A 126,379-nucleotide genomic window follows, 5' to 3' on the forward strand; every position below is an offset into this window, starting at 1 on the left:
CTGTTAAATCCAACAGTTGAAATTGTATCTTTTTACAAATCAATCCAGTGAAAAATTTGTGCTATTTCTTGAAATTGTGAGTAACTTTTTGGATAACTTTCTGACGAAATTTTCGAATCACTGATGACGTTGAGTTCAATGTAAAGCCACAATTGATACGAACATCATAGTAGATTTGGCTAGTGTTTGTATCATTAACAACTCTTGTTCTAATCAAATGTTAGGTAATCTCTTTTTGCCTTTTTTTCTCTACTAGATTGTGATTGAATTACCATACGTTTTTTTTTTATTGTATTCTTGGATTCTAGCTTTTCAGAGAAAATACCACACATGAAAATAACCCACTTTAATACATTAACGCATATATTTTTTTGAAAGAAACAAAACTTTTTTTTATAAGAAACATGCCATAAAGATATGGAATCTATAGTCAAGAACGTACCCGAGACGTGGAAAATTTTTCTAGTGGCGGTCACTGAGAGAATCTCCTTTGTCATCAAGTTATCTGCCAGCATCCCGCTCCCCAGAGAACCGATAAACCGACCGATAAACGGCAGAGAGGACAACAGACCATTCTGAAACAATGTTACTATTAAAGATATCAACATACGATGATCTATAAATAGGTTCACTGTAATAAACCAGTTATTCAACGTTTGCAGCATTTAGCTGATGACTTACCGTCGCAATGTCGAACTTTAACACATCAGCCATGTAAAGAGGAAGAAAAGTCCCGATGGTAGTGAATAAAAATCCATGAGACATGTGGGCGAAAAGAAGTCCCCAAAACGGTCCAGACATTAAAATCTTCATCCAAGGGGGTGAAGGCATCTGGAATTTAGAATGGTAAAATGTAAACTGAATTTTTTATACAGGTTTTATGAACATTCTTAAATCTTGCATTTACCATACAATGATTTACTTTCTATCTACTTTTTCGAGAGTGCTGTCCCTTCGTTTGTAGTTGATGAGAACACGTTCTTTCCACGTGATCCGGGGGTGTTCGTCTGGTCTGTCGTACACCAACCACATCCACATGACCAGGGACAGGACGTTACATATACCTAAGCAACAAATTGATTCTAGGGACAGTTGATAAAAACAATCAAGAAAACGAAACACTTTTAATGATTTTCCATCATCTACGTAATATCTATTTAGGATATATTTACCAAAAAGAATAAAAATTGAAGTCAGACAAATACGCACTTACAAAAGACGTAGAATATAAAAGGCCAGCCATTGTGGATTGGAATGGAACAAATAAATCCAGCGAAAGCAAAAGTAATGATGGAGCCAATCATCAAACCTTAAATGATAAGCAATGTATAGATATTCCTTAGCATGTTGAATAACTCTAGTCAGTGTGATTTCGTTAATATTGATAAAACTAAGCTTAGTACGCGAGTAATGCACAGAATAGGATTTTAATCATGACCTATCTTCTCAAGGTCAGACTTAGTTAATACCACATTGTATGATTACTTGATTCAAAGATATGATGTAATTAAGCTATAGACTAGTATTTAAAGACTTTTCTGTAATATTGATGTAGTAAAACGGGGTTACCCGCAGAAAATATGATGAGCACACCTGAAGCGAAAAACTAGCTTCCAAATATTTAAATGGGTCCCACTCAGCAACCTTTTCGTCAAAGCTAGTCTTTTTTCTAACAAATTGTTATAATTTTGACTTCTTTCAAAAAATACATATTTTGAATAGCAATTATTCTGACCAGAAGCCTTTTTCATAGCACGTTTTATTTGCAGATTTCAAATAATTTTTGTATTAACCTGGCTGAATTTTGCTCGTTTTAAGGTTTAAAATTTTTAAATGTAGCAATTAAAATATCTAAAAATGTAGTGGTTTACAACCTCATTTTCATTATTCATAAACCCAAATTCCGCTCAATCAATCTAAACCTTAAAATGTAATTAATAAATTTTCTTTAAGATTTTTATTTGAATTTGCGATAAAATCAGTGCGTGTAAATACTACAATACATATCAACAACGAATTTTGAAACCTAAACTAGTTAAGACGACGTTTCTCAGTTTTAGAAAAATTTCCTTGATATCATATTTCTTCTTTATTTGCATTTAAGCATGTCCATGCCCAAAACTTCAGGGTGTATTACCAGCGTATGTTCAGAGTTGGAATATTTTGATTTTTTTTCTTTTACTAGCAGGCGAAATGCAATTGAACGCTTATAAAGTCATAGAATGTATTTTTTTAATTGAAACTATACATTCCAATAGAAGAATATAATTATATTTTTGCAATTATAAAGTGGAAATCTTCAAATTGCGGAGATAAAAAAAGAAAACAAAGGAAGACAGGTCGCGTCTGACCTTAAATAGATGAAAACCTTCTAGACACATTTCATTTCCGGGCCAATATGATATTGAAAATATCATATTTTTAATGCAGTAAATTCAGAACTATTAATAAAGACGTCATTGGAATAGGGATACACCTTAAAGGAAAATATTGACAAATCGTAATTTTTTTTATTTTGATAGCTGTTTTTTAAGGCAGGTGCCAACCATCTACAAATTGAGACAATCCATGTTGAATACTTTGGGAATTCTGAATTTTTGGTTAACTTGTATCTATCGATGCATTGCACTTGCAACTCAACAGGAAATATCTTTTTATTCGTACCTGCGTTTGCGACAGCTACTATCTGCGCACGCTCAGACACCGGTGCCCACTTGGAAACAATGGCTGTTACACTAGGTTGAAGGCCTCCCTGGTAAAGGGCAATTAATGCTTAACGTTAATCAGATATCAATTCTAGTTATTAATAATCAACATTTCATTGAATTAATTTTCTGTTTTCTTAGCTATCAAACTTGCACATAACAAACATGTGTTATATTTTCTTGACGTTTTTTATTTGATATCATTCATAAAGGGTAACGATATGAAGAGAGTTACCAAAGACTACTATTGACCTACTGAGGAGAGTCCGATGCAGCACCTGAGAACGACGACAAAGTAGGGACTGACTGTGGCAGCAATGGGGGACACGGCAGACAAGATGATAAGGCATGACGTCATCACGGTCACCACTGTTTTCCCGCTAAACCTCCCGGACAAGTAACCTGCGATCAGGGGGGTGATCGGGAACGTGTAGAAATAGGACTGTAGAATCAGGCCCTTCTCTTCGCTGTCCCACAGTATGTCCCACACCTTCAAGGGACATTTTTGTAACTTTAACCCCAATTAATCATTTAATCACGATTAGGTGCTAATCATCTATCATGATAACCTTTAATGTACAAATAAAATGCGTTTTTTAATAACTAAGTGCACAGAAAATATTGTAGCTGTAGAAATGTTATATACCCCTCTTTGTGTCTGTGAGAAAGTTCCATTTGTAGTCGTGTTCGATTTGTTTATCATTGCGTCTTGTCCAGCTTTATAATTGGACTCCATACAAACAATCACCATACTGATACACTGACGGAGCATTATCGAACACGTGACCGTAATGAAACAAGAAAAGGCCACCAACCAGCGACAAGATGTGTATTTCTCTAACACACTTTGTTTCAGAAGTTGTTTAGAACTGTACAGAGGAGATGTCGAGGAATTTCGGTTTAAACTCACAGCACTGTTTCTCTGGCTTTGTTGTTCTGTCATGTCACTTGAGAAAGAGACTCTTGAAGGTGTCCTTCTCACGCCGTTTTGATCTTTTAAGTGAAAATGTTGATAAATTTTTTTTTTAGAAATAATAACTCAAAATGGAAATGTATCCCCAAGAATCTTTTTTCCGTATTCACGGGAAAAACCTAAAATTTCTCAATAAAAGTTACTGTAATTGCTACTTCATCTAGATTCTCTTATGCTGTAATAATTCTAGTATTAAGAACTGGGAAAATCATAACACATAAACAAAGTGACGGTTGTCAATGTATGTAAAAGATCTGTTAAGGAATCAGATTGATGTACTATAAAACTTATTATCAACATGCAACCTTCTTTATATTTTCATTGATTATATCTTTTTTATAAAAAAGAAGAAGCTTTGTTTACCTGATGTGTTTACTTCCATTTTGCCTTTTCTTAAAGTTACAATACTGTTCATGTGGTGCACTTATACTGTTGCTATCACACAGTCAGTATGCAGACATGCCTATGAATAATTTGTTTCGACAAGGAGTGTGAAAAGATAGAACATTTTCAAAATGAGGAAATATCTAAAACAGTTGAATTTTGGAACATGTTTGTAATTACGTATCTTAGTTTTATATATATTTATATTTCATAGTACCTGATTACAGAAATTTTGTTAGATTTGACATTGTATCAATACACGTACTACCAGTACTGCTGAAAACATTAGCCTATAACAAATGGCTAATAAATTCACTTAAAAAGGCTTAAAAACCGCTATATAAAGCAAAGGTTAATAATACTTAAAACGTCAAAAGAAATCAGGAAAAACAAACTTTATACTATAATTAAATTATGAATATGTTGGGCAAACTTTTCATAAAATTTATGGACAAAATAGTGTTATGTTTAGATATATTTTGCTTGCAGTCTTGACTGTTATTACAAACATGACGAAATATCATTATTTAACCTTGTGTTCTTGACTACTCCTTGTAGGGCGTTCAGATATAAGCTGGGAAATTGATGCACGGACATACACGCATACGTTGAGAAAAAAACCAGCATCAGTGGTATGATGAATAATTTATGTTCTCGTCAAAGATACAATTAGTGTACATTCTTGTCCTTCCATATACCGGTAAATTGGTAGCTCCAATCTAAGTCTTAAATCAAAATGTATTCATCACACCACATATTTATTGGCATTATGCCATTCCAATGCTCCTGGTCTTTTAAATTGAATTTGACATCTTCAGAGTCTTGATCTTCGATTAAATTGTTAGTGATGAATGACCGAAATTTTTTTCTTAGGTGTAATATCACGATCCCAGACTCTAATGAGCCGTTTTGTGAGTAAAATAAGATCTCGAGTTAAACCTACAACGTGAAAGGTTAAACTAATCGAATACTAGTATATGGCGAATATTTTCTATATTGAGATTTTGTTTCACTGTAACCTACGAACGTCACCCCAAACCTTTAGAAATCAAGTATTTACAAAGAAAATGAGGTTGGTTTATTTTAGTTTTTAAAGTTCCACTTTTTTCATTATCTTTTAATTGTCTAATTAAAATCTAAAGATAACATTTTTTCAGAGAGTTCAACAAAATGATAAATATTGCTCAAAACCTTTCTTCCAAAGTCCAAACCACTAAGACGCGTTCATTTATTCAAGATTTGCAAGAAGCTGAATTTATTAATTCGAAATTTAACAAAAGCATGTCATTTTCAAATAAAATTAACGAGCCGAAGAAAGACATCATATGAAGGTAGATTACAAAGGCAAACCATAGCACACTTGTTCCTTAGCAGAACATCGGTATTTAAGGAGTTGTCTTTTTTTTATGACGAACTTTAAGCTCTCTTATGATCAATCCCATTTTGACCTTATCTAATTTTAATCTAACAGTTATCCTGAAGATTATAAAACTGTTTTGATATTACAGTATTTTTATTCGTTAGAGAGAGCGTTTTACCAGTTATCCATCCCAAACATCGGCTCTAGTTCTCACTTAAACAACCTGAAAACTCTTTGTCAGTTGATGTTTTGTGCATTTAGTTGATGAGTTAAAATTAGTCCATTGGCTCTGTGGATGTCGTAATGTAAAAGGCTTTCAAACGCCGGACATGAAAACATCATCAAAGCTCAATTCAGTTTAAAGCTACAAATCGACCATTTTTTAAAAATATATTGGCTATTTAGTCCTTGGTTCAGTTAATTAGTCTCTTTGATAATGATATGTTCTTATTCGATTCATAAAGAATAAAGTATATGTATATTCAAAGAGGTATTTTTTATAGCTAATTTAGTTTTTTAGAATCCATTTAAAACTTGGACAAAGATGAATTATGGTTTCGAAATTTTACATTAATACTTGCATTTTCATCAAAACTAGATTCAATTGAATCGATAATAATCTCTGCCGTTTCCGTTACCGTATTAGCCAATGGTTTATCGTTTATTTCATGGTGCCCATTGGTCGCTGAAACGACCAACAATCTTTCAACTAGGAATTTATGGTTGTTATCTTCGCTGTTTTAACATTATTCAATCTAATGACAAATCAAGAGCAGATTACAAACAAATTTTATAGATGTTTTTATTAAACTCTTTTTTTGTCCAATTTCTTGTCAAACGTTTCTGAATGTGCGTGAACAGAATGATTATGATACTAATATTCAGCAGAGAGAGAGAGAGGTCCTATTATATTTTATAAATGACCACTTAATTCCGATAAATGTACTTATGTGCATGCTATGAAAACGATGAAATTTGGTGACATAAAGGTTCATTTTCTTTGTATATTTGACGATACCTAGACAGCATGTTGCTTGCTATTGTAATCGATGGTCTGCCTGCTATATCAATATGAACGTATATTATTTTAAATTGTGTAATGTGACTATGTGGATTTTGACATATTGTAAACTTTATCAATCCAGCAAAAAAAGATTTGATGCAAGATTTATTTGCATCTTATATACACATATTCAAGTTATAAGAATGATATACCGGAACTTGTTCATTCATAAATTTATTCAGGCATTTAAAACTGTATTAACCAAGCTTGCCTTTACATACGTGTTGCACATTAACATCATGATATCAAATTTAAAAAAATCTTTATTTAAACAAGAGGCCAATGGGCCACATTGCTCACCTGAGGAACAATAGGTATGATAAAATCAGCTTAATGGAGTCATAATACAAACTATCTGGACAATGTACAATAATACATGTAGATCCCGTATAAATAAAATCCATTTTCCCCTGGATATTCTTATGTTTATAATCATTAGTCCCTTTTCTAACAGGACGATTTTATAGTCATACCATATGTTGAGTATTGCAGTTCTCAAAAAGATCCTTAACAATTGTTTATATATGGGATATAAACGTACATAAACTCTGAACCTTCTTGTGAGGCCAAAGAATTGTCCTGGGGCCAAAGTCTTAACAATTATAAAGAATCATCTGGCTGATTAGTTTCTGAGAAGAAGATTTTTAAAGATTTACCATATATATTCCTTTGTTAAACTTTGAACCCCCATTGTGGCCCCACCCTACCCCTGGGGATCATGATTTTCACAACTTTGAATTTACACTACCTGAGGACGCTTCCACACAAGTTTAAGCTTTCCTAGCTGATTAGTTTCTGAGAAGAAGATTTTTAAAGATTTACCATATATATTCCTATGTAAAACTTTGACCTTCCATTGTGGCCCAACCCTACCCCCGGGGGTCATGATTTTCACAACTATGAATCTACACTACCTGATGATGCTTCCACACAAGTGTCAGCTTTACTGGCTGATTAGTTTCTGTGAAAAAGATTTTTAAAGATTTACTCTATATATTCCTATGTAAAACTTCGATCCCCCATTGTGGCCCCACCCTACCCCCGGGGGTCATGATTTTCACAACTTTGAATCTACACTACCTGAGGATGCTTCCACACAAGTGTCAGCTTTCCTGGCTGATTAGTTTCTGAGAAGAAGATTTTTAAAGATTTACTCTATATATTCCTATGTAATAAAACTTCGACACCTCATTGTGGCCCCACCCTACCCCTGGGGATCATGATTTTCACAACTATGAATTTACACTACCTGAGGATGCTTCCACACAAGTTTCAGCTTTCCTGGCTGATTAGTTTCTGAAAGGAAGATTTTTAAAGATTTACTTTATATATTCCTATGTTAAACTTCGACACCCCATTGTGGCCCAACCCTACCCCCGGGGGTCATGATTTTCACAACTGTGAATTTACACTACCTGAGGATGCTTCCACACAAGTTTCAGCTTTCCTGGTCTTATGGTTCATGAGAAGAAGATTTTTAAAGATTTACTCTATATATTCCTATGTTAAATTTCGACCCCCAATTGTGGCCCCACCCTACCCTCGGGGGTCATGATTTTCACAAATTAGAATTTACACTACCTGAGAATGCTTCCACACAAGTTTCAGCTTTCCTGGTCTTATGGTTCATGAGAAGAAGATTTTTAAAGATTTACTCTATATATTCCTATGTTAAATTTCGACCCCCCATTGTGGCCCCACCCTACCCTCGAGGGTCATGATTTTCACAAATTAGAATTTACACTACCTGAGAATGCTTCCACACAAGTTTCAGCTTTCCTGGTCTTATGGTTCATGAGTAGAAGATTTTTAAAGATTTACCCTATATATTCCTATGTTAAATTTCGACCCCCCATTGTGGCCCCACCCTACCCTTGGGGGTCATGATTTTCACAAATTAGAATTTACACTACCTGAGGATGCTTCCACACAAGTTTCAGCTTTCCTGGTCTTATGGTTCATGAGAAGAAGATTTTTAAAGATTTACTCTATATATTCCTATGTTAAATTTCGACCCCCAATTGTGGCCCCACCCTACCCTCGGGGGTCATGATTTTCACAAATTAGAATTTACACTACCTGAGAATGCTTCCACACAAGTTTCAGCTTTCCTGGTCTTATGGTTCATGAGAAGAAGATTTTTGAAAATTTCTCGAAAATTTTCATAAATTCCTAATTATCTCCCTTTGCAAAAGGGCGTGATCCTTAATTTTCACAAATTTAAATACCCTTAGGCTAAGGATGCTTTGTACCAAGTTTGGTTGAAATTGGCCCAGTGGTTCTTGAGAAGATGTTGAAAATGTGAAAAGTTTACAGACAGACGGACAGCCGGACGGACGGACGGACAGACGGACAGACAGACGGACGGACGACATACAAAATGTGATCAGAATAGCTCACTTGAGCTTTCAGCTCGGTGAGCTAAAAACCGGAGATGGTAAATGCTACTGATCATAGAAGACAATGAATCTATAGTAGGCTCTAATGCTTATTATATATTAATATTAATAGAGAATCGAGGTCTTTAAGACTCCTCACTGATATAAGATTGCGCTTTTCTATTTTTTTTAAAGTTTGATAAATACAGTGTCTGGTTCTGTTATTTCTAGAATGCCTTGTTTGAAGACGATGGCTACTCTATTATTTTTCGGAAATTTGTCCTTTAATCTGATGCTCACTCGTGCTCTTGTGAATACATGTACAGACATAATTGTTTATTTTTTTTGGCAGAGTAACTGTTTTTGTTATGGTCCTCCAAAACATTTTTTTTTGATTCAGAATTAATTGCATCAAATCACTTCAATTTCTCCCTAGTCATCAAACAATAGCATATGATTCTACTCAGAAATGGTATGTTATGATCTCTTGAATGGCTACCGGATCATTTTTTTCTTTATTAACTTGTTCAACAAAACTGTCATTAACATGTCCACATTCCACTTTCACATTTTGATTTTCAGAGACAGAGTTCATCCCAACTTTTTTGTTATTTTCAGCCGTACAATCCCCCTCCTCCACGGAAGCGTGTAGCTGGTCAATACTTTGTTTTCTCTCGTCAATTGTGTAAACGTCAAACTCAACATTCATATTTTGGTCCCTTGCCCATTCCTGCTCCACTCCGCTGCCCAGAACCAGGAAGGCTAGGGCACCTGCCAGTCCCACCCCCGTACAGATGAAGAACACGGTCTGCCACTCCTCCTGTGTACCCTAACAAGTTAAAAGTGTTATTTCAGTGAAGTCAATAATATCTTTTCAGAAATTAATGTCTTCATGAACAATGAATTTCAATACTTATTTATCGCTATCCTTCTTAATCTCATTTTAATTTGTATGTTAGAAAGGTTCTACATATTAGTGACATTTTACTTAGTATATATTTAATAAGAAATAATAATTTCATGACATTTTTTATTTGATAACGCTTAATGGGCTTACATTTTTTGTCAGCTCTGAAGTTACGATTGGAGAAAGCAATGCGGCAACTGACGATACCGTTGTTGTCATACCATTCAGAACACTTGCAAATCTTTTAAAAAAAAGGATTGAATGTGTCTTCTAGATAACAAAACTCGAGAAAACAAAATTATATTACGACTAGGTGATAGTTCTTATCTACCTCTTAGTATTTTAATTTTTTTTAACATGTTGTTGTATCGATCATTTATGATTCACCCAGTTTTGTCTCATTCATCACAAAACTGTTGCAACATATACCTCGGTGCGATGTCAATATGGTTGACTCGAAATCCCGCGTTATTGAGAGCCTGAACTGTCCAATACGTCACCAGTAGTACCACTGCGCTTGTCCTCTCGTCAGGTCCCATGTAACTCATCCAAATCAAGAAAGGAGTTGATAGTACTAAACCTGTTGCAATCAGAAATATTATGAATGCTTCCATTTTCTTTAAATATTTTTGTAATTGTTTGAGTGATTTTGCTTTGAATTTTGGGATTTATTTTGTTATCATTTCGACAAACTACTGCCTTCTACTTTCTTTGAAACATATTTATACTTTTGGTTTTAGTAATCTAGTTTAGTCATCATTTATCTTAAGGAAATCAATGTACATGTTTAATGAAGGAATTGATTGCAGATTCGTCCTTTTCAAATAGAATATAATGGTATTTGCATATCCTTTTTATAAACTAAAATAATTAGTAATGAGGAGGCTTTGAAAAAATCTTTGTTGTCGGGACAAAGCTAACCCGAGACGTGGAATATTTTTCTGGTGGCGGTCACTGAGAGAATTTCCCTTGTCATAAGGTTATCTGCCAGCATCCCGCTTCCAACAGAAGCAATGAACCGACCTATAAATGGCAGAGAGGAGAAAAGTCCATTCTGAAATATTAAAACATATGGTACATATTGGGAATAACTTTCATCATTTAACAGCTGCTTATGCATTTGCCAATGACTGGATCTGTCTTTAAATGGTGATGATTAATGAATAGAAAATGAATAAAAATGTGCCTTACAGTCGCAATGTCAAACTTCAACACGTCAGCCATATAAAGAGGAAGGAAAGTCCCAATGGTAGTGAATAAAAACCTGTGGGACATTTGGGCAAACAAGAGTCCCCAAAACGGCCCAGAACTTAAAATCTTCATCCAAGGAGGTGAAGGCATCTGAAAATATAAAATAACTTTCGGAGTTTCTCAAGAATGCTATATTGTTGTATATATGAATATTAAATCAAATTTGGTGAATTTTGCTTGAAGTATTGACCTTTTCGAGAGTGCTGTCCCTTCGTTTATAGTTGATGAGAGCACGCTCTTTCCACGTGATCCGGGGGTGTTCGTCTGGTCTGTCGTACACCAACCACATCCACATGACCAGGGAAAGGACGTTACATATACCTAAGCAACAAATTGATACCTGAATAAATAACATTATTATTGTGTTGATTATAAGCATTATTTTATTCAGAAAACACAGTTATGTTTTATCATATTATTTCATTTCGTTCCCCAGTATGTTATTGAGAGACCGACAGTACTTGTCTATTATTTAAGTAAAGCTATGATAGAGGACTGAAGAATTTATAATTCTAAAAAAAAACCTCAATATAAACTTACAAAAGATGTAGAATATAAAAGGCCAGCCATTGTGGATTGGAATGGAACAGATAAAGCCAGGGAAAGCAAAGGTAAAGATGTTACCAACCATCATACCTGTAAATGACCATGTCAAAATGATACTAGTAAGTAGTCTATAATACATGTTAGTATACATGTTCATGAATACACGTTACAAATCATGAACAGCCTTTTAAGAAGTGTTCATCCTGGTTGTGATCAATGTCACCAGTGTTGATATACATTGGTCTTAAATTCCACGAACGTCTTTAAGGTCGGTCGCGGGTTTAAAATTTTGCGTTCCATGCGCAGGGTATTGCGCATTACTGTCGTAAAACGCAAATGCAGAGTAAAATGTTCAAATATACAGGTTATCATGTAAGGTTTTTATTTTTTTTTAATATTTATGATAAAATATTTTTACATAGAATACTGTTCATAAGTATTTGAATCATTTCGACGCTTCAACGTTATACACGTTGGAGTCAACGTCTTACGAGGACGTCAGCATATGCGCGATCCTTTCATGTTCTGTGTGAATGGAAAGGCTTTTTTATGTATACAAATTAAATTGACTTTGTTTTGTAAACATCCTTCTATTCCGTACAATTCTACATGTGAATGTAAAATGGCTGGCATGACACGTTTATAGGACCAAACTGTTAGGACGGGTAGCATAAAAAATATTCTGTCAATTTCGTTTTTTTATCTGAAAATTTTAAAAAATGGTATGTTTGTAATTTTTTGCATATTAAATTAAAAATGACAACCCTCTTTTTCAATATAGTCTTATATAAAATGTTGGGGATGATTCGGACATGCGACCAAAAATAGAGCGCGGTAAACAATAAACTATCCGGTCAATTTACTTTATATTTTGCCTATTGTTTACTCATATGTTGAACTTTTACTGTAAAAAATAAAGGAAATCAAACGTTTGAAACATTCTCCGCAAAGACTTTTTAAGAATGTCTGTAAATCTTGGTGCTTGATTATTTTCAGTTTTAAAAACACGAAATTACAAACCTAATAAAGGCAAGGCAGATTTACACAAGAAACTCACAGAAAAGAACACGCAATATACATGAGCCACTGATTAAAAGACAATCACTTTTCGTGAAGGAGTTCAGTAAGATTAGTAGTCTTTGAAACATTATGAAACACTGATTGAAAGTAGCGCTTACAGAAATTAAATCTGATTAAAACTAGATGTTCTGAGTTCAGTTCTGTATTTTTAAAAAGGTTAATGATCAGAAAAGTTCAATTTATTCTAAAGATAAGAACTACAATGATTTAAAAAAAATTAACAATATTCATATGAAAATAATTTCTGCTATGATCACTTTTGTTTGTGATGTTACATCATTTTACTTTAAATCATATTCAGTGTCACTACAATTTCCAAAATTCATAATTTAAACAGGGGAAAGGTTTAAAACCATGCCTGAGTGTACCTGCGTTGGCCATAGCTACTATCTGCGCACGCTCAGACACCGGTGCCCACTTGGAAACAATGGCTGTTACACTAGATTGAAGGCCTCCCTGGTGAAACGAACCAAATAATCATACATGCTAGCACTTTCTGGTCAATCAACAAGGGCATAAAAACTATCTATGTGATGTATTTGCTTGACATTTTAATTTGATATAATTCGTAAAGAGTAACAATATGAAAAGAATAACTAAAGACTACTATTGACCTACTGAGGAGAGTCCGATGCAGCACCTCAGAACGACGACAAAGTAGGGACTGACTGTGGCAGCAATGGGGGACACGGCAGACAGGAAGATGAGGCATGACGTCATCACGGTCACCACCATTTTCCCGCTAAACCTCCCTGACAGGTAACCTCCAATCAGGGGGGTGATCGGGAACGTGTAGAAATAGGACTGTAGAATCAGACCCTTCTCTTCGCTCTTCCATAGTATGTCCCAAAGCTTTAGAGATCAGAGACAGGTTTTGAAATGGTTTTATAAATCTCTGTTCACCAATGGATCAACTGATAGATATTTCGATTAATAGCTAATAACCGATGATGAAAACCAGTCAAATGAAACAGAAATTTTCTCTTAAATTCTTGTCCTTATTCTCCATTATTCATCTACTCATTGCTTAAAGTTATCATGAAAGTATTGTACATAAAAATAGGATTTTATGTTATGTTATATTTACATTTTCCAGTGTCTTTGCCTGTGATAACACTACGTATCGATTTTGTACTATATAACCCATAATACAAATGACGCCAAATTGAGGCGCCAGCGGGATTTGCTAATTTATATTTAAATATTTAATCGTACGATGGCTAAAATTATATAAATATAAGTAATAAGGAATCATTCTTTGAATATTATGAGGTGATAATTTCGGTCGGGGCGTGATCAAATCTATCATAAAGCCCTTCGGGCTTTATTGGATTTGATCACGCCCCGACCAAAATTATCACCTCATAATACTCAAAGAATGATTCCTTATTCCTTCAAGTAAAAAGAAAATATTTTTGCCGTAGGTAGTCCTTATACCCCTCTTTGTGTCTGTGAGAAAGTTCCATTTGTAGTCGTGTTCGATTTGTTTATCATGGCGTCTTGTCCAGCTTTATAATTGGACTCCATACAAACAATCACCATACTGATACACTGACGGAGCATTATCGAACACGTAACCGTAATGAAACAAGAAAAGGCCACCAACCAGCGACAAGATGTGTATTTCTCAAACACACTTTGTTTAAGAAGTTGTTTGGAACTGTACAGTGAAAATGTCGAGGAATTTCGAGCAGAGATCACAGAATTGTTTCGTTGGCTTTGTTGTTCTGTCATGTCACTTGAGAAAGAGACTCTTGAAGATGTCCTTCTCATGTCATATGGAACTTTATCATATAGAATAAAAAATGTACTGGTACAATGATTCAGAATGAATATGACTAACCATGGATGCAATAATGAACAATTCACAGTAGATAGCATATTGCAGCAATTCACCAATTATAAGGATAGAATTTAGATTTACCATACAAATAAAAATTGATGAATGCAATTCAATGTAATCCACAAACTTATTTTTCATATCCAATTTACAAAATACATAGTAAATGAAATACGTTGCAGTTAAGAACATTTTTACCTTGTTCGTTTGCCTCCATTTTGCTTTTTGTTAAAATAACGTATTTTACTGTTGTTTATCAAATACTGATGCAGTCAGTGTACAATCATGTCTACGAATTAATTGTCGGGCTAATGGAAAGGCATTTTCAAGAAACAATACAGATACAGTTGAATTTTCGGACAAATGCCATTGATATTTGATATGTTTCTTTTTATATTTATGAATTTAAATGGTTTGAGATGCCAAGATACAACATTTATTTTCTTTCTCGAAATATTATTTCGTAAACTGACATTGAATTATAGAAAATACTCTGCAGATTCTAGTACATGTATTTGATTCATTTTTAAACATCTATAAAAGTGTGATTCAAGTGCTGCAATATCACAGCCATAACCCACGGTTTCGAGGGGTGGTAAGGAATGAAATTAATGAGGTAGTTCATAGTCATTAATAAAACAATATTTTAACAAAATGTCTTTGAATATCTTGCAATTATCGACATTTGCTTGGGTTCTGGAATGACTTTCTCGATGACAATATCTGATTTTTTTTGTATGCTGAAACTGTCGTGATAAAATGATGAAATAAGATCCGTTAACTTTGTGCCCTTGGCATTAAGTGATACCGCGAGAAGAAATCAGCTGATAAATTAATGCACGGACACATGAAGGCACATATAGACACAAGTATATACGACAGCTTTTGGTGGCTAGAAACATTACAATTAGGTACTACATGATGAAATATTGCCATTCCATAAACTTAAATATGACTTAACTTTTAGTTAAATGTTACTGAATGACATAGCTCTTACATTCTTTTACTTATCAAGACATCACAGTCAACATTTAGTGGACTAAATGACATAGTTATTATGTGAGTCTGTTATATAATCAGGTTCGTATTTTTCCAAACTATACAAAATGGTTTTAACAAATTAACAAAACCTTGAGAATTTTCTTTTATTTAATTACATGTACTGTAAGGATATTCAAAAGTTTGAACGTTTGATGTGATATCAAATTAAAGCGTTTGGATTACAAAGTTTGCGTGCGACAGAGAATAATTTGTCTGATATAATTTTTCAAAATTGAGTAGTTGATAACATAGCCATGCCGATTTGACGTCTTTATTCTTCTTTTCAATAATGACATGTCTTTTACTTATTGTTAGATGAGCAAAGCGCTAGTATTTATACCATTCCGAAGTCCTTTAGTCCCTCTTCTTGTTACTTTTTGCCGTTTTTCGTTGTACGTACATATGTAAGCATCTATCTATCTATTGATTTTTAACTTGTTTCTTTGCCATGAATTTTTGAATAACGAATCGGATATGCTTGCACAATTTTCACTAAAGAAAATTAAGTATAATTAATAATTGTATATGTATATGATTCTGTTTCTTGGGGTCACATTACCTTATGTAATACTATTGTACACACTGAACAATGAGCGTATAAGTTACATATATGTTGTCTTAATCTGTTACATGCGTATTTATATAAAATCATAACTGTTATATATCATGCCTTAATTTTAAAATAAATTCTGTTCTTTTCTATAATTTTGTGACATGTTTGTGATTCCATAGTCGGATTTCAGAGAAAAACACTATTTAAAACATTTAAATTATGGCTTACTGCGCAAGTCTTTGATGCATTGTCCTTTTTACATCAAAATGTCGAAAGCAAGCTTAAGGTGACGGGAAAGTATGGGTAAGTACTTCCCACAATCACTTGTTCTTCCATCACTTATTCATTACTTGTGGTTTTTAATTACGGTATATTATATTACATTTTATTACATTATATTATATTACATTATATTGCATTATATATTATATTATAATCTATAATATGGTTAATTATTAAAAAAAATATATTATCATAAAGGATCCAGTGATAATACAAAGATTGTGAATGGTAACAGAAGAGGATCTGTAACCTTTCCAACAGACCATGACACAAAACCGGAAGCGTGTGCTGATCCTTCTGCCCCGGAAGGTTTCCTGGACAAGTACCTTTCTCACCGCTGGGTGGTCACCTATATGTGTTCCCTTATGTTTGTTGCTCTGCCGATGCTTCAGAACTGCATAACGATGGTCTTAGTGTGCATGGAGTCCAACTACATTGAGCCGACATCCAACAAAAACCTATCAAAAGCTACGAACAATATCAGCGGAAGGGCGGAAACAAACGTGAATATTGACTTTAACGGCTCCAACTTATTTTTGTATTGTTGGTTTATCAAAATCTTGTGCACCTCTTTTCTTTTTTAAAGATCTGGAACATACGTTTGGAGGGTGACGTCAGAAGCCAGGTTTTGACGGCGGAGTTTTACGCGTTTCCTTTCACTCCTCTGATTGGAGGATACCTGTCCGGAAAATTCAGCGCCAAGAGAGTGATGATCCTCATCATTCTCCTCCTGGCCGGCTCCTCTGCTCTCACACCTCTCGTGCTGACCTTTAACCCTTATATTGCCATTGGTCTCCGCTGTGTGGCCGGGCTATCGTCTGTGAGTAGATTTTAGACATAACGTCATGCTAATAGCCAAAATGAAACTGAATAATTGATATTCAGTTATGAATAATGCGCATTTTATGAAATCCTTTTTTTCTATAATCTTAAACTAGGAACCATTAAATAATATTTTTGATTATAAAGGGCGGCTTACAATCCAGCTTAACGGAGTTGTTGTCAAAATGGGCTCCATTGAATGAGAGGGCTCAGATCGTTTCCACAGCTATGGCGGGTCTGTCTGTCTGTCTATGTCTTTCAATCTCTCCCTCAGTGTATGTGCTAACATTAACTTTTTTGTAATATAACATTTTTCCATCTAACATTTTCAGGAATTTTCATCGGTTTTATTCTGAATTTTTCGACGTCCGGGTTTATATGTACAATTCCAGTCCACAACGGATGGCCCTTCATCATGTATCTATTCAGTAAGACATTTACAAATTGTACACTACTAGTATCTAAATCTACTATTTTTATTTGCCAATGCAAGTCATTTGTAATGATTTTTTCTGGTCGTCTGAGTCACTATGGTGACCTATTGTGATCTGTTCTCGTCCGTCGTCGTGCGTCCAACGTCGAACGTGAGTGCGTCGTGAGGTAACATTTGAACATTTTCAGCCTCTTCTCTGAATCTACAAGGGTTATTGTGAACAAATTTGGTGTCTCGCAACTAAAGGGGAAGAGGAACATGAATTGTGAAATATATTTAAAAAAAAAACCCCCAAACCGAACCATCAATTTTGGGTAAAACTGTAGAAGTTTTTGCAGTTTTAAAAATCTTCTTTACCAGAATCTAAGCACATGGTCATGATAAGCAGTGATGTCTTCACTAAAATTTTGAAATTCATGGCCCCAACAGTGGAAGATAAATGGAATGCATAAATAACAATTAATAATTGCAATTTTTATATAGCGCTTTTAAATTGCAATGCATTTCTCAAAGCGCTTTTACAATTATTACCCCAGCAGACCTTAAAGCATTCCAGAGCCTTCTCAGTGCGGCAGCCGTTAAGGCTGCTCAGACACTTACATTCTGACAATATCTTTCAATGTCTATAGACAGGTACCCATTTTACACTTGGGTGGAGTGAGGAAATACATGTAAAGTGTCTTTCCCAAGGACACAACGTCGACCTGCCGCGGCCAGGATTCGAACCCACAACCTTTCGGTCATGAGTCCTGCACCTTAACCACTCTGCTACCGACGCCATAAATATGATGCCCATGAGGCTTTCTGTCTAAATTGTAAAAATTGTGGCCTTTGGGTCACGGTTTCAAGCCCTAGGGAGGGCCAATATTACAACAGAAAAATATATAAACTTTTTAAATATTTTCTTCTGTATTTCGACAGTCGAGGGAGATAAAATAGATGCATTTGTCAATGTATCCTCTTCTTACTTTGTGAAGTTCACTTCCATGGGCAGGGATTAAGGCTTTTTGTTTTAGGGGGATGGCAAATATGGCCATAAAGTGAGTATCGTGTATGATTTTGAGTCACTTTGGTCACTCGGGTAACCTATTGCCGTTGGTTGTGCATTTCTGGTTAGTAATTTTATGGTAATCACTAATCAGGTGAACTTCAAAGCCTACAGGCCTCTGGTTTCAATATGTGATGGTTGATATAATATATTTTGCTTGATAAGTCCTAAATGGGTTATTTTAAAGGTGGCTGCAACTTTCTTGTGCTGATACCATGGATTCTGTTTGTTTACGATACCCCATTCGAACACCCTCGCATCAAGCCGGATGAAATTAAACGTATTCGACATAGGCGCCGCGATAGCACTGTGGCAAAGGTAAGATAAAGATTGTTGCACTAATCACTGTAGAAGAAAAAAAAATGATTAAAAATCCCTGCCTAAACGTATATGTACACGTATATAGTCTGGCCACTGAGAGAACTTTTTTATGAATCATTAAAGGCAAATGTGTGATATGGGTTTAAGATTCTCTCTCTCTCTCTCTCTCTCTCTCTCTCTCTCTCTCTCTCTCTCTCTCTCTCTCTCTCTCTCTCTGTCTCTCTCTCTCTCTCTCTCTCTCTCTCTCTCTCTCTCTCTCTCTCTCTCTCTCTCTCTCTCTCTCTCTCTCTCTCTCTCTCTCTCTCTCTCAGCACAGGACTAAGTGGTCATAGGCGTCAGCTAAAACTGGTTACCGGCTTACACTGGGAGTTAACCCGCTACCCCTGGATAAGACATCCCGGGGGTGGTAGTCAATGACTCTCAACCGCTTAGCATCATGGAATTCGGGGACAAACACCGGCCTTTTGCGCCTTTATGGAGAAGGATTTAACATATAGAAAATAATTTTACTAATTTAAGTATCCTTGATTTCTCTTTTAGCGGTAATTTTACTCTCTACGTGCTGATGTGAACCAGGGTCCTTCTATTTATGTAGATGCCACGCCCACCCTGGCTCCAGATTTTACGGTCCGGTCCTTTCTGGGGTTTACTCACCGTCCACATGGGATACAATTTCATCGCCACAACCATGGGGACGTTTCTACCCATTTATCTGAATGACATTCTCAAGTTCGACGTCACTGTGGTATGAACTTTCGATTCTTCTAGTAATTAATTTAAAAGAAGACTTATCACGTAGTGACAGTGTAATTTACTATTAAGGTGTATATCCACGTACATGGTAAATGTGATCTCACGTGATTCAATATTAATTATCTTATAGAATGGTCTTGCTTCCTCAATGCCACCCTTGGCCCGCTTCTTGGCATCCCTTGGTGGCGGACACATCTCTGATCTTCTTATTTCCCGTGGAACTTTCTCCACCACCGTCGTCAGGAAAATCTTCATGGCTACCGGTAAGTTCCATTCGATTTTTTCATTTTTGTGAGTTTTTTACAGGGGCTTATATCGGTCTACAAGTTCGTGAAGGTGTCATTTTTTGAAACCACTGTCTTGTGCTAACCTACAAAACAAAGTACTTCTTCAATTCTCTGTTGTTCAAGATGCATGTATACTTTCAAGTTTCTGTTAATGAAATGTGAAAATATGTTACATTATTTTCAAGTATAGTTTTCTTTCTTTTTACCATAGAGACGTCGTTTGACGATTCCTTAAATCAATATGTATTTATCTAGTCTACTTGAATGTTTCTATGGTACTTACAGGGAACATTCTGTCCGTGCCTTTCCTGATTGGGCTGAGTTTCATGGACAGGTCCCAGGCGAGCTACGCAGTCATTCTGGTTGTCTTGTTCTGGTTTATACAGGCTCTGAACACTTGCTCACTCCGTGTCAATCAAATAGACATAGCGCCAAGGTATAAGGAAAAATATTTTTCATTCCTCCATCAGTATGTACGAATAGATAATTATGTAGTGCTAAAGTATACCAAACTCAGAGCTACACTGTATCATTTCTCCTCCTTGCAGTGTTTAAGCGAGCCATACATGTACTACGCTGCGAATGCATGCTTGAATCCCAGTTACATGATTATAGTAAATCTAATTTAAAAAGGGAATACCGTATATCCAGGGTTTTTTTCGCGTGTCACAAAATTTGGGGAAAATGTGTAGCATTTTTAATTTGCGTCTTGCAGTCATTCTTTTGCGATCTAAAAATTTTTTTAAAGAAAATGATACATGATATAATTTCTGCGTATTGATAATTTGTGATTGAAAAGAGATCGCAAAAAAACCCGAAAATTAAATAACTGGTAGTCTGAAAATAGGTTTATTTAAGTAATTTCCGAAGTCCATTATACAGTATGTATTTATTTACTTTCTACAAAATTCACTTTCAAACAATATACGATACGTTGACTTGAATACAGTCTCTTTAATTTGGTATAACATTTTATGATTGGTCCCTATAGCTTTTGTTTTTATGATAATATATTATTAATGACTTTTTAAAAATTTGTACTATTACCATAATTCTATATGGTACTTACCGTCTTGAATATGCTGGGTTTGTTTGATTGGTATTCCGTTTCTATTTTTAGGTATGCCGGTGTGCTAACTGGTATGACGGGAACGATGGCGAATATTGCTGCTATGCTTGCCCCGATAATTACATTTCAACTCACCAAAAACGTGATGAAGATTTGTTTGAATTCATATTACATTTGTACAATAAGAAAAAAATTATTGGTTTCAATTAAAGTTTGCTTTGAAAGGCACAAAATAATAAATTTTAATTTCCTTTTACTATTATGAATGTTACAGTATTTCAATGTATGGTAGATCTAAAAATAAAACCCACTAAGGTCTGTACATGTTTTAAAAATCCGAGGTTTTTACTGTTCAGTTTAATAATTACTTACATTATTTTTTTAGTTTAATAATTACTTACATAATTTTTCAGAGAACCAAAGAGGAGTGGCAAGTGGTATTTTTTATCTGTGCCGGTATCTCGGTGTTTGGTGCCATAGTGTTTCTGGTCCTGGGAAGTGGGATCGAACAGTCCTGGGCAAAAGACTCCAACTTCAACATGGAGATGGGTATTGCAGCTGACAAAAGAACTGAAAACACGTCATCTTCTTCGGAAAAGATAAGTGACAAAGCTGCCATAAATGATTCTACACCTAATGGACAACCTCAAAATCATACGGTTGATAACTCGTCTGCTACTACATATGATGAACAAGCTAAAGACCAGACAAAGTGGGGTTCTGAAAAACAGTCTGATCAAGCATCGGAACTCTCATCACCAGAAGAGGTTGTTGCTGATATTAAACGATATTTGGTGACGCGAGACGTAGACTCACTTTGCGATGACGAAACAGACATCCAGGCGAGCTACTCTGCTGGCGTCCTCAATGAGGGTTTTGTTTGTGATAAAGACATCAAATCTACTGATCCTGAAAATGCATTCCATTCATTTATAGTCCAAACGGAAACAAACGGAGTGTGTGGATCTACAGATGATTTTATCAAATTTAATGTTCGCTTGTAATCACGAACAAAAACTTATGTAATAATTACATACATAAAAAATTAGTTTTTGTGACAAATTATCATTTTCTTCGCACAAAATAAATGACAACCAATCATCAACTATATCCAACAACTATCTTGAGAATCTTTCACTTGAATATGATTCACGTCAAACTTTGTACAGGGTGATCCATAGATTCTGATAATGTGTTGAATGATCATTACAGTTTAAAAAAAAAAATTAAAATTCAGTGAAATATATCATATGAACATCCAAGGAGTGTAGTGCATATCAGAGCAGGGGAAACTAAATATTGACATCAAAATAGCAAAATTGCGACATATTGTTTATGGTGTACTTGACGTTTTTCGATTTTTAGATATAAAAATAGAAATTAATAGGGAATATACTTGCAGAGAGCAGATATCACTCTAATGCATGAAGCTAAAAGATTTTAATTATCACCCTAACCGTTTTATATGGTAGGAACAAATATGACCCGAGTTGATGGCGACTGATTCATAGGGAAATGTTATCCACCTTATTTCTTTTAAACGTTTTGAAAATTTTTACTTTATGTAGATTGAAATATGATGATTTCAATCTGCTTAATTTCCAATGAATTCCATATTTTTCGAGGTTTGCCCCTATTATTTTGATAACAGATTTCTCGCATAATAATAACATCGTTGTATTCTAAACTCTAACCTCTATCAGTACAATCAGTACTTTGGTTTTTCAATACATTTTAAAATGAAATTTATATTAACATACTTTGCAATATATTTTTTAATAACAAGCTCCAACAAGGGTCTGTTTTTGAAAATTTTCTAAATAAAATAATTTGCAAAATAGCTGTGGAATCATGATCTAACTTAAATCGAATAAAGACTTAAAAAGAACAGAAAGTTGAATGTTATTGTGTAAAAATTCAGGGACCATAGAACACATGGGTCTGACCTGACAAGACGCCGGAATGAAACTGATGAAACACGTGTTGTTGGTTCTCTTCAAAATGATACCGGCGATCCTGTTTTCAGTTCCCTTGCCTGTCTTGGCAAATTCACTTATGTCTGATACAAAGTAAAGATTTCATTTCCCCTCAATATCTTAAGCAATAAGCAATAAAACATTTCGCAATGTTAAGTGGAAGAGGAGCAGCACCTTTTAAACTTAAATGTTATGTCAGTTTTAAAAAAAAAAAAAGAAGATCAAACACGGATTATAATACAAATACATTAATTCAAATCGATACCTTGTATATTTACAAACCAGTACAGAATTATAAAAAAGAGTAATTTTGCAAAAATAGAATTTTATTTCAAAATGCGTTGTTAATATATTAATATATCAAACACTTGATAGCTTTATATTTACATTTTCCAGTGTCTATGCCTGTGATAACACAACTTCAATTCGGTCTTCGGTCGGGGCGTGATCAAATCTATCATAAAGACCTTCGGGCTTTATTGGATTTGATCACGCCCCGACCAAAATTATCACCTCATAATACTCAAAGAATGATTCCTTATTCCTTATATAAAGAATAAATGATTATCATAACCTTGTTTAGCTCGATGTGATACATTAAAAAGATAAGTTGATAAAAGGTTTCTCTTGGTCCCACTTTAACGCACTTTAATTAATTGAAAGTGCATAATCTTTTTGAAGTGCGTTGCCATAATGCATGAACCACCTAGGTATAAACAATTTTTTTCTTAAAATAATTGTTTGTTTTGTGTGAACACTAAGTTACATCAGAGTTGTCGCGCTTGTTGCAAGAATGGCTCAGAGTATATAATTTCCACTTCCCAAGAATATTCATTAAAAAGATGTACATTTCATTAAGTTTTTCAATTCTAAAATCTATCGTTCAATTCATTGGCTACACAAATGCACGACAGTGGAATCCAGAACGAATGAAGATACGTTTTTGTACCTACATGTTGTGTCACACAGAAATCAGAAACATTTTCTCACGTACATGTAACTTTAGTAGTCCTCTAAGACAACTTTTAAAAGGCTCTAACGAGTTCTGTCATAATTATAACTTCAACTATTTCACAAATTTTCAATATAAACAAATAAATCAACACACAAACCCCCACCCCTTCCCCCAATAAAAAGAGGGATATTTCCTCATGGCAGCAAAATCCTAATGACGACTTCTTATGTACACTATTTAGCTGTCCTTAATAATGGTAATAAATTACATACTCTTGCAAGGATATATTAACACTTCCGTTTCGTGAATTGCATGTAAATAACAATAATTTGTCTCTGTGTTTTGGCTGACCTTTTTTTATATTGGTATTTCGATTTATATAAATACATGTACTTCGGTATCCAGAATGCACATTCGTTCATTTCAAGGAAAGAGTCCACGATTTCTAATTTGAAACGCTACCTAGTCCGTTGTCTTGTCAGATAAAAATCATTAAAGAACCCAGATGATATTGCTGAAAAAATTCTTTTCCGCTAAAGTTCTAAATGAAACGAAGATGTCAGATTTTTTCCCCATTACAAATCGATCCCATGTAAGAAAGTTTTCATCGGGGGGGGGGGGGGGGGGGGGGGCATTTCATAGGATAATCGTTGGACTTTACCCTGTTTTTTTATCATGGCAAAATTATGTCAAATCTTGAAACCTTACTGTTGACGTCGGCTTTGTTTCGGTCAGTAGTTCTCTGTGGTTTAAGTCAATTTTCATGTTACTCTCAAAAACATGCAAAAATGTTGTCTATATAATGGTTGTTTGAAGTCAAAAATTAATTTCGGAAAGGGTGTTTAGTGTATTGATAAATTGGTCAAGAAAATATAAATGAATGAAGTAAACTTGTATAGAAAGGAAATATTCATTATACGAAGGAAATATAAATATGATTTAAAAATGAATTACATGGAAAAACTTTTTCTTTGACCAAGAAAATGCATATGTTTAAAATTACCGTAACGGTTGTAAAAGAGTGATTATTTTAAATTCAAGTCTCCAAATAAAAAGCTTTAAAGTCTATAAAGACACACAAATAAAACGTTATTCGTTCATAGTTTTACCCTAAGTTTCCCACTGAGTTGAACCCCAATTTCATTTATAAATATTTGTGAAAATATGGGACCATTTACACCAAGAAAATGGCCTTTCGGCAAAATCCTGTTATACCTTTTTCTTGGTGCCTCCAATGATCTAATTACTCCAATCTGATCAAAATCAGGATTACTTATCTTTAACTGATTACTCGCTGTTGGGTTATGTAATTTTAACTTGGCTCAAATTCATAAGGGAACGAATTTGAGATAATGTGGGTGACCAAACGATAAGAGTTGATAGATTATAAATAACTGTGGATGAGTAAGCAGTGAGTTTAAGCTGTGTAAATTCAAATTTTGTCATGTTAGCTATGTAGGCCCGTGTCGCTGGATTTTCGATCTCATTCTAAAGCTTTATCGTCTTGCAGTTTTCCTTCGATTTTAAAACTTTCGCGTGACACTGACTGAACCTATATTGACTGTCAACAACAAGCTCGGCGGTATGCCGTCTTCGTAGTTCGTTTTTAAACTTTCCTCATTTAAAGCAGGTAAGACTGTTACCATGTCTACAGTAGTACTGTCCATTAATCCCGATATATACATGTAATATTTATATATTAAGATTCATATAGTAGAAAATTAGTGAAAGGTAAAGACAGTTCGAGGAAAATCTTAATTAATATGCATGCATGCACTGTTATTCATGTACAGGTGTGTGTTTTGATATAAATTATATATAAACACCTGTTATAACAATTTTATTGGAATTTCTGATAGCTGTTTATAATAAAGTAATTTGCTCTTTTGTTTTAAAAGCTCAGTGAAAAGTGTCTGATTGACCAGTGATATTAGATGGTAGGGTATACTCTGAGACTGTCCCAAGATGTTCTCTATTTACATTTTGCTAAATTACTCGAAATGTATTAACACCTCAGGGTTCAAAGGATGTTCATTCAAAAGTATGAAAAAATTCCATTTTCTTCTTTGAAATGCCCCATTTAGCTGAACATGTTTCAACACACGGCTAAAAATTGTAATGTCTATGGGGATTTTGCATTGCAGCAGAACGTTGAAAAATTGCGAGAGGTATTCCTATTGACTTCAGAATAGAGAAAAATTGTAAACATTCACCATTATAAGTCTCCATAAGAAATCGGTTTTTGTTCCTATGAACTTTCATGAGTGAAAAATGATAATATGTCAATAAAGATATCTTGGAAATTTTCCCTTTCATCGATTTCAATTGCACATCTTTCACAGGTATTTGTATTTTTGTTCAAAGTCAGCCAGATATGCTGCATAAATATTTTTAGACTATAGACTATAGAAGTTGAATGTACAGTCAAACTATGTTTCTATGTGCCGTAAATTGCAACTCTTTAACATGAAAGGAACTGTAGCTACCAGGTCATCCATCCTAATATTTTCAGACCGGGAGCTACAGACCTGCAGTGTGTGTATGGAAAGATGATTTGAGACATTGGAATTCGCCCAGTCTTAAATTTGCTGACGACATTGAGGGCAAAAGGGGCCAAAAAAAATGGGGGCAAATATTCCTTGTTATACTCTGTCCCAAGATATTTTGGATTCACGTTTGGCTTAATTGTTTGATATTTATAAATACCTCAGGATTCAAACGATGTTCATTCAAAAATATAAAAAAATTTCCAAGATTTCTCAGTCAAAACGCCCCTGTTAGCTTAGCAGGTTTCAATACAATGCTAAAAAATGTGATGTCTACGGAGATTTTGCATTGCAGCAAGCCCGGATGATAACGTTGAAATATTGCGCGATGTATTCCGAGTGTATTCCGAATGGAGAAAAGATGTAAACATTCCCCATTATAAATCTCCGTAAGGAATCTGTTTCGTTCCTGTGAATTTTTCCGAGTGAAAGATAATAATGTGTCAATGAAATTATCTTGGAAAATATCCCTTTCAACTATTTCAATTGCACTTCTTTCACAGGTAAGTGTATTTTTATCAAAAATTGTCCAAATGTGCAGCATAAATATCTTGGGACAGACTGTAACAGTAATTTATTTAGACTTAATTTCATAACAGAATTATGCATAAAGTCATGGAGTTTAATCCAAGAGTTTTACTCAGAGTTACTAAGGGGATATAAAATACACATTACATCGGCACATAGTTCCACTGACCAATAGTTGATGATTTGTGTAAAATACCGTAAGTACAGTGACAGAATGTTTCTGTCAAAGTACAGGTCCCTTTCATCTCTAAATGTGTTTAATTTCCCATCATCTAAAATACATTCTTGACTATAGTTACAATGTCATAAAAACAGTAGTTAAGGACATAACAAAGGATTGCAAATGAAACACAAAAACAGAATTTACTTCACAGAGAAATGCAGGGTGATGATGGGGATACAAGTAGTGTACTTGCAGGGATTAACATTGTTATAAGTACAATGGATGGGCTCTAGAGGTTTAAGCATTCTCAAAGTTCACAAGCTATAACAAACAGTCCAAAAGCGTTCCATGTTATTTTGGTTTTAAAAAATGCCTTACATGAACGATAAAGACATCAAATTACAGAAAAATTTGAAGCAAATTGATTTTGGGTATGTCTGTAAGCAGAAATGTTTATATTACATGGCTCAATTAATTCAGTGTAATTTCCTCATTAATTTTGAATTGTTTTGGAGACAGGTTTATTCTTGATTGCCTTCAGGGAATGTTATACAGTATCTAGAACATTTAATGTATGCTTTTGTGATTTCTTGCATCATATGTCTCAAATGTATCTACATGTAAAGTACGTAGGGTTAAATTATCAGAGAATGACTCAGTTTCAGTTTCGATATAATAAAATTTGATATATTCTCTGACCTACATTAAAGTTTTGTTGCAACACATAGATAAATACCTGAGAAAAACACAGCTAAGATTTACTTGTGAGCATGTAAAGTCATATATATATATACCTAATCTATCAATAGAATACGTTTTAATATCATTCTTTCAATTGGATTGTAATGTTTTATAATCAACCTGTAGTCTGTAAGTGAATGCGGTACATTGACAGTTTGTGATATTTTTGCCCTTCCTTATTGTGGTATTGCTTACTTCAAAGGTAGAGAAGTATTTGTTTAATTTAAGTTAATAGGCCGTTCAGCCCATGCTCAGAAATTGCATCCTTTATTCAATGGCCCACATCCCCCGTAATGCAGGCATCTAATTCCTATAAGAAGGATGTCAACCTTCTCCAAATGCACTGCGCACTATTATTACAAGTACTTGATAAAAAACAATCCATACTTGTAGAAAAAGCAGCAACTCTAATGACTTATCAGTATATTGCATCTGCTGGTTTAAATTCTAAATATTTTTTGAAATCAAATTTGACCTATATCAAGTATTAAGTTGTGACAATCTGTATTCCTTACAGTAACCTCATCATGTATTGTTGTAGCAGTAATTTTCCAAATCTGTTTTAATGGCATTATTATTTAACAAACTTTTAAGATATTAAAATTGGGCAGAAATTCAAGATTAGCTCGAGAGAAGGAAAAAAACCCTGAAGTTTCTCATTTAGCAGTGAGTTTTGTAAGAGGCTCTTTTGTTCGATCATCTCGTACCTGCAGGCTGAACAGACGGATGGAAATTAACATTTGTTTTTATTTTTTGTTTGAAAATGGATGAAGCCCAGCAGTACCTCAGTGCTGAATTATCATAATTTGTTTATGAATGTGAAGAATTTTGATTGCTGGCAGTTGTATCTGATTGGTGATAATTACCACTGGTGAAAGCTTGGTTGAATGGGGAGGTGTGTTATAACACAGATAATGTGTACCTGTGCCTTTATGAAATTTACATATATACCTATAGCTATCATCTGGTAATCTGTGGAACATAATCACCAAACTGATAAAGGCAGAAAATGTGAAACTTGTCATATGAAAGTGTGTGGTAATAATCATTGTGCATGAAGAAATGGTAACTTTTAATCTATCAAATTTTAAAGCTTCGTTGAAATGAATGTTAGTTTGCTAAATTACTTCAATGTAAGAGAAAGAGAGTGAAAAAAAAGTTATTAATGTTTGAATAGACACAGGTATCCCATTTATCATGTAAACTATCAAGTCGAGGATCAGTGAGAATCAGGTATTTGCTTTGGCCGAGAAAGGCTCCTTACACCGTCAACAGATCGACTGACCTGTTTACAATAGGTACAAATATTTCAACAAGTCACTTTGTCAGCTGCAGTGTTGTCATGAACAGTGCCTATTCTGTGGAGTTTTGAGAGGGGTGAGGTAAAATTCTGGCTGCATTGCTGCTTTATGGTGACAGTTCGTCATAGAGCACAGACAGCGTCAGTACACGACCACTGGTTGACAGGTAAATGCTTACCTGGACTGTGTAAAGTTGTGATAAGTCCACCGTGTGGAATGTCCAATGTTGACCTTTCTGATTATATATTTACACCATTGCAGCACAAAGCCTGTTTCTGCCACACTGGTAGAGTTGGCCTGACGTTTACTTACAGGGAGCTTTATGTCATTTGTTCCGAGTTTTTTGTGGGAGGTGGAACATAAGTAAAATGCAGATTTAACTAACCATACAATTGTTTAATTAACTCGCCAATCTGTGTTTCCCCCTGTGTAAATCAGATTAAGAAGAACAAACTCTGAAGTATCCTTTAACGGGATGTTCAGTCGTGCATTAAAATTTTTTTTTAAATGGAGGTGATGAAATTCCAGTGAGAAACGTAATATTTTTTCCTTGAGAAACTGGGTCATGTATCTGTGACAGGTTGCGTAGTTTTGGAGGAAATACTTACCGAGTGTAGAAATATTCTGGGATTGTTATAAGTGTAGAATACTTGGAGAACTTGAGGAAAGAATAACACATTTGTACAATAACACTGGAAGTTATTCAGCCCAGTGACACGTAAGTTTGTTAGATAAAGTTTTAAAAAAACCCACAATTAACCACACCTAGGGGCATCAGGATTGTAGGAATGGTTTACATCTGTTAAATAGTTCAACATTTTTATAAGGTAATTGTAAGTCTCACGGTGAAGAATTTCAAGGGGCTATTCAGAGATAGTTTGAGGGTCTTATTGAAATTTAAAGTTCAAACGACCACTGGGTATAAAGGGATTGCAAAAACTGTCAATAATTCAGCAAATAATAGGGACCACTGAACTCGTATATATCCAGGTGGAGACCATGAACCTCTTTGTGAAAAGGCCCAGAAGGTGTATACATGCAGTAAACTTCAGTACATATTGAAAAAATACATTGGAATGTACTTCTAACTTTCAGCTTGACAAATTAGCTAAAATAAGAATTGGCTTGTTTTCATAAGGTGTGATTGAGTGCTGCCTTATTTTATGACTGCTAGTCAAACATTAGTGTGACTCAATTGTTTAAGGAAAATTAAATGTGGTCATTACAAGGATTACAGCGGAAGTCATTAAAAGAAGTCCACAAACAACAAACAAAGCACTTAGCCCAAGATGTCCTTGACCTTGGTCCCTCCCCAGAGGAGGAAATTGGATGATTTGTCGTCATGTAAACCGTCCTGTTTTCGGACGCCCCCCTGTTGACCCTCGAGACCTTTCCGTAAGGTCAGACTCAGCATGGACTTCATAAAGCCAGATGTTCCAACGATGACGATTGTCTGACAATACGCGTTGCAAGGTAGTCTAAGGATACATGGAACAATAAAATTACGTAGCGAAAAATTTATAGAAGTGATGCACACCCCTAGATTAACTGGTGACCAAAATATGCATGCTTTTAGAATACATGTACTAGGAAGTTAAAAATACTCCTGTCATTCTGGAAATAAAACTGCAGGAACAGGTTTTCAAAACAGGACATGGGTGAATGCAAACATGGAATGCAGAGATTTTATTGATCTGATCTGTGTTTTAAAGATGATATCAAGATAAGGAGGTCTTTGCAATATAGCTCTCGGTCCTCATGGGCCAGAAACACCTAAGTTTCTCTCTCCAGTACACTGCAGTGTGGACCCTGATCTGTACAGTGAAACTATTTACCCTTGATGGGTGTCTCAGCTGTCCTGTGTGCATTTATTGAGTGCCATTGGTACTTCCTGTAGTTTGGTCCTGGAGTGGACGAGTCATGTGGGCATAGGAACAACACCATGTAAATACATTCATATGTTTGGAATGGTACATATATATAATGGTCATTAATGTATTCTGATATCACACACAGGGTATCTTACATGTACATGATCATTCTTTTAATCAATTATTTGGCCTTAATTTTTTGGCCTGTTTTTACATTATGACTGCTTTGATGTGGTTGAGGTGAAAATGAAATACATGTGATGGGCAATTTTTTCATGGACACATATTGTAGCACTTATTTCGTTGGTGACTGTAAGACTGTCAATGAGTGTCACTTCTCTTGAGATTATCCCCCGGGTGTATGGACTGGCATCTGCTCACATTTCTGTGGAACATTTGAATGATGTCTGCATGCATATTGATTTTAGTTGGTGTGAGTTATACTGATGATATGATGAAGACTCGTGTCTTTGTTGCTCAAGAGTGCAGCCTGTGTGATCGGCAGATCTGTTTGTTATTGAGACACTAATGGTAGTACAATTAAAATCCAAGTTCTGCATCCAATGGTTGCTTGCTTGCTGACTGTCGGTAAATGGAGTGATGGATTTCCCAGACTTTATCCAACAGATTTGGCACATTTGTGGATTACAATGCTACTGTTCTGAGATCAATGTCACATGATTGTGTACAGTTTTGGATTGATTTTTTCGTGCTCTGTCATGAATTTAATATTGAATGAAGTTCTTTGTGTCGTGAAATAGTGCTAGGATGTGTAGCCTGTGTGGAATTGGTTTTGTGGATACATCCGGTAAGAAAACTGTACAGTATTCCAATCTCCCTACAGTGTTTGATATCTCACATATACAGTCTCTGTATTGTTAGATGGGCATTATGGAAACCTTCAAATGGACTCACCTAGTTACTCACTGTGTACCATTTTGTGTGTTATTTTTTTAGTCATAAAACTTTTTTTCTATGTCTATGCATTGTAAATGACCTTCATTTGGTTGTCATGAAATTGCCATTGATTTTTTTAAACTTCAGTTCAAGGCTTTTTGATATCAGTGTCAAAAGTTCAGCGTTATTATCCATTGAGAACAATTTTGACAAAACAGACTTCCTTCTGGAAAACGTACCCGGTATGTAAAAATCATTGTTAACCGTTTACCTTTTGGTATCCCTGAAGGAGAAAGTGATAATCTGATGTGTACGGATAGCTGAGTGATGATGACAACTAAATAATGTACCATAGTCTTTGATGACCTATTAGACTGCTAACCCCCCCCCCCCAACTTATTTTCATGTATGACACTTTGGTGATACAGAACTTTGGTACATTCATTAGTTTTCATGTAAGACTTGTGCTCCACATTTAATTAGTGTGATATTCGAGGCTATTAATACAGAGATGATGGTTCAGATCTGTCTCTGAATCATTAACAGCAATGCAGTGAGAGGCTAGGAGCAATCTATTGATTTGTTCAGAATCAAAAGATTCCTCTAACCAGAAGAAAGACACGCTTCAGAGCAATTTGTAGTGAAGCAGAAACCACAAGTAGAGACGTGCAGTCATGGGGCAAATGTTGGCTTTTGTTTGCATGCTTCATCTTGACAAATTCATACATACCCCAATCTGCAGACTTTCTGATGATAGGATCTGAATTGCTTGATTCAGAAACACCCCTCTACGTGAAAAGAAACTAGACAAACATTATTATTGAAGGACAATTACCTGGTATTAAACCTGCAGGAATATAGATTCATGCATGAATTTGCATCAACTGTGCACCATTCTTGATTTGCATTTTGAGCCCATATGTCTATGGTGTAAATGTCATTAATGCAGATTACCTAATCATAAAGGTAAGTTAAGTGCTGACAAAGGGAATGATCAGTTGTAAAATAATATTGGCTGAAAACCTCATAAAGAAAAACAACACAAGAATACTGCATTTGTGTCAATGATGCAACAGCAAGAAGGAAGTTGCACTCTGGGCCCACACATTTAGCCAATCAAAACATCAAATGCATGTGTATCTGAGGTACCAAAGTATGATAGCTAGAACAAAGGCAGTGACAGCAGTGTCCAGTATTACGGTTGTAGACCGGTCCGACTAGGTGTGTTTCTTCATACAGTGAGGCATTGACAGGTTATATGACTGTCTTTCACAGTCGTAAACCACAGTCCAGTGTTAGGAAAACCCCAGAGAGGCACAGCCAAGAACTGGGAGGACTCAAATGACTCAACCCTGTCTAACGCCAAGAACTGAATAAATTAATGATCATTGAAAAGGCAGAAAGTGAATGTTGGGTGAGAGAGCTGTGTGGATTAGTAAGATCTCATGCCAGGGACTTTTAACCTATATTTATCAATGACCATATTGTAAGGAAACCTGATACCTTGTTAGATGAAATGTTTGACAAATTGTTCCATTTTTGCACCAGCCATGTGTGTCGTGTAAACGCAGCATGATGCACATGTACTGTTAACAAATCACAGGGCTTTCTTTGTTGTGTTCTCCTCACAAAAGATAAGTTACGCCAGGACTGCTTGATAAAGCCAACAGAGCTTTCACTTCGTTATCACGGGGTGCAAATTAAACGAGGTTGGAAGCAACGTAATTAAAACAACGTAAAACATATTGTGTGTTGTAGTTCAAGGTGCTTGGAGGTTTGAACTGATGAAATACTTGAAGAAATTTACTCGCTTTGGTTTTCTCTACTGGAATTGTGCTAATGATATGTGATCATTGGATGAGTTAATTGTTATAACAGAGTTAACTGGATGACCTTAATTTTGATGTGATATTTATGTTTAAACCTTAAAGTGAGTATAGTGTTTGATGGCTATAGATGGCATCTTGTGGTAAGATGTTCTCCGACCCCCCTGGCAATCTGTAATGGTAGTCAGTAAATTTCTGTGCATGCTTGAGTTGATGCTAAATTAAATCTGAAAACGTACACTTTATCTTTGCATGTACATGTTCTCACAGTGTAAAAGATCTGAAATATAAAGTGACACAGAATTTATTTATGATAATATTTTTATCTTCATTGTTTTCTTTATTTTCAGACAAACATTAGATAGGAACTTTCCTGCTGGATCAGCTGTGAATGAATCCTCCATCAGGATTTGTATAAGGTGAGCAGCAGTTGTTTAATAATAACAATATGTCTGTTTATAAGATGGGTAACATTTACGACATTCAGCTGCTCTGAGACTGTTGAGTACTTCCTTATAAACAGTTCTCAATGTAACCCTAATCAAAGTCAAACAAGTTACACTGTACAATAAATATTTCAATATACAAACATAGGAAATACAAAATAATCATGTCAAGGTGAATATTATTTCACTGTGTTAAGGTCACCATCTCAAGGTGATTATTATATCGTCATGTCAAGGTTATGTTTTAGAATTACTAATTGTATACAAGTATGGTACATAGTATGTTGAGGTTTTTGGTTCATTATAACGTGTGCAGGATAATATCTAGCATTATTTGAAATTAAGTAATGCATATATGTATACATTATTGTCAAGTACAAAGTGTGTCATTGTCAAATGATGTTAATGTGCATAAGATTATATATCAATTGTCAAGGGAGAGAGGACTTAACAAATGTTAGCATGAATCGGACACCGTGATAAACAATATCACTTGATTTATTCTTCACAGCCAGGGCTTTGATCGTCAGTATTAAATAGAGGGTTACCTAGTACCCAATGTATTCACATGGCTAATACCGTACTTGTTGAATGATCAAACTTTTCTGTGGGACAATCGTGTCTGTTTAGCAACTGCATGACATGAGCCATCTGGGTTTGAAGCAGAAAAAACACCCTGTGTGTGATAAATGTACTGATAATGCCTATCTTAATTGATGTTAAATGTTCCCAAAGCTGCTACATACACTTTCTACAATCACACTGTTTTACGCAGTTTCTTGAAATTTGAATTTTAAAGCGTTGTATGTATGTTGTAGGGGGGAGTTTTTTTGACATTCCTGAGATATTACTGGTGTTTGGGAATCCTTCTGGCGGGTAAGATGATTGTTGTATTACTTTTTTGTAATCCTGTTGATGAATGTAAACAAAACGCTGTTAAACATCTATAACATATTCAAAACAAAGAAATAAGCTAGATGGAGATATCCTTAATTGACACGCACTTGTGCGGACTCGTATCGTACCCTCACTGACACAATACAATGCCAGTTATCTGCTGTGTATTGATTGACTTCCTTGCTCATTATTGTTATTTGTGATCATTCTGTGATTGTTCAGTGATGATGTATCATACAGATAGGATATTGATAATGTTTTGTAATATTCGGGACATCACAATATTGCACGTATCCCTTCCTGGTTGTATCTTGCTCATTATACCAAGTTCTGAATTTTTAATAATTGTTACCTTCTAGGAATATGGATTTCAGGGGAACATATGCAGTTGAGGAAATTTTGAGCTGACATCCTTAACAATTCAATCAATTCAGTTATTACTTCAAAGAACTGACATAGCTTCAGTTGTCATCGAGTTAACAGGTGTGTGACTGTCAGTCAATATATCGGGTCTCAATAGCTCAATGGTTATAGCTCAATGGTTAGAGTGCTGGCATGGTACGCCAGAGGCCCTGGGTTTGAGTCCCAGTTGAGACTTGACATTTCACCACCTATTACTTTTGGTTTCCAGCATGGGGCCATTGTCACAGCTGCATTTAGATGTTAGTTGTTGAATCAATGAATAACATACCACCTCAGCTAGTGTATTCCAATGTACATACAGAATATAGCGATGTTCAATGTTGTATACAATTCCATGATAAAGTTTTTACTTCAATATGCTCAAAGATTGAATATACGAGGTGGTTTATTTTTTTGGTCTGTTTATCTTAAAATTTATACAAAACTATACAAAAAATATACTGCATACTTAAAAACCTTAAAGGTCAAGGTTGAAAATTGTATCACTAGGAAAGTTCATTGTTAAACTGCAAGTTCAAGGTTAAATTGATAATAATCCATTATTTGTTACTGTTCAGTTCTGAATGACTGGGTCTGGTATTTTTGGTTTCTGTTTCGTCAATCTAGTATATATAAAACATTTAAAAAACACCTCTTCTTTGAGGAAGTAAATGGGAGAGAAGTTTGTGGAAGGAAGTGTCTTTCCTCTCCATCTTGCTTATTTGTTGCTGGTATGTTTCCTTTAATTCTTTTTTTTTGTCAAACAAATTGATTTAGTTATTCACTAATTCAATTTTCAGGGAATAAGTGGTGAGGCCATTCATAGTAAATCAATCATGTAGTGGTTGAAGCAATGGTAAATCATTTCCATGGTGGTACCATGTTAGCCCACATACAGTCTCACTCAGGTACCGGTAAATACATAGGTAACTTGGTATAAAAGGTCATCTGTAGTTTTGGTCGAGCTAGCTTTAATAGGTTTTTAAACTCTTGAATGAAAAGAATTTAAGGGGGTATATCCTTTGATAAAGCCCAGCTGCAAGTCCACAGGTACCGGATGTAAGGTGATGAGTAAAAAGTATGCCCTCAGATGTCTGAGGACATATGACTGTTGGACGTATGACTGTTACCTGGGTCTGTCCACAGGTACCTGATGTAAGGTGATGGATAGAACGTATGTCCTCAGATGTCTGAGGACATAGGACCGTTACCTGGGTCTGGTGATCTTGATGACGAGTCTTCTTAAATAATTAGGATGTTTGTTCTGATACCTGAGATAGAAAAGGTGTCAAAATACCAGAGTATGAACGGAGTACACAGATACATACGATAACAATACCATCTGCTCAGCGACAGTTTGTTGCATTGTTTTATCAGCAATGTAAACAAATGCGGTGACTTTAAAAATTAGGTGGGCCTTGTATAGATAAATGATAGGAATGCAAAATAAAATTGCATCAAAATCAACGTGGTAAAAAGGTAAAGATGACATAATACACAGACGAGGTATGTTCATTTCTATGAATTAATAGACAGGTGTGTCTTTTTGTAGTTGTGTGATCCCTTTTTTTCATGTTCAGGTTTCCTGATTAGATAAAGGCTTTAAAATTTTAGAAACTGATATTTGAAAAAGCAAAAAAGGCTGGGGATTTTTTGTTTGTTACTGATGTATATCTTGTGCACAGAGTTGACACTGTCATTATGAAGGAATTTTGAAACTTAAAAAAGTACAGTTGTGTAATATTTTAGGACATGCACGTTACCTGGTATTTTACATCCACGTTGATGAATCATTGAAGGGCCAGTACATCTGTATTTTTTTAAACAACAGATAAATAATTGATGAGCAGATCCTGGATCCTGTTCAGTAGTGGGGAAAAGTAAGGCTTGAATTGACAAATCAGCATGGGTCTAGGGGGTGACTGCTTAACATCTCTCTCTCTCTCTCTCTCTCTCTCTCTCTGTATTTTACCTGCTCTTTGTTCAATTAAGGTGTTCCTCACAATTTTTTTATATTATACACTGATTTTGAAAAGATGAAGATACTGTGATTTTGTTGAAAATATTATACAGAATTTTCTGTAGTTTTTTGAACCATTGCTATCATTGTTCAGATAAACATCAGTTTTATTATTGTGGTGCGAGATGAGTCCGATTAGCTGTGCTGTGGTCGATTGACTAATCCTTGATTGGGTTTGTGGGACTCTGACAGCTCTGATGTTGACTCATTCCATTGATCCACTGATCAGCTCCCACAATACCATCAGGAAATCGGACCGCTCAGCCTTGGAGTCCTTATGAATCAGGTCTAAATCTGTAGTGGTCAAGTCATTGGTTCTAATTAACTGCCTTCATTAGACATTCTCCACAAGGTCAAAATACAAGATTATTATTGATTTATAGTTAACAAATGAAAATGAGCCAACAAGGGTATAGCATTTGCATTGACATTTTGGTCTACAAATATGATTAAGTTTGTAGAGATTCATCCGAAAAGGAAAATATTCTGTTACAGTTATCATCTGTGTTGAATGCATAGATTTGGACTAAATGTTGACCATAGCAACTGATAGACTTCAATGGCCCAACATCCAAATCTGTAAGTCAGCTAAATATTTTTAACAAAGACATATTAGTTGATGGGCCTATCTACATAACTGCCTGTTCATTATATCTATTTAATGGTCACAAGTGCTAGTGTTATGTGTGAGTAGCTCTGTAAGACAATAAGGACTGACAGCTGTCTTATTTATAGACCAGGGTGATTCATGTCTTGTCTGTGAACCCTGCACCACTGACCAGTACTGATCGTAATCCAGTAAGGGTCCTCGGCCAGGCTCCATCATCTCTCCGTGTAGACAAGGAAGGCTTAACGTAATGAGGTCTTCATACACTGATCATCTGATAAATGCATTGCTAAGTTGACCACTGATTGACATAGTCTTTGACTTTCTTTAATATATAGGAGTTTTTCCAATGATGGTATAGCACAGGCAATTTCTGTTGGATTGATATGGTTTTTCATGTATGGTTTTTGTATGGTAATTTGTGCAAATATTTAAGCACAACTTTTCTACATATTTTTTTGATATGAATGTTTTTTTTTCATAAAAATTATGAAATGTGAGATTCATAAATATGACAGGAGGTTTTTGTTGTGTTAATGTACATGAGACATTCAGTGAATAATATGTACGTCTCGTGAATGTATAGAGATGTCTTTATGATCGCAGTAGACTAAACCTATTGATGGGGATGACAAAAAAAAGTACTAATATAATGACTTGTCTTTGTAGGGTGTACGTCCGGCCAATCCAGAAACAGGAAGGTTTACGATGAACAGGAAATGGTTCAGTGCAGCGTACAACCAAGTGGCTATGAGTCCCTGAATGTAAGCCAAACTCAAAGTAGAAATGCGAGCAGTTTCTGATGAAAACCTTAAGAATTATAAGTGGATTAAAATGTGCACAGCCGTCAAAACAGACGTGGATGTGACAGTTAGTCAATTATTACAGATCAGCCCAGGTGTGATTAGTGTACACTGATAACTCGGATGCTTGGGATGATAGATCTGTGTTTCTACTCATTTTGTGATTTTTTTATCATGTGATCATCGTTAAGTGTATTTGTGAGGATCTGTGTTAGTATGGATAAATTTGGGGTACATTTAAAACACACCGAGTTACCAAATTCAAGAGAGAAAGAGAGAGTCAGACAGACTCACACTAGAAGAAACCAACCAGCAAACTTAAAGGACCTGAAAAACATGTTTGAGGGCAAGTCAGACGGAGGCACCGATTCCTCCAGTGCTCCCGTGTCCATGGGAACAGACTTCAAACGATCATACACCACACAAAAAACTGTGACCAAAACAAAGACTAGGGCCAAAACTGGCCAAGATTTGGAGGATTTGGCGGTGCTCTCTCAAGTCAAAATCAGCATTGATGCAAACAAAAACACAACCCTGGAAAAGACCGATAGTCCAAAAGGGGCAAGGAAGTTCCCTAAAGATGACAAGTTGGCTGAACCCCTGGTCGTCAAATCCAAGGTCATGGCCTCTTCGTCTAAGACCTTCAAAGCAACTGTAGACAGCAAGGTTCATCGACTGAATTCTGAGGAGAAAAATCCTGTACAAGTGGATAAAAAGATGGCCGCATCTTCTCTTATAGGGAATTTAGCTTTACTTCAAACTCGTCCTGGGTATGGGAAGAAGTCAGATTCATCCACAGTTCAAAGTGAAACATCAAAATCCAATGGAGTTTTTAATGAAAAATCTAGTTTTCTCAAAGATAAGAAAACATCATCCAAAGAAAGTGTAAATTCAGATAAAGAAATTTCCAAATTGACAAGTAAAACTTCAGAAACGACAGACTGTGGAGAGAAAAAACTTCAGGAATTAAGGGCTTCCCTGAAACGTACAGGAAGTGACAAGAAAGGTCAGTTTGAAAAAGATGAAAAAGGATCAGCCTACACCAAGAAACCAGAAACCAGTGTGTCTCCTGGTCCGGGACTTAGTCGACACTCAAGCTCAGACTCCGTGGCATCCGAAAAGTTGAGTCCAAGAACTTCACTTAGGAGTAAAAATAGATTAAAACTGGACCAATCGGCTGGCTCCGATACTGGGTCAAGTGGAAGTGTGAGCCCCAGGAACAAATCGTTCAGCCCGGAGTGTAAAGATGAGAAACCAGAATGGATGGAGAAGAGTAAAGAACTGGTGAATAAGTTCCAAACCAAGTTAAAAAAGCCTGAGAGTGAATCCACCACCAGTGGCTCTGTGAGCACAAATAAATCTTCCACTTCAGCCTCATCCACATCAAAATCCACATCATCCACACATAAAACTGAAACTGTTACTAACACATCATCCACATTTCCTAAAGCTTCAGTCCAGAGAACAGATTCCGGCAAAAAGAGTACTTCTCTTACCAAGAAGGAGGCTCTAGTTACCAAGGATGCAAGTAGTAGTAAGGAGTTTTTGGAGAAGTTTGCCAAAGACAAAGACTCAAAAGAACAGAGGGCAGAAAAACTAGTGCTGTCACGTAAAGAGAGTTCAGAACTGTTCCAGAAGTTAAAAGGTGGATATGAACAATCTGATGATGCATCAAAATCTGCTCAGCCAAAACCAAAAATTGAAGTGCCAAATTCTAATAAGTTCGTGGAAAGGAGAAATTCATTTGAAAAGCCAAAACCAGCTGATACCACCAAATGTAAAACACTGAGAAACCTGCAAGATGAGGGTAAAATTGTGGGGGTGAAAGACAGAATAAGTGCTCTGAACCAGGGAAAGGGAGAGGTGGTGGACGAGAGATTCAAGAAGCAGATCCAAACTCAAAAGTCTGTTGAGTCGGTTAGAAGCTCAGATCAGGAGTACCATGATGTCGCGGTGAATCCGGCAGCGGCCAATGATTGGCCCTCGGACAGTGACAGCAGTGCAGACAATATGTACGAATACATTCCAGCTACCGGTGAGTACCTGGCTTTGGCCATGTCCTTGTATGGCATGGTTGCAGGTCCAACTATATCCGTTTAATGGCTGAATACAAATTTCATTACTATGTTTTAAGAGTTTCATTAACCTTTTAATATGATTTTCTTTTCTTGATTCTTTTGAAATATATTCCATTTGGAATGAAATGAATCATTTCCATAAATTTAAGATCAGTTATTAAATCCATCCCTATTCATTCATCCAAATCCATTAGGAAATGAGGAGAATATAGATACCGAATATAGATTTTGTAATGTAATTTTTAAGATGATTGTTGATGTAATTTTTAAGATGATTGGCAAAGATTTCTGGATGAAATCTATGATTTTGTTACTATTTTAAAACTTTAATTGATTTTGGGTGTTATCACTTATGATCAACACTTTGTTTATTAGATCCTAGCAAGCAGACGACTGAAGACGTTCAGATCAGGCTGACCAGGAAACATGGACAAAAAAGGTATGCTTAGAATCCTCTACAAAAACGAAGCTCAGACTTGGTGTTTCCAAAGTTACGTGAGCAAAAGATCTTATTCACAGCTATGGTACATAAGGCTTATTCTGTATTCGTGCAGGGTTATATTTTTCACTAGTTAGGAGTAAGAACATTTATTTAGAAAATGGGTGTTTTTTGTTTAATCTTTTGAGGGGGAGTGGGTATATCTGTATTATGCACTATATGTCAAGTATTAAGGAAATAGGAAAATAAGGAATTTTGAAAAAGATTGATAGCTAGCTGGTTTCTCGTTACAAGAACAAGCAGTTTCTTATTCCTTGAAAGATAAATGATCCTTCAGTGTTCATTTCAAGGAATTAATTGACATTGAGTACAAAGCCATGTAATGGGAGGGTGTGTCTTAATATTTCAGTGTAATAGGAAACCTTCTTTTGTTATGATGAAATGTTGACCTATATGTAAAATTAAAGTATTCAAAAAAGATATCATGCCTTTAAGGAAATATCAATTTTATATAAAATGATTTTATTTTTGAAACAAAATATCCATACTAACATTTTTCATTCATTTCAGCCTTCATATTTCTCATTATTTAAAAGGCTTGTTTTATAACCAAGAATAACTTGGCTTTTGCTAATTAATTTGGCATATGTTTTATTACATAATTTTTTTTTACAATTTTACACTATATGAATGTTTACAGTTGGTGTCAAATATATTAGAGTGAAAATGTTTGACCTAATATAAATTGATATAAAATGTCCAATTAATTATTTGAAAAATTGACCAGAGGAATATTTATTTGTATATAATGGTTGGTTTTAATTCCCTTCAGTACCTCTATCAATAGGTAAGAGTTGTAAGAGATTTATCCCTGCATGCGGCTCCATTGTCATCGATCATGCTGTTTGTAAAACAGAGAAATAAGAGTTCTAATCAAAGGGAAGCAATCCAATTAAGGCATTTATTAAAGAAAACGTGAAAGAAAACATCTAAAGTTATCAGAATAAGAACTTCTTTATTTTTTTATCTGTTAGCAGTGGTTGCAGACTCTTGTTTCTCTGTAAAGCATCCAGTCTTTTTGTATATATTGTTATTTTTAAACGGCCAGTCAACTTGTCACCTTCAGAAATTATACAAAAGAATCGTGCATATCTTAGCCATTCAGTAGAAGGCATATGAACTTAAATGTATTTCATCACTCTGATTGCATTTTGTGAAATATATATATATATATATATATATATATATATATATCACATTAATTTATTCACGTTACAAGTATATAACTATATACACAAAATGTAGCATTATCATATGTATTTTAAATATTATCTTCTCTCAAAGTCTGCATATCATATCTAAGTGTAACCTCTACTTGGAAAATTTATATGTGCAACAGTAGGTTTAAACTTAAAAGTATTTACGGGTCAAAAATTTATACTTAATGAAAGTAAGGTTGGGCTCATATTTTAGAACTTGAACCTTGATAAGTTATAACAATTAAATTAAGAAATATGTAAGAAACAAATTAGCATGCTTAGTTGTTGTGGTGTTTAGATATTAAAAATGTCCTGCATTGGTCAATCGGCTTTGTTTATTGTCAATCACTCGGTTGTCAGTTTTGAATTACTGGTTAGGGTGCACACCACAATTTTGATAGATTCAAATTTAATGAACTACGCATCTGATTCACAGCACTTGCCTTTATTGCATGATGTTATTTGCTTACCAAACCAAGCTTTAGATGATGATCAAGAAAATGGTGATAGGTGTTGATTGAATAAAAACTTGTTCATCTTTTTTACTGTTACTTCATTCATTTCTCTTTTTAGATAATTTTTTATGTCAGGCCAATTCTTTAACAAACATTTCTATAAATATTTGTGTGTGTGACATGTTGGGATTAATCATCAAAAAGTTATTCAGATAAGGTACAGATTATGAGACAATGTTGGTTTTTGGGTTCTGCAGGAAGGGCAGTGATCGGCCAAGTTTTATCCTGGCCTCCAGTGTAGATGGGGATGATTCCTCCGAGGTGACAACAACAGAGAGCAGTAGTAAGGAGGGAACCTTGGAAAGCACAGAGGATGTAAGTAAATGAGGAAGGGGCAGGAGTAGGGGGCTGTTAGAAAGAAAGAGGGAGGATGGGGGCAGGGTGAGGAGTAGGGGGCTGTTGGAAAGTGAGAGGGGGGATGGGGCGGGGAGTAGGGGACAGTTGGAAGGATAAAGGGTTAGGAACATTTACAGTGGGAAAACTTAGAGAAAATGGAGGATGTAAGTAAATGAGGGGTGGAAGTGGGGGAGGGGGTTACTATAGGGAGTAGGGGGCTGTTGGAAAGTAAGAGGGGGTAGGAATAGGAACATTCACAAAGGGAAATCCTTGTTAAAACAAAAGATGTAAGTAAATGAGGGGATGTGGTGGGTTTGGGGGGGATGGAGTGGGAACGTTCATTATGAAAAAGCCATGAAAGCATGTGAGACTTACATGTGTATGTAAGGGGGAGGGGTATTCATTAACTTAGAGAAATACTAGTACATTTTATGATCAGTAAATCAAAATAAGGAATGGAAGGAACTGGTAAATATCTTATGAATACTGAAACGTGTGATGGGTAAAATTTTTTAATATTTTAATAATGTTTAAAATCTCAAGCCTGCATAATGTTAAGTTCATTTCAATCATATCACTTAATAGCTCTGTTAGTGTCATTTCAAACATTAAACAATTGTAACCTGCACTGTTAATTACTAGTATATAATAAGTGCAAGTGTTTAAAATATGAATACATGTATAAATTAAGATGTTAACGCATGGATCCACTTCATTGCATGGTGCCTTTATACACATTGTCTGTGGAGATATATATTGGTAGAGATAAGTTCCCAGCTCCTATCGGCCAGCAGTCATCCTGTTTACACAACGCTAGCCTCTGGCTTTCATACAACATACTTGAAATATTTCGTACCTTTTGGCATCAGAATTACTATTTATGAGTGAGTGAGCTGATCCCTAGGAAACTGCTGAGTTATCTGTATGTATCGGCTAGGCACGTGACAGTGTATTTTTAGGACACACATCAGGTGTAAAACATACCTGTCACCTTGTTAGGTGTATATATCCTACCTGTGTGTTTTCTGTTTTTCATCAGTACAAATTGTGGATCTTTGGCCTCTTTCATCAGGTAACCAGTCTTATTGTGTGTGTTTGTGGCTTTTAGATTCTATTTTGTTTTTGTTGAAGTTGTTTGTTTTCGCATGTAAATTTTTCTTTCAATTTTGAAATATTTGTTTTGTTATTGTGTTGTGCTAAGTTTAGATTACGAGACCGTTATTTAAAGAGTTTATTTTACCATCTGTTTGTAATGTTGAATACACTGTGAAACTTCGTACCATAAGCTTGTATTTTAATTGCTGTAATAAATTTAGTTACAATGTTTGAAACATCATAATATGTTTTACATAGACCTGTCATCTATGGTATTTTGACTACCTGCCGGTATGTATGTGGCTTAATTTATGCATGCTTGGCATTAAATTGAAAATATATAGGTTTTGTTAGGAGAGAGATAACTGAAAGGGGGAAGGGTAGATTAGGTTATTATCAAAAAAAATTTACTTATAAGTTTGTAAATATTTTAGATGGAAGTCCCCAGGTGATCCCTAAATCAAGTTTTATCATTTGTTCAGGTAAATTGTCAGGTAAATGTAGGTCAAGTTCAAATGAAGATCATTTGATGTCCATGGAAAGATATATCCCATTATAAAACCTGCAATGGTTAAAGTATTCTATTAAATTCCACTGAGGCAAGCCTTTCAATACACAGCCGCCGTGTTGTTGAGATATATTTAATTGAAATTTCCAGTCTCACTGACGTGCTGTGAATTATAAGGTATGATTTATTATTATCAATCATTTCTCAGGACATGTAGAAATGAAACAGATGTAGTAAGAGCTGCCTCTGTTGAATTTGATTGACCTGTAGTTTGTTCTCATGATAAGATTCCGTGCAGGTTTTTCTTGGTTTTTGTACCATCCCCACTGTTTTAGTAGGTTGTTTATTTCTCGACGCTGAAGCTCCACAGACTAAACTGTGTAGATCTCTTTGATGGATCTGGGTGAAATGTTGTGATATAAGTGCAGATCCTGAGAATCAAATTTAAAGGAGTCATACCTGTGACCAATTTCTTCTTCTGATGTTCTGAATCTGTTTACAATATAGGCCATAGTTATAAATCCTGACTATTACTATTTACATAGTCATAAGTTGTTTGACTGCGGTCTGTGGATAACCAAAAGGGGGTGTGTTGTAACATTTAAATATTTACGATACACACGCGCAGTTTCATGTATTTCTCCATGTTTCCTCCTCAGGGCACTGGAATTGACGCAGATGTCGACGAGAATGATTCTGATGGTAGTGGTAGTTCCGGAATTTATGAACCCATAGATCCGGACTGGGAATCCTACAAACCCAAGGATCCCAGTGGTCAGGATCAAGAGCCCCCTGTTCTTCCACCAGGGAGAAATCAGAACAAGAAAAAAGACGGCAAAACCATCGGCAAAAAGCTGAAGAAATTGAAAGGGAAACTTGGCTCAAAACAGAATGAATCTGGTCTTCCAAAGGTACCTTCCACATCATCCCTCACATCCAATGGCTCTTCCTCCGGATTGTTAAAAAAGGTGGGCAAGATGATGAAGAAAACAAAAGCCAACGGGAATCAGTCCCGTAATGGCGAGGACCCTGAGGAAGTCGGGATCTGTAACAGTGAGAATGACTCCAGTGATATTAATGAGGATATTTACGAGGACGAACCAGTGCAGTTACGCCCTCATGTTGCCTCGTCTGGTGGGGAGGACAATTCTGGCTCAGATATTTATGAACAACACTATGAGCCAGACATAGACAGATTGCCCCCTAGGCCTCCACCCCCACCCCCCATGGCCCCACCAGTTCCTCCGGTACCTCCCAGGTTATCCCTGCCCCCTGTGCCAGACAAAGAAGTGCCTCCACCACGACCCCCATCCACAGGAAGAATACCACTTAAGTCTCCTGGGGATGATACTCCTGCTTTACCCCCAAGGAACAGGATTTCTGGGAACATTAATCTGGATATGGTGGTCCCTATTAGTCCAGGGGGGTAAGTGAAACTGTAAGGGGTAAGGGAATAATTTGTAACTACCAGTAGTATTCACACAATTAAGGTGATGAAGGTATTGATAAAAAACTCAGTAATACTGATACATTTAAAATGTTATGGGTGGACACTATTTTTCTCATAACTTTTTCAATGTATATGGTGAGAATATCTCATTGGAAGAGTATGTTTAAAACTTTTGATGGTGGTAAGCAGCAATGCCATAGTAATCCATTTTGTTTGGAAATTGATGATACAATGTAGTTTCCTTTATGTACCATCAAACACTGATATCTCACCTGCCAATAATTTCAGCCGCTCAGGACCCACCTGGCACCCCTCAGCAGAGAGTTACCTACATGGACACAATGTGAAGGGGTCAAAGTTCAATGACCATATGGACGGGGGTGGATCCAGCAGTTCATCAGATGAATGTGGCATGGTTAGAGGTTAGTGTAAGATTAGAACAGTGTAGTATGTATATACAGTCATTAACAAAACCTGTTATATTTCATATTGTATATGGGCGTTGTTGAATGTGGTATGGGTAGAAGTGAGTGTAAGATTAGCACAGTCTAGCAATATGTAGTCAAGAAAACCTGTTAAAGTACATGTAGGAGTTGTGGATCTAATCAGCCAGCTTTCATCATGTTACATAACCATATAATTCAATGAATTTTTCTCTGATGGCATTAAGTGATATTGATGCTGTTTATTTTTTTAAGCACTCAGGGAGTTTGATAAAAGTGCCATTGTGAAGCGTTAAGATTAGGAGTGCTAGGTTTGTCTCAGATTCTGGAATGAAGCTGTTAGTCAAGTATTTTAAATCAGGAAAAGATATTTTGGTTTCCAGTTACCTTTTTTTTCTTTCTGCTTTTTTTACTGCACGAAGTAGTACTGAATCTTGATGTTTATCAAAATAATTCATGCCAGTTGCTATTTATGAGATTTCATGATGGATGAATTGACGATGTTTATTTACATTGCACAGATACTGGCTATATTGAGCCTGACCCCCCAGTCAAGAGCCGTGGGGGGATGATAAAACAAGAATCCATGCCTCAGGAGCCTGCCCCTCCCATCCCCCCAGTTCTACGACGAGAGTGAGTTTATCAAGTTCACTAATGAATTGTATTCTAACCTTATTATTGTGTAACATGTAAAGAGCATATGTTCCAGTCCTTGAAATGTATTAGATTCTTTGAATTTTTGTTCATGCACAAGTACCGGTATTAAGTCAAATATACAGATGTAATAATGTTATTAATATTCTAATTAAATCATTAATCTAAATTATTTACAGTTTAAAGAGAAAGCTTATAGATTTGAATCACCCAAAGACTTTGATATTGTCCATTTTATGTTTGCTCCATACAGACCTTGTTTATAAATGTGTGTGTGCGTTACAGGAAGGAGCCCCTGGACAAGCGGCCATCCTCTGGGTATGCTGGGTTTAAGGAGGTCCCCCAGAACTCGGTGACCGCCCCATTTGATGACCTGATGACATACAAACGACATCTGGACCTCAAGGACGAATTAGATGACATTCCTTACATTGACATGGTAAGTACTTAAGAAGCTGATTTCTAGGCTTAGCAATTGTCTTTTTTTTCTGTGATAATTTATATTATAATATTATTCACACAAACAAGTGAGAGTATTTACAATTGGAACGATCTTTGTTCATTTTTTTTTTTCGTTAGGTTCATTTTTTTTATGATAAGGTTGCACAAGACATACTTTTTTCAAAGCTCAAGGTTAAAGTTCACACCAAAGATAGCTGAGCGTATTTTTTGTGATCTGGTATGTAAGAGGATGACAGTGTTTCCCTGTATTTGTTGTAGAGTGAGGACCAGCTGTATGGAACCCTGGACAGAAGGTACACCTCCAAGTTTGAGTCGGAGCCTTTATATCAGTGTTACCATAGAGACATGGTGTCAAGGTCAAGTCAACGACACACGGAAATGGCGGCGCTCAGTGAAGATGACGATGAGGAGGAGCCAGTACAGATGACAAGTGAGTCTGAATTGTTCATGTTCTGAAGTATTATAAGTCATGAGTCTGTTCACTTTTTGATACTTAGAAAAATTAGTGTATAGAAAGATGCCATTATAAATGTTGTGTGACCTTGGACATACTGATTTACAGAGGTTTGATCTATTGTGATACCTATGTTTGCCATTATTGAAGTAATACAGACTTCATGTTTAATATGAGTTGTAATATAGACTATATACTGTTACGACAGTGCCCGACCGTGGGGAGAGGATCTACGAGGCGGTAGAGGACATTGACGAGGTGCCCAAGAGCAAGAAGTTGTCTACCCTGGAGATGTTTGGGAAGACAGGCTCAGTGCTGAGAGCTCTGTGGGCCGATATGCCAGAGGTAGGTCTCCAAGGTCATTCCCCTCACAAGGTCACAACAAAGAAGCACTCAATGAATGAATTAAATCTGAGTCAGATCACACCTAATAATATGAGGAAGGTGGTTGGCTCTTGAATCGTAGTAATTTTAACTGATTCACAGGATTAGTCATTCATGTTGTGCTCTTTGTCATCTGGAAATTGTTGTGAGGGGTACATAAAGGGCGGGTACAACAAGCTGTGTTTAATCACATCAAATATTCAGTGGTGGTCTCTCCATTCAACAATGGTAATAATTGAAATACAGTTTTTATGCTTCTTTTCCATGTTTCATAAAGTCTATGTAGTAAATAAGCTATTTTTTGAGTCTTCATTTTTCATTGAATAATTGTTGTAATTTAAATCTCTTTATTATTCCCAGAAGTGACAGATGTCTTGATTTACAGTATATATGTTTCACAGTTGATTAAGTTTCTTTCTTTGTTTATAATCAGGTGAAAGAAAGTGGAGTACTGGCAAACGTTTCACCACATGAAAGAAAAATTCAAGAGGTTAGATGTTAATCTATAATTCTCTATAACTTATGCTTCATGTATTAACAAAACAGAAATTGACAGCCATCATATAATAGTGAATTGCATTATAATCTTACAAATTCAAAATCTAGTCAGATTTTTAAAATGATTTTATAAACTTGTATATAATCTGTATCAATGAGCAAGATACTAGTTCACCAGTTTCAGGCTATGTTAGAGATTATAACATTGAAGTTTTTAATTTCTAGGCTATGTTTGAGATTATTACATCGGAAGCATCCTACTTAAAGAGTCTAAATGTCGTGGTGGATGTGTTTCTGATGTCTCCAGAGTTTTCTTCTGAACACTCGGACCGCTGCGTGATCAACAGACAAGAACGCCACGTTCTGTTCTCCAACATTGGCTGCGTCAGGGATACCAGCGAAAAGTTAGTACACTGTACTAGTTTAATTTTTATATGGTGTATAATTTTAGCTTTAAAAGTTTACACCAGTACACTATATTAGTTTAGCTTTTGAACAGAGTACATGTATTTTATATCAAACATGACCTGATCAAGCTATTGGTGGTTATTGAAATGTAAAAAGTGCAATAACAACCCAATTTTCTTTCTACAATTAGTTGCATTATTGAATGATTTCATTACAGTTTCCTTTGTGATTTGGAGGCAAGCTGGCAGAAGTCGGTCTTTCTTGAAGATATCTGTGATATAATTTATAAACATGCAGCCAATAAGTTTGAATGCTACGTCCGTTATTGCACCAACCAGACATTCCAAGAGAGGGCCACCCAAGAACTGCAGTAAGATATTTCAAGGATATCAGATATTACCTATTCTACATGTTACAATATGTAAAGTGAAAACATTGATACATGTATTTAAAATACAATATAGAAAATAGGAGTCTGCCTGTATACAAAAATTTTATCATGAGTTTCCAAAATCAAACAGATTTCTTTTCTAAGTACCCAAGATACAACATAGTTCAGTGTCTTATAATGAAGTTTTTTTTTACCGCAGGAAGCGGCCTGAAGCATCTGAGGCAATCAAGCGCCTGGAGAGGAACCCCGCCTGCCAGGGTCTCCCCATGATTTCCTTCCTGCTGCTACCCATGCAGAGAATCACGCGGCTCCCTCTACTGGTGGACGCCATCTGCCACCGGCTGGAACCGGACACCCCCAAACACAAGTCTGCCTGTAAAGCCCTGGACGCTCTCAACAAGGTCTGACACTTACTCGACTGTAATTCATTCATGTAGATTCAGAACTATAACAAAAAATAGTGTTATGTTAATGAGTTTAAATGTTTGACACCTATATATGATATTTAGTTATAATATACCGATATGTGCAGGTTGTCAAGAAATGCAATGATGGAGCCAAAAGAATGCAGCAAACAGAACAGATGTGCCATCTAGTCCGCAACCTGGAATTCAAAGTCAAGGTAGGGAAACTCAATGAAAGGAAAAAAATAACTACAGTTTACAATAGTCCTATACTCTCAAAGAAAGCTGTGATGTACCTTTTTGGAAATTTTATCAAATTTTTTAAGTTTCAAATGAAAAGAATAACTTCTCTAATAATTGTCTTTGACAGATTAAATATTCATTGATAAGTGTTAGTTTACTTTGATTATCAAATAATCTTAATTAACAGGTAATTGCATTGTATGCAATTTTGGTTTTTTTTTCTTTTTCAAGGAAATCCCGCTCATATCAGCTTCCAGATTTTTAGTAAAACAAGGGGAGCTAACTCGTATTTTACCAGACTCAACCACTAGAATTCCTTTTGGAAAGAAAGGATCTAGCAAACAACAGGTCTACATCTATCTGTTTAATGATCTGCTCATCATCAGTAAGAAGAAAAAGTAAGTCCACCACTTAGATCTTAGTGAGTAATATCTGCCGGTTTATCAGCAAGAACATAAATAAGTTAATTACCACAATGTCAGAGCATTACTTATTCTTTTTCAGTTATTATAAGTAAGCTCAGTATGTAAAGTGCCAGATAACACCATCTTTCTATAACTGTGTTAATTGTCAGCCCCTATGTAATGTATGTGTAAGTCCTGCACAAGTAAAGAATCTTTCCCTTGTATGATAAGTACATGTACATTCGTATAGGTGTAGAACATTTTTTATTGAAAAAATGTGATTTCTAATTATGAAATAATGTTTAGATTTGGTTTACAGTATTAATTTAGTAAGCAAAAAATGTTGTGGTACTTAGTAAGCAAAAAATGTAGTGGTACTGAATATGATATACAGATGCATGTATTTCGAAAAGGCACTCATCAAGAGATTGTTGGAAATTACTGATTGTACCATTGTATATTTGGAGATCGTTTTAATTCCCCTTTCAGGTGCAGGAGTTCATACTCCTTCACACCCCAGAATATATCACAATTATTGTAAGTAAACTCGGACTTGGGGCATGATTCTATCTCATGCCAAAAAAGGGGGACAACCCCTGCTAAGCGCTTGTGGTGATGATATTTCTCAGACTTCATTATCCATCTTGCTATTTGTCAAGATGTTCTTAGTGTCAGTGCCTCTCATTTTGACAACAGCATCCGCATCTCATCAAGTTTGATCAAAATGAATGTTTTCTTTTCTGAGAGAGATTGGCATGCGCATCTACAATCAGGACAATGTGCTCTGTTTTCCAGACTTGATCATTTAGCTGTGAAGTTAGTGTGTTAGGTTTCTCCAATTAATACAGTCATATATTTTTTTTTCAAGCATACTTAATTCTGGATTGTAAGTTCACTGATAAGTACACATGCTCCTACTTAGATTTATACATTTGTAAGCAATTGAATGCCATTCATACATGTATAATCTCAATAGAATATATTGATTCTATGTAAAGTTATCATTGTGTAAGAACAACTGCAGATTATCTGTTCTAACAGTACTAACTCATTCTGTCATGTCTTTTCTCATCTCGTCTGTCTGACTAAATGTTTGCTTATCCTTAGATATCAACCTCTAATAGACTAACTCTCTGTTTTATTGTAAAAAATGAACTTCAACAGAACTCTGTATAATGCCGGTATCTATCACTCAAAGGCCCTCCGCGCTATGTACAATCTTTGAATATGATCATGCATAACAGTGAAATGTTTCCATGACATTCATTCATTATACACAGTACCAGTTTTTGAATATGTTGATTTTAATAAAGTTCTTACCAATGCAAAATGAGATAAAATGAACATCATCCAAATTTTGGACATTAAGTAATAGTGTGCTGAAAAAAAAACACCTCTGTAATTGATAGCATTGCTTGAACACAAGAAAATATTGAGTTATCTGAACCCATACATGTTTGTGATGAGAAAAATTGATATACATTTACTCAGATATATGCATATACATGTGCACATACATAAATGTACATAATACATATACTGATATAACACTACCCAGATCAAGGTTTCATTAATTCATGGCCAAGGCAACAATCTGTGATGTGCATGTACCAGTACATTTCCATGTTTGTGAACTTGACTGTTGTAAATATTCGTATCAAAAGTCAGAATTTTATAATTTCATGTTTGTGTCCTTTTTTTGTTATGTATTTATCACTAATGATATTTTATATGATTGACAAATTTTAATTATTTTTAGTAACAATACATACGTGGTGACGGATTACGCCAAGAGGAACAGTCTCCACGTAGAGAATTTGGACTCTGTGGACAAAACCAAGAAACTCTTCCCCACCGCTGCACCTAGCGGATTCAAAAACATGTTCATGGTGGCCCTACTGGAGAACCACGAACAAAAACAGGTGGAGCTGATCCTCAGCTGTAAATCTCCGTAAGTCGGATCACATTGTAGACATCGAAAGAAGAAAAAAACATGAAGCGTTGTTCCTGCAAATAGGAAACAAGCTTGTCCGCTTACAATCCAGTTATTTTATTCCTGGTATTTCAATCTCAAATTGATTTTTAAAAAATTATTTCATATGATTTTTCAGGAGTGACAGAACAAGATGGATTGATGCCCTTTCTCCTACAACCAAGGAGTCGGAGAGTGAGAAGATCTATGAGGAGTGGGGTATGTAAAGCTAAAGTTTGAACAATAAAACTTTGCTAAGCTCTTAACCAGTGTAACACTGGTGAAGAGAGCAGGGGAATTATTGTAGTGTCTGCTGTGTGGTGTATTTAGCTTTACGGTGGTATGGAACACCTCAAGATATCAATGTGGATGAAGGTTCATCATATTAAAAAAAAAATCACCATTTTTAAACTGTACAAAATTTGCCCCAAAAATGCATTCTTTGAGAGAAAAAAATTATTAGCTGGTGCTTTAATCTATTTTTTGCTGATAGAGATTAAGATAGTAGAAAATATCTATAGATTATAGTTTGCGTTGTTTATTTTGAGAAAAATAAATCTGCATGGTGTGTCACATTATGGAGGTGTTTCATCATCCGTTAAAATTCAGTGTTGTACATATTTATAGCAATTTTTATACGTACTAATGCCTCAGAAACATGTTTAGAATTTATAAAGCTGTGTATTAAACATGCGATGAGTAATGATTTGTGGTCAATGTATCTTCATGCTAGGACCTTGTCAGATGGTATGTAATGCTTGATTGGTGCCTGTTTGACCTTTAACCTTACCTGCATCAACCACACTAAGAATGTCCCTGTCCTTGATTTGACCTGACTGGTCTGAGACGTATATATATATATACTTATAGTATGACAACCACTGATTGATAACCAATGATATATATAGACAGTCCAGAATGCCTCAATCAAATGCATGTGTGGTTTTGAGTGAAGTTAAGGTCCTCCAGTTTATTTTTTGCATCATTGGCAGGCATTAAATGTCTGGGTTTTTAGAAGGTTTGATGACACAGGAGACAGTGAAACATAAAAATTGTGACACAAAGTGACATTAGATAACATTGCAGACAGTACCAGGGCTAGCTGGTACCAATCCTTGGTCCTGAATGAACAAACTAGAGTCCATTCCTAATGAATGACTAGCAAGCTTGGCTCCTGACCTGCTTTACACTGTACACAACGCCATGAGAAATGAACACATCATAATGCACTAAATGTCCAGGGACTACTATAAATGTTTACAGTTATTCTCTGTTTGTTATGGAATGTATCAGTATTTGTACTTTGTGTTTTATTTTTCTGTAGCTTGCTTTGATGATTCATACTGTTATGTTGTTTTTTTTAGACTGTCCCCAAGTACAGTGCATAAAGAGATTCAACGCCACGGAACCCGACGAATTAGGCCTAGAGGAGTCAGACGTCATTAATGTCTTCAAGAAAATGGCCGATGGTAGGTCAAGATAGAATACAGTCTGAAACACAACCTGGTTCTTAAGAACAGGAATCTGCATGCTCTAGCATTATTGTAAGATTGAGGATCTTATTCCACATGGCAGTAGGCTATAAGTCTTATTTGTCTGGAAGTAGAAATTAATCTTAAAAAGCAACTGCTGTTCACCCTCTTGTATTCACTTACTATCAAGATTAAGCAGAATAAAAAGAATTAAATGTTCTCTCAAAGTAATAATAAATAAAAAATAAATAAATAAAAAACCCATACTGATACTTACGTATTCTGTTACTGTTTTGATTACGGTAGAAATATACAAAAGACCTGCGGTTGTGGTCCATTTTTTTTACAGTTGTCTTATCATGGACGTGATTCCTCTGTGCTCAATTAGTTGAATAATTATGGTTTTGTTAGGTGTGATCATGTAGCTGTGGTAGTTTATTTCTCCCTACAGATATATTATTTTTATAATGCTGTAGTCGGTAGTTTATATTAAATAACTAAGTTTTTTTTTGGTTTTTTTTTACACTGATCCTGTTGTGTTTATTGTGTAAGTACATTTCTAAAAAAAATAGTCTAATTCTGTGATTCCTTTGTAGGTTGGTATGAAGGTGAGCGAATTCGTGACGGAGAGAAGGGCTGGTTTCCCGCGGATCACACCGAAGAGATCATTAACTCTCATGTGAGATCGAGAAATCTCAGACTGAGATACAGACTCATGTTAGCTTCACAAGAATACAGCAATGCCACAGTGCAGGGTGGAGTAATCAGAACATAGCAATATCTTGCACAGAATCGTTCATAGAGGTATGAACACACCAGTGATCTGGTGCTGCGCCGCAGGATCAAAGTGTGACACTTCGTGGTGCAGACTTTTCAGGATTAATTCCATGGAACAGACTGCAACAAGACACATGACCAATATGTCTGTGATGTACTTCTATTTACCGGTAGTAAAAGAGATTGAGCTGATATTGACTTTACGTTTGCCACAAGGTAGACACAGTTTGTAGTACTCAACATCAAGCTGTGCTGAGTGAGCGACACTGACTGCTTGGACATTCTGTGATTGACTTCAATGGTGCTTATCATGTTAGAGATCTAATGTAGACAAAACCATTTGTCAAGTGTTTTCATATATTTTATGAAGGGTCACAAACTCCCATTAGACTTGTGTATAGTTATTAAGGACTATTTTATCACATATGTGTGTCATCACTGTGGACAGGTGTATTGTCTGTCTCAGTGATGAAGACAGGCCAAAGATTTCATTGGACGACCAAATCCAGTGCCAGGGAATCAAATCATTGAGCATATAGGGAATATTCTATACCAATCACAATTTTATACCTTATATTTTGTAAGAGTTGGTCTAAGACCACTTGGTATGACAGTTGTGGTGTAAATGACTGATTGCATTTCACCTGTCCTTGTGATAATTGTCAGAGAACCAGTTTAAGTGACTGGGTCTCGTTGTGGACGTCGTATACCTTCAACAGACAGGTTACTCTGAGTCCATTGTCTCTTTCTGTGTATACATGTAACCATGTCATATGTTGATCATGATTATTTACAATTAACGTACATAGGCAGTGTTTGCATCCTGTATTTGTTAAGTTTTGTTACATCATAAGATATGTAGGTTGACATTCCTTGTTTATTTTGAGAGAGAGAGAGAGAGAGAGAGAGAGAGAGAGAGAGAGAGAGAGAGAGAATGAATGAATTGTGGATGGATTACATGTAACATATTGTACCAGTATACCTACAGTGTGAATGTTTTTTTTTATATTTTCATGTTTTATTAAATTTTTAAAGTTGCTTTTTTGTAATTGGAAATTTTTACAATAGCTCTAAAATTTAGCATATCTGTATGTGTTTTTGTTTTAATTTAAGAAAAACAAAGAAGAAATAACTCACCTTTTTAATTGTTTCTTTTTACTCAAATACAGATTTTAAGGAAGAGGAACGAAAATGCTAGGGGGTTTTTCTTGTTAAGGAAGGCAGTTATTTTTTTGTATTATTTGAAGGTCTTTCATTTTTAATCCCTTTCTGAGTAACTTGAAGATTTGGATGGTTTACTTAATTAAGCAAGTGACAAAATATTTTATACATGCATTTTTTAATCATTGGTCATCTGTTGAAGTATCATCCTCCATTTTCCTTTGTTACTAGATATATGAAGGACATGTTTACAATGTAATCATCAAACTGTTGCAGTTGTGAGCAGTTTTAAGATTTCCTACATTAATATTACATTGTATTTCAATAATCAACATGTTAAGCTTATGGTTTCTTTGTGTATTCAAATATCTGTTATCATTTTAACTGATAAGGAATAAAACGCTATAAACTTTGTGTTTATTTTGTAATGCTTCAGAAAAATTGAGGTTAAATGTTGGAAAATTAGATTTCTGGACGATTTTGTTAATATGAAATTTATCACCTTTGTATTTAGAGGAACAAGTTATTCATAAAACTAAATCCTCTCTCAAATCAATTAACAACCCCACCCTGGTATACCACAATATAAAAAACGGTGAGATTTCAAGCTTTTTTTATCAGCTTTTTAAAAATAGCGAAGGTGAATGTCATGTAATAATTTCGTTTTTCAAAGTTAAAAAAATGAAAGATATTTTCGTTATAAAGTATATTTCTTGAATCTGACAAATTAAGGCCCAATATGAACAGTGGCGTCAATGTTTTGACCTACATAAGGTACGTCAAATTGAATTAAATCAAGGTTTGGGCAATGCGTTGATTTTCTCAGAATTAGTTGAATTGAACATATTTTGTTGGCAAATATTAAAAGGACTGGACACAGGTTCAAAGGTTTAGTTGTTTCCACATGATGTGTAAATTAACAAATAATACTGTCATACATATAAATTACGGTCACTAATCTCTAAATAAAAACGAGAGTAGTTAATTTTAAGACACAATAATTGTAACAATGAAACTTCCTCATGAAAATACTAGTATGTTTAACAAAATATCACCATAAAATACAGTAATTAAATTGACTATTTTTTTTCTTTGATAACGTTGGTCCACTAACATTTGTGACACTATTTGTATTATACAAGTTAGCTTAATATAAACAAATTAGTGAATTCTTAAATGAATTATGTTTCCATTGTAAGGGAGTTCATTGTTAATGATGACAATTATAATGCAAATTGTTTAAAAAGCATTGCTTTTAAACACAATATAATGACATATAAAGCCCCCCCCCCCGACTGGGTTTTTAATTGAATGACTCTTTTGTCTCTCGCTTTTTATTACTACCTTGTTTCAAATAACACTCACACAGCCCTACACCAAGAGATGATTGATATCAAATTATATTTCCTGGTATGCTCTTCTTCAACTTTTTTTTCCCTTTTTTCTCCGCCTGAAGTTTATACAATGTATCTCTAGATACTTCATTTGATAATCATTGCAAGGGTAAGGGTGTGACAAACAAATATCAGAAATGGAATTCCAAAGTATATGCCTTATTCCCTGTCAAATACGAATTACAACAGAGCGGCTGCACTGTCCCTAGAATTGTTTAGCTCCAAAAAATTAAAATAAACCTATGACCTATATTATCTATCTATAATAAATTATACTAGAAAGTCCCATGAAGGTTTTAAAACATACTTAGTATTTTGCGATTTCTTTAAAAGGAATATTTATCAGTAATGTTATAATGCATAAATGAAATCAGATGGTTGCATTTCTGAATGACTGCTCTCATTCAATTATATGATGCATCGTCCGTGCAAGTTTTCTTAAGGAATAGTTTTTAACCAAGAGAGCCTGTTCTGGCGCCAATTCATAGAGCAAGTTTTGAGACATGATTGGTATTTTGTGATTCTAGATGTATCAACAATGGACCATGGACAAGGTCAGTCATGTGCTCAAAATTACTGGGACAAGATCTGCTGATACTAATAGGCTTTCCTATGGCGTAAAATTAAATAATTCCAATTTACTCAAATCACAAGAACCATTGAACTAGCACGTAAAATAGCTTTTCTTTATGCTACACAACGGACAACGATAATAACTGTTTATCTTCTACACCATTCGATTAAAAATTCACATTTACATTTTATTACTTCTAAAATAATTATTCTCTAGGAACTATTCTTTTTTTTTTACATTTCGTATCTATATAATAGTAGGTACGAGTCTAAAGCACTTGAACAAGGTCCGACTTCTGATATGGACCGGCAACTCAAAACTAAATGTTTATTTCGGTTTTTCATGTTTTCCTGTGTTTTGTTCCGTTATTTCCCCGATGATCGAAACAATAGTATAGTCGGAAAATAAATCTATTTGGGTACGAGTTTACCCGTGTACCATTAGACCATGGTTTCACCGAAATAGAATCTTTGATATATCTTCACGACCTTTAGACTTGATGAATTTGGAGGATGTGAAATGTACACTCCCCAGTCAATGAATGAATGAATGAAAACTAACTTTTTCCCATATCTATCTTCATGTGAAAGGATGAATATGTACCTCACTGTGCTCGGAAGTAACTTCTAAGCAAAATAACAGAGTCCAGTGGGCCTTCCTCATTAAAAACCTTGTGTGATCTCATTTAAACAGTTTCATAGTTAATCGTACAATACGCGTCACGTGACATAGATTCCGGCAAATGTGTTCGACGTGACTTTCTATGCCATCAACCTTTATTTAGTTGTATTTCATGGATTTTAATTCTGATTATTAAGTTTTCATTCAGCATGTAAAAACCTCATATTAATTGCTTTCTTAAGCCTTTGACAGCAGATGTGGTCAGTTTTGGCATAAACAAATCAAGAAATGTTTACAATGTTTGTCCACACATGTACAAGATGGTCGGGCATCCTCCTTAATCTCCTCTCGTACATATCGTGTATTTATCTGATTTGTAGTGGTATACTTTTGTGGTGTCTTTAAGCTTTGTGCACTGTCAAACAATTTTAAATCTTTTTCTTCATATTCAGATTGAACATTTTAACGATTTTTTAATGTATTCACCGTATTAATCTCGATGCACTGACAAAGTTATTCATTGAGACTTTGGCATTTATTCAAAATACAGGGAAAGATTATCTATGCACGTTTATTTCTGAACTGTAAATACCATCTTACTTATCAAAGCTATAAAACGGGGCTGCCATCTTCAACTACAGGTCATAAAGAGACGCCAGTTTGGCGACACCTGGTGTACAGTATGTAATATATACGCTGGGTCAACAGGACCAGTCATTGGAATACACCTCGAACTTTGTTCACTTTGTGATTTATTTTTAAATCCGAATACATATTTTGTGCAAGAACAATATGTAGTTTGATCACAGAATAGGTGAAACGTGGTCCACCCTTATATGTAATGACAGAAGTTTGAAGCATTGATAGTGTTTAACACAATAAGCAAATAGATGAGTTTTTGGTTTGTGGACAAAGCAATGATTTGATCTGTTTGTTTTGGACTCAGGTGTCCTGTATATGATCCATAATATATAAACATCTCGTAAAAAATTGTCCATGGGGTCTGGCGATATTCAGGAATGGAGGGATTGCTTGCATTTTAATGTAACGATCGTCTACTTGAACTCTTCACTGATTAAATAAATTCTGTAGTATAGTTTACAAATGATATACTTTCCGATGAACGGCATCTCAAATAGTAGAATCGTAATGTAAGTTTCCTTTTAAAAGAACATTGGTCCTTTTTTCCCTCAGTGACTAAGTAGTAAGTACTACGTCAATGCAGTCTTAGTCTACACGAGACAGATTTAATAGTGACCATAGATAGTAATCTATTCAGTAGGGGTCCGTTATCATAGATAGTAATCTATTCAGTAGGGGTCCGTTTCTGACGAGCTTCTATATGAGCCTATCACAGATATGTTCTTTTGATGGATCTGACCATTCCAGAATCGGAGACTTCAAGCATCGGACACGCCATAGAGTTCGTTGTTGTACCCCGCGGGGACTTGGCCTTCTTCTCTGTATTCTATATCCATGTCCATGTAATTTTGGTCGGAGTTTTCACGTATGGTACTTGGCGTCTCGTAACCAGTAGCGCCCTCTACCGGTTCACTGTAGTGGCCTGTACTCTCAAAGCTCCGCTCCGGAAGTGGAATCTCGTGATATGTCTGCTCCGCTTTTGGAGGCAGTGCCACGTCTGGAACATCGTAAATATTATATTTGTGATCACCGCTAGGCTCGTACGGTGGGGGGCTAGCTTTCTCATTATGTACAGATTTAAAGCAGGTTTCTGCTCCATCCGAAGGAAGCCCTTTTTTGACGGTGTCCGCGGTATCGTAATAGTTTTCTTGTCGCGCGTAATGCGGCCTGCAGACCGCGTTGTTGAGTTGGTTGTCGACTTCTTCGTACTGTGGAGGGGGCTCCGATATCGTGCTGTCCAAAACCAGGTGTCGTGTGCTTTGGTTCTGGTTCCGCTGGAACGGGTTGAGGGCCCGGATGACGTACGTTACGTTGTCAAACGTCACGGTATATTCTTGGTCTGGTAACTCCTTCCGCCTGAAAATCGAAAAACAAAATTATCTTAGAACTGAAGAAGACTAAAAAACGTCCATTACCTTGGAAACAGTGACCAAGAATTTAATCACTAACAAGTTTGGACCAAACTATGACAGAATTTTAAAGATGCATGAAAAGTATGGACGGAGACTTGCCTTCTTCTGACCACAACAAAGGCACAGACGAAGCCCCCGACGAAGGCCAACAGCAGCAGGGACAGGACTATACCCGCGATTTCTCCTGTACAGAGAACCAAAGTATTAGTATATGAATTCAACATGTATATAAAGAACAGCAGGTGCGTGAATAACACAGTAAATGTAAACCCACCTCCTTTTAGCTTTTTGTCTTGATTTTCTTGTAAGGCTAAAAAAGAAAAAAAGAAATTCCTTACATCGCATTGCGTTAAGTAAACATACACGAATAAGTCACAAAAAAAACTCCATCAAGCTGATATTTTATTTTATAGAATACAATAAAAGTGATCGATGCCAGAGATTACAGCTTTGGTTGGTTTTAAGTAGGGTTGATGGTCGAACTATTTGTCGGTCTGTATTTTTTTAGTGTACAAGAAAGGTTTTACATGTTGTTAATGCCCAGGACGATCACTTTATTAGTTCGATGAATCATTGTCATCAATTAAAATCACCCTCTGCCAGTACAGACACATTTTGTATTGTATTTTTCTCACAGACCCTGGTTTAAATTTATTGTTAAAATATTGAATGATTGGGGTCTGTCTTTTATTTTGCATATACCAACAAAATGTAAATATCCAGTGGCTTAAGAAAACTGTTTTTCATATACTTCTAGACCAATTCAAGCAGTCATGGAATAGTGAAATGTATAATTCACCAAAAGGTATTAACTATAGAATTTTTAAAACCACATTATCCTTGGAAAAATACTTATTACAACTGCCTTCCAAATATCAGAAATCTTTTTGTACTTTTAGAACAAGTAATGCTAAATTGCCTATAGAACGAGGTGGATGGTATGATATACCTCATGAAAACCGTATATGAACCATATACACTGTATTGAGATAGGAGATGAATTTCATTATTTATTTCAGTGTACAAATATAACAATATATGAATAGTGCCTGTTTGGGAGGGTAACTGATGAAATTGACACCCCGATACAACCATTGTCAACCGACGCGAAGCGGAGGTTGACAATGGTTTTCGAGGGGTGTCAATTTCAATATGTACCCTCCAAAACAGGCACTTTTTATTTTATTATACTGAATGTCTTAATTTTAAAGAAAATTTTACTGCTTTTATTTAAAAATGAAGTGAATTCTACGGCGATCCGTACGCGCATAATATACGCGCATGTAACAATTCGTTGTGTTACCCGTTGCCAAGTGCGTTGCTAATGCTGAGGGCAATAGAACGGATTACCAACTGCGTCTAAACCAATCAGATTTCAGTATTTAACATGAAAGTATAATAATTAAAGATAAGAGAGTTTTATACATACCTTCATACTTCTACACACAACCAAATGTTTACAAATTTCAACAACTCTTTAATACAAATAATAAAAAATTGTTGATTAATCTGTGTAAATTCATTAAAGTTATAATTGAGATAGTTAGCTCTTTAGGTTAATTGCTAATTATACTTTTTTCCTTTTTCCTTTTTTTTTTTACTTGTGTATTGTCACTCTCCAATGCATGCAATGTATGTATTATTGTTCAATTGGTTTTTCTCAACACTGTAATTTATGCAGTTCAGAGAATAAAGAAATTGTCATTGTCACAGTGTATGTACACAACTTATGTATATACTTCCGTGTATTATGATAACAGAAACTCAAATCAAAGACCGTGCAAAGTTTATGCCATGTTCGCATATAACAAAAAACGAAAAACAAAAACAAAAAGAAGGGGAAAAAAATCATTACAATGGAAAATAAAATATATCATACTTCCCTAATTTTTTGGATGAATGATCTCATTAAAAGTCATAGCACAACCATCTTTCATCTTCCTGTACACTTCTTGAAGGCACGTAGAATCAGGGAGATGGGGGGGGGGGGGGGGGGGGGTTAAGGAAAATAACAAAATTTACGTTACAACAGAATTTTCAAATATACATAACTTGCACCCATCATACGGATTATGATTTTGAAGTTTGGCAAATTACGTTCTGTCCTTTTTTATGGTTTTTCAAGTTTTAGATGTGCCGCCACCTCCCTTTCACAAGCGATGCTGGGCGCCTGTCTTGACCTGGGTTTTGCACGTTGTTGGTTTTAATAGATAATGATAATAAACTAGTATTCTCATTATAAACGCTTTACTGAAGAGGCAATATAAACCCCGTAAGACAATGCCTTCGTTTCTTAGGTACATGTAGTGAAATTATGACCATATTATGTCCTCTGTTAAAATTATTACAATGGGTTAGGGTTATAGCCTTCGTTTGGAGGATGACGATCATGTTCAGAATGACGTTCGATTACGTTTGTTTTGAACAACAATCAAGTACTAGTATTTTAAAACTATTCACATGGACCAATTCTAAATAGTTACGAATCACACGGACATCAGACAAACACAAACACACATACCTTGTAGTATCGGCGGGTTCACGGGGTCACTGGCCGTGGTAGTGGTCGGAGTGGTGGCGGTGGTGCTTGATGACGTAGATGTTGTAGGGGGCGTTGTAGTAGTTGTTGTTGATTTTGTTGTTGTCGTTAGGGTTGTAGTTGTGGTTGTTGGTGTGGTAGTTGTTGTCGTTGGTGTTGTTGTTGTGGTTGTTGTTGTAGTTGGTGGTTTTGTTGTCGTTGTAGTTGTCGTTGTTGTTGTTGTCGTTGCTGGTCCCATATCTAATACAAAGAAACAATTCTTCTATACAGTTACATGTGGTTTGAATTTGAAGCTTTGAAATACAGTTCAGCATAGAAAATGTGTGGATCACACTTTATGTAAATATCACATTAAGGATAGCATGTAATGCTGACTTGATTCATCAAACACGCTGGCTTAGCGCTAAAATTTAAGCAAAATATCCAAATAAAACCACCTTATATGACGGGTGGATTATCAGTTTGATTTAGACCACCCCTCCTCCCCTCCTTACACTCGACTGTAAGGGGAAAGGTGGTGGTTTTAATCGACTGCATATATTATGTACGTGTAATCAAAGCACGAGTTTACTAATGATATGACTGTCCTCTACTTATACATAACGTCTATTTAAAGCTTATGTCAGCCTGTACACACCGTATCTGTAATGTGTATGACTTACGCGGAACGTATGCATAACGTTTGTGCAAATTGTGCAGTAAATCATATGAAAGGCGTGATATCCGATATAATCAAAGTACTGAAAGTAATGATGAACGGTGAAATTGTAATGTATAACGAGACACTTATTGTAGCAGGACCAGTATGTCAAAAGAATTATTTATTCCCGGTTAATTCTAATCAAACTAGGATGGAAAATAAAAGATATATTTTGCTAAGTTTTACCAACCCTAAAACATTTAATCTGCGAATAGGGCGAAAGTTTTGTCTTTGAGTATCTACATGTTTCTGCACTATATTGTGCCGATTCCTGTTTTGTGTTTGAAACTATAAACTTTATAATTTAATTGATCTGATCTATTAGAAAACTTTTCAATGCAAGCAGTGATATTGACTTAAAACAGAAGCGCGACAAGTAAGTTATATACAAACGTACCCAACCAAGATACGCTAACCATTTATGGACGAGTGTTTAGTGTTCAGTTTAAATAATAAATTCGCGTATCGCCAGGCAGGCGCTGAATTCGTTAATACGTGCGTTTAATTGTTGTTTTCATTGTTTTTGTTTAGTTACAGACAAGTTTGATGTACCTGGCCAATCATTGACAGAAACCAACGGTCAGTCTCGTATACATGAAACTTCACTGTCCAATGATCTTAACTATTTCGCTCTCACTCTGGCAAATGGAAAAAGAGGAATATTTAATTCATAAAAAAGACTTTAAAAGTTTGTCCATGGTTAATTAGAGCATGCGAGTCTGACCATGATTTTCCGATGATATTTGCATTAAATTAGCACTAAGCGCGTGTATGTATCCGCATGACTAACCTTTTGGGGAAAAAATCAATTTATTCAATAAATATCAATTAATTATTCACATAGATATACGTTTGAAATTTTATGCATTCAAAAATTTTCATCCACAAGTTCTTTGTTTTTTTTAATGCTTTTTAAAATACTTACAGAATTCACAAATAAAAGAGTATGAGTGGAAGGGGGTATCACAGGGGTAATCATGCCAACGTCCACCGTCACTGTATCTCAAATTACCACAATCCTCACCACAGTAAAACAAGGTACATCCACCGGGCTGGTCCGGGGCCCAGTTTGTGTAAGTCAACGGGTGTCCTGGACAATTTAACAGTTCTTTTATTTAAACAGTCAAAATTTAACTTTAATTTCATAGCTGTCAGTAATAATCAGATGTCTCGTGATTAATTTCAAAATAAATAAATATGAAAACTATGATTTCCCTTTAAAGTTACCTTCGACCCATTTCCAATGGCCTTCATCATCGAGGTCATGAGCGCCCATCCAGACTCCGTTTCTGTTCCAGCTAAGACTTCTCAGGGAATTCATCAGGAACTGCTGGATTTGCGACGTCCGGATCTGGACCAGCATCCCACCACGTGACGAGCACGTGTCTCTGGCCGCGTACCAGCTGATTTCGTAGTTGTTGAACTGGTAACACTTTTCTCCAAACGTCTTCAGATAGGGGTTCCTGGCCAGGTTGGAGGGACAGCGGTACATCTGGTCACTGGCCCGACACCCTACCAATGTACCATAAAACTTGGTCATTCACTTGAAACTGTTCGCAACTTAGAAATTTGAACTACTCGTCTATACATGTATGTAACTACGTGTATGTAATTGAGTAAGATTTAAAAGACAATGGTTTCTGTATGATTCACTTCATATGGACATGAGTCATGAAATTTAATGGAAAATAAAAATGGAAAAAGGTACACTTTTATTTCAAATTTTCAAAATTTTCTTCCGATTTTGTGTTAATGACAAAATGGTAAGTGTTACAGGAAAGTACTTCCGGTTAATCAAAACATTCCAAGGAATGACGCTCCTTAAGTACTAGCATATATTGCCATTTATCGTTGTAAATTTTGCCTTTACTGCCACCCGGTAAAAAAAATCCAAATTTACAACATGACAGTACATACGTAATCATTACAAAGTAATGCTAGTTTATATTGAACGTATTCTAATTACTTGTCATATAATCCTATTATAGTCGATGAGACATCCCGAACGTGATACTGAATACCCCTATAGTAAAGTGTTCAAAATCTATTTATACATTTACTAATATTATGCGGGTCCTCATCACAAGTCAATATCTATTTTTTTTCAAACTACTGAACTACATGAAAAAAAAATTGAAAAGCGTTTGTTATTTCATTGCGCCCGCACGATGTAATCTTTTCTAACCAAGGGCTTACGATCCCCTCCTCCCCTCTCCAAACATTTGGAGCGAAGATCACTATGAAAGGAAACCAAAACTTCACACACCCGGGCAATAGTAGTAGACAGGAAAAATATACCGTCTTTCTACCGATAAGGTGGAGGAATATGATGGCGCAAATGCAAATTGATTCAATTGTAAGACACACATTTTAAAAAAAATTCCCTTAAAGTCTTTTTGATAATAATATAATTTTGAAAAAGTGTCATGTTGTAATTTTTTTTAATTTACCGGCTGGAGGTAAGTACAAAATTTACAACATGACAAAGATGATAAATTCAAAATTCACATGACAAAAGGACAAATTCTGTCTTTAGTCAATTAATTAGAATATTCTATAATAAACACGGAACAAAAAAAAGCTTGAAGTTTAGGCAACATAAACCCCGTAAGCTTAATTAATGGGATACAAAATTATATTATTTCTAATAATATATTTCTAATAATATCTACTTATGAAATTATTTCTAATGTATAATGGGTGCACTCAAACTTTTTGTTGTTTTGAGTTTCTAATTCGTTCTTAATTAGACAATGATAAAAATATCAGACCAACTCTATACAATAAAAGGAATAGAAGATCTAAAAGGTGATGCTATTTGAAGATTTTTGTAGGCAATCTCTAAATCAAATCAATATATTCAAAATATTACAAACCGATGATATGTTAAGGAAGTTGGATGGTCAACTAATAAATCATCAGACTTACCTAAAGTTTAGAGTAATCATTTGTTAAGCTATAAACTATTATTTATTAAAGAAAAAATCTTTACATTTTATCTTTTTACATCTTTGTATTTTCCTATATTTTCATACAGAGCTCTTCTTTTGAAGGAGACCAATTTAGTCTAAAAAACGGTCACGACCATCGAGCCCTCTTAAATATACATCACATCGTTAGGAGCTTACTTGAATGAGTTATCAGATATGTTGATATTTTTATTTTCGGTAAATCTTATCCTTCCTAATTAACTGCCTTATCCCGACCCCACCCCACCCCACACCCCATGCATTTATTATATCGGTAGAACTATAGGCCAATCTCTTAAAATGTGAGGTGCAAACTGATTACATCAATTAAAATATGAAAGAGATAGACAGGAAATCCACACTTTTCCAAGAAATTCTCACTAAAAAAAGAAGAGTAGGGGGTGTAATAGTATTCATACATTAGATGGTTGAGATGTTGTCCAGGCCTATAACATGTTGATTTTATGCATTCTTTACACAATATGTTATTTGAGATGATGTCTAATATTACGGGGGGTTGGAATGGGGTGGCAAACACCCTTAATTCATTTACTTTCCGTGACAGTTTAAGTAAACTTGCTTTAGATTTAAAATACTTTATAAAAATATATGCCAATAAGAATGGATTTCTAATAGTATAAAATGTATAAACATATATATATTTTATAACATACATGTATAGTTTCAAAAATATTTCACTATATCGACGTTTTGGTAGTTGCCGCAGTGGGAGAGTGACAGACGTAATAGAGATATCTAAGTGACTCCATTAAGTCAATTACATGTTAACAAACACAGCTACACTCAGTAGTAGTTCCCGGTCCTCTCCTCAAATTCATCGATTCCAGTCTATATAGCAGTTATTTTCATCAGGCACGTAGCATCGGGGAGGGGGGGGGTCTGTCCCCCTTCCTTTTCTTGCCCAGCAAAGAATTTTCTTAGATTTACATACAGAAAATTGAATTGACAAGGAGTTGCCCCCCTCCCCCCCCCCCCCCACTTTCATGGAACCGTGTAAAAAATAAATTGAAAATAAGGAAATAAACAGTGAAATTAAATTTTAAGGTATACTTGCTGCCCCCCCCCCCCCCCCCCCCCCCCACGGATTAGGATTTTGGTACGTAACCTTTTCCGTTTTTTCTGCTTGTCAAATTTTTTTTGGATGTGTCCCCCCTTTCAAAAACGATGCTACGTGCCTGTTCATAGAAAGGAAGATTCAGAAAACAACAACACAAATGGATTTCAAAAAGAAAAATATCTCAAAAAAGAAAATTCGTGAAGTAAAGACTTGTTTTTTTTTTAAATCAAAATTGCATACCATATAATACTTAGACGGTAGGTAACCTAATCGTGTGAAGCGATGTGTAAATGGGTAGATCGTGAGTAGGCGGACACTCGGGGTAACAGTTATGCGAGGGCGTCCAGTAGGAAAAGGGGGTAATTTGTTGTTCATGTTCTTAAAGTGAACGTTTCATTTGTTGTTTCGAATCAATACGAGCGATAGCACGTCATTAAATGCGCTGATTTTAAAGGTGTTTTTTTTTATTGACATTCAACGTACACATGTATTTATCAAATGTCATTTACTTGGTATGAAATATACAGTAGATTTTAAACGTTTTCACTCAATAGTTTTCAATATATATAGAATGTCATTTATACAGTGAATATAAAAGCTCTTTGGGCATTTAGACGGCTGTGAACTTCTAATAAACAACTGAACATAGCTATATAATTTTCTTCCCTGTGGTGAAGTACCATTATGTACTTCGTAACCATGTAAGTGGTCAACCCCCCCCCCCCCCCCCCCCGGTGGACGGCTGACTGCCACATGTGATGGACAGGCGATCGGTTTAATGGCTCTTTATTCAGATTATTGACAGTCTATGTCTTCTATTTTTCTCGACCATTAAACAATGTTCCGACAACTGTTTCACAGTCTGGCTAATTTTATATACCATTCTTAAATACTGTTCATTTTCCTTCGAAGAAAGAGTGCCTATATTAGCTGACAGCTCATTAAACTACCAACCTATTCACCAAGTTGAGATCAGCAGGTAAATTATACATTGCTGTGTATGTATCGATCCGCTTTTCGTAGACAGAATGAAAACGATTTTTTTTACATAATAGTAATAAAAGCAATAATAAAAGAACTGACAACAGATCACTAGCGTTTCCCAGAAGATTACCATAAGCTCTTATAATTTCGCCTAGAGTTCTTTGTGTGCATTCTCTCATTTGACATTTATAGTGAACAAGTTTACTTTAAAAACTTGGCACAAATTTACTTCAACGAAAACAACAGAACTCCACATATAAGTAAACTCACCAATGACAAGGGCTAATATCAACAATATCCTGTTCATTTTCACGAATGTTTCACAACTATACATATGCCTATGCTTACACGCATATGTAAACACAATCTGAATCTGCGTGAGGGGTCACGTGGTAAATGCTTCGGGGTAAGTATAAAGAACAGCTCAAAATACGTCACGGTGGGGCGATCAGGATTTAAAAAGAGTCTAGCAATTAGTGACAATGTGAAAGCGTTATTGCGGAGATTGTTGACCCATTGACCACAAGGTCGCCTTTCACCCCCCCCCCCCCCATATATTTTGTATACTTACTAATGTAACACTTTTATTTGGAACATTTAATAACAAATATATGAAATCAATATCAACAGTATATATTTTTTTATTGTAAAAAAAAAAAAACCACATTAATTTTAACAGTATCTGTCATTTTTTTTTTGGTATCTGTTTCAAATAAATTTAATCATATTTCATTCTATTAATAAAGACGATTTTAAAATTATGATTTTATCAAAATTTTGTTTGATCCTCTCATTACTTGTAGTTGTTAATGGACAATCGTAAAATTACGCCGTTTCTCGCGCAGTGTCTTGTTGTACATTGTATATAACAATAGTAAATTAATAAAATGGAAGTTGATAAAAAGGCAGTGAAGCTCTTGACAGTGACCCCACTCTCTAATGGCCCGCTCCTCTATACCACTTAGACTTACAATGATTTTGTAATAGTTTCTAGAGGTGGTTTTTCACTTCCTGTTACTGTGTGTTAAATATGTCAGATGTGAATGATCTAAAGGTGAAAATCATCCTTTAACTTTAATCTTTTTCTATAGAATACAAAGATACTGTCATTTTCTAGATAACAAGCAGTTTCTTTGTTATGCCCACTGATTGATAGTTACAGGTATATGCTTTCTTCTGTTAATGCATCATAGTGAGTGATTCTAAACTTTTAAGTCACCAGCTGTATCATTAACAAAGAAAGTTTTTTTTTTCATTTTCCAAGATGCTCTGTCCAGTCTTACCGAAACATTTATTTATAAAAATAAAATAAAATAATAAGACAAAATAATAGTTTTAATGACATAAATTATTACAAAACAGAGTAAAATATTCATATTATACAGTAACAATAACTGGTATATAGACTTTGACAATGTTACAAAACTTAATAATATTGCTGTAGTAATACAAGTATATTATGTTCAAAATTTGTTAAAAAAAAAAAAATAATTAAAAAAATAAAATGGAAAGGCATACTACAAGAGAAATAAAGGTCTGAAACAGTTGTTCAGCTTTCATATGATAATGGTAAAAAAAACCCACACTGGTTAGAAAAGTATCTAGTAGATTTCTATAATAATCACAGGGCTCAGCAAAGGGCAACAACCTCCTCAATACAACGGTACAATGCCTGGGTATCAATTATTGCACTTCAATTGAAGAGAGAGAAACATAAATGAGCATTACATTCTAATGAGTTAGAGAACAAATATGGCACTTGAACTTGGAATATTTTACGGGTTCACAATGGATCCAAAAGTGAGTGATTACCCGGTGATCCTTTTTTCTGGAGGATCCAGGTATCATTTTCAGCAAAACTCCTTTAAATATTGTTAATGCTTGAGTTTATGTATATTTTCACTCAGAATTTAGACCATTGCATCTATTGTTGATTTATTCTCAATAATGTAACTTGTTTAACAGATCGGGTTTGATTCAAATTTTACCACTTAACCCAAAATATTTTCCCCAAAGAACTATATATGATAAGAGTTGAATTTGGCCCCCATAATTCGCCATTTTTAAAGTGTTTCGGGTACAATAAAATGTTAACTAATTTTTTAGAAGAGTCGATATAAAATATATTTTTCATCTATTTATTTGATTTATTTGCACTTACTGGCAGTATATGACGTCAGAAGTGACGCCATTTCTATAATTCAATCAAAATCAGCCAAAAATTGACATTTTTCTTATCTATTTACGAATGGAAAATATAGAGCGCATGCTTGAACAAGGAAAATTTTTTTGTCACGTATTAATCTTGGCTAGATACATCTCTGATTAAAATATTTTATTTGTTCAAAAATGCGCTCTATGTTTTCGGAAGGAAAAACTGCTTGAAAACAAGCTGTTTTACGCTAAAAATGCAAAAATGGCGGGAAAAGGTTGTCTTTACAATGTCATATTTCTAAATTGTGAGCACTTGAACCAAAATGAATATTATGCAAACACATCACATACATATCTGTACTAAGAAAACAAAGAATGATATTAAAATGATGATGTTCATTTTAAGGGGCCATTTTAGGCCCTTATCATATATAGTCTTTTGTTCATTTTTCCATGCTCTACTATATCATTGTTTCTATAAACAGAACACCTGGAAATCTCCATTCACTGCATGGATTTATAACACATGAGACAGCTTGCTTTATACAGAAACTGATATCCAAAGCAACAAAAATACATGTCATTTCATCTCAAACAAAATTTATATTCTACAGATGTTACAGGCTGATGCTAATAAAATCGATAAATTTTATAATATAAAACAAGAGCATTACTATGAACAAACATATATTTTTCAATCCTTTTCAACAGCAAATAGATCTGACTGATTAACAAAAATCAATAACCACAGTTGATCAAATGCATCATCTTTTCTCTACTGCTACATGTACTACAAGTCACTGACAGAAGGCAAAAGGACAGGTAAGTAATAAATAATTACAACTCAGCAACAAAAAATGATATGTATTGGTACACCCGAGATTCATGCTCAAATAACTTTCCATACATAGGATGAATAAATGGTCTAAAAAATACACAGGAGATGTACAGCTAGTGCGGTCCCTTTACACAATAACTACAGAAAATTTTTAGGTAGCGGTAATACACTGTCCATATACTGGTAGAGTCAAAATACGCACTGAACATGCACAGCTAAGTAATCATTGATCAGGCCAGTGATCACATCGTTATACCCTGTCTATGACATTGCTTTGTGTAGCAAGAGATACAATGGCACGGCCACAGGGAAATCCAAACATACTTAATGTAAATGGAGTTTTAATCTGCAATACATTTATCATGTGTACTTTGAGAGACTCCAGCTTACCAAACTAAAGGTCTCATGAACAAAATATTTTTCTTTTTAAGAAAATGGGCGGTGATTCTCAGTATGAGATATCACAAATAAAAACACAACCATTTTTCAACAAAAATAGGATCTAGTGATAAAATTGATCTACAGTATGTGGAATGTAAAAATAAAGTGTGGATGGTTGACCATCATATTTTGTGATGATGCAAAATGCAATGGAATTATATAATTTATCAGCTGAAGGCAGAGATTAAAAGATTAACTCTTCTTCAAGCTGATGTCTTCCATTTGTAGATTATAGATATCACAGTGTATTTGTAGGCAAGATAGAAGAACAAGTATAACACAAAATTAAATAAAGCCTTGTATTGAATCCAAAAGAAATCACAGTCATCTGAAATAACCATTCTTCTGACCCTTCCATGCATAAACAAATTTCAAGTTCATCAACCTGTTATAGCAATGTTGGTTCCGTAGTGGGTAATTTTGTAGATTTAGTTACAAAAAAAAGGTTTGTAATGTATCACAATGCATTACAATAAAACAACAAGGGAGGCACTGTATTGTATAACAGTTTCCCTGTATAAATTCTTTGGCAAAATCAGGTATTAAATGAAAAATGAGATGAATGACTTATACACAGATGAAATGAATGCAAGCCGTGGTTTTTTCTTTAAATTGGGATCATTGAGGTTCAGTACACGGAGAGTAGGCAGGGTGAGCCCTGTGTCATCATAACTTTGTATCCATGACAGACCTTGGTCTCTCAATCACCACATTCTCCCTCCCCCCGGCTCCCTGCCCCGCCCCCTCTACCTTGCCCGCCCCCTTCCCAGAGTCATCTCCCTTGTGAGCCTGGGCCACAGCGATGTGTAAACACTGCACCCACTGTTCTATATTCTGGTGACCTTTGGCCTTGAATGTGTAGGTCTGATCGGCGGTAAAGATCTCGAACGCCTTGGGAATATCTCGGTAGCCCTTCCTCACCGCTTTCACACTCTGGATTTTACTGACTGGAAGTGTCTCATGTTGCTGAAAATCAGAAATAAGCAAGTTACACTACTCCATTTCTGTAAAACAAATACACTGTATATTATGTATTTTCAAAACGTGACGAGAACTATTACCCGTAGACTAATCACAACTCTAAACTTAGTCTATTTATAGAACTAAAACTGTTGGTGCAACACACATTTTCCAGTACAGTTTAAACACCATAAAATTCTTATTTGAAAATATTCACACAGCAAAAAAACTAAAATGTTACAAATCTTACACTAAATATTTATGATATTCCAAGGGGAAATACTCTGCTTACAATTCAATGGTATTTCCAGCATTCATTACTGTCGAATCATTTAAATATGTGGAGGTCAAATTCATGGATTGTCAACATTGGGATGAAATTTTGTGGATTCATTTTTTTGAAACAATGTATAGAACCAGTAAACTCCTATCAAATTTAAATATCATATATAAAGACTTCTTAATTTTCCCTTCAATATCATTAGTGTTAAAATGTGTAAAAGCCAATATTTTACATTCTGCATCTAAACATTGGGACTAAGGAAAAGCTATTATGACATCTATAAGAAAGACTTTTAGAAGAAAATGAAACTGTTCAGCATTACTTTGGCATATCTTATAGACCCACATACTTGCATTCATTTGGTGACTGGAGCTAGTACAAAAAATATCACACACGTACTTATCCGAAGAACAACCCCTGCATTGTAACCTTTAGAATTTATCGGAGAAGTGGTTAACTTTTAACATACTTTAGTGTTAACAATAAAGAAGTAAATATGTTTTTATTATTCATTATTTATCCAATTTCTTCTATGGATTCTACTTTTCTGGTTGCCTATCTCAGCGACCTGTTCACTCACCTGGTCACTCTTGCTGTAGGTGATCTGGGTCCCCGACAGAGTAAAGTAGCGAGTCTTCCAGCGCTTCAGGAATTTCCAGCGACCTTTCTTTTCCCTCAGCTGCCCCTATAAGACAAAAGATCATATCTAAGTGAAGATGATTTACTTCACAGGTTCACTTTCTGACAAAAGCCTTAGACGTCTCACAGAAGTCTGAGAGAAATTAAATTTCAGTGTACATGTATACTGCTTTTTCAACTCAAGGTATTATATCATATGAAAATTACTTGATCAAATATAAATTATTTTTTTTTAAATACCTTGAAAAGAAAATGAGACAAATTGATGGGTAAACTGTAAAATTTTATCACAGAGTAAATGCTAAACAAAACCCATTAGCAATAATATTTGTACAAAACAGTAAATGTAATTGAGTGTAAATATGATTAATATTGAAAATATAAGTAATCACTTGGCAAACCTTTCACTTTTCCCCTCACAAATACAAAATGTACTATTTTTAAGTTTTAGGTATGACACATACTATGGACCATATACATATAGTGGACCACTAATAAACTTACAGCAATGACGGGTGCACCGTTCTTCATCAGATCACACATCTTCTCCGGGTGATTACACATGAAGCATGCCCAGTACTTCTTTGCTGCATTGAACTCGAACACATCGAAAAAGCGCCAACTATGTAATTCATGTATCAAAATGTCTTGATCCTGCAAGAGGAGAAAAATAATATGATTTCCTGGCACTCTGAAATAATTTTAAACTTTGTAGAAAGCCAGATTTTTACAGGTTTATGGGAATGTAATTATGCTATTTTCTTTATGAATACTGGAAAAAATAAAAATCAAGTTTGATAATTCATTGAGAATTAAAATTTGTTGGCTAGGAGTATCAATGAAATCCAAAAAAAGTAAGCCACCATGAATACATGTACAGATAATTTCACCGTATATTTCAAAATTTGTACCCGGTAATGTGTTCTTATATTAAACGTGCAATTTGTAACATCTGCATTCTGATTTCATTTTATAGAACATCTTTTCCATAATGTTCTATAATACATGTATAAAATCTTCAGCTCTCATTTGTCATAACGCTGACCTGTTCAAGGACCTCTGCAGTTACAGAGGAAACCGTGTACTTTTAACTGTGTATTATCTGTAACTATAGAAACAGAAAATCCTAAACATACTGCTGACCTACCTTTGCTGAGGGGAACGAGGAGGTGACCAGGGTGAGGAAGCTCCCTGTGGATCTGTCTGTCTGTAGGGAGTCCCAGCAGGTCTTCAGTCGACTGATGCTGTAGTCATGCTGGCTGAGGGCCGACGCTGCTTTGGCCTGCAATAAACATCAAGTTTACCCAAACGTATTTCAGCTTTTAATAAATAACCAACAGCTAAAGAGAAAATTCCTTATTCTATGTGAGTACTTAATAACCACCATTTCTTATCAAATTGAAAATATATAAAATTGCGAGCACTGAACTTGTGATTCAATTTCATTTTCAATTTCCCCATGGGTTCTTCAAATGTTTTAACAAGGATATTAATACCCCTCATTTAAAATGGGATATACATTATTGTTTTTATTTTGTCTTGATTGCTGCCATTACCTGAGTGGACAGGAACATGAGGTGGATCCAGGTTTTGGGCAGCTTTGTGTCCAGTGTGAAGTAAGACTTGTTATAGATGCACTGATCTCCCTTACCTCCACACTGGAAACTCAGGCGAAGAAACCTCTTATGACGACCATCTGTCAAACATGAAAGTTCTTTACTTAAATAGTTTTCAAACATTCATCACTAAGGGTCATAACTTGGATTTTTTCAAGCCTATTTCTAGATTTGCTGGGAATGTAGCGAGAGCTTACTGATGACACTGCAGACTTCTGGGAGAGGAATGCGGGCTGATATGTTGCTGATGAAGTTGCGTATTGTAGAGAAATGTTTGTCACAGAAATGCTGCACACCATCACGCATCGACTCCACCTACAAGTGAAAATTATAAATCCCTGTCAATTTTTACATTATCATTGAATTTTAAGTATTTGTATTGTTAAAGTGAAAATGTTCATAAATTCCTCATTTGAACACTGTAAAAATTTGATGAAAACCATTATCAGTTGATCAAACAGAATATTAATTCAGAACGTTTTAGAGAATCTAGGTGACCTATCTCAGAGAGTGCTGATGAAGTCTGGGCTTTCTGCGACTTACCGAGGGACCGTGTTGACTGCTCACTGTTCCCGAACTCATCATGGACATTCTGTCGGTGTAGTTGGACGCGGGACTGACCGGGCGATCGTAGCGACCCGTGGACACACTGGTCCTGTCAAACACAATATTTAATTCAATTACAAACAGGAGATAAGTCAAAGTAACATCATATAGGTAAAGAGAGGAGGTGAGAATAGAGCAAGGCACAGCATCATAATGGAGTACCAAGATCTGTTGGCATCCTCTACGTCTATAGACACCTTTACATAATGGATACAGTATTTTTTGCTGTAAATGATCTCAGTGCAATATTTGTAACACTGTCCCAATACCTTGATGACTTCCCCAGGCTCTGCTCACTAGACATGTGACTGGGGGGTATGTTCATGTGGCGGACAATGACTCCATTAGGGTTGGCTGAGTTTGGGGGGTTCCCCACTGTAATGACGGTCACCGCCCCCTCTGTCTGGCTGGACACCGACTTCATCTCCTTGTCCAGGGTGCTGGACCTGTGGATACAACAGAGGTATAAAAACACAGAGGTCAGTCATATGATCATCAGTAGATAGAGGGAACCCAATACCCATACAGTTACAACTTTACTACATGTGTACTAGGAGAGACTTATATAGTCGCTGTATATCCCTGTGTTAAAGGTAAGAGCTACATATCTGAATGATAAAGGACTCAATATCGTAGTTAATGCATTAGGATTAATTTCACAGAACACATATTGGGACATATATCTTTGTTTTCCTTTGTTTTAAGAAATCAAATGATCCTAAATAAAGGCTTGCCTTTTTTTGTTATCCTCCTTCAGCTGTTGAACCAGAATCCGGACAGCGCTGGAGCCGTTTTGGGAGAGTTTTCCAATCTTGTCCATATTCTGGGCCAGTAGGTCGGGGTGGGTCAGACCGAGGGCCTTGATTTCCTGGAGGATGACAGTCAGCACTGCCTGGTCAGTCTGGGTCAGGTTGGACACAAAGTACTCCATGCTGAGCTGGGCCTGGTCCTGTGAAAAATACAGAGGTCAGACAACATCGCTTAAACATCAACAAAGATGATTCACTCATTTCTTACAGTAATAATTATTCATAATATGAAGTTCCCAAGATTAGCAGCAAATGAGCATTTATATCATTTTTTGTTTATTTGAAGCACTTGCATATACATGTATATTTGTTAAGATTAAAATAATAATTTAAAAACTTTAGAATAGCATGATGAAATAATGACTCTTTATGAATGGAAAATGCATAATATGAATAAAGTTGTAATTATAACTTGTAGATTTGAAATTGAATAACCTTTGTTCATCGATGTTGATAACTTATGATTTATTTATGAAATAAGCACCGGTTTGAAGGATAGCTTCCAAGATCTTTATCACACAATTATTACGACATAAAATAATTGATGTAAGACTGTCTTGCCTCGTTTATGGTGGCAATTGATCCCATGATCTGAACAACATGAATCAGGTGTACTGGCTGTTTCTCCCCAGAAGCTTTCAGTGCGGCAGCATAACCCACAAATGGCTTCGGATTCGCCACGGCCATGTCTACAAACATGGTAAGAACCAGTGGGGCCAACACAGAGGTCAACAGGTACTCTGACAACTTGGGGATGTGTGGCTCCAAAGTCTGCAGTCAAAAAGATGACGGAGATAATTACTTTGAAAGTAATATACATGTAGGACTATATGTATAACTTGTATAGTTGTCAACAGATAACCTAGAAATTCTCCACTTGTAATCATTATAATATTTTTCCCCACTCACCTGTGGCTTGGTTTTGGCCACCATTGAGAACACCTGGAACAGACTGCTCCTCTCAGACACATCACACTGATCCAGAATGTCCATCAGTCTCGCCGTGCAGTCTATAATTGGGTCACGATTCTGTGCATAGATCTGAGGAAGGACTGTACTTAAAATGTAGTTCCCTAACAAAGAGACATACCCCGGTACAAGTTATTTTTATTCCATTAAAGTATACAATGAACATAAAATCCTACATAGACAAAAAGTAGATCAATACCAAGATCCTCACTGCATACACTAAAAGTCAAATCAAACTATCACTTAACAGTACCATAGATAAAAAGCTTCCACATTTACTCAATTTTGGTCTGAATCTTCTAAACATTGTGAACCACACCTGTTTTAAGTAAACACAAGAGATACTGACCCCTGAAGATGCTGTTGAGGATGATTTCCATGTGTCTGGCCAGCAGGTCAGCATTGTCCAGGGCGGCCAGGGACAGATAACTGGACACATTCCGACTCAACTCCTTGTTGTCACTGCTCAGGAAGTTGACCACCACAGGGATGGCCATCATCATCACTTTAGCCTTGCTGTAGTGCTGAAACCAAGCAATGATGCATTCTGTACAACAAAGATCAACAGTGATTGAAAATCATTGAACTGTAAAATTTCTTTGTAATCATTTACCATATATACTCGCTTATAAGTCGGTATTTTGGGAGTAGAAATTTGAATGAAAAGTAGGGGTCCGACTTATAGGCATGACATACAATCAGATAATTTTTCCACTGAGTAAAACTTCGTTTTTGGGTGCCATTTTGCTTCCAACTTTTGACTTGCGATCCCTATACTTGATATGTTCATTTTTTAATTACTAAAAGATACACACATTAATAAATACATTGAAAGTTTCAACTGTATTTCTTAAAAATATGAAAAAGTTTTTTTAAAGTATTTTTTATTTAAACAGGCAATTATTTACGCCTGAGGTGATAATAGCTGTAGGTATAACTGTACTTAAAACAACACAAGCCAACACCGAGTTTAAGAGGCTAATTACCAACCCTAATCAGTCAGTAGGGGATAAAATCACTGTCATTTTATTTCCAGTAGCATCTAAAATAGTTTTTGAGCTATAATCAAGTTGTATTGAGTGTTTAAAAAATATAATGGCGTCCAAAATCGTAAGTTACAAACTTCAAGAAAGATAACTCTGTTTACAGAAAACTCTTAAAAAACATGGCGTCTAAAAGCGATCTAGTTGGATTACAGAACAGCAATTTCTGTTTAATACTTAAGAATTAAACACCAGAATAATTGCTGGTCTGTTTTAAAAAAATAAAGATCGTTTTATAATTATTCATAATTAATTACACCTGCATGAGGTGATAATAGCTATATTGGTGGCTGTAGGTGGCATGTCACCTAAAACAACACAAGCTAACACACCACTTTTAAAAGGGGCTATACCATCTTAATCAGTCAGTAGGGGATCAAAATCACTATCATTTTATTTTCAATAGTATTTAAAATATTTTTAAAGCTTTGACAAGTTTTCATTAGTGTATAAAAAAAAAATATGGCGTCCAAAATCGAAAGTTATTAATCCAGGATAGATGTCTTAACACCAACACTTAAAATGCATTGCATCTACAAATGACAACAGAGGGGTCAAACACCAATATTTTTTTAGCTAGAATATAGTAATGCTTGATAAAATGGGCTTATTTGATTGACAATCTGTAGACTGATTATCCAGAAAAAATTACCCGACTTATAAGAGGGTCAATGGCAAAATCTTGTAAATGAACCTGAAAAATGGCAACTGACTTATAGGCGAACAATACTTATAGGCGAGTATATACGGTATTCAAAATAATTTTTACTGTATACAGGGAAATATACGCCCCCTTTTTATTTTCGCCCTCGTTGTTAGCGGGTGAATTTAAGACTGGGCGAATTCCAATTTTCCAAGCTATTTCTTTGGTACACAAGAGAGTCTGGGCGAATTTAAGACGGGGTGAACCTGTTTGCAAGTGTAGAAGGGCGAAAATAACACGGGGCGAAAATAACCCTGTATACAGTACAATGTATTTAAAAATTTGACAGGATTTATATATACATGTAACTGTTTTCATAATAGTACTTGGTAAGTAAATTGGCTGAAAAAGCAATCTAAGTATGAAGTATGAAGAAAAACAAATCGTCTTTCTAACCATAAACAAACAGCTCATGATGTCCGAGGCAACCTTAGCATGGGGAGGATCTTTGTCATGAGTCAGCGGGTTCAGATTGTGTTGTTGACAGAGCTGTAAGAGATTAACCAGCCCCGACGAATGCTCCTCAATTGTGTCCATCTCCCTGTTTACAGAATACAAAAGATTTTCAAAAAATGTTCATATTGTAAATGCCAGCAAAAAAAGAAAAATAAATCTAGAAATCGAATATATGGTCCTCACACCAAGTCTCTTTAAATTATTTGAGGCATTGAAAAATCTGTTTCAGAAAGCTTAGGATTAGCATTCATCATTGAAGGTTTGGTTGAAGGACCTTCTGTTAATAATGTAGTAAATATAGATGAAAATTTTGGAAAACAAGCAATGAGCAATGTTTAACAAGAGGCCCAGGGGCCACATTGCTCACCTGAGCAACAATTGCCTTAATTCTGATCAAATTAGCATTACAGTATCAACATATCTTGACAACTCAGTACAGTAGATCTTGCTAAAAAAAAATTGAAAATCTGCCAATTTTTATCCACCTCTTATTTTTTGGTAAATACCAAGCCCCTTTTGTTGTTGTACCTGTAAGAAGATTTTTCTCTATTCCTATAACCCCCCCCCCCCCCTCCCCATTTCGTGGCCCCACTATTCTCTAGGGAATCATGGTTTCATCAAACTTAAATCTACCTTTAATCTCATAACGTGTGCTTTCACACTAAGTACTGAGTTTTGTACCAAAAACTTTCCCCAGAATATTTTTAAAGATTGTAAAACTTGATCCCCCAATTGTGGCCCCACCCTACCCCCGGGGACCATGATTTGAACAAACTTGAATCAACACTTCCTGAGGATACTTCCATTTTAATTTGAGCTTTTCTGGCCTAATAGTTTTTGAGAAGAAGATTTTTAAAGATTTTCTCTATATATTCCTATGTAAAATTTGAACCCCCAATTGTGGCCCAATCCTACCCCCGGGGACCATGATTTTAACAAATTTGAATCTACACTTCCTGAGGATGGTTCCATTTTAATTTGAGCTTTTCTGGCGAAATAGTTTTTGAGAAGAAGACTTTTAAAGATTTTCTCTATATATTCCTATGTAAAACTTGATCCCCCAATTGTGGCCCCACCCTACCCCCGGGACCATGATTTGAACAAACTTGTATCTACACTACATGAGGATGCTTCCACTCAAAGTTGAGCTTTTCTGGCCTAATAGTTTTTGAGAAGAAGATTTTTAAAGATTTTCTCTATATATTCCTATGTAAAACTTGATCCCCCAATTGTGGCCCCACCCTACCCCCGGGGACCATGATTTGAACAAACTTGAATCTACACTACCTGATGATGCCTCCACACAAGTTTAAGCTTTACCGGCCTAATAGTTTTTGAGAAGAAGATTTTTGAAAAATACCAACAAATTTTCAATAATTCTTAATTATCTCCCCTTTTAAAAGGGCGTGGCCCTTCATTTGAACAAACTTGAATCCCCTTCACCTAGTGGTGCTTTGTGCCAAATTTGGTTGAAATCTGCCCAGTGGTTCTTGAGAAGAAGATGAAAATGTGAAAAGTTTACGACGACAACGACAACGACGACAGACAACGGACAAATTGTGATCAGAAAAGCTCACTTGAGCCTTTGGCTCAGGTGAGCTAAAAATTGAAGCAACATATAATATAGGACATATACATGTATCTGCACAACTTAATTGTCTCAAATATGCTTTATAAAATATGATCGTCAGATAAAATCTGATGTATTGATGTAGTCTGACTGAACATTTTCAGTTTTTAGCATAAAATCAATACCGGTACATATTTACATGTATGCACATAACTTCATTACATAAATATCTTATGTTTTAGCTAGAATTGGTATCCTCATTTGATTTATTTTTTCAAGAGCAGAAACTTATACTCTACAAATTTTTAGTTAGGATCGATTTTAAAAAGGTTTTGCAATAAGAACCTGATGGTTGTTGTGACTCTTGTGATGCAAATTTCCACCACACTCTGGTCATTGTCATTATGTATATAGTCTTCAGTATCAATTATCTCCCCTATCTTCTTTAACGCAGTGGAGATATCCCCAACAATATCCTGATCCTCCAATGAGAACAAGTCCCCTGCTTTAGAAAGATCCTTTTCATCAAGGACCTTAGCAAATAATTCATGCATTTTGGCACCTATGAAACAAAAGATACATTCATATGAATATCACTGCACCATATATTCATCTCAAAAGCAAATATATCTGTTAGATTGTATCATAATAAACAAATTTAATCAAAGTACTTAAAGCTGTGACTGGTGTTGATATAAAATGTCTCATTTTACATGAGTAGTGTGAATTTAGAATGGGTTATATTAATTGCTTGAAGTGCTGACTCCACATGATATACATCATCATTACCTAAGGTTTTATCTATAAGATTAAGATTTAGAAATTCTCTTTATGGGTGTAACTGTATTTTTTTTTTAATGTTTGGAAGTATCCTTTCTATTCAAAATCCTTTGATTGGCAAAGGATTTAAGCTAATATCTATTATGTGCTTATATTTCAAAGAAAATAATTCCCAGTAACATTTAATATATTAAATAAATGCATAATAAATGGGACAGTGACTTAATGTTAAATACTCTTGCAACTGTAAGAATCAGTCGTTTCCTTCATTTGTTGATCATGATCGCATTATATTATGTAGTTTTAATATGTGCCCACTGAAAGTGTGCTGTGGTCTTTGAGGCATGGGAAAAGATCAACATGGACTACAGGGGCTTGTGTAGAAAAAAACATAGTTAAAAAAGTGGGTACCTGGAAAGAAAAATAACAAGTGAGATGCCATCTTGGATGCAGCTTCACTTCATCAGCTAATTTCTCATTTATAATGTTAAACAAGAAATTCCTGCCGATTCATATTCTTTTAAAAATGATTCTTTTTTAAGATCTCACCTCCAACTTTATTCTATTTATGTCTGCATCAACAAATTTTATCTTTTTCTAATGTGAACACCCCAAATCTACAACTCCTTAGATTTTTCCATAACTAATCATATGATAGATTTCATCTGCCGTACTTTCGCTTTCTGCAAGAGCCAAGGAAATGTCGATTTTGATTGTTTATGCAAGAAATCTACAAGTTTGTTAATATTGGTGGAGAGTGCAACTAAACCAGAGTTGATATATTTCAGAGAACAGTGAAGAAGAATCATTTACAAAGGAATACGAATCGACCCAAATGTCTAGTTTAACATTTTACTAGAGAAATTGTCTAATGAAGTGAGGCGGTATCCAAGATGGTGTCCTCCCTTGTTATTTTTCCTCCAAGGCACGCATTTTTAACGAGGTTTTCTACGCAAGCCCCTGTGCATCAACATTTAAATATAAAATATACATAAACATAGCTTAAATACTTTTATCAACTTGAAATAAACATTGTTTAAGCATCATAATTACACTCTAAAGTAATTCAAAATAGACACATTAATGACCATGATTTACCTTGTAAACTCAATCAAAATATTTTTGCAAACTTTCTTCTTCCATTTTTGTGCATATCCGGTTTCGTTTCTAAAATATTTTTAGTTAAGTCGTACAGGAAAGTTTCGATCTCCAAATGTTAATATTATTTCACCCACTTTTCTAAGCATTTTTCCCTATTTTTTTTTAAATCTTCATTAAGGAAGGAGTCTTGTGTAGTTTCTTACTTATCAAAATCTTGAAAATGTATCACATTAAATTTATTTTGCAATGTTTGGAAAAATGTAGATAAATTTATCTTTCCTTCCTTAGTTACATTTTTCTTTCCTTCTTTATTTGTACATAGAAATAGTTTTAAAAGTTTATCATCTAACAACGGTTGTGTAATAAACATTCTTAACGAATTGATATTGATCATTTTGGAATTGGTTTCATATAATGTTTAATTCAATATATGATTTTAGTATATGTACAAACGTTTTGTTTGCAAGCTTCAAAATTTGTATAAGCATTTAATCTATATACAATTTGAATTTAAATAATGTAAAGTTGAGTGTTTAGTTGCATACAAATTTGAAGAATTATAGTCAATCAAAAAATGGGAAGAATGAGAATTCAAGAACTTGTAAACAAAGAACAAAGAAAAGAATGTATTTGCATCATAATGACTACTGTTTTTATTTTTCTTGTGTAAAATCATGAATAACATGAACATAACTTTGTCAAGGCAGTTTACATTCACATCGACAATATGCTACAGAAAGCAAACATATGACGAACACAAAGTTTTGTTGTCTACAATTTCACACATTTCCATAATAAAATCATATGCCATTTTTCATGCCAAACACAGCTATATAAACACTGGACAAATAGTTCAAGTAAACCTCTCTAAAGCACTCTCATTCAAATTTAATATCTAAATTAAAAATCTTATTAAGAAAAATAACCTTAAAAAGTTTCATAAATTCTTTCAAAAACCCAGACAAACAGTTTATCTAAAAAAAAACTACTGTAGTCGTAAAAAAAATTGAATGAGAAATCAGTATATATACACCAGAAAACATTACATTTTTAAAAATGTACCTCACTGCAAGAATTCAATCATTATTGATCGAAATGTACAGATGAAATACCTAATCTCAATCATTAACAGACTACTTGTCTCCCTGTCATGGCTCATAACAGCTGTCATATCCTTTATAGATCATATTTATATCTGATGGTTTCCCACGTTTTCTGGGATATACACTTTTAATTAATGTTATGTACAGACTGGAAAATGATTTTTTTACATATTCAAACATCTTTTTACTCACTCATTTATTCATGCCATCAATGGAAAAAATAAACAGAATCAAGACTCTTTTAACAATTAAAGTACAAGAAGGAATCACTTTTGTTGCAGGCTATTTCTTTCTCACAATGTTGGTAAAACTTGTACTAACTACCATTGTTTCACATATTGGTAAAACTACTAGTATGTAGTACACATGTACTCCAATTAATTATCCTAACTATAATAAACACTTTCACATATCACAAATTGCAGGTGTTGACTCTAGACTGTAGTGATCTCATTTTTTGTTTCATTCAAATGCATAGAAAATCACTGTTAAAAAAAAATGCTTCATATACAGTTCAGCAAAGTGTCAGAATGGATTAGCATCAATGAAAAAAATCACAAGGTAAATAAACTGTACACAGTGTTTCAGTAAATTGAAACCCCTCAAAGAATAATTATCTATAATTCTATATAAAACAAAGACACAAAGTACCATTATATATTGATCTTATACACCAGACTCACAGAATAAGATGGAGAAAGAAATACAGTACACTGGGTATAATTTTTGCCCCATTCCTCAATTTTCATTCAATTATGCTAGTAAAAGATTTTGCCTTGTTCAAAATTTTCCCAAACTAAGTTCAATTTAGAAGCTTTTAAGTATAATTTTAAATTACAGTAGCTTCTTTTTATATTAAAAAAAAAATAGGTGGAAATAAAAAATTTTTAGGCAAAGATTTTCCAGTATACTGTATAGAGATTCTTGTACATTGATGGCAGACATTGACGATGAGATTTCAGTCCACATAGAAATCCTGTCAAATGCCTGCCACCATTAAGTTACTCCAAAGATTGCTGTTCCTTATCTCAAAATACCCATCCATGTCACATAGAACTGCATACAATGAGATGATACAGAGCGGTCCAGTTACATAATGTTACATTACACAGAATGATACAACTGTAAGACAAAGATGTTGACAGTTTGTACATATAGACCATATAGAATAGGATGGCAAAACCTGATACAGTATTACATTGGGTATACACATGGCATAAGATGGCATAAGATGGCACTGTTAGGCTAATAAGCAGTTACACTGAAACCTGACTAGTCTGATCTGTGCTCTTGGAAACAAAAGTCTGAGCTGGAATGAATAGACTGTTGGATAATCCAATTTTTGTAGTTTTAGCACTTGAGTGACAGTGTTTCAGAGTTCACAGGGGTCAGAATAGAGAGGTTCCAACAAAAGTTGCTGTACAGACCTTGACAAGCTAAGATGGAAGTTTGGAACTTGATGAATTATGAGGATTATTGAAGCCATAATACTTAATAACAGAACTGATTGTCCATAACGCTGTTGACACTAAAACAAAATGTATCAAGTTCACTGTTCTCAGTTTTTATTCTAATGTACAGTATGCTTGGTATACCTGTAAGTATCTACCTTTTTGATATTGATAATACACTTCTTGGTTTTTTGGAATACATGCAAGCTTAACAAACTTTACATTGATTACATTATCTTCAATAATAAAAAAAAAAGTGCCACGTAGAAATCCACATAGCACACAAGTTTTGCTTTACACCGAGTCTGAACCGTCTCCAGTTTCCATGGAAACATTGCACAATTTTTTGTCTGTCTCTACGTTGTTTGGTTTTGTTCTTCCTGACGCAGGAATGGATTTTTTTTGGTTTTATCACATGACCTGTTGGGATCAACATCTACAAACAGAGAAAGTACAAAAGGTTAATGTGGTCATTTTACTTTACAATCTAATTTAAGTCCATCTGAAACTTCACCAAACCAAATTTATTCTTATCATTGTTCAATTGCACAAAAATTCCAAAACTGACTTGAAAACAAGTTCATTAATCGGTTTCTTGATATTTAACTGACCTTACCTGGAAGAAGGGAAGCCTATCTGTATCGATATTTCTTCAAGCAGTCATTGCCCAGGTCTACTACATAAACATGGTTATCCGGGGTGTTCACCAGGCCGCTGGGACGCTTCAGCCTGTCACTGTTGCTGTCTATACAGAACATCACCTTCCCGCTCGAGTTCATCACTTGTACGAAGCTCTTCCCTTTCTCCGTTTTTGTGGCTAGGATGTGTCCGCCAGCATCCACAACTAGACCGCTATACTGTCCCTTCTTTTGATCTGGAATCATGCGTGAAAACTTGCCATCCCTGCTAAAAATCTGGATTCTGTTGTCAGCGACTAGTATTTCATCACACTTGCCAATAGCTATGGCACAAATGAGCTTAAACTGTCCATCTTTATCACCCTTGCCCCCAAAAGAAGTGAGGGGTTTCCCACGAGCATCAAACATCAACATCTTGTTGGCACCATTGTCAGCCACAATGATCTCCCCTTTGCTGTTGACAGCGATATCAGTAGGCTCCTGAAAATCGGAGCTGGTAAATTTGTTGACTAGCTCACCTTCTTTGGTTACTATGGAGACAGTCTTGGTCCTCCAGTTTACTATGGCTATGTTGCCATCTGGGGTCAAGGCCAGACCGGTCCCACCCTGATTCTCCAGACCCACGGGGCCAATATGTCTGAGGACATCACCAGCACTGCTGATGACTTTAATCCTGCTATTACCCGTATCAGAAACAAACAGAGTCCCTTCACTATCCAACACCACCCTAACCGGCTGAACAAAATTCTCCTCCCCCTTCCCACGAGATCCTAATTTCCATACTGGATTTATGTGATCGGAGACATCAACAATGTATGGACTTCCTTTAATGGGTCTGTTAAAAATACTGACAAAGACTTTAATCTTTCCTGCCCTTGGCGGGACATATTGCACTTCATACGACCCATCATCCGAGTCTCGAACTTTGGATTCCACTAGCTCGCCTTTCTCGGTGCGAACCTCTGTACATACAGGGTCAGAACCAGTGGTCCTGGGGTTGCCATGGTAATCAACAGTGTGAATGACCATAGAAGACTTGAGGTGGGAGATTGCTTCCCCTGCTTTAGCTGAACACAATGCAGGAAATGTGGTACTTGTGTTAATTCGGCCAAACTCATTCAGAGCTTTGCTGATTTCTTTAATCGAATTATTGTGCCTGAATTCGTACTTCATGAATGAGTTTTCTCTGGGTTCAGATAATGTGTTTGTTGCATCTAGTTTTTCATTGAGATCTCCAATTTTCTTTGTGATGTTTCGGACTTCCACTTGGAACTGGAGTCCATCACACTCGCTCTGAACCTGGTCTTTTTCACCCTGGATCAAATCAAGTTGTTCACGCAAAATCTTGCGCTTGTCCTCTCGTATTTTGCGCACCCACTGTAAGCAGTCATGCCTCCGCTTGTCCACCATGGCAATAATATCTTGGAATGATCTGTTGATGGATTCCACAGTCTTTTCAACAGAGTTTTCTAACAGCTGCATTTCAGCTGACACATTGTCATAAGCATGGTTGAGATTATTAATACAGAGGTGTGCTTTGTACAGTAGTATCTCGGACATCCTTTTGATTGCAATAGAGAACGGAATCACAGTGTGCTGACTAGCCCCCGCGCCGTTATGTTGACCTCCGCTACACTGTGTACAAAACACCGAGTCACACGTCTCACAGAATAGCAGCTCTTGGTTGGAATGTGTTGAACACTTCGGAATCACGTCCCTTCTCTGCTGCTGCATCAAGTCCAACAACTGGTTCACGATGTAACTAGGCGGAAAGGCAACCACACCGCCGCGAGGTACGCCAATGTGTTCCCGACAAATTGGACATCGGAAGTAGCCGGTGTCATGGACTTGAGCCTCTACAATTCTCTCCAGGCAGTTCTTACAGACAGTGTGGGAACATGGCAGGAGTTTGGGAGAGTGTTCCACTGCGTCGTAGATACACAGACAAGTGCCACAGGTCAGGAAACTGTCATTGAAATCCTCATAATTAATGGACACTGTCTCCACCAAAGTTTGTGACATCATATCTGTAACCATAACAAAATTAACATTAGAAAAAATAAGCTAAGCTGTGAAAATATTCATTTCTCTTATGAGTAACAGAGGAAATTATAATGACACTAAAAGTATCTTCAAGGTTTAATGTAGAAAGATTTGTTAATTGTATCAAATGTTCAACAAACAGAAACAAAATTAACCTGGTTTTACCAAAGTATTTATAATTAGGTACTCCATAATAAATTCTAATTCCGTTCAGATACACCAATTTAGAACATCATTTATATTGTCCTTACACCATCTGATAAAGTACATCCTCCCTACCACTGTGTAATCACACATAAACACACATTTGTTATTTGTTTACATGTAACGCCTCAGCGATCTGTTATTTGTTTACATGTAACGCCTCAGCGATCAGTCAAGTTCCCCATTTGTTAAAGATCGCGTCAGGATCACTGAACAGCATTACCGACAGTGACTGATCGGTGATACATTACCCTCCCCCCACAGATCAACAGTATCACTACCTGTGTCAGCATCACAGGTGACAAACAGAGCCCACCCCCCAGACACCTGCTCTCTTTACCTGTCTATTTACCTGTCAATGGAATGCGGGCATGCAGTCAACAACATTCAAGAGGGATAACTCATTGTAATTATAATGCCTTTGAGGCTGAACCGTAGCACTCACAAACCCACCACCAAGCAACTTTTCAACTCTTACAAATTATTTCCCAGAACTATTTCTAGTAAGGACTTCTCAAAAAAGGAAAGTAATTCCTATGCTCTGGAAAATCCCTCATTTGAGGAAGAGGATGCAAGGCATAAGAGCAGAGAGACCATAAAAGATGGAAATCCCAATTCAAGAGAATAAAACAGGTGTGTCAGATTTCTGATTACACAGGAAAATATAATTACTAAAATCTGTGGTGTTCTCAACGATATTAAGATGCAAAGTAATAGTTGCTGTATTTGCATTATGTAAGCAACAAGGCACCAGACACCCTGAGCTGTGAAAAGTTTTCTGAACACAACCAGTGGGTTATTGATCTGGTTTTCTTGCTTCCAGCCCCAAAGGGCCTATCAGTTTGGTGGTTATTGAAGAGAACAAGCTGTACCTCTCTGATCAGCTTGTGGGTGGTACAACATCACACAATTGCAATACACAATTTGTAACCCACCCAGCTGCCTGCATTATTGATGGGCTCTACTTTCACCCTAACCCTAAATGAAGTCCCAATACACAATTCTGCTGTAAATGGTCTGTCAATTATTAACAAGTATAAAAATTCCATTAATTGCCAATAATCAATATTTTTCTACAGTGGCAGAATTTACCCAGCTTTTACTCTTGCTGACCTCAAGAATCCACAAGATATTGACTTTCCACCTCCAGACTCCATGCAAACAGTTTATCACCATGCACATTTCGTATTTCACAATCACAAAAAAATCTAATAATCACACAAAGCCTACTGAATGATTTCCAATGGGCACCTGGCTTTAGACACTGAAAGTTAATTAACAGGAGGCTGTGAGTGTTGTCTTGGTGAGGGGGAGGGAGAGTCAGTGACCGGAACAGCAGGGAGTCAGTAGATCTATCATCTCCAGCCATCTGTTGACTAGCTTATTACAACTGGACTGATAGCAAAGGACTCTAATAATCTGCTGACTGATAATAATCAGCAACCATTCAATGGAATCTTGCATAAAAGTTAATCACTCTTACATCACTCTTCATTCACATGCACTTGACATCCATATAGGCACAGCTGGGAGACTCTCAGCAATGATAGAATCTGATACAGTTTCTCCATAAAGTTCTTAGCACAGCATCCCAAGTAGATTGAGGCATTGCTTAGTGAACAGAAAGTGCACCAAGGTTACCAAACTTAATCAAAATGATGATGCATCAGAAATATTCACTCTAAATTTAGATTAATAGAGTCTCTTCAATAAGACAGGTCTCATTCATTTCATGGTGAAAAATAATTTTTCCTGAAGATGGTATTATATGAAATTACTGAAAATTCTAAAAGAGATATGCAGCTTAATTAATCTCACACTTTGCCGAGTGTAATTTTGCTGACAACAATGAATTCTTCTCTATAGAAAATTATGGACAAAGGAATATTTTTTCAGCAAATCCAAAATACATTATACATTGTAATAACATGCCCATGATTGAGGAAGTTAAGTTTATATACATACAAACTGTGTGCTGAAAATCTGCTTTCATACAATGCATTACAAGTTGAAACACGAGCAGTGAGAAAATAATCCTAAAGAGCAATAGAGAGGCTGACTTTAGAGGATGTACCGCAGATCCTTTAATAAGGGTTACATACACATCCTGTAAGATGTCTGGTTAAAATGGAGTTAATTATGAAAAAAGGTTTACATTTAAAAACAGACAGCTCAGCTGTGCAAAATATAATAAGAAACAGATTGCTCAACCTCTTAAAATATTAAAAACCAAAATAACCCAAGTTTAAAAAAATAAATACGATAGAAGAAAAAGCACTCACAACTGTCGTTAACCCTCCATGCAAACGGAAAACACTATAATCCATGTCCGTCAGATCAGGAGTTCCTTTTCCTCGGCTCTCTCACTTCCTCTCTGTCCAGTCAGCGCTCGCACAATCAATACCCACACAACCCTAATCAGCCTGTATATAATGGGAGTTAGTGTGACCCCTAACGTATGTCAACAACGCACTCCAATGGGATCCCTGAATTTTATAATCCTGGTCCACACTTAATTCCAACACCCTATCACTTTATCAATCATGGTGGACAGGAACAGACCAGGGATTAAATCATCTTCCAATGTATACCTGTATACCCCTAATTATAATTCCTGTCAAGTTCTCCCTCCTATCAGTATGGCGTTAAATGGCTGTATAGTCTGGTCTTTGTAAACATCCCATCTTCTCTGTACACACGCTGACAATTAGCCATAGACAAAGAGGGCCAATATAAGCTTTGTATAACCCAGTAAATTTCACCTATAACGGAGTAAATCTTGTTTACTATTGCTATCACCTTCTCTGTAACTAACACCTACAGATAAGCCCTGCACTGACCAAGATAAGCAATGGCTTGCCCCTCAGATTGGAGGGGGAGGCTGGAGAGACGAGGTGTCACAGGTGATCAGACTTTCGATGCTGACCACTCTCCATACCTGGCTGCTAATCCAGGTTTTTGAACCTCGGATTCACACCTGTTTGTTGTCTGTTTATTAAATATGTGAGATATGAGTAGAGCTTATGAATCATTATACAACAGTGTTGACAGATGAGATGAACTCGTACAGGCACTTCAGGGGGGCAATGTAGCACATACACACACTTGTCTGAGGCAATACATGTATATACAGTTTGGAATATTGATATTTAATTTGATATTATGAAGCACAGATGTATTATAAAGGAGAGGCACCAATCACAAAAGAAAACAGATCAAATCAATAAACCAATCGACAAGTCCATTTTTTTTTTTAATTACCTATTCAAAGATTCACATCAAGCATGAAATTCAGAAGGCCCTTTATGAGCATTTCAGTGCAGATCGAAGCACATTCTATATTTCCTATGACAAATGTATAGATATATTTAATTCACACAAATAAATCTGGGTGAACATCACAATAAATATCCTTACTTACTGCGAGATTTTAACAACAAAATTGCACAACCACTTTCTTTCCAATAAACAGCGATCTGAAAGTAATCCATGACTGCGGGTGATCTTAACAATTCAAAAAAAAAAAAAAGAATCTGGAGAAGGTAACATAGCTTAATAATTACTCATAGGATGGAAGAACAATGCATTGCATCACTGGCACACAATGAAACCTAGGAAAGGGCAAGCCGGCAGACGTAAGAAATAAAACAAGATTATGTCAAACAATATCATTGTATAAACTCTTATGTAATCGGTGGATTCTGAGACTCCATCTACTCAGAATGTGTGAAGGAAGCAGTTTTTGGTTGAAAATATCAATTATATAAACACAGTTTACTGCCTAACCATAATAGCAGTAAAAGAAAACTTTGAATACCAAAGGCAAACACTGTTTTTTTGTCTGCACACGCAGTCAAGTTCAGCAGATTGTGAGACAAAAACTGGTGAAGTTCTACCACAAGTTCATGATAAACCAGACAGGACATTAACAACAGACCTAAGGGCCACATTGCTCACCTGCAAATGACCCAAGTAGCCTGCCAAAGTAACCCTTCTTTGACCCCAAAGTTTACATTTAGTATAATTAGAGGTTAAGAAATTTCTTCAAACTTTTTTGCATTCATTCTCCTGTCAGTTCATAGTCTCTATTTATTTTTTTTCAGTAAACTTTTTCATTTTATACTTATGCAAAATTTGACCACCCCTTCAAACACCCCCCCCCCCAAAAAAAAAATTTCCAAAAAACTTGTGACCTTCACTGTTTATGGTATAAATCAACTTGATAACATTTATATTTTGCAGATTTTGTTCTCTGACCCCAATGGTTACTGTATGTCAGACAAGACTTGAAAAATCTTTCAAAAAGCTTAAAAATCTTATACATGTCAGGATCGAAGCTTATGTAATGGATTCCATTAACTATTCGAGACAAGAATTTTTAAGACAACCTTCCTTATTTTCATTTGTTTCCAACAAGGAAAATCTTGACTCTGCATTAAAACAAATGATGCTTTTTGCTAAATTAGTTGAAATTGCACCATTGGTTTCAAATAAAAAATCAAAATGCCAAAAGAAAAAAACAACAAAAAACACAGATGGTTCACATCAATGACAACAGACATATAAAGCTCACTTGTACAATCGACCAGGTGAGCTTAAAACAGTGAGCTTTAAAACAAGACCACTGAAAACCAAAACTATTGATTCCACCCAGGTCTCTCTGGCAAACTCTGGAGAAAAAATCCTGCACATCCCCTAAAATCTTCTTATGTGCTCAGAAATCAGAAAGTGATCCCAGGAAACATCCCCAGGTTTTAATGCAGAGTAGAAGTCCGGGGCAACTTCCTACGTAACCCCATCAATCAGTGCATTGTACCACAAGAACCACAGACTGCTGGCCCTGGCTTATGGACCTCCTACCAAGACCACTCACTGCAAATCCCTCCAGAGTGTTTCAAGGAAAATTAGGAAATTGGGAAGAAATGGAAGAATGAAAAACACTAAGAATGTAGAAATGCCAAGGAGCTTACACAAATTGCATCACTGGATACACTAGAGTAGAATGTCAAAACTTAAACTAGATTGTTCTTTGTCTTCTAAATAATTCGCTATTAAAAGGTCTCATCAGAAATTGCAAAACTATTTGGGTTTTATGAGAAAAACTTTGGTAACAATGAATAGAGCATTAAAAATTTATTTTTGTAAACACATCTAATTTCTCTTTGAAGTTTTGACCACTTATAAATATTCAAAAACTACCAAAATTTCACTCATCACTGCCTTAAATGCAATGATGTAAACATATGTTGATTGTAGAATTTGAGCTGACTCACAATCACATAACTCGGACTTCACAGGATAAAAGTGGCAGATTTGGCATTGATCTGACATTTGATCTTCATAAAAGACCTCTGACTCTTGTGTTTCTCCAGTAAAAATCACTGTAAATGTGCCCCTGGGGCCCTGGTTTTACACTCAGGGGTATAAAATATCTTAACTTAGAAAAATATTATGCAAATTAATGTTTTGGTACTTTGATGAAATCTTCAAAGAGATTTGTCATTGACTTCTACTTGTTGATTATGTAAAATACCAAAATATTAAAATGCATGAAATTTTTCTAAGTTCAGATATTCTATGCCTGTCAAAATCCAAACTAAAGACTTACCTGTCGACAAACCCAGGTGAAATCCTAGAACAGGTGTACCAAAATGTCCACAGGATGTCTGACCTCATCTGGCTACCTCTCTGACATTCTCAAACTACTGCTTCTAAAAAATATAAAGAAATGGAAAGTTGTGAAATACAGATATTTGTAAAATGGAATTGCTCTTCTTAGTATTCTGGTATATTGCTTTGTTAAATAAAAAAAAAATCCCATTAAATCTTCATTCTTTCATGGTAAAAGTAGTGCATTAGTAGCGAAGCTTCATGATAAATGAGAGATAGAGATGTGTGCGTATAGGCGATACTTTGTGGTACATCTAATGATTTCTTTGTTTTGTATACATCTCTCTCTGTCTGAGTGGTTTGATAAAATCTTCATCAGGAATACATGAATGATAAATCAATAGGCAGTTCCTGGCAACTACTGCAGCAAAAGTTATAACAGCCAGGTCACAGGGACAGGAAAATGGATGCATTTAATGACAGCAACAGCAGGGAAGAGATGTTGGAATCCCAAGAAATTCTTGAAAAGACTTCTATATATGCTTGTAAAGCCATACAACAGAGAAACCTTTGAAGAAAAAAGCTAAACGAATTGTCCTCGTAATAAATTGACTGAACCAGGACGTGTCCAGGGGGAGAGGTGGAGTAGGAGAGTCTGGACAGTCAGATGTTTTGTCTGCAGATTTACATCTGCTCTTCTATAGACATGCCTTTCCCCTCTGAATTTAATCAATAAGGTTCGTATAAAGATAGACACAATTGCAGTAAGAGCACTGTTTAACTGAACATTAAATCAAAGCAGTCTCCGCCAAGACTTCCATGACTAATAGACGTTTGTTTCAACACTTCTTCAACTTTTTTTTGCATTTCACAAATTATCCAAGGTTTGTTTTATTGAACCAAAATTCAAAACAAATTTTTACAAGAATGAAACGACTCAATTTCTATAATAAATAACAAACATTTTCAACAATGGGATTATGACTTAAATTTGTAACCGTATGAACATCAGAGCAAACAGTTGTATATATCTTAAGATTTCTTACAACCCTAATTATAAGCTTATTTTTTTTCACCATTATGGCACTTCTTACAAATTGACCTTCTTGAACAGTGAAAAGCAATTAGAAAAAATAATTGAACTGCCGCATGCACTGTGCAAATTACCATGCACCATAAATTGTTCAGAAACATTGGGCAATGAGCTGACAAATTGATTTTGTAAAAGCCTTCAGATATTTGCTGAGGCAAATGGATGGAAATGATGAGGCTAATTTGTCATAATTTTACTCATAATCACTGCGAAACAATTTTTACCTTGATTAAATATCATAAATCAATACAAAGTGATTTATTGACAAGATTAATTAACAATATGACGTTATGCAACCTGACTCTTTTCATTTAACAGAAGCACACATTCCCCAAGATGGGCACCAACGGACTATTTGACTAGTGGCCATGGCAACAGTTGAGATGTTGAAGTGAGGAGCATAATAAATTGTTTTAATAAATCAGCGTAATAAATCAGTATCAGATTGAGTTATAAACACAAGCAATCTCACCAGAAAAGACTATTCCGGGGTTTGCGGCCTACTAGCATATTTTTTCAATTAAATGATAATGCATGTAAAACAGAGGCATTTATATAGTGACATACTTAGAGACTAGATATCTTTTATATCCTGATAACAACAAACAACATTATGTTGGCAACAACAGCCTTCAAATTACAATTACATGTAACGGATAGTGCGAGTGCAATCTACAATAAGTGGAATTCTAAATTGGACAAAATATTAAGCATGTTATAAGTTACCAGGAAGCAAATTTTAGCATTTTTTAAAAAGGTAATTCTTGATTTTATCCACTGGTTGTATAGTATCTCCAAACTCTCACTAATAATTTAAGGCCTAAATTATATATTCTCCATAAAATGTCTGCTTACAGGGAAATTAAATACATGTTCAATATGAAGGTCTGATCCTATCTACAATTAATTAATTTTTAATTATCTATTTTAAGACAAAAGCATTAATTAAGAATCATTTTACACCAACCTTTATTTAATTTTATGTGGGGTCTAGGAAAAGAAAATCAAATTCTCTCTAAAATTTCTGCATTTAGGGTGATTAGGTACTAGAGTCCTGTCCCTATTTAGGGTAATTATTTTAGCTCTTCCTGATAAAAAATACAATTAAGATTTATTTTACATCAACCTTTTTACTCCATGAGAGGTAAAGGAGAATAAAATATGGTAAACCCTATTTGTAGATCAGATGTCTGCAACATCCTATTTAGGATTAACAAAGACTAGCTGTTACTAATTGCCACAGAGTGGACACTGAGAGGTCTGCAAAGATTAGTCAATAAAGAAGAGATTCAAATATTTTTGTGGGGTTTCATTCTCTGTTATACATTGTATCAAAAAGCCAAAAACATTTCATGGCTTTCTAGCAGAAAGAGGAAAGGAAGCCATGGTCCAATATTTCAGAGCCATCAAGGGTCAAAGATCTAAGAGACCTAACTGAAGGTCAGCTAAACTTTGATGTAATTAACACCATGAACTTCACCTATACTTGCATGTTCAGAAACCCCTTTAAGATTTTCAAACTATGAAGGCAGTCAATCAATTAAAATAATTGATTTAGAGAGAAACAAACAAGTGAAGTAGCTGGTATTGGATTTCAATGATCAAACAGTATGTAAAACGGCAACAGGTGATAATGTTTACATACAGTTTTGTTTGTTCTCCAGCAATTGTACAAACAGGAAAACAATATCAATTGTGGCACCAACTGGAGACAAACAATAGCTTGCTGAATTGACTGACATAGCTGTATTCATTTGAACTAGAATACATGAGCTGCCTACGTTTGGCTTTAAAAAATTGAAACAAGTACTGGTAATTGAAATTTAATGAAAATCGTGCGCCATGTTCTAAAAGTATACAACCACTGTCATGGTTGAGAAATAAAGTTGTCGATTGCCCTAGCATAGCACCTTCTACATTTAACTTGTATCAATTTGAAATTGAACAAAAAAAAACATGAACACCAAATTATCTATATGTAATTAGATGTGGCTGCAGTAATTAAGATTCATAAAAAACCTGCACTTATCAACATATGTAATGTATTACCATCAGTCAACAGTCTAGATTCCAGCTTAGAAAACAATCGCCACCGGTAGACAGTTTAATTCCTCCCACAATAGTTTCTAGAAGACAACTGCCACCAATAAACAGACTCATTCCTCTAACACTGTAGATTCCTTATTTTACGCAAGTACCTAATTTTGCGATTTAACCATTTTGCATCAAATTGTGAGAATAAAAAATCGCAATGCCAAATTTTTATCATAATTCCAAATGGTTTACATCTGTCTGAAAAATAGAAGCGAGATTTTAAAATCCGCGAGATGTGCTTCTTGCAATTTTATGCGGATATTAGTTCCTCGCGTTGAATTAGGAATTTACAATACCTGGTTTCCTCTAATAGTCTCCATTCCTCTAATAACTAGTCTATATATACATGTATATACCCAGCAAAGAAAACCACTTCCTAAAAAGCTCACACTTACACAGTTTGTGATTTACATACTGCCTGCTTTGATCTAAAGATTAAATTTCTTCTTTCTAATTTTTTATAAAGTTTTATGATCCATTACATCTGTTCTGTACTGATACAGTAAGGGTGAAGGTCGGTCCATTGATGGGCAGAAAGCTATCAATCTGTGGGAGGAGGGACATGGCCCTTGCCCCTGATAATCCTTATCATATTCTCTTACATATTGGCCTCCCCCCACCTGCCTATCAGAGAACATACATCATACAAACCTGCAAAAAACTTCCGCACTTAACATCGCATAAACATCAGCTCTAACTCCCAGGAGCCAGAAACATCTGATCACTTTTTTATTAACGATTTGCCAAGATCCAGCATATTGAATTTTTTTTTTTTTTTAAAAACCTCAACAGAGGAATTTTCTTGGAACTCTGAATGTATACAAAGATCCAAAATAAACCTGCATTCTATTAGTGAACTTTACTTGATTACTTCATCAGCTACTACCTTTAGACTTTCTTCCAATATCTACCTTGTGCTTTATGTTTTTATACACCAAATTCAATGCTTATATTTCATTATGCAGTCTGTACAACCATTTACAACTGCTTTCACACAGTTAATCCTAATTTGCCTCTTCTTTTTTTTGTCATTCTGATAATAAAATAACAAATAATTATGCATTTTGGAGGCACAGATTCCATTAATATACAGCCTGAACAACACAATGTACTTATGCTACTTTCTCTTTACAACCGTTTCCACTATCAGTGATGTTATAAACAATTTACCTTTCCTCCCAATGCAAGTGAAATAATATCTATTGATGAATGCCTGAATCCTGGAACTGACACCCATAAAATGATGAGATTATCCAAAGATTACTGAGTAAATATTGACAATTTAGCCCTTCCTCCCCAAAGCATTGAATCACAACTGGTAAATATTTACCTGTGTTGTCTAAACTTAAATCTATCGTGATAAAAGAATTTCAAACCAAATATTTACCATTTTAGAGTACTGGCTAGTGACTCAATGAAAGTGAAACTTCGATGCCTGCTTGCATGAAATAAATCAACACATAAGTCAACTTCCAAGCACTGCGTAGAGTAAACTGAGCATCAATCCCACTTGTTTATAAATAGATATTGATATTTCTGGAATTTGTACCTTGAGTATCGAAACTAGAAAATTCTTCTGTATAAAAATGAAAGTTCAATCATAATGAAGGATATGTGACCTTCTGATTCAGAATTATTTTTAAAGCTGTAAACATTATCATTAGCCAATTTATTTCATCTATTCAATTATACTTCAAGAGACGGAATTCTAAAATTTCTAATTTTAATTGAAAATTAAGCCTCTACATTTTAAGATATGACAAGTCTATCGAGTTTCACCACTGTTATCAGTTCAATCTTGAACCCTCAGACTGGCCTATCAATTAACAAAGTCACCATAACCTTGAATGCCCTTGAGAAATCTTAAGAAATCATAAAATAAATCTGCAGTCATTCATTCTAAATCCTAAGATATCACTATCTAGCTCTTATAAAAAATCAGACTACCAGCCATTTTCATTTTAGAATGCTCCAATATATAACGTAAGATAAATGTACCAAATTTTAAATGAGTTTTAAGACTGCATTCGTATCAGTTATGATTTCAAAAATTTGAATGATAATATCTACATGTACATCTAAATACTTGAAAGTCTTCTTTTTTAAAGATCATTTTTCCAAATGATGTGTACAAAGTTCAAACAGATACATTAATAACACCTGAAGAACAATTCAGACAATGTACTTGAGTTATTTTACATATTCCCTGGCTGTCTCTTATCAGAGTGTTACAAGAAATAAGTACCTCTGATTAAAGATGAGAAATATATACCCGGTAAATGCATCTTACAATCCTTCTCACCTAAAGCAAACGGACAACATTGAATAACTCCTTACACTGCTAAATTGAAAAAAAATAAAAATCAGGAACTAACTTCAATTATAGAAAGGTGTAAATTTACCTGATTTGAGCTAACTGTTTCAGTAACCAGCAAATTCTAGGTGAGATGCTCTCTGATCACTACAATGTAATCTCCCCACACTTGGTGACCTTGCAATAGAACCACAGCACCAAGATTTCACACACCTCTTTCATGGCCACCTCTTTAATGTCAACCAGATTTGGCCTGCAGGTCAGAACTTATCTTTGTGGATTAATTACTGCTGATCTTGGATCACTTTATGTGTGATGTATGGGATCTGATAGAGGACAAACTCAGGAGTTGGGTCTTTAAAGTTTTGGCCCATGCATAAATTAATAGTGCTGCTGAATAAGGTCTCTCCATTTTATTACAAGATTAAACAGGTGGTCCATGAGGTTGGAATGAAATCTATTGAAGAGCAGTGGGTGTGAAATGGCCCGGGACAGATTCCCCTGGCCTCAGTCAGGTCCAGCTAATGGGTATCCCCGGTGCTTTATGAGCTGTTACTTGCTGTGGTCCGGTGCAATGATAGGTTAGAAAAAGGTAGGTACTAAAACTAACATCCCTGCCATTCACTGGAAGTGTAATTAAGAGCCTCACAATGGTCAGGGAGCATGGTGTGGCCGGCCATTAACCAGCGGTACATCAACTCTTCTCTTTCATCTCCTCCACTGATTCTCCGAGTTTTCTAATCTACTGCAGTCAATTTCCTCAGGTTTTACAATCTATGCCCTAGTAACTCTTAACCTTGCAATCTGAGCCAATACAATATGCTTGACCTTGCATGTGGTAAAGCCACCATACTTTTGACCATTCTTGTATTTGAGCTGACTCTAGAAGTGTGCTTACATATTTCTTTCTATTGTTCTTCTCTAAAACATCATGTACCTTTGACCCTGTTCTTTCAGTATATCTAGTAAATTAATCTGACTGTTGACAAATTAACATTATCTATACACAATGCTCTTATATCAACTGCTTCTCTACTTTAGATAACCCTGAGATAATCAAGGTCAAACAGATACAGAGAAGTTCCAGAAATCTGTCAGTGTCCAAGCGGTGCCAATTTCTGCTGGCAGCCGCCATCTGGTGGGCCTACATTTCAGTATACACCATCCCTGAGTAGAACAGGATATAATTAGATACTTTTGACTTCTAGAACCAGAAGTTTGTTGTCCTTTAAAACCTCAGGTCATTCAAGAATAGCTAGGTTATTGCATCATTCTATTTTTGTCTGATAAAGATTTAGTTACCTTATATCTAACCTTGTGTCTTAAAAAATATTCTGAATCCAAAATTGCAGAACCAAAGACATCAAGGTTACACAGATAAGAACCACCTTTTGACCCCCCTCCCCCCTAAAATTCCTAAAAACACCATGGACATTGATTAATTCTCTTAAGAGAGGGTCATCAACATTTTCAGCATTCTTGAGTTGAAACATTGCCCCCTCTGATCAGGGATTGCATACATCATTGACAATTCATTACCCTGTGTATTAGGGCCACTGCTCCTCTCATCACTGGCCTTATCTCTCCATCATTTCTTCTCCTGTATAGATTTGATTAATGTACTGTGTCTATCTGTAGGACTATAAATGATTTCTACCCACTGATCAAGTTTAATGAAGTGCTGATCATCAGCTGATTTAGACCTTTGATAAGTCTGTACAATAAAGACATGCTTGAAGGTCAAATAAGACAATTACCAGTCCATACTGCCTATGGTTCATGTATCTAATAACTGTTTAATTTGGCATTACAAAAAGCAGACCCTGAAGTTCCCAAGAAAGGCGCCTCTTTGAGCAAAAATAAAGTCTCGGCAATTCCACAAAATAGAATGCACTCATTGAGCCTGCCATGGCCTATGGGAGCTGACACTAAGAGCTGATAATATCCCTGCCCCTTTCTGCTGAGTCTGCTGACTCCTGGGAGTCATGTGCAGTGAGTGCTTATTGATTATATAACAAGTGCAAGACAAAAAGTTAGAGAGACTCCCAACTGAATGCAACTTGAAGTGACAGCTCCCTGAAGAAATTGGCCTGCAGCGACCTACTGACTCAGCTAACAGGCACTGAACGGTTCTCCAGAATTGAAGAGTTTCCAAGCAGTACATCATGTGCACATTCATAAATAACAACTGCTAAAGATTTCAAAAGTACAGGATGCTGATAAAAATATTATCTCCTATGAATTCTAGTCATATTTTACAGTAAACAGACTACAAAGAGGCTTCGCCCTGTTTGATATATATCTTCAAAAGTTTGATGTCTTACAAGATCACAGAGACACAGGAAAGGTTTTGCGTGGAGGTATTGGTGAGAGTCAAAGCAACTGATTCATGAACTAGAGAACACACACACACTGGGAATTACATTGGAACACGAAGATCCCTGACAGATAACCCAGATCTTGCTGCAGAGGTTAAGACTTGTAAAACAACCAAAACTGCACCTCTCTCCAAAGGTTTCATTTGTAACTTGAGGAACTTCACACCTTTTCTGTTTACCCCCATTCTCCTTATCTATGAGTTAGTAACAATAAAGACAAGACAACATATGTGGAAGCATACAACACAAATTCTTTCAGAGGACAGACTTACCTTCTCTGTAGAACCATCCATTTTCTCTGGAGGTCCTTAATCTTTGGGAAAATTATTGGTCAGTAAACTTTAAAAATCTGAAAGTCAAATGAGAGACCTTAGTAATCCTTCCAGGTACGTAACACTTAAATGTATTGTTGTTAGATTGTTGATAAACAAATTGATCATTTTAAATTTGTTGACTTTTTGCCCTGTAGGAGCTTTCAGGTGAAGAGCGGGGTCTGTTATCGCGTGGTTATGGGATTATTATTACAGGTAGCTATAATATCACAGGTAACTATTGTATCGCTCGACCTACTGTCCCACAGTCATACTTCACACCCCCTTCTGTCCACTCAAATTATCTCCACAAAGTTTTCACTACGGAGCAAATTGACCTCTACGTGCTAGGACAGGACTTTCGTTTTACTGCAATGCGTTACATTGAATGCCCCATGGACCATGACTACTCTCCATTACACAATGACTTTATAGCATTCTGATACATCCAATACTGCCATTATTCTTTAAACTATCATTCATATGGAACATCGGTCCTGGGTATTGTAAATACCATCATGAGCAAAACATAAATGTTTTACTTTGATTGTGTGACAATCCAAATATTTTTTCTCAATTTACAGAAATGGTTAAGTGATCAGGAAAGATGAGATAAAGGGGTAACGACCCATAGATTCTCAGAAGCCATTAAGGCAGAAACTTTACATATCAGACCACTTTCTACTTTCATTCTAGCCCAACTATGTGGGGTTTTTCCACCTCGTCTCAAGTTATTAGACCCACATAATTATTACACCTTGTAATCTACCAGTTCAAAGAGATGTCTACGGTGAAGTGTTGGGTGTACTTATACACGCAATTCTAACACTACACAAAATTTACCCGCAAACCCTTATCAAGCACTGTGGTATCGAGTAAGAAATCTGAGGATTTATGACAAATTTAAAAAGATATTTGATGTTCATGGTACCCTGCTGAATTACGATTTCTCACTCTTATAATTCCTCGGGTGTTTGATTTCCATCACAGATTTTACAGAGTTTAATCATGGCACCTCGGACAATTATACACCTCGAATCCACACGGTGCTTTAGACAAAGCATCTCCTGTGACAGCTATAGGAAGGTTACCTTCAAATCTTCCCAAGGTGACATTCCCTACAGTAAAGACTTGTTCTCTCACAGTCTGTTGGTACATCACTACAGTGCAGTTCAGCGCATGTTAACTTCATCAGAGAGTGGGTCATGGTGACCTATCAGAATACACACAGTCGTATCTTATGTCAAAGTGACACAAAGACTTCATCCCTCATTAAAACAATTGATAACTTCAGTCTATATCAAACCTAGACAAATGTGTTTATCTAGGGGTACTTTCTTTTCTACTTCCCTAAACTTAGATACAGGAGTCCAGCTAGTATAAAACAAGACCATCCTTCCTTGTACCACGGTATTTTAATCCCTCATCCATCCCCATTTACATGATAAAATAATCATATATGTTGGTAAATTACTTACAGTATATTCACAACAGAGTTTTCTTGGGGACTTCTACGGCAAAAGCTACTTTATCAGACATCAAATATGACATGTGTTGCTTCATCACCTTTTTCGGTCAAACACAACTCCATAAGACACAATATGTTATATGTCACTGAGCATGTCATGAAGTCAACGTCCTGCAAAAGGTGCGATTGAGATCAAGGCTCAGTTCGATACAACGACAACAAAAATAGAAAGAAACACAAGGAAATATGACTAAGTCCCGGAATCTTGACAATCGACAGAGACATGAGTGTGAGTAAGTTGAAGGACCTAGACGACACACTCACCATGTACCACTCTGTGTCTCCGGGGTCCCTGTATCTACAGCGAACAGGACGGAAGAAAAAACTTACAGAAAGTGTGGGTAAAATTGTTAACTGGTTGACAAGTCATCATCTGACCATTAGAAGAAAGAAAGAAAGAAAGAAAGAACTTAATTTAAACAACGATGATTCAACCTAATTATAATAAAAGTTATTTATTGTTTTCATATATACCCCATTGGATAGAAACAGTAACCGTTTTGCTTTATCCCTACATAGGCTAGTTTCTGACTAATTCCATTGAATTTTAAAACATAGAATGTCCAACAGATGGCCAATCGATACACAAAATGTTACTGGTAACCAGGGCAGGACCACAGGACCTCAAAGCTGGAGGATTACCTCAGATCAACCTCTGTTTACCTAAGATAATGTCCACTTCGCCTTCTATTGAAACATATTTTCTTGACACTAAAGCAGCCATAAATTAGATTTATTTATAGCATGTCACTGACCACCAGCAGAATGTTGTGTTGGTCACTTTGATTCATCTAGAAATAAAGCTATTGAACTCCGGAAACTGTAAATCCTTCAAAGGGATTATATGATTAATAAAAGCCTGTGAAGAATGCTTACGGAACAAGCTCCAAACAATTTAATCTTGGTTTGAGGCCCCAGACCATTAATTCCTTCACCCTGCGTACATTCTCTACCACTGAGCCACTTTCACACACATATTAAAACTAAGTACAACAAAGTGATTATTTACTATAGGGGTTACATTATAATTAACGCTGCCGTAAAGTACTTTCCTCCATTTAATTATCTGACAAAATGACAACATAAAACAAGAGCATCAAAACAAAAAACTGACCTGAATACACCTGTTATTGGGCCAACTACACACAACACACCACATAATTATATAAATATATCAACACTGTCAGTAATAACAAACATTTCACCCCTGACCTTGCATTTATAATGAAGAAAAAATTTCCTAAGACATCGGGAAGACCCCTTACTAAATATGTCACAAATATTTTTGACTGTGAGAGATGACAAGATTTGAATAGTAAGATTTTACCTTCAGCCACAGAGAGTCTCGTTGTGTAATCTGTTATCCGCACTAAGAAGATTCCTCCTTACCCCTCACGCCACCACCAACAAGCAATCATTGAACTGACACACGGTTTCTGTGCCATCTATAAATAGACCCAAGAAAACACCAGCATGACTAATTTAGCCAGAGCTGTAGTATTTTTTTTTATGGAGAAAGTGTGAATTTTTTTACCTTTCACCAATGTAAACTAAGTGGCTATAAAGCCAGATTACTGAAATGAGTATCACTAAGAATTTACTCTTTTCATGTTCAAACATATATATATACCATTGTACAGCCCCGCTCTGTATACACAGTACAAACACAGTAGGTAAATGCCCTTTTTGTGCATGCTTGAACACATATAGCATGTCTTTGATCTATCATTGAAACTTGTACACACAGAAACATGTTAGTCGAGTATTCTTTGAAATGTATCATCAACATAAAGGCCCTGACGTCTGTCAGCTGCATGGTGTAAACAACCTGAGTGAACTGGGACAAAAGGACTAGATCCTCCCCCACATTTAGTCCAGTACATACACTTAATAATAAAATATACAGATACCAGTACTTAAAAGGAGGGCTACTTGTGCAAGAAATCAACCCCCCACCCCGAAAAAAACCCCCCAAAACCCTGAGAATCATAGAGCAGCAAAAATTTACCAATTACCTGTCCAAATGAACACAATCTTCAAATACATTGAAGAGCTGATTCAGAGCTTGCTACAAGTGTATATATGGTACATGTATATGATCAACTTGGTAAAATTATACCAATACTTAGTCCTCGGAGCTCAGCCACCGCTAAATACTGGTACTCATATGTAAATATTCATTAGTGATCGAGCTGAGTATACTCATATGTACATAAATAAACAGGCAGATATTCTGAAATATTCTGAGTATACTAGCTCATATGTACATAAATAAACAGGCAGATATTCTGAGTATACTCATATGTACATATATTCATGAGTGAGTCTGCAACATCAGGCAATAGTACAAAGCAATGAGCTAATACTCAGAATGTCTGTCTTGTCTGACAGAGTTAGAGCAGCGCTATAGATACCTAAGTAGACAGAGTCTAGACAGACGCAATGTCCCAAGAAATTTCATGCAGGTTGCATTGAGCTTTTTGACACATGAGAAGTCTGAGCTGACATAAAATTCTTTACTGAGAAAACATGAATTATCATTCTCAAAGAGAGACCTGTTACCATCGCCTATAGAAAATTAAATACCCGTTTACCCAAATTATGGGGAAATAAATTAAAGTGAGTGACAGAGAAATGGAGGCAAATCTTATAACGTCAGTCTTGATAATCTGAAGTCTTATTACGCTGATTCACTGTCACAGAAATACAGGGCCATTACACGGTGCACACAACAATACCCAGATATACACAAATCAAGCACTGACAAAAGAAATTTTACAACATAGCCATAGTCCTACTGCAAGTGCTTGAGGCTCAGGGAATTTCAATAATCTTAAGAGATTCCAAAAAACACAAGTTTGTCACACTGAAATTAACTGTTATCAGCATTGAGTGATCAATACAGCAAAAAGAATGGAAACCTGCTAAATGCTGTACTTTACGGAGTGACAAATCTCTTTATATTGGGGGCAAAAAGTAAATGTATAAACAAATGCGTACATACCAACAGGCAAGTTATGTAATTCTCTCTATAGCCTCCACAAGCACAGAAATCCTGACCTTAAACAACAATAATGCAATCAAATATCAATAATTAGGTCAAAGAATGAACTGCATGATTAGTATTCAATAATTATCAGTCCATTTATGAAAACTGCCCTGCACTCTTCGCATGCGGAGTTACCAAAGTTCTGATTCATAACTCCCAGATAACTGTGCAGCAGTATCGATTAGTGGGCGAGCGAATCAAGCTGGCATCGATGAAAAAATGCATCTGACCTGCTCTCTTCTCTTTTACACAAAAATCAATCAGGCTTTGAATACGGCATGCAAAACAAGAGATCACTTCAAAATGATCTGCATTAGAGTTTTCTGAGAGAAAATCTATACAAAATGTGCAAAAAAATACGCTACCTTTGATGATAACTTCATTGAACCAACTGTAGTCAAGGAACAGCTGATCACGGTCAACTTGTTCACAATAAAAACTTTGTAGCAAAATATATAAAGCACAACATGTATGTTGAAATGTGTTTAAAATGGCATGAGTTATAATCTAACTTATTGTCAACAATCTTCACAGTAGTTAAACAGCTTAACCCACTGGAGAGAAATGGCCTGACCTTAGGTTTAACGAATTGGGACAACACATGGCTCTCTCAATGTCCATGCATGTCCGTGGTTCCAGTTGACTTCACCTGAGTGGTCAGTAGGGCTTTTAGTGCAAATAGTATATGTCATATCATAGATGCAAATTACGAATCAATATGTAACTAATACATGTATCTGGAAGCCCTCTGGGAAATATATCAAAATGTCTGACATAGTGGACACTATATATTGATTCCAAGTTCATAAGTTTGCATCTTTTCATATTGGTATATGCGTACTCCAGTGTCATACCGGTAAAAGTAATTTGAAGTCAATCAGGCATCCCTGTGCCTTATACATAGTGGCTCAGGTACTAATTGATATAATGGGATAACATATGGAGCATGTTTGTCATTACCTGTATGAATTGCATTATTCTGATATATGACAGTAGTGGATGCACAGAACATGTATAACACCTATATATATAAATCTGTACAAACACATCAAACAAATCTCCCTGCGTTCTCTTACCGTTGTCCTGGGGCTCTGTCACAAAACCTTAAATCAGATATATAATATATATAATGGACGTATGAATACAAAAATAGATATTTAATAGGTATCCAGTACTCCTCCACTCTAATTTAATGGTATTTACAGCAAAACTCGTTTATAGCGAATTTCAGGGGACCACAGAAAAAACTTCGTTATAGCCGTAATTCGTTATACGTTTATAGCGAATTCGCAATTTTTTATAGCGAATTCGCTATAAAACAGCACTTATTAAGCTGACAATTCTTCAAACTATTGTACGTTAATAGAGACCATCGTCAGTAAAAAGGAATAGTCAATACAATATTTTACTTTATTCATGTGATTGTTCAATTCAACGATATTGTTCGTAATATCTAATCGGTTTTTAAAAAAATGTTTTAACTAGCAAAAATAAAGAAATAAAACTTATCATTATTCGTCATTTAACTACCACAAACTTCTGATATATGACAGTAGTGGATGCACAGAACATGTATAACACCTATATATATAAATCTGTACAAACACATCAAACAAATCTCCCTGCGTTCTCTTACCGTTGTCCTGGGGCTCTGTCACAAAACCTTAAATCAGATATATAATATATATAATGGACGTATGAATACAAAAATAGATATTTAATAGGTATCCAGTACTCCTCCACTCTAATTTAATGGTATTTACATGTATATGACTTGTTTACTCTGTTTAAATCAAGTCAAATCAAAGTCAAAGTAAATTGCAGAATGTGGCTAAAAGAACTTTTAAAATGTGCATGCGTCCAAAATTTACTAGTCAGACACTCTCTTATCCCCCTGCCTCACCCCTTCCCTTAAAAAAAAACAAACAACAATAGAATCAATAGTCTTGTATGATTTTAGATGATTTTGGCTTTGGTGGCCCTCAAAGTACATTATTCCTTTCGGTGAACACTTAAAACAATCAAAACCACAATTGACCACCTATCCCCTCTGTCATCAGATGAGGAAATACAACAATGGAAAATACAGAGGAAAAATCACAAGGAAATAAGTATCTCAAAAACTTGTGCCCAGTTACAAAATATAAACTATCAATGAAATGAGTTCAAGTCTGACCAAAGTGTACTGCCTAGTACATGCAACATGATGCCTTAATTATCATTGTATTCAATGGCAGCTAAATCTAAATCTAATGTCAAATCAAATGATTATTTATCAATATTTGTATTATTATAACTGCATGTATTTGAAAATATTGCAGGTACAATTAAGCTCAAGTTTAAATTATTTAATTGTACCACACAAAAATCAGTAACAATAAAATACAGAGAGGCTTTAGTGTTCCCTGTCTGCTTGTTAATAATATCTCTACCACCCCCACCCTTGTACAGTATAACCATCAGAACTACACCCCCTCCCCCTCCCCACCCCCACTCCCACCCTTGCACACTAACCATCAGAACTAGCAGCTGTGTGTGGGTGATAAACCTACCCATTGTCAAATGCAGAGGAGTTTGATTTGTACAATCACATTCTACAGAGAGGAGATCCACCAGTGTTCTAACATGATTGCTGGTGTACTTGGGGAAGCTGATGAAGGGCACCTACATTAATAGGCAATGATTTGTAAATAGGTCTAATTGACTCCATGATAGATCTTGGTACAAAGGAAGGTAACAACTTTCAATGAATTATGAGCATTTTCCAGCATGAAGCCAAAAGATCAAGTTTATACATTCATGTGGTAGTGTAGTGCATGTATACTTTTACAGAGCTGTCAGAAATAAGCACAGCTGCCTTGATGTATCCATTACAGAGTACATATAGCTATATGTAACCATCAACAAATGGTTATAAAATGTGTGCCAGTCTGAGTTCATTTTTGTTAAATACCCCCCCCCCCCCTTTCTTTTTTAAAGAATGAAGATCAAACTTTAATTATAATAAAACTTTAATAAAAATCAGGTAACACTGAGTAAATCCATTATAACAAAGAAATTTTAATAGGGATCTAGTCTCTTAAACTGAACATTGTAGACTCATGCAATTTCATCGACATTGATCCTGCCAATCCTATTACTGGTGAGGAAGACATAATTACTGGGACACACCCAATCTTCAATCTCCCTAACGTAGTCAAATACACGCCAATAGGCATCAGTTAGAAAACTGAATATGAAATAATAAATGACAGCTAGTATATCCTATTTTATTTGGATTACTAAAGTAATATATTTCATACTTTATGATACATGTATATACCATCAATTATATTTGAAATAAAATATCAGAAATATTCCCCCCCCCCCCCCCCCACCACAACCATCACCCCCATCCCCAATTATAATTGCTTGATCAATATCATTTGGGCAAGGTCTATTTTTAGATCAAAATGATGCTTCTAAATATGCTGCAAAAGATTTGAAAGAAGTCAATTCAGTCAAATTGTTGAAGAGTCATGGATCAAGAACCCCGATCCAAAGGTAAACTATGAACCAGTATATGTACATTTATATCTGTTTATGCTGGTTTGACCAATATGATTGCTTATGATCAAAAACTATAGCTATAAACTTATAAAAATAACTTATTACATGTATACGTAGCTGCAGATCTGTAGCTATATGGAAAAATTTGAGCTGACATGCTGTAAAATTATAGTTCCTCCCATTCAAAGACCTCGCAATTTAAGGTGTACCAGAACTGGTCCTAGTTTTGGACTAGTTATTAACCTTATTCACTAACTTACATATGCCATTAAAAAATGCACCTTGTGGAAATACTAATATAACACCATAAAATTCTTCAGAAACTTTACTACTGACACCAGATCTATACTAGTATCACTTTACTTGCTTTGGACTTTCTCTATAACACTCATCATCCTCAGAAAGTGAAGTATGTTAAATTGAAAAAAAAACATTTATGGTATGTGCAGATTGAGAGTCCCCATTTTTACATGCAAACAAACCACACTATTTCACTTTATGGGGATGGTATAAAGGGTGTTTAAAAGAAATTAAGAGGCAATTTAAGTGATAACATCTATCTTAAAATGTTTGGGGATTTTTTTGGTATCAATCATTTGTACAACATGTTTAGGGAATTTAGGTTAAGAAGCCGAAAACTAGCACAAGATTTTTGTGTGCTGTAAATTGCAACTTTTTGTATGAGAGGAATGGTAGCTCTCAGGTCTGTCAACCTGAATTTCATGTACGGCTACACATCTGGCTAGAGCTACATGTGATAGAAAATATTACTGTATGTCAATTGTGATGACAACATACTTTGATTTGTTGGTGAACTTCATTTATGGGTATGTATTACTATTGAAATTCTCCACAAAAAATGATAAATGATAACATGGGATTGAATTTATATCACCGGCCGCCCTAAATTCATAACAGTCCTTAAGTCAAGTCTCTTGTTTTCCTCGCATATCTCGTGAGATATAGTTATACCTTGATGAGGAATAATAATGAAAATATTGTAAAGTCATATGAAAAAATAGAAGTCCTTTATATGTATGTTATCATTAATTTAGTATAACAAGTTTGACCATGCATCTAATGTAACGTGGCACAAATTATTATGGAAACGGTTCATGGACCTCCTAAGATAAATATCTGAGCATTGAAGTATATTTAATAAATTTATTTATCAGAGGATTTGTTCATAGTACAGCTGTTGTATGCTTGTCTCGGACATGTTTCCCAAAATTTATCATTCAGAAATTAAAATACAAAGCTGATAAATCACAACCGCAACAAAGCAAACCAGTGACTGTCTAACTATACTCTGTCCCAAGATATCCTGGATTCACATTTTGTTTAATTGTTTGATATTTATAAATACCTCAGGCATCAAACGATGTTCATTCAAAAGTATTAAAAATTTTTCAAGATTTCTCAGTCAAAATGCCCCAGCCGGTTAGCTTATCAGGTTTCAATACATTGCTAAAAATTGTGATGTCTACGGGGATTTTGCATTTCAGCAAGCCCGGATTTTAACGTTGAAAAATTGCGCTACATATTCCGAATGGAGAAAAGATGTAAACATTCCCCATTATAAATCTCCGTAAGGAATCTGTTTTCATTCTTGTGGTTTTTCCTGAGTGAAAGATGATAATGTGTCGATGAAATTATCTTGGAAATTATCCCTTTCAACTATTTTGATTGCACTTCTTTCACAGGTATGTGTACTTTTATTAAAATTCGTCCAAATGTGCTGCATAAATATCTTGGGGCAGAACACAATTTAAGGGCCAAGCCCGTTTTAACATTAATTTCAATGTAACCATAAATCTTTATTTATATCCGTCTATGTTGGATAACGTTCCTGGTGTTAGTCGAGGAAAATGAGACTTTTGAGAAAAGGATAGGTATAACGTTAGCTTTAACCCACAGGGATGTATACTATACATATCTACTTCTCTACAGAAAACAATGGCGTATCATCAGCAGATCATCAGAGAAAATTCGAACATTTCTTTATTACATCAGTAGTGTGAGACTCTGCTGTGTGACTGTGTCACAATAACAGTAAGCGAAATAAAATCTTAAGAGTACAATATAAAAAATAAGAAAAAAATACATACTGAGTGTAATTCTGAAAGATGTAATCCTGATATAAACTATTCAAAACGATTACCGAATAATATGCTGTTCCTTTTCCTTTTTAAAAACAATCCAAGGGAAGATAACTCTAATATTATCTGCCTACTTTCAGTTTCAATTTATCAGCTGTGATAACGGGTGGGAGGGAATAACTAGTGTAGATGAGAGGACCTTGTTGATGAGAACTAATTTTTGTCAATATAAACAAACATACATCTCCACTATTTTGATATATCAAACAACCACACACTTCCTGTGTTTATTATCAATAGTTAAAAATAGAATATTAATCATCATAGAAGTCGTTGAGATGAGAAAAATGGACAGGTACGTAACGTTACGATTTTACCCCAAATTCACTGTTTTGTTGTACAGGTACAAAACTAAACATCACCAAGTTAACTCAGTTAAATATAATGTTAACAATATACGAGGATTGTTCCAAAATTACGTGTAGAACTGGACCAAATGTGGAGAGGAGTGATGTAATATACACTGGTGTTATTGTTAGATGGTAATTTCGGTCGGGGCGTGATTAAATCCAATAAAGCCCAAAGGGCTTACAGATGTATTTTATTCATGGATTCAAAGTATGATTCCTTATTACTTATGTTTATATAATTTTCAGCAATTGTACGATTAAATATTAGAATATTATTATGCAAACCCCTCTTCCGCCCCAACAATACGTCATTTCAATTTATTGGACTCCGAATCGTAGTACGTGTTATCACAAAGACACAGAAAAATGTAAATATTTGTTGCTATATCATGAGATTTGCATGTAGGTTTTTTTTTGGAGGGGGGGGGGGTTATGTACATGTATGTATAATCAAAGTACTGAAGAACTGACGGGAGTTGATTTTGTCGATGTTTATTTATTTTAAAATCAATGATATGTTATTTTGCATGACAAGTACATGTATAGTTTCTAATTTGAATTACGCACATTTTTATAATATGAATTTTTGGACTTTCGAAAAAACACCATATGAATCATGTTAAATAATATTTAAAGATAAAATTAATTCAATCAAGCTATGTATCAGCAATAGAAATATTTCTCTAACATTGTATGGATCCAAGCAATATTGAACTCTAGTCTCGTTCAATCAAACGCTCGGTTGACACCGTCAATCTCCGACAAGGATTTTCGCAGACAGCCGAGCGTCGAGTTGGACGAGACTATATTGAACTCTGGCGTAGGAATACATACGACTACAAAAAATATTGAAATTGTTCGTACCATTTAAAAACTTACTATTTTCAAGGTATTTATAAATAAGTTTCTTTGAAAAACAATGCTTTAGCATAAATTACATCGAATTTATCAATTATTTTCAAGAACTAAGTCTTGTCAGCAGCAATGATTTGTGTTGAGGTCCAAACTCTGTTTCACTTTCGGTTTGTCTGAGTAACTGCATAGGAGAGTTGATTAAAATCAAATTCCAAAAACAGATTATACATCTTCGAAGTTAATTGATCGCAATCTAATTTATCACGAAATATGAATATTTCAAAATAATTACCCAATGTCGTATTGTAAATTTATTGCAAAAGTAAAGTTATAATAATAATGCATCATAAGTCATATTGTAAAGTTTTGTATTTACACCCATCCAGTAAAAATAACTACAGCATGACGCAAAACTTATTAATAACAATATCCTGGAACATTGAAAATATACGTTATGTTCCTATCGTCAATCTCAATAGTTCCACTGACAACGTCTAATTTAATGCATAGGCGCTCCCGATTTATAAACATGTAAGCGTGGAAGAAATCTTCATCACTAATTTATAACACCAAGACCCAGAACTGTATAAAAAAGTTTCAAATTATTTTGTAACACATCATATTCTCTCTGGGACAGTTTTCAAAACAAAAGGTTGTTAGCTGGGATCTTACGCTGTAAACTGAGTTTGAAACTGTCATCTTTATATGATTGAAAGTATAAATTCAGTTATAGGCTTATTCGTGATCATATGACCATTGCCGTGAAAATAAAATACAAAGTAATACAGAGCATTTTTGGACTCTGCAAATCGTTTGTTCTCAGGTAGACTCTTAAAAACAAAACTAGAAATGCCTAGTGAATGTGCACTCAGGGTACCTGTTTAAAGAAAATGTTACTTTCCAAGACAGTTTGGGAAATAGAGCGTAAGTATTGTGACCGATGTGAATGCTGGCAATACTAAGTCTAGTATTCGACGTCACACATTGCGCCGCCTGGGAAAACCCGCTGATATTATTTCTAAAAAAATGTTTCTCAAGGACTAATTTAAACACGAATTTGAATTTTGGGGTACTGTTTGACAAAGGGTCAATGATCAAAATACAGTTATATGGCGAAAACTGAACAGAATTTAAGTATTGCCATCAGTTTACGCAAGCTTGGGACATCCCTCGATGCGCAAAAAGTTAAAAGAACGAAAGCGTATGGAAGCTAGGAGTCTTCTCATATTTGTTGTAAAGAGTTCACAAAACTAAATACACACTTTTATCAAGTGGTGGTGACTATTTGAATTCAGTGACCATTTTATTTTCCTAGCAAGGTCAATACATGTATTTTGTTTATTTTACTATGTTTCTGTTATCGAGAATTTTATTAAATTATTACAATACAGGCACGTAGCATCGTTTTTGAAAGTGGGGGGGGGGGGGGGGCAGACTCATCCAAAAAATCTTCACAAGCAAAAAAAAAAAAAAAAAAAAAGGAAAATTTAAAGTTTTCAAACATCTTCAAAATCCTAATCCGGGGGGGGGGGGGGGGGGGGGGGGGGGGGGGGGGGGGGGGGCTGGCGTAGTATATAACTTCAATTTCACTCCTTTTTTCCTTATTTTCATATCATTTTTTTACATACTCCCAAAAAGTGGGGGGGGGGGGGCCAACTCCATGATAATTCAATTTTCTATATGTAAATTTTAAAAAATTTGTTGCTGCGAGAAAAAGTGGGGGGGGGGGGGGGGGCAGCCCCCCCCCCCCCCCCCCCCCCCCGATGCTACGTGCCTGCAATAACGTTTTAAGATTTAATTTTAATAAATTTGTTAAGCCCATCAAATAAGGACATTTGATCAGAAAAAAAATTGGCTCGGGTAAGAACTTAACTGAATATTTAAATCATTGAATAAGAAATTGGTTATCATATGACGCCATCATATATGTTACGTTGTGCAATTTACAAGGTATATCAATCTTCATGTTCCACTGCATGTATTAACTATTGATTAGGATGTTGTATCCTTATGATCTAGTTAATTTTATCAGAGCTTTACTGTCAAATTACATCCAGTTGAAAATATTCTTTCTGAATCTGACAAAATATACATTTAAATTTCCCCTCGCATAATACAGCTTATATACTTGTAAGAACTAACCCCTCGTAACTGTGCAACAGCCTCCCCTTACTGCATGCGCATACTCACCTTCATTTTGACGCCATATGTCGTTTTAACATTAAGGTTTTTTTATCTCTTCGTTGCAGTGATTTGTTCACTCCTTTCTCATGGTTATTAAAGATAAAGAAATAAATGTGTCTAAGAGTTCAAAAGAGTAAGTTGGAGGAAGTTCGACACACAAAATTGCGAATGAATATTTTTTACCAGAAACTCTTCTATAATTCAATTAGTAAAAAGTTCCTGGTAGTAAAAAAAAACCAATCTCGTTGTTCTAACAGGAACCAAATTTCGTCGGGTATGTGTCGACGTGTAGTCGATGTGATATTTGATTCGAGGTTTTCAACTCAGTGGTAACACATTCTGGGAATGAGAAGCTAACGCTGATATGATGCTCAGACATAATAATCTTAAAGGAAATTTATGTTTGTTCTGGTCACCCCTGCGATTGTTATTGTCATTTAAATTTTAGACCACGTGATTTTATTTGACCCTTTCAGTTTCGCAGTAAAAATTATGCCTCGTGTTTATAGTCTATTCCATAGAATCTAAGGTACTTGTAGTAAAATATAAAATCTAGAGGTTTATTTATTTTAAACTTTATCTTTATTAATTGGTGGATAAAATGTGTTCTAGAAATAAATGCAACAATACAAAAATAGTTTTTATCTGCTGTTGCAGCAATTAACATGCTTGTAGAGATCCCCCCCCCCCCCCCGAGGATTAATTTTCGATCCGCGCCTGACCTAGTAATAGCATCAATAGTGAAACAGACTATACTATTTTATGCAGAATGTTCCTTGAAAATGCCTCGATATGCTACTTTTTTATGCAAAACAGACACCCATTATTTTTCTAAAAACATGGTATTGCACACCACAAGCATCACACATGGCTATGATTTTATTAAGCAACCCAATGTTATTTTCAACCACTCTACACGTTGATGAACACGAACGACAACTCTGTTCTGAATATTATCGTTTAATGTAAATAACCGCTAGATGGTGAAATAAGACAAACATCGTAAAAGGTTTTCATGATTTAATATAAATCCAAGTAGGATATGATATAAAAAACGACCAGTACTTACGTATTTTGAGAATATTATCCGAACACTTATACTTCCGCTCGAAATTTTCACATGAACTGAACAAATCTCGGTGAAGTCTCGTGAACTTTCATTCGAGTACCTCTGGATTTATTACATATTTAGCAACAATAAAGAAAACATTCCGAACACATTCGCAGGGGTGTGGTGTCACTCATGTAACAGTTATTGAGGTATTGGAGATAAACATGAGATTTGAGATACTCGGTGGTGATTAAAACATTGTTACATTTCTAGATATCACCTTTCTCAGAACCTTCTTTACAAGTTTCACTCATACAATTGTCAAATTTCAGAGAGCGTGTACTAGCGGAGTTGGAGGATCAAGGATTTTCGGTGGTAGAGGACGTCCTTTCCCCGGAGGAATGTCAGAGATATAGCGATGAGTTCAAGAGCTGGGTCCGCCAGTACAAAGACAATGACAGGACGTACGGGAGCTTTGAGTCCCTGGTACAGTCCTACAGAATAGGACACTTCAACGCTTCCTGGGCAGTCCGCCTCAAGGTCAAAGCCGTGTTCGCCGAGATCTGGGGGACAGAGAAGTTGCTGAGTAGTGTAGACGGAGTGGCAGTGTCCCCTCCACCTGAGAGTATGCCAGGTACCCCTCCAATGTTTTATACACACCCAGCTAGTTCACATTAAAATTGATCATACTTTAATTAATATAAATATAGAGTATTGGCATTTCTTTGGTATTTCTCTGCCTCAAACAACGAAAATATTACAACTTTTAATTTTATTCGTATTAAATATACATCAACTAAAGAATGCAAGGGGATCTTATTCTGCCAATAAACGTCAATTAAGGTTTGCGAATTGTATTAATAAATAATTTTGAAGACAATTGTATGGACCATTTACTAACTATTCACTAACATACAACCTCCTTACGCTTATCGTTTCATTTGATAGTGATTATATGTATAAAGTTTTGTTGCCTTTACATAACTATTGTAGGTCAACCAAGATTTCGCAACGACAAGACCTTTCTCCATTTGGACCAAGGAGCAAACCGACTGGGTCTTCATGCCTACCAGAGCGGAGTGTATCTAGAGGAGTCGTCAACTTCTGATCACTGCTTTAGGGTCCTAAAAGGATCCCATAAATTCATACAAGAATTCTATGACCATTTTCCTTTGGCAGCGAAAGAATCAAGTTCTATGGAATACTATGAACTCAGAGACGAGGAGATAAAATGGTACAGCGATTTGGGGTGTCCACAAACAACTGTCCCTGTCCCCAGGGGAGGAATGGTATTGTGGGATTCCCGTTTGGTTCATGATAACGCGAGACCGATAAAGGGCCGACCAAACTCCGATAGGTGGCGCCACGTTGTCTTTGTGTGTATGACGCCAGCGAAATGGGCTAAACAATCAGATATCAAAATGAAAAGAACAGCCTATGAAAATCTTCTTCTTACAACCCACTGGCCAAGTCAAAATGTCACTACCTTCCCAATGTATCACCCAACGGGGAAAGAGGGGATTCAAGAACTAACCGAACTGCCCGAGATAGCTACAACAAAGGAAGCTAAGCTATTGATGGGGGTGGAGGAATATGACTTCAGTGATGGAAAGTCCAACGGACCCGAGGAACCAAAATGGCGATAAAAAGATATAAATTTAATTTGAAATTAAACCCCAAATAATCGGAGTATCAAGTTCAGTGATGTAACAACAGTTTTTTGTTCAATATTACTATATAAGGTTATCATAAGCTTAATATACACCACGCACCATGTTGCAGGATGGGGGCGGGGGGGGGGGGGGGGGGTGTTATGATGTTTTCGACCTGTTCGTCAGCCAATCAGTCATCAGAGCAACTTTAACCGCTGCAGAGAATTTCGTAAAACTTTATAGGTAATATGAACACATTATGTAGGTGTGCATATTACCAAAAAAATCCGATTCATTTTTTTATTTTGTAATGTTCGTTGACCCTTCTGAACTTAAAATGTTGGCTATTTATCGGATTTAATAATGAACAGTTTGTCAGCTCTAAAGCCGCTGCACAGAATTTTCTAAAATATGGTAGGTAAAAAGCATGGCTTGTATTGAAAATAAGACTACAGCATTTCCTCTAAATCCAATACAATTTGAAAAATCAATTCGTCAGCACAACTCCTCTTAAAAACACTTGAATAAAATTTCATAAACAAAGACAAAAGTATAGATGTGCATATTTACAGGAAGTTTGGAAGTGACGATTTTTTTTAAAGTTTTGCCCTTTATTATATTTGTGTGTGTATTGAATGCATACTCTGACTATCATTGATTTGGGTTTTTTGAGCTTGCTCACTCTTTTATTTCATTGTTTACAACGATACAAACATGTATGTGTAACATTAAAATCATTACACTAAAAGATTTATGTTGATTTGTCATTTTAGCATTAGATTTTGAGAATTACACATATATCTAACTTGTACTTGCACATTGTTGTGTACGTTCTAATCTCTAGGCTGCGATTTTATGGGCAGATTTGATTTCATGGCCAGAACAGACAGTTCATAGAAATTATGCTGTCAAGAAAAAATAATAAACTGAATCTAGATTCAGATTTTTTGTGTGTGTGTATTTTTTCTACCTGTAATGATCGTTAATTTAAAAATGAACAAAAGAGCATCAGAAGGCTGGAGGAACCTCAGCAAGAATCTAATATGGTGCCATGAATATGTTTAGCTATTGAAAAGTGTTTCTTTATATATGACACGAGCGTACTTATCAATGATATCAAGATAATTTTTCAATAGAAAATTGTCATCAATCAAAAAATCTTGCAGCTATTCCCTACATATACAATATAACATTTATGACATTTTTACTGTAGAATAGAAAATATTGACGGTTTAATGTATTTTTATTGTGTATATCAAATTTCCACTGTTATTACAACGGGCCAAAAAAAAGTCAATTGAATTGTAAAATAACACATTTTATTCACCCGATTTCGTTTCAAATTCATGTTTTTCTTTTGAGAAATTAACACGAAACTCAAATTGTAGTGTTTCCTCGCACAGACAATGGGAAATGAATAAGTGAAACAATGAACACCATTACCATTAACGATGGATATAATCAACCAAACCGTTCACTCTCAGTTGGATTGCGCACCTAGGGTCAATATTGTAATGAGCCTCTGTTAAACTATCAGAACAATAATGTTGTAAAACAAAGCATCTGCATGGGAGACTCTTCGTAATCCACGGGACAGTTACAGATACAGGTACAAAACCAATATCGTGGGGTATCAACAAAACGGGCGAAAAGGCTAATTCCTGCAAATGAACAAAACTTTCTTTCACAGAATGCAGAAGAGTAAAGCGGCATTACAGAACTCTAACCAAAGAGCTATCGAAACAGCAGTATCCAACATTGTTTGATAGTTCTGAAGGAGAGAAGATATTTCTCAGATTGACACTACTGTGCAGCCAACGAAGATTCCTACCAGAAAAGATTTGAAGAAATAATTCCATTAGATAGGCTTCAGAAACGTCAGGGTCAACATCCCAGTAACAACACCAACAGACTTGGACATCATCCATGGTTGTTGCAAGAAACTCATCTGGAGCAGTAAGACTTTGTTTTGAACATACACAACTGATTGCAGCACTTCAGAGAATTTTGTTAATCTGACCCAACAACAAAAGATAGACTACCAAGTAAACCATGGCTAATATTTTCTCAATAGTGGAAGCTTAAGATAATTCTAGCATGTCATGCTCATCAAAACAAGATTCTTAAGCACATTCGAAACTCCGTTGGGAAGGTATCGTTTTTCCAGGATGCTTTTTGGTATTGCACAGGCAACAAAAACAGGAGAACGGAGGAAGCAATTACAAAGTTGGAAAGAAAATAAATCACAACGATTTACTTGTCCAACACACAAACTATTAGATCACAATAGAAAGCTTGCGGTTGATGGATAGATGTAAGAAGTATTGAGCCTCTGAAAACTGCAAAGGGGTTTTAAATCTGTGTCTTACCTTGGACATGTAATTTTAAAGCAAGGACTTGTTGTATAGATCCTAATAAAGTGGAAATTTCCAGAAAAAAATGAATAGTAACTTCGCGCAAAAGCTCTCTGTATGTATATATTGACATTTCAAAACATCTCTAAGAATTTTTCATGAAGTAAGTTCATGGAAAAGCCTTTAGCGATAAAAACATATGTTGAAAACGCAAATCTCAATGAGTTGTTCTAACCTAACGAAGAAGACAAAGCTATAACGTGATAAATAATATAATTGATAAGTTTATAATGCAAAATGAGCACTTATTTGTTTATGCATATGCTTCGAGAGCGTTAGCGCAAAAATAGTGTATATAAATATATTCTCAAATTGAGGAGAAATTGATACTAAGGTTTTTGGTACAGAACGTTTTATGAACTTAACCAATAAGCGCCAGTGTTAGCCAAATCGGATCATAAACCTCTGAAGAACATTAATACGATCCAAATGAACAATCTTGTTATTGCACCAAGAAGGCTTCAGCGGCTATTTAGATTCAAGAAATTCGAGTAAAAGATAGTAATGTATACTCTAAAAATCATGCCAGCTTTAGAAGAAGAGACGAAGAATGCAAGCATTTTCTATAAGGGACAAGAGAACCGTCATTTCAATATCTATCTGAAGCGAAAATCTTGAAATTCAAACAAACTTTGAAGTTATAGAAGCATTAAACTTCCTCATGCACTTCAATGTAACAATGGAAATGACTACCCTATCTGTGCAGACTTTTTCTTTGAATTTTCAATATAGTCATGCACCATAGCAAGATAGAAAAATCAAAATGAAAGCCAAGATCGCAGTCATGGCATTCCAGATGTTTTCATGACTGACAATGGTCCAGCATTTAAAAGTGAAGATTTTGATGAAAAAAATTATTTGAGCACATGTCAATGACATCATCTCAACGTTATCCGCAACAAAGCGACAAGGTGAAGTGCACCTTCAAGATTATGAATGTTAAGGTATCTCGCTTCCCAATGATTAAATGCTCAGTCCTCAGCCTCACCGTTAACCATACTACATGAAAGCCTAAATGTTTAACGGATCATTACGTTTTGTCAGGGAGTGATTTGGTGTCGATAATTGAGAAGAATTTTTGAGGAAGTTGTCATCTTTTCCGGGGAACTCACGGTGCCAAAACTTCAGCTCATGAGGTTTTACAGTTGCTACCATAGCGACAACCAGCCAGAGCTGATCCCATCAATTACAGTGATGGCAGTTGGCATCAACCATCTTGATTGGACCGCGGAAGACCGGGAAGCTTAAAGAACGAAAAAATTGGGCTTTTCACAACCGGCGCGACAGTGGATAAGCCGATACAAATTGTGTGTGGAGACCGTTACAATTATAGACAATCAATTTTATTTCCACAAGGTGGTACGTCGCTCGAGGTACTCCAATAGGCTCCAACTTCAAGGTATCACACCGGTAATTGATTTCATTATATAGCACTAAAAAGGGATAAAATTCTTAAAAATCATTTTGTATTTCTCATGACAAAATATTCGGAGGAAATGTTATTTGTTACCTATCTCATCAGCTAACACCATAAAAAGGGCAAGCGATACGGCATTTTCTCAAAATATCTAGCTTCAAACAGGTCTACAATCAAAACCACGTGTTTTCCGTGTGTATGTAAACAGACTGCGTACCATACGCGCATAATTTACGCGCATGTAACAATTCGTTGTGTTACCCGTTGCTAAGTGTGTTGCTAACGCTGAGGGTAATAGAACGGATCATCAACTGCGTCTAAACCAATCAGATTTCAGTATTTAACATGAAAGTATAATAAAATATAAATAGTGCCTGTTTAGAAGGGTAACAGTTGAAATTGCCACACCGAGAAAACCATTGTCAACCGACGCGAAGCTGAGGTTGACAATGGTTTTTGAGGTGTGTCAATTTCAACTGTTATCCTCCAAAACAGGTACATTTTATTTTATTATACCGAATGTCTTAAATTTACATAAAACTTTACTGCTTTTTTTATGGGAATGTACTCGCATAATTTACGCGCATTAATCAATTCGTTATGTAACCCGTTGCCAAATGTGTTGCCATCGCTGAGAGTAATAGAACGGATTATTAATTGCATCTAAACCAATTTTCAGCATTTAACATAAAAGTATAATAATCAAATTTATTACATTTACATGGTAAATCTACTAAAAATAAACCTCGGCCCCCCTGCCACACCGGAAAAACACAAATTATCTCTTGTACCTTTCCCCGGAAACAAAAATTCTGGATTCGTTCATGTGATGAGAAGTGCCTATTTTAGACCCATGGTGAATAATCCGTAGTGGCGATAGAGATCGTGATTACATGTAATTAATGATTTTGTCTTTCCCTGTAAATTTCCTGGTGTCAGATTGTGTATGCAAAAGTGCAATTCTTTTTACTTATTTAGATTGGCAATATAGACATGCGTTAGATTATCAATCATTTACCTCTCACCCCCTTCCCTTCCATCCTTCAACCTTTTAAAAATTTTGTAGATCCACACCTGGTTTATTTATCTATCAAAAACATGTTTAAACTAACTAAAGGTACGTCTTTCAATTTGTTGCAAAGAACTACTGACCTGCTTCTGACTGTGACCCCCGCTTTAATTGTTTGATGTTTATCAACAGTGATCTAAAAATAAGCAAGGTTCAAACTTTTTCTCAACAAATGGTTGTAGAGAGGACACCAATGAACCGCCTTCATATTTTTTCAGATTTTTAAATCTTCAAAATAAGTCTGTAGCTGCGCAGTGCGACAGCTGTTCTGAGGGATTTAAAAGGCATTTAAAACGTTTAAGAAATGTTTATTTTCTTATCCTCAAATGTTCAAGATGGCCGCACATCCCCCTTAATTGTTACCACGAAAAAATGAAACCAAAGGAGGGTATTTAAAACCACATTACACCGAGAGAAACATGTATTATGTCAACTCCAGAGCTCCTTTGATTAGTACAATGCAATTTCCTATGAGCATTTTCAATATAAGTGGTTTTGGTCTGAAAAAAAAGTTGATTATTAAGGTCTTCCGTTTCCAACGGAAGACCTTATAGTGATTGTAATGTTTCTTTTTATTATTAAGGTCTTCCGTTTCCAACGGAAGACCTTATTGTTTTCGTTCGGTTTCTTTTTCCCTATTCTTTTTTTTTCTTACAAATTTTGTGTACACGATTTCTCAAAAACTACTTGGCCAATTTACGTGAAACTTTCAGATCTGAAAGATATTGCTCTGAACCTTATTGGAAATTTTTTTTAATTGGGACGTCACTTCCGGTTTGGAGATATTAACAATTCAACGATTTTTAGAAGGTCGGCTTGTCCACGAAGGATCTCATAAACTAAAAAAGATTTTGAGTTCAAAATTTCAGGAATGATAGTCAAAAGAATGTAGATCTGCAATAGGGCATTTATAATTGTTCAGCGCAAAAAAGCGCAGAAGCACGTCAGGGCTCAAAAAAAGAAATTAAAAAAGTGTTATGATTTTGCATGGTTTTCTTACTTTATCTTTTTTCTCGGAAATATTTTGTTTAGACATGTAGAACAAAAAAGATTTATGCTTAAAATATCTTTCATTTGACATCAAGAAAAAGGGGTTGGCC

General features: G+C 35.5%; 8 protein-coding genes across 30 annotated transcripts in view; 3 read left to right on the forward strand and 5 right to left on the reverse strand.

Moving 5' to 3' along the window:
• Nucleotides 1-4,110, reverse strand: part of LOC128190810 (sialin-like) — a 5,438-nt gene extending 1,328 nt beyond the window's left edge. Inside the window, exons 1-8 of the mRNA XM_052863011.1 lie at nucleotides 4,042-4,110; nucleotides 3,352-3,698; nucleotides 2,962-3,195; nucleotides 2,665-2,752; nucleotides 1,214-1,309; nucleotides 934-1,064; nucleotides 682-831; nucleotides 443-575 (exon numbers count right to left, since the gene is read on the reverse strand). Coding sequence (XP_052718971.1) covers nucleotides 443-575; nucleotides 682-831; nucleotides 934-1,064; nucleotides 1,214-1,309; nucleotides 2,665-2,752; nucleotides 2,962-3,195; nucleotides 3,352-3,698; nucleotides 4,042-4,093 — 1,231 coding nt within the window. The 5' untranslated portion in view covers nucleotides 4,094-4,110. The remainder of the gene's footprint in view (nucleotides 1-442; nucleotides 576-681; nucleotides 832-933; nucleotides 1,065-1,213; nucleotides 1,310-2,664; nucleotides 2,753-2,961; nucleotides 3,196-3,351; nucleotides 3,699-4,041) is intronic.
• A 4,809-nt stretch (nucleotides 4,111-8,919) lies between these two features.
• Nucleotides 8,920-14,757, reverse strand: LOC128190811 (uncharacterized transporter slc-17.2-like). 2 transcript variants are annotated; one of them, XM_052863013.1, is made up of 11 exons: nucleotides 14,686-14,726; nucleotides 14,085-14,431; nucleotides 13,266-13,499; nucleotides 13,016-13,103; nucleotides 11,562-11,657; nucleotides 11,212-11,342; nucleotides 10,962-11,111; nucleotides 10,692-10,824; nucleotides 10,200-10,350; nucleotides 9,921-10,011; nucleotides 8,920-9,692 (listed from the first exon to the last, which is right to left on the reverse strand). In XM_052863013.1, exons 1-11 carry the CDS (start codon nucleotides 14,702-14,704, stop codon nucleotides 9,327-9,329), a joined length of 1,806 nt encoding a protein of 601 aa, XP_052718973.1. In that variant the 5' UTR covers nucleotides 14,705-14,726; the 3' UTR covers nucleotides 8,920-9,326. The 2 variants fall into 2 exon arrangements, with proteins under 2 accessions (XP_052718973.1, XP_052718972.1); XM_052863012.1 differs by having other exon boundaries at nucleotides 14,085-14,757.
• Nucleotides 14,758-16,303: 1,546 nt separating this feature from the next.
• Nucleotides 16,304-22,219, forward strand: LOC128189204 (sialin-like). Its single transcript, XM_052860713.1, has 11 exons — nucleotides 16,304-16,384; nucleotides 16,562-16,866; nucleotides 16,950-17,183; nucleotides 17,333-17,420; nucleotides 17,518-17,613; nucleotides 18,854-18,984; nucleotides 19,583-19,732; nucleotides 19,871-20,003; nucleotides 20,313-20,463; nucleotides 21,148-21,238; nucleotides 21,510-22,219. Exons 1-11 carry the CDS (start codon nucleotides 16,381-16,383, stop codon nucleotides 22,098-22,100), a joined length of 1,974 nt encoding a protein of 657 aa, XP_052716673.1. The 5' UTR covers nucleotides 16,304-16,380; the 3' UTR covers nucleotides 22,101-22,219.
• A 7,293-nt stretch (nucleotides 22,220-29,512) lies between these two features.
• LOC128187153 (uncharacterized) lies at nucleotides 29,513-57,296 on the forward strand. Of its 11 annotated transcripts, none has more exons than XM_052857387.1 (25): nucleotides 29,513-30,024; nucleotides 34,251-34,319; nucleotides 35,165-35,222; nucleotides 38,942-41,110; nucleotides 41,529-41,592; nucleotides 42,425-42,439; nucleotides 43,564-43,681; nucleotides 44,742-44,774; nucleotides 45,965-46,731; nucleotides 47,044-47,177; nucleotides 47,720-47,831; nucleotides 48,138-48,291; nucleotides 48,573-48,744; nucleotides 48,977-49,113; nucleotides 49,586-49,642; nucleotides 49,876-50,054; nucleotides 50,276-50,428; nucleotides 50,649-50,850; nucleotides 50,982-51,071; nucleotides 51,328-51,494; nucleotides 51,990-52,037; nucleotides 53,260-53,451; nucleotides 53,612-53,691; nucleotides 54,837-54,941; nucleotides 55,541-57,296. In XM_052857387.1, the coding sequence occupies exons 4-25, from the start codon at nucleotides 39,292-39,294 to the stop codon at nucleotides 55,717-55,719; spliced, it is 4,977 nt and encodes a 1,658-aa protein (XP_052713347.1). In that variant the 5' UTR covers nucleotides 29,513-30,024; nucleotides 34,251-34,319; nucleotides 35,165-35,222; nucleotides 38,942-39,291; the 3' UTR covers nucleotides 55,720-57,296. The 11 variants fall into 11 exon arrangements, with proteins under 11 accessions (XP_052713347.1, XP_052713354.1, XP_052713349.1 ...); XM_052857388.1 differs by lacking the exon at nucleotides 29,513-30,024 and adding an exon at nucleotides 33,517-34,004; XM_052857394.1 differs by lacking the exon at nucleotides 42,425-42,439.
• Nucleotides 57,297-59,991: 2,695 nt separating this feature from the next.
• Nucleotides 59,992-70,221, reverse strand: LOC128190020 (uncharacterized). Of its 2 annotated transcripts, XM_052861886.1 has the most exons (8): nucleotides 70,066-70,221; nucleotides 65,992-66,276; nucleotides 65,690-65,854; nucleotides 64,274-64,304; nucleotides 64,047-64,237; nucleotides 61,800-61,835; nucleotides 61,625-61,709; nucleotides 59,992-61,469 (listed from the first exon to the last, which is right to left on the reverse strand). In XM_052861886.1, exons 1-8 carry the CDS (start codon nucleotides 70,127-70,129, stop codon nucleotides 60,872-60,874), a joined length of 1,455 nt encoding a protein of 484 aa, XP_052717846.1. In that variant the 5' UTR covers nucleotides 70,130-70,221; the 3' UTR covers nucleotides 59,992-60,871. The 2 variants fall into 2 exon arrangements, with proteins under 2 accessions (XP_052717846.1, XP_052717845.1); XM_052861885.1 differs by having other exon boundaries at nucleotides 64,047-64,304.
• Nucleotides 70,222-71,112: 891 nt separating this feature from the next.
• On the reverse strand, nucleotides 71,113-84,821 carry LOC128190018 (ventricular zone-expressed PH domain-containing protein homolog 1-like). The gene is made up of 15 exons (XM_052861871.1): nucleotides 84,761-84,821; nucleotides 83,228-83,444; nucleotides 81,253-81,397; nucleotides 79,460-79,634; nucleotides 79,051-79,214; nucleotides 78,703-78,912; nucleotides 78,067-78,281; nucleotides 77,602-77,778; nucleotides 77,270-77,381; nucleotides 76,924-77,041; nucleotides 76,667-76,806; nucleotides 76,258-76,392; nucleotides 75,615-75,764; nucleotides 75,052-75,156; nucleotides 71,113-74,194 (listed from the first exon to the last, which is right to left on the reverse strand). The coding sequence occupies exons 2-15, from the start codon at nucleotides 83,434-83,436 to the stop codon at nucleotides 73,895-73,897; spliced, it is 2,355 nt and encodes a 784-aa protein (XP_052717831.1). The 5' UTR covers nucleotides 83,437-83,444; nucleotides 84,761-84,821; the 3' UTR covers nucleotides 71,113-73,894.
• Nucleotides 84,822-85,388: 567 nt separating this feature from the next.
• LOC128190019 (tripartite motif-containing protein 2-like) lies at nucleotides 85,389-114,255 on the reverse strand. 11 transcript variants are annotated; one of them, XM_052861875.1, is made up of 7 exons: nucleotides 114,237-114,253; nucleotides 108,535-108,590; nucleotides 106,858-106,975; nucleotides 103,964-104,040; nucleotides 95,811-95,913; nucleotides 87,934-89,982; nucleotides 85,389-87,753 (listed from the first exon to the last, which is right to left on the reverse strand). In XM_052861875.1, exon 6 carries the CDS (start codon nucleotides 89,978-89,980, stop codon nucleotides 87,950-87,952), a length of 2,031 nt encoding a protein of 676 aa, XP_052717835.1. In that variant the 5' UTR covers nucleotides 89,981-89,982; nucleotides 95,811-95,913; nucleotides 103,964-104,040; nucleotides 106,858-106,975; nucleotides 108,535-108,590; nucleotides 114,237-114,253; the 3' UTR covers nucleotides 85,389-87,753; nucleotides 87,934-87,949. The 11 variants fall into 11 exon arrangements, with proteins under 11 accessions (XP_052717835.1, XP_052717837.1, XP_052717836.1 ...); XM_052861877.1 differs by lacking the exons at nucleotides 103,964-104,040; nucleotides 114,237-114,253 and having other exon boundaries at nucleotides 108,535-109,328; XM_052861876.1 differs by lacking the exons at nucleotides 106,858-106,975; nucleotides 108,535-108,590; nucleotides 114,237-114,253 and adding an exon at nucleotides 105,481-105,803.
• A 191-nt stretch (nucleotides 114,256-114,446) lies between these two features.
• LOC128190801 (uncharacterized) lies at nucleotides 114,447-121,276 on the forward strand. Its single transcript, XM_052863001.1, has 3 exons — nucleotides 114,447-114,582; nucleotides 119,060-119,361; nucleotides 119,721-121,276. The coding sequence occupies exons 1-3, from the start codon at nucleotides 114,566-114,568 to the stop codon at nucleotides 120,371-120,373; spliced, it is 972 nt and encodes a 323-aa protein (XP_052718961.1). The 5' UTR covers nucleotides 114,447-114,565; the 3' UTR covers nucleotides 120,374-121,276.
• The last annotated feature ends 5,103 nt before the right edge of the window (nucleotides 121,277-126,379 follow it).

This window comes from Crassostrea angulata, chromosome 6, assembly GCF_025612915.1.
Source record: "Crassostrea angulata isolate pt1a10 chromosome 6, ASM2561291v2, whole genome shotgun sequence".
In the NCBI taxonomy this organism is placed as follows: domain Eukaryota; kingdom Metazoa; phylum Mollusca; class Bivalvia; order Ostreida; family Ostreidae; genus Magallana; species Magallana angulata.

Excerpts from the sequence above, each read along its gene's own strand:
- LOC128190801 (XM_052863001.1), top strand. Across the intron at positions 119,362-119,720 it reads TCCACCTGAGAGTATGCCAG|GTCAACCAAGATTTCGCAAC; the intron begins GTACCCCTCCAA and ends TAACTATTGTAG.
- LOC128190018 (XM_052861871.1), bottom strand. The coding sequence starts at position 83,436 with ATGCATGAATTATTTGCTAAGGTCCTTGATGAAAAGGATCTTTCTAAA. Across the intron at positions 81,398-83,227 it reads AGAGTCACAACAACCATCAG|GGAGATGGACACAATTGAGG; the intron begins GTTCTTATTGCA and ends TTCTGTAAACAG. Across the intron at positions 74,195-75,051 it reads CCTACAGCAAGAGTGACCAG|CAACATGAGACACTTCCAGT; the intron begins GTGAGTGAACAG and ends TCTGATTTTCAG.
- LOC128189204 (XM_052860713.1), top strand. Across the intron at positions 17,184-17,332 it reads GTGTGGCCGGGCTATCGTCT|GGCGGCTTACAATCCAGCTT; the intron begins GTGAGTAGATTT and ends TTGATTATAAAG. Across the intron at positions 18,985-19,582 it reads GCGATAGCACTGTGGCAAAG|ATGCCACGCCCACCCTGGCT; the intron begins GTAAGATAAAGA and ends CTATTTATGTAG.
- LOC128190019 (XM_052861874.1), bottom strand. The coding sequence starts at position 95,533 with ATGTCAGATCAATGCCAAATCTGCCACTTTTATCCTGTGAAGTCCGAG. Across the intron at positions 89,983-95,475 it reads GAAGTCCGAGTTATGTGATT|ATATGATGTCACAAACTTTG; the intron begins GTGAGTCAGCTC and ends TTATGGTTACAG.
- LOC128190020 (XM_052861885.1), bottom strand. The coding sequence starts at position 70,129 with ATGTATAGTTGTGAAACATTCGTGAAAATGAACAGGATATTGTTGATA. Across the intron at positions 66,277-70,065 it reads GATATTAGCCCTTGTCATTG|GGTGTCGGGCCAGTGACCAG; the intron begins GTGAGTTTACTT and ends GTACATTGGTAG. Across the intron at positions 64,305-65,689 it reads CTCTTTTATTTGTGAATTCT|ATATGGGACCAGCAACGACA; the intron begins GTAAGTATTTTA and ends TCTTTGTATTAG.
- LOC128187153 (XM_052857387.1), top strand. The coding sequence starts at position 39,292 with ATGGATAAATTTGGGGTACATTTAAAACACACCGAGTTACCAAATTCA. Across the intron at positions 50,055-50,275 it reads GTCAGGGATACCAGCGAAAA|TTTCCTTTGTGATTTGGAGG; the intron begins GTTAGTACACTG and ends ATTTCATTACAG. Across the intron at positions 51,495-51,989 it reads ATCATCAGTAAGAAGAAAAA|GTGCAGGAGTTCATACTCCT; the intron begins GTAAGTCCACCA and ends TTCCCCTTTCAG.
- LOC128190811 (XM_052863012.1), bottom strand. The coding sequence starts at position 14,528 with ATGCTATCTACTGTGAATTGTTCATTATTGCATCCATGGTTAGTCATA. Across the intron at positions 13,500-14,084 it reads TCTCACAGACACAAAGAGGG|CTTTGGGACATACTATGGAA; the intron begins GTATAAGGACTA and ends TGATCTCTAAAG. Across the intron at positions 11,112-11,211 it reads GGGACAGCACTCTCGAAAAG|ATGCCTTCACCTCCTTGGAT; the intron begins GTCAATACTTCA and ends TTATATTTTCAG.